Genomic DNA, 133,990 nt, shown 5'->3' with positions numbered 1-133,990 from the left:
AAATCCTAAAACTTTTGATTATCAATGGTAATCATAAACTAATATGACTAAGCTAATGGTATCATTAATATAAATAGAAAACATCACTAAACAATTAACCAGGGTTAATCTTGGGTAAGTAACAATAAATTTACATTAATACCCTTCAAATTATTTTAAAAATAAAAAGGAAACAAAAATATCCTAACCCCGAGCTCCCCAGCCAACCACCAGCCCCCCTCTCCTTGGCAGCGCCAGCTCGGCCTAATTCCAAAACGAGCACGCCCTCCCCTGTTCCCGACCCACCCTTTCTCTCCTCTCATCACCACCAAAACCGTTTCTCAAGGACGCCGGAATTAGCCATCCTCCCTTGCCGGAATCAGCCACCTTCCCCCATTCCCTAATTCCTTCTCCTTCTCCGATCTTTGGTTGAAATTTTTAGGGTTTTTGGTGATTTTATTGGGATCGAATGGACGCCACCGGGGGAGGAGGTGGCTGGTGTCTGGATGCCCTTCCCTTTTTTCAACATCCACACTAAATGCGCCACCGCATTTCCGTCCAACATCGCCTCTCCTCCACACTCGCCGCTAATTGATACAACACTAGGAGCACTCTCCCGGCGCTCGACCTTAACAAGCAGTTTAATAATGGCGGTGGTGGCTGGAAAGAGAGGTGCAACAGGGAGGAGGAAAGAGAAAGGAAGATAAAGAATTGGTTAGAAGTAAGGGTATTTATGTCCTTTTGCAATCCAATAGCTAAACTATGGTAAAGGAATTAACAAATTTTTTAACTTAAGTTACCATTAGCTTAATAATATTAATTTGTGATTACCATTGATAATCAAAAGTTTCAAGCTTTACCACTAAGAAAAAAAAAAAAAAAGTTCGTGATTACTAGAGAGAATTTCTCTAATTTTTTTTGCGAAAACACACTTTTGGACGGTTTTAGGGGGATTGACTCGGTTTCCCAGCGTTGACCATCACGTGAAGGTCACGTGCCGACACCCTTCCTTTCTTTTTCCCCCTTTTTTTTCCAAATACTTTCTTTCTCCTCAAGACCACCAAGCCACAACCTAGCCACCGACACCACCACCCACCAACCTAGCCACCATCACCAGCCACCCAAATAATTCTAAACCCACCACGTTCATCATACATTACCCTCAAAAACCACTAGACCCACCATGAAAACTACCTTAAAAAAACCCTAAGCATCATCCCTAACCACCTCATAAACAACCTCAAACAGCTTGACAAAAGCCCTTAACACCCTAAAACAAAATAATAGGGATAGAAGAGGGTTGGTAGTGGTTGTTCCCCCTTTCATACCTCCAATTGAAAACCTAAACAAAGGTAAATAAAAAAACGACAAAATTAACAATCAATTTCCTTAATTTTAACAACTTACTTGCCTCAAAATTAGGCTACTTAAGGTTCTTTGCAGCAATTTGAGAAAAAAAATTGAGTTTACCCCTTCAATTGATAGATTTTGAAGGTTCGTTGCTAAGAAGAAAAAAGGAGAGGGAAAGTCTAATTAGAGGGGAAAGGGGAAAAATGAAGGGGTTTTTTCAAGTGGCTAGTGATGGCGGCTAGGTTGGTGGGTGGTGGTGTCGGCGGTTGGGTTGGCTAGGCGGTGGTGTCAGCGGCTAGGTTGTGGTTTGGTGGTTTTGAGGAGAGAGAAAGTAATTGGAGATAAAAGGAAGAAAAAGAAAGAAATCGTGTCGGCACGTGACCTAATGGTCAACGCCGGAAAACTGAGTCAATCCCCCTAAAACTACCCTAAGGTGTGGTCTCGCAAAAAAACTCTAATTTTAGGTGTGTTTTAACAAAAAAAAATTTATAAGGTGTTTTTTCACAATAAAAGGGTTATAAAAGGTGTTATTTGACAAATTTTCCATCAAAAAAAAAAAAACAAAAGCTAATAAATGTTACATTATATGAGATTATTAAAGACTTGTTTAGTTAACCTTATTTTTTCTTATCTAAACTTATTTATTTTGCTTATTTGAACTAATCTAATTTGGTCTTATCTGATTATCTAATTTGACCAAAATTTGACCTTAATAGAGGTGATCAATGGGCGGCCGGGTCGAGTCAAGGGAAAAAAAATCCAACCCATTCCTCAGGCCGGGCCAAGCTTCGGTCCAAAATATATGTGCCCATCCCCGCTCAGACTAGTCGGGCTGGGCCAAAAAAAAATAAACAAAAATTGCATAAAACTAATTTTCCAAGCCCGCCAAAAAAATTTAAAAATTGGGCCTGGAAAAACTGCTAAAACCCGCCTAAAATTGGGTCGGGCTCAACTTGATCAGGTCTAGACCTTAAGTATACGATAAGCTATAAGGAAAAAAATAAATCAAGAGGGGTCTTATTAGATTTCTAATAATGTGTATTTTAGTAATAGATAATTTTCATAATTATTTCATTACGAAATTAAAAAAAATAATTTGAAGGAACGAAATTAAAAATATTTGACGATAATCAACCGTGCATAAAACGATGATCAGATCTGAACTTATTTTTTCTGAAATAAATAAAAATAAGTTGATTTAAACAACGCCTATTGATTATAGGTGGAAATATTATTGAATGTTATTTACAAACTTTACCTTATTTTGATGATAATTAATGTCTTTGTTTTTATTATATTATAAGGCCCAAGACACTTAACCTTAAAAAAATATTAAGTAAAAATAATTTCAGTTCAACAAAAATAGTTTCAATTCAGTATAAATAATTTTAGTTTGATAAAATCAGTAACTTTAAAGAAGAAATATAACCGAAAATCAGTAAATATAATATCAATTCAGCAAAACTACTTTCAGTTCAATAAAATAATATTTTTTCATTAAAATTAATTTCAGTTCAATCAATATAATTTAAGTTCAACAAAAATATTTTATGTTCAATAAAAAATAAAGAAAAATAAGAAATCATGATCCCAACTTTCATCAATTTTGGTAGAATAATCCTAACTTTGGATTATACTTGAATAATTCAAACTTTATGGGGGTCTTCTTTTTCTTTAATCCCAAACACCGGTTACTGGTTGAATGGGTTAAATTTTTTTTTTGGGTTAAAGTGACACATGTCGCAAATTAATTTGTTAAAAAATTTAATAAAAAAAAAGTAAAATAAAAAAACCTTGAATCTGACCACCAACCATGGACGCCAGCCACCAGCCATGTAATCCGACCAGCCAATAAGCCCTTTTCCACAATTTCATTACCAAACAATATTGTAACGTGATGCCTAAAACTAAGGGTTCGTTTGGCATCATTGTGGTTTTTTGTTTATTGGTTTTTTTTAAAAAAAAGTATATTATATATGACACATAATGAATCAAAAATTATTTAGACTTATTAAATAATGATAATTTTGAAAACTGACAACAAAAAAGTGGAAACACCTTTTTTAGTTCATGTTTTTGGTTTTTAGTTTTCAAAAAAACAGGAAACTGAAAAAGCAAAAATAATGCCAAACAAGCTCTAAGTTAGTCAATTTTATTTACACATATTAATCACGCAGGAATTACATTGCGAAAGTCGTTATTCTTTATTTAATTCAAATTCGTTAAAAGAACAATAAATAAACAAGATTCGCCTTAACTTCGGAGATAAAATAACAAATAATTATTCCAATTTAGTCTTTAATTAACACATGATACTATGTGAAATTAATTAATTAATTAATTAAAAGTTTGTTTAAAGTGATCAAACAACACTAATTAATCAATTAAAGTTATTTAAACAATAAAAAAAAAGTGATTTATCTAAATGCTCGGGAAACTAATTACTTTTCCTTGCTAGATCTTCATTTACACTTATGGACTCCTTCTTGTTCGGGAACCTCCACCGTAAGGACAATTAATAAGAGGGGTGAGTGTTTAGGACAAGAGGGTGATTAGTTCACAAAGTTCCTGCGAGCCTTTAGAGTTAATTTTATGTGTGTCAAAGTCCCATATTAAGCCCCTATTTGTAGGGAATGGGTGTATTTAGGGTTTTAAACATTCTGACGCAGCAGGTGGTGCGCGCATCTCAAAAGCTTGTGCGCGCAAGTAATTCGGATGCGCTGCTAAGGGCAGTGCAACTGTTTTTCTTGCACGTGGCGTTATGGCAAGATTCAATTCAGTATCTTTGAGAAATTATGAATCTCCTGTGAGTGCATCAAAGGAAGTTGCGCACGGCAGGCAAGCGCGACTCTGTGTGTTGCGCGCGGATTTTTCTGCGGCAGCCCTAGATTCTGATCTAACATGAGATTATTTTACCTTCTGTAACAAAAAACGGTAAAATTTCTTTACAAACTTAAGACGTCAGCTTAACGAGTCAACAACCACGCCGAACCATCGAGAACAGACACTTCTTGATCGGAGACAACTACGGTAGTTAGTGAGCTTACTAGTTTTACTGGACAGTTAGGGTGTCGTCCACCCCCTGTATAAAGATCGACTTGGCAAAGTCGAGCGACACGGCAAAGTCGCACCTATTTAGACACATGCCCCCAATCCTAAGACGCGCGTTTTCATCTTGTGGACAAAACTGTTGAGAGACTTGCCGAGTTTTTTCTCTCTCACTGGATTTGGATATATGCCTCCAGTTGTGAGACATGTAATTCTATCTTGTGGACCCCGAGTATTTTTTTTTTGGCAAGCGAGTGTCAAAACCTCTATTTGAATGCTAGGCTTCGAACGTCGAAACGCACCTCATTTCCAAGTATTTGTTTTGGCAAACGAGTGTCAAAACCTCTATTCAAGTGCTAAGCTTCGAATGCCGAAACACCTCTCATTTATCATTTTTTACTTTGTTAAAATAATGGACTAAAGTTTCAATGACATATTGAGGGACTTTAGACCACCGATAGCATATTAAGAGGGTATCGTCCTCTTTACTCTTTTTTCAAACGATATCTTCTCATAACATGACATCACCTAGGGTAGCCTTTACTTGTAAAAGCGTTCTACACTTGCAAAGGGTCAATCTAGATTCTTTGGCGCTCTAAAACTAGAAAGTACCTTTTCTAGCCTTAGCAGCTACTTGTCTCGAACATTTAGCGAATCGAGGCTAGTTTCGATATTCTCAACACTACTGAAAGATTCCTTAATTCTTACAGGAACTTCGCAGAATGAGTCTCGGTTTATTTCCTTGGCTACTTTGATCATCGTCTATTCCAGAATCAATCAAAGTGGGGGCTAACTGTAGACGCCTACTTTTGGACTCTTGTCCCGACCGAAAGTGCTACGACGACAAATAAAACCATCTTTTGTTGGATTAATGTGAGGAATGCTTATAGACTACTGATTAAGTCATAAAAATGCAAAACAATTGGCCTGACCCAAAACAAAATGAACCAAAGTCAAATTAAGTTAAGCCCAATATAATCAATAATTAGGCCCTAATCCCGAGATTAAACCTAATTTTGATAGACTTAGAGGTGCCTATGTCAGAATCTAGGGTTGCCATAGAAAAATTCAAGCACAACACAGCCAACACAACTTCCTTAAATGCATTCGCGGGAGATTAAGAATTTCTCAAAGATACTGGATCGAATCTTACCATAACGCCACGCGCAAGAACAACAGTTGCGCTGCCCTCAGCAGCGCATCCAATTTACTTGCGCGCAGCAGGCGAGCATGACCTTATGAGATGCACGCGCCACCTGCTGCGACAGAATGTTTAAAACCCTAAATGCACCAATTCCTTATAAATAGGGGCTTAATACGAGAATTTGACACCAGAAATTAACCCTAAAAGGCAGGCAGGAACTTTGTGAACTTATGTACTAATCACCCTCTTGTCTTAAACACTCACCCCTTTTATTACTTGTCCTTACAGTGGAGGTTGTTGAACATAAGTCACTTTTATAACTCACTTGTCCTTACGAGATCACTTTTCTTTTAGGAAAAATTGCCCGGAATAATCCCACCTTTGGACCGTCCGCTAAAAATAATCCCACCTTTGGATTAGTTTTAAATAAACCCACCTTTACCCCTAATCCACTTTAAATGGTCCCAACCGGTCATGTAACTTGTTATAACAAGTTACTTGACATGTGTCGGCGTGTAATTTGTCAATAAAAAAAAAAAATTAAAATAGTTAAAAAAAATTAAAAGAAAAAAATTAATAAAATTATTAATTATTTATAAAACCACCACCACCGCAAACCTTCAAACTGCCGCTAACACTGCTGCCCCGTAGCTCCGGTCCCCAGCGACAGCGCTAACGCCGGCGTCGCCCTGAACCCCCTAGCCTGAAGCACCAACCTGCCTCCTCCCTCATGAAACCAAGCAACATCTCCGTCGAAAACCCAAGCCTCGACCATCGTACCCCTACCCCTGAACGCGCCGACCACCATATCCCTCCCCCTAAACCACCAAACAACTTCGAAACCATTCCCCGTCCCAATCCCGACCTCCCTCCCCCTTCCCTCGCCACGTTCGAAACCAAACTCCATAACGAAAGCACCAGCCTCCAACCCCAATACCCTGGCGTCGTGACGACCCCTCCCCTGAACCACCAACACCCTCCCTTCCCCACGAAATCAGGCATAGACAACATAGGCGAGCTTTTCCTGAACCACCAACACCCTCCCAATTCCCCGTCTTTACGGCCACGCTCCCCTTCCCTGTCCCTTTTACGGCCGCGCCGTCCTCCCTGACCTCAATTCAGGCCGCGCGACCTTAATTTATCTAGTGTGGTGGGTTTCAATTTTTGAAAGGGTTTTGGGGTTGGGTTGGGATATCAGTCGGTTTCTAGGCAGCGGTGGATAGGGGTCTGGAGCGGTGGTTTCCGGTCTGGGTGGGGTGGTAGTTCTAAGGTTTGGGTTAGGGTGTTGGTGGGGATGGTGGTGGATGTGGTGTGGCTTAAGTGGTTGTGTTTTTATTTATTTTTTATTTTTGTATATGATTTTACTTTTTTATTACTATTTTTTTTTTAATTATTTTGGACGAATCAAGTTATAACACGTGTATATTAAAAAAATAAATAAAAAATACCTTTTCAACCGGTTACTGGTCACCCGAGACCATTTTCAGCGGATTGGATATAAAGGTCGGATTATTAAAAAATAATTCAAAGGTGGGATTATTTTGGGCGGGCGGCGAAAAGGTGGGATTATTACGGGCAATTTTTCCTTTCTTTTATCATTGAAATAACTTCAATTAATTAATTATTGTTGTTTGATCATTTTAAAAAAAATTAATTAATTAATTTCACATAGTATCTTGTGTTAATTAAAGACTAGAATTGGAATAATTAATTGTTGCTTTATCACTTAATTCAAGGTGAATCTTGTTTATTTTTGTTCTTTTCACGAATTTGATTAAAAAGAATAACGACTTTCGTTGCAATTTAATTTTTAAGTGATAAACGCATGTAAATAAAATCAACTAAGTTAATTTTTAGGAACCACGTTGCATATATTGTTTGGTGATGAAATTGTGAAAAAGGAAGAGCTAGTAGAGGCGCCCTAGGGCTACAATAGTGATTCCCCACTAACGGGAACGTTATTTTAGTATGTACCCTCGCTCACAAACTCATTTCTGGTACACGTAGACCAATTTAGGCATGGGGGTAAACTTATGATTCATGCTAAATATCCCTTGAACTCTACCTGGGAGAAAGGCATGAACGAGGTTTATGAGTTTTCCTAAACCTTATTGGCGACTCCTTACTAGTTTCTTACAAAAAAGTGTAATGACTGGATCAACCCTAATTCAAGGTCTCTCAAACAGTTAGGAATTCAAATTCTAATACACCCTAAAAAGTGTAAAGTCCTAGGCTTTTAAAGGGCCATGGTCATAAAGGAGAAGGATCCCCTACGATGGGCACACCCTCCTTACAACGGAGTCTTGTTTTGAAGATGGGTGCTTTTATGGTTGGCCAGTGTTTAGGAAGTTACTTTGATGGTCTTTAATTTGGTGTTGGGGTTTCTTCGGGTGGCGAGGCAATTCTTCATGCTGTGAATCTATTGATTGAGGACCATGGTTCTGATGTTGGTACGTATTTCTATGTTGGTGGATTTTTAAAATGCCTTCAATTTAGTTGATCATTCAGTTATGTTATGTGAGGTTCATCGCCGTAGTCCGGGCATTTTCGCGATGGGTTTGCTATTCTAACCCAGCTATATTGTATTATGGGGATCAAACCTTATGGTCATCTCAAGGGGTGCAACAGGGTGATCCCCTCGGTCCTCTGCTTTTTGCTTTGATTTTACAACCCCTGGTGTGTAAAATCAGAGACACTTTTGATGTATGTCTTCAAGCTTGGTATTTGGATGACGGCACTGTTATTGGTGACATGTTGGTGGTGGTGAAGGTTCTACAGTTGATTATGGAGGAAGGGCCTCGTTCTGGGTAACATCTTAACGTGGAAAAAACTGAAGTTTTCTAGCCTTTGGAAGACCCTCAAAGCAAGCTTGTAGGTGTCTTTCCACCTAATATTGCGCGACCTTTGCGTGGCACTAAGTTGCTTGGTGGTCCAGCTAGTTTCGATTGTGGTTTTAGCGGTGAGCTGGTGATGTAGAGGGTGATCAAGACCATTTTGCTTATGGATAAGGTTTCTATGCTTCATGATCCTCAATGTGAGCTGTCGTTACTTAAGGCATGTACTGAAGTTTCTAAACTCTACTTTGCATTTGTCCTTCTAGTACTTTTGAGGCGGCTTAGCGCACATTTAATTTGATGGGGCTCTTCGATCTTCCTTGGAGCGTATTGTTACTACTTCGGGGTTGTTGTTTATTCCGCAGGTGATGTTCGTCATTATGCTTTTCTTGTTTCTCAGTTACAGTCTGGTGGGTTGCAGACATAGCTTCTACGACATGTTGGCGTTGTTGGTCTTGGACGATCCTTTGAGGATGTGTTGAGTCTGTTTAATGTAACAGGGGAATCTGACATCTTGAGTTATCCTAGTGAGGTCACTGCCCCTAAACTTATGTAGAAATTGGCAGATATATATTTCACAAAGGTTATCGCAATTTAGTAAAATATTTATGTGTAACATATACTTCACTATATAAATACGATAAATATTCTATAATATGCGATAATGTATATGAATAAGATTTTTGACAAATATACACCAAAATAAACTATTAAATCTTTTTTATTATATCTTTACTCTCACATTCATTACTTTTCAATAAACTATTAATCTCACTATCTTTCTTTCACAATTTTTTAATACTCCAACTACCCCACTTATCTCTTATATTATTTAAGTCAATTAAATTGCCTAAAACAATATGCCGGTCAAACTGTAACACTTATTAAATCACGGAGGGAGAAAATTTGATTGACAAGCTCAACTTCGACGGTTCGGTTCGTAACAACTTAGCAGCAGTAGGTGTTATCATCCAAGATAGCAGCGGAGCACTCATCAAGGCATCTACGTTCAACCTCGGCAACGCCAAAGTATTTATAGCGGAAGCTACAACTCTTCATAAAGGAGTCCAACTAGCTCTTCAATGTGGCATCCAGGACATTGAAATTGAAGGTGATAGCCTCTTAGTCATCAACTCAATAAAAGGAATTTGGGCGATACCTTGGCAGATCGAACATATTATCAAAGACACTCGTTCTCTTCTTTCTCGGTTTCGCAATTGGAGTATCCATCACGTCTACCGAGAGGAAAATCGCGCAGCGAATTGGATAGCTAATGTAGGTCATTTAGTGTGTAGTAGTATGGACATTAATGTTTGTAAAAACTATAGTTTGTTTTCTATTCTTTCTTCTGATACATTAGGAATTTTCCTCGTGAGGAGGGCTTCCTAATATTTATTTCTTCTTACCTTTTCAAAAAAAAAAAAAAAAAAAAAAAAAATTACCTGACATAGTCACCATAATTAGACCAAAGTATGTACAAGTTAGATCATTGCTAAGATATGAACATTCAAAGGAATTAGATTATATACTACCACAAATAAATAACATCTAAAACAAAGTAAGATTAGCTAGTGATTATAGAGTGCATGATTAATGTCTTCATATTGCTGTTACTTATTAGTTCAATTTATAAAAATATTTTTTGCAGTATTTTTTTTTTTGCAAGAAAAAAGGATGGGATAATGCATATGATTTTGGAGGGTGACATAAGCTAGAAATTATTTTCATGTCATTTTCGGAAAAAAAAAGAATAGAAAGTATTCAATATTACATTATTCTTCCGTGAAAGTCTAAGCGACAAGTGGTGTATTTTTTTATTATTAATTTTTTTTTTTCAGATGTACTGATTTATTAAGTTGAGATATTTTTGTAATTGTAGACACCCAAATATGTCTCCCCAAAAACCAAACCCAGTGATGAATACTTTTCACTTCATTGATTATCGAACGAAGTGAAAGTATGAAAAGTCTACTTATGCGGTTCTTTTTAATAAAATCCTTCTTTCTATTTTCGAAAAACTACTCTATTTATAAAAATAGCCAGTCTAGTTTAGTTTGGTCCATGATAAGGGTCCAACAATAGTGTAGATGGATTGGGCTCGAAAAGAGTTTTCCAACGATATATTATAAGTCCAATTTCGATGAATAATGAGGAAGTTATGGCCAAAATACTAGGTTGGGCTCGACATGAGTTTTATATATATAGCCCAATGATCTAGTGGAGGGTCCATTAATTATTATTCCTAAAATCATTAGGATTGACTTTAATCTTCTAAAATAATCTAGAAGGTTCTTTTAGTTCTAGTGGAATTAGGATTAATAATTATATTTTTAGAAAATGAAGAATTTTATTTGAAATAAAAAAGTATTTTACTATGGTAATTCTGATTTTAAAACTGATAAACGCAGAGTCTAATTACTTAATTATATTAGGAAATGGATTCCGTACAAAGCTAGTTTTATCTTTTACTCAACGCCAAACGACAGCTATATCGCATTGCGACAGCGTTGCCGCACGGCGTTGTAATACCCTGTATTTTTATACGTATTTTATTTAAAACATGTATTTTGTAAAAGTATTTAAATAATTTTAATATCTATTTATGGCATTTTACTTATTTATTTTATATAAGTTTGGAAATATTTTATAAAAAGGAAAGCTTATTTAAGTATTATTTTAAAAAAGTTGGGGTTTATTTTAGGAAAGTATGATTTTAACAAGTTTTATTAGGAAAGGGATTAGGAAAGAGTAAAGAAGGAAAGTTAAGGTAAAAAGGGTTTCTAGAGAAAAGGGTATATATATTCAACACTCGAGGCAAATCAAACTTTGCCTAGAGTGGAGAAAACCCAAGGTAAATTTCTCTCCCTTCTCCTTTATTTTTCTTTCTTTTTCCCCTTCCCCTTGTTTTCGACCTCACCACCGTCGGCAACCACCACCACCACCAGTGGGCCGCCGACCACCAGCAACCCCAGCCGACAGCAGCAACAGTCACCGGCGCTGGCAGCAGCCAGCAGTGGCGCTGGTCTCTTGTCGACAGTCCTCTTTTCGAAAAAAAAAAACTTGTCTTTTGTTTTAATTTTGCTTTAATCCTAAATCTAGTTGTTAAATATGAGTTTTATGATTAAAATTGTGATGTTTGATTATAATTAGTATGCAGATTAATTTTCAGATTTTATTTTAATTGAAAAGCCCCAATTCCTAGGTTCTTGAATTATGAATTATTGAAGGAGTATGATGTATAATGGTTTAAACCTTTGAATAAAGTGTTTTAAGGCTTAATTACAGCAAGTTTTTAAAAGTATTTAATGTTGGAATTTCTGGTAGTATGCTAAAGGTTAAGTTTCTGTAAAGAATTTTAATTACCCATTATTTGGGATTAAAGTATGAGGTTTTAATTAAAATTTCAGCATGTTTTTAATTAATTTTGAGTGGTTTTAAAAGAGTATATGTTGCTGGAAATTTGTGAGGAGTAGATATTAATGCCTTCTTATGATTTTGGTTTGTAGGAAAATTCCAATTAAGTGATTTCGCTTAGTCGTGGCGATTCTAAGATCATATTCAAGGTATGTACGCGTACTTAGCATATTTTGGGGATGTAGTATCATGCTAGGCTTGATTTAAATTAATCCCAAGTAGTATCATGCTAAAAAATTTATTGAAAATTGTGGATTATTGATATTGGTGATTATATTGAAAAGCATGATTTATTTGTGATGGATTAATGGTTGGAAAATTATTGTTTTGCATGTTGTGTATGAACCATACTTTTATTTATGGCATGTTAGAATGCATGTTTAATTAAACTATATGTTTAATTTGGCTTGGAATATTGAAAAAGAATTTTATTATGGTTCATATAATTTTTATTGATGCTATAAGCATGGGAAAGGAGCTATATAAGTGTCTATGTACACGAGAAATAAATTGTAAGTTGGTGCCTTAGTGCACTTAAGGTATTTTTAACACCGAGGGATAGGATTTCTGGCGCTTTATGCGTTTAAGGTGTCTTTGACACGGAGGTAGATTTAAAAAGGATTCAACATTTAAATATTATGTGGTCACTAATTATTCAAGAATTAAATTGGTATGTTTGATTGATTGAATAATTATTGTTGATTGAATGATTATGGTTTGAGAGTCATCACCAAGTCTAATAATCTGTAAATAACGTAAAGTGAAAGAGATTACGCACCAAAACTCTTGGAACGTATATACCTTGAGTATTAACATATGGGTGGAGTTATGTGACTTTATATTTGATCATAACTTCTACTGGAGTACAAGACGCTGTACATTCCTTTTATTATTATTATTATGTGTAGGAATTTCGCCACCTATGTGTGGTTTTGATGCTGGCACGATAAGCTCCCGTGCCAGTAACCTCAATTATTTAGGGGAGGTAGAGTGGGAAACCCGTTCAATGCGTAATCAATGCTAGATAAATTATTTAGTTGTCTAGTTGAGAATTTTTGATGTATGTTGTGTGCTTGTAAACAGGTGCATTGAGGTAAGTGTGCGTTGATAGGTAAAAGCATGTTATTGTGTTTAATTACGCTTATATACTCATCTTTGCTGATTGTGTGTTTGTGTGTTTATTGGCCTTGTCTTTACCTTGGCCCTATGATGACCCATTTTTTATAGAGAGTAGTGGAAACAAGTAGAGATAAGCTTTTCAGGTATTGAAGCATATTCATGACGGGGCATGAGTGAAGATCATGCTAGTTTCTATTAGTTTATGACGTGTTTTTATGCTTTAATTATTTATGATATTATTGATATGTGGCACTGACGCAAAGTTTTGGATTTGGTTTGGTTTTGATAAGGGCCTATAATGGTTCCAAGTTGTAGTATGATTTTATTTGACTTCGTTTGACTTTGGTTTTAACTTTATTTTCATTTGGTTGACTGTTGGGTTTGTTTTGATTGATTTTGAATTTAGTCTTCCGCTGTGTATCTTTGATAATTGACTTAGCCGTTCTTGCGATGGCGGTAATTATTCCTAAATCGTATTTTAAAGAGTAAAATAGATATTTTTAAAGGAAAGAAATTTCTAGGGTGTTACAGGCGTGATTCATGTCGCATCGCGCTGAATGCTGTCGTTCGCGACAGGAGCTATTTTATTCCGAGTCGAATACGATCTCTTTTCTATCATTTCCGTACTATTTTCTCTGTAAATAGGGTCCTTATTCCCCGTTTTCAAATCATCAACAAGCTTGATCAACAATCACCAATTCTTTATCTTCTATCTCTGAAGCAATAGCTTATTCTTCTCTCTCTTGCTTTCTAAACTAGCTTTTCATAAACACAATTCCGCATACACAAGTTTTAGACCCACCTAGCCAAGTTCGAAGTTGCCTTCGCCCTCGACGTGAAAGGTTGATACTTTCTGAGGGTTTGGTCCCAATCTCTATTTCAATTATTTAATTTAATTGTTTGATTTATTTTATTGAAGTTTACTAACGCGTGTATTTTGTTATTAGAAAGAGATACGAGGCATCAAAGTGAGCAATTTTATTACTCTATTCTTTAGAAATCATGCTTAGTTTTTATTAATTCCTAGTATCATGTTAGCATGTTTTTAAAGCTTTCTAGTATCATGTTTAGGTTGTTACCTATTCTTTCTAATATCATGTTAGTATCATGTTAAAGATAAAGCTTTGATCTTGAATGTTTAGTGAGATGCTAGGATTTGTTATTAATAATGTTAGTATCATGCCTAAGATCTTGCTATTAATATTATGCTTTGATGAGATTATGATCATGGTGATGATGAATTGTTGTGTCCATAATTTGTTATTATTATGTTGCTTGATATATATTATTGTTATTGCTTGATCACGCCTTTTATGCAGGCTTAAAGGAAATTTGTATTTGAAATTACGCTTAATAAGATAATTTAATAATTTAGTTTAGGCTAACATGATTTTAATTCAAGTGATCACCAATAATAGTTTTATTTGTGCAATGATATTCAACCAACATAGATTAAACAAGTTAAGGGTTAACCTAATGGCTGCATGTTAGTCAGGAAGCGCACATGAATGTGAGAAGAATAAAGTAGAGATCTAATTTTGGGCGGGTTCAATCTCTTTTAAGTTGGATTCGTACCTTCATCCCCAAATATCCAGTCATGGTTCCACACCACTATGGAGTTAGCGATCTCATAGATCGCGAAGGGGTGTAACCTTCACCCTTTGAATGGTTTACAAGTTCCTAAAACTTGTTGGCGACTCTTTTACTCTAGGTTTCTTCCCTTTGGACGCCGCCATAACTAACTGTATAATCACAGTGGGGTTCAAGTTTGGGATACTTGAAATATTCCCTACAATAATATAGGAATTAATGAAGATTTTATTATATTTCAAATGATATATTAGATATGTTGTGCTAGAATTTTCATCCCAAATTCTAATGTTCTACAGGTAGTCAAGTTACAGGTTACAGGTTAGTATGATACAGGTTGATGGTAACTGCATAGCTAGCACTCAGGTACCAAGCAGATCGAGAATATTCCCAAATAATATTCTTGAGAATCCTCGAGTAGAAAAGAGTCCAAGATTCTCCCAAGGAAATAGGAACTACTTCCAGCAGTTTAGCCGTTGAGGAAGACTAATTCAAACTTGGAAGCAACAGACCTGGAGACGTGGAGAGAAAATAGGAGCAGCTTTGGCCTTCAACTCCGAATTACGTTCATGTTAAAAAGGTATCACAAAATATAAGAGCCTTATTATTAAGCATAATCCCAGTGTTAGCCGCAATATTATCATTCAATCAATAATTTGTAACCTACATTGTAATCTGTTCAACCGAAGTACTTAGTGGATTAGTGGACTCATAGCCACCTGCAGTTTTTACCCTTGTTCTTGGGGTTTTCTGCGTCATCATCTCCTGTGTCGTTTTCCCCTTTCCTTTCATTCGTTCTTCAGATCTCAATTTTGCAATCTTTGCCTTTTTAATGTAGCTGTTACTATCGCAACCCAGGTCGAACCTGTTATTCAATTTTTTGACCAAAATAGTTTGGCGCTGTCTGTGGGGATACAGTTAGATAATTTCGTTCACCCTTTATCATGGAAGAAGATCCAGATCCAAATGTGAATGCAATAATCGAGCAATTGCGGGAAGAATTGAGAGCTTCCAGAGAGCGGAGCCAGAAGCTCAAGGTAGAGTCTTAAGCATCCTTAGCCCGAGGCTCAAGGCCGAATCAGAAGCATCCTGGGAGAAGTTATCTAAGGAGCTCGAATCCGTCAGGAGCAACAAGAAGAAAAGGGTAAAAATCAATGATATACCCCAATTCACACTGGTCTCTTCCGATGAATCTGAAGGAGAAGACGAAAGAGAGAAATATCATGACAATGAGGATCTATCTAGTAGGGGCCTTACCCCTATGGCTAGGGAAGTTGTCGTTATTAAAGCCCATAACCGGAAAATGATGAAGCTCCTAACCCGGCTACCAGGTGCTCCTAAACATGTAGCTTATAAATGTCGCGATGGATTCGCTGAATCCCCTTTTGTGGAGGAGATTGCTAAAGTGTGTATTCCCACAAAGCTGAGCATCCCCTCCTTCCCAAAGTTGTACGATGGAACCACTGATCCCCAAGATCACGTGGCCCAATACAAGCAGAAGATGTGGCAATTGTCAATTCCCGTGGGAACTCATTGAACCCACCATGTACAAGTCCTTTGGCGCTACTCTATCGGGACCTGCACTCCAATGGCTTATCAATCTGAAGCCAGGTACCATCGCCAGCTTCTCAAGTTTGGTGAACAAATTCTACCAGCAATTCGCTACCAGCCGAGAGCTGGATAAGCAAAGCAGTGACATGTATTGAATCGTCCAGAAGCAGAACGAGATGACCCGGCAATATTGGGACAGGTTCAATCGAGAAATGGTCAACATCAAGAATTGTGATCACTCAAATCCTATTGAAGCTTTTCACAAAGGTCTTAATTACAGATCCAGGTTATATTATGAGTTGACAAGGTATCTGTGCGCCTCGTTTGAAGAAGTTAGAACCATAGCAATGGCCGAAGTCCGCGTTGAAGAGGATGAGCATGCCAGAAGCTGGGTTGAAAGGAGGCCATCCGAATATTCGGGGAATCAATCTTTCGGAAACCAAAATTCCGGACCACGGCAAGGTAGCTGGCAGCCAAGGCACAACAATGTCAACAATATATCTGATCTAGGAGCAGGTGAAGGCTCTAGCAGGCCAGCAATAAAGTACCATCCAGATATCAGCTCATACGATTTTGATACCGATATAGTGGGAGTTGTGAACGCTCTCAAGGATATTGGGCACCCAATGAGGTGGCCTAGGAAGAGCGACAAACTTGAGCACCAGAAAGACAAATCTAGGTGGTGCGAGTACCATGGAGATCATCACTACTAGAAAATGCTGTTTTTCGACGGAAAAAATCCCTCGAAAACACGTTGTTTTCCGTCGGAAAACCTGTTTCCGACGGAATTCCGTCGGAAACTGTCGTCGGAGAACCCTTCGTAGGAAAATCAACCTTTTCCGACGGAAATTTCGACAGAATCCTTTCGTCGAAGGTATTTTTGGGCACTAGAAAAGTCCGTCGGAAAGTTCCGATGAACACAAATCCGTCGGAAAATTCCGACGGAATTTCCGTCGGAAACTGATTTAATGAAATAAAAAAACACGCCACGCCACCAGGGGCGCGACGCATCACCAATTCAGAACACCACCAACCTTAAGCCCAAACCGCCACTCCCTAAACTAACCAAGATCCATCCACCACCACCACCAAACCCTAACCCAGACCCTCCCAACTCACCCACTTATCATCATCAAACCCTAACCCAGATTCACCAACCACCACCACCGCACCCTAACCCAGATTCACCAACCACCACCACCGCACCCTAACCCAGATTCACCAACCACCGCTACCGTACCCTAACCCAGATCTTCCCAAACCCTACACTCACCTAACCCAAACCCGCTAAACCCAAACCCAGATCCACCAAAATCCTAACCCACACCCTAACCGAACCCACACCCAATCCGACCCACCTAAAACCATCATCATGAACGACTAAACCAAACACCACAACACAAAAATTTAATAAAAAATTCAAAACATTAAAACGTACCTTAAAAATCGAATTAGCTTCAAATTTAACCTCGAACTTGGTTTACAAAGGCCAAATTCGACCATGAAAATTCTAGATCTAGCATTTTCATGGTCGAATTTGACCTTAAAACCATTAAAGTTATATAAGAACTCACCATTTTCAGCTTTTACCCACCATAGAAAAAATCAGAGAGGAGAAGAAAGACTAGGGGGTGTGAGAAGAGAGCGTGAGGAGAGAAAGGAGAGGAGAGAGAAAGAGAAGGCGTGAGATGAGAAGAGAAGAGAAGGGCGTGAGAATTATGAGAACTGAGAAGAGAAGAGGGAAGAGGAGAGAGGAGAGAGGAGAGAAGGAGGCGGTGAGAGAGGAGAGAGAAATGAGAAATGAAAGGGGGAGGGAATCTGTTTTAATTAGGGTTTTGTGTTTTTTTTTTTAAAAAAAAATTCATAAATCCATCTGAAAGGGTTTAAAATTCCGTCGGAAATTTCCGACGGAATTAATTTCCGTTGGAAAATGTAACATTTCCGACGGAATTTCCATCGTAAATAAAGAATTTTCCGACGGATTAAAATTCTGTTGGAAAATTCTGACGGATGTTCGATGGAAATAAAATCCGTCGGAAATTTTGTACTTTCCGACGGATTTTCATGTCCATCGGAACCATTCCGTCGGAATTTGACTGTTTTCTAGTAGTGCATGGGCATAGGACTGATGAGTGTAACGGTCTTAAAAGAGAAGTAGCCTGGTTACTCAAGAAAGGCTACCTGAAGGATCTCCTCGGAAAGAAGGGAAAAGGACCTGAAATCAAGCGGGAAGCCCTGCCAGGTCCACCAGCTTCCCCTACCCCAGGTGTTTTGATCATCAGTGCAATATCAGGAGGATCTAGCATCAGCGGTCTGACCTACTCTAATGCAAAGCGGATAGAAAGAGTTGGTACCTCAGCCTCCAGCATCCCCCAAACCTATCCAAGTAATGAAGAGAAGAAGCTAGATGATATGGCAGTCGTATTTGATGAGAGCAGGTTCAACGAACCCGAGCATCATGATTGTTTGGTAATCTCCCTCCACTTGGGTCATTGCAAAGACGCGTTAGATCAAGCCGACTTCAAAGAATCAGATATCATCAAGAGGTCCACAGTTCTTGTCGGGCTCAATGGAGAACCTATGAATTCTTCAGGATAAATCCAGTTGCCAATACTGCTCAAAGGTGTTAATATGATGCACAAGTTCTACGTGATCAATTGCAAAATTACCTATAATATGATAGAGGGGACCCCTTGGATCCATAAAATGAAAGCCATCCCATCTACCTATCACCAGCTGCTCAAATTTCCAAGCCCATGGGGAGTAGCAGTAGTTGAAGGAGATAGAAAGCAGGCACGAGAATGTTATCAGCTCGCCCTGAAACCTCATGGCCCTGCCATCTAGCAATAACAGCAAAATCCAGCACCTAAGCGCCCAGATGAGTTACAATTAGATGAAGTGGTGCTGGATGAATCGAAGCCAGAGCAGAAAGTCAAAATCGGAGCTGCACTGATGTCTGAACAAAAGGAAGCTATTATCAAGTGCCTTAGAAAGAATTCAGATTGCTTCGCATGGTCACATCAAGATATGAAGGGAATCAACCCGGAGGTTATCACACATAAGCTAAATGTGGATCCCAGCATAAGGCCGGTAAAGCAGAAAAGGAGGAAATTCTTACCTGAGCGTAACCAGATCATCAATGAAGAAGTCTAGAAGCTGCTAGATACCGGGAAGATAAGGGAAGTCAAATATCCAGATTGGCTAGCAAACGTGGTTGTCGTCAGAAAAAATAATGGAACCTGGAGAGTCTACATCGACTTCACAGATTTAAATAAAGCATGCCCCAAAGACCCGTTTCCTCTCCCTCATATAGATTCAATGGTGAACGCAACAGCTGGCCACGAACTCCTCACCTTCATGGATGCATATTCCGGTTACAACCAGATTTTAATGCACCCGGATGATCAAGAAAAGACAGCTTTCATGACTAATAAGGGAATCTACTGCTACAAAGTAATGTCGTTTGGGCTAAAGAATGCAGGTTCAACCTATCAAAGGCTAGTCAACAAAATGTTCAAGGACCAGTTGGGGGACACCATGGAAGTGAACATCGATGATATGCTGGTCAAGTCCAAGAAAGCAGCCGATCACGTAAGCCATTTAGAAGAAGCTTTCAGCATCCTCCGGAAGTATGAAATGAAGCTGAACCCATCCAAATGTTCATTCGAAGTAGCTGCAGGTAAGTTCCTGGGCTACATAGTCACTCAACGAGGAATCGAAGCTAGCCCAGAACAGGTACGCGCTATAATTGATATTCAATCACTTAGAAACCTAAAAGAGGTACAAAAATTAATTGGAAGAGTAGCTGCATTAAATAGGTTTATTTCGAGGTCATTAGATAAATGTCATCTGTTTTTATAACGTCTTGAAGAAAAATAAGGGTTTTAATTGGTCTGATGATAACGAAAAGACCCTACAGGACCTTAAACACTATTTAATGACGCCACCCCTGTTGTCTAAACCTGTTGACGGAGAGTCCTTACAGCTTTACCTCGCAGTCAGCACCCAAGCTGTTAGTGCTGTCTTAGCAAGGGAAGCTGAAAGTCAGCAATTACCTGTTTATTATGTGAGTAATACTCTCCTCGGTGCTGAAACCGGGTACTCATCTCTCGAAAAAATGGTATTAGCACTGATTGTAGCTAGCAGGAAACTACGCCATTGTTTTGAAACTCACCAAATAGTAGTGAAAACTAACTATCCTATTAAGGCTTTTTTTGCGCAGACCAAAGTTAACAGGTCGAATGAGCAAATGGGCAATCGAGCTTAGCCGATTCGGTATCACTTACGAATCAAGAACAGCCATCAAATCACAAGCATTAGCCGACTTTGTGGCTGACTTCAGCCCAGATCTCGAACAACAAGCAGCCTTAGAATCTGAGCAGATCAACCAAATCGTCAACCCAAGTACCTGGATACTTTATGTTGATGGATCGTCTAACTTTCGAGGTGCAGGTCTTGGTGCAGTGCTGAAGTCGCCACAGGGGGACATGATGGTACAAGCTATCTGCTGTGATTTCAAAGCTACTAAAAACGAAGCAGAATATGAAGCTCTGATCGCAAGTATGAATCTTGCAAAGGATCTGGGTGTTGTTAACCTGGAGGTATTCTGTGACTCTCTCCTGGTAGCATGCCAGATGAACGGCGAATTCACAGCTAAAGACGTACTCCAAGATGGTTTTATAACTAGACTTCGCCAAATCCTTAGCAGCCAAGTTCTCAACCTTCACCATAAAACAAATACCCTGAGACAAAAACACTCAAGCAGATGCTCTAGCCAACTTAGGATCAGCCTTAAGAAAATCCAAATTCTCTTCCATCCCTTTGATCCACTTATTAGCACCCGCCGTCAACACAGCCAGTCAACCACCTAAACCTAACATCCCAGAACCTGTAACGCCAGATCCAGATAACCCAGAAATGCTCACCCCTGTTCCAAGCAAATCTGTTAAACCCGAACCAGAAGAACCCAACTTTATTGCACTTGTGGCTAACCCAACCAGCTGGATACAACCCATATTTGATTACATGGAGCATGACACACTGCTAGAAAACAAAGCTGAATCAAGAGCACTCAGGTTCAAAGCCAACAGGTACACGATCATCCAGGGTTTCCTATTTAAGAAATCTACCAGGATATCCTGCAGCGCTGCATAAAGGAAGATGGATGCGATCAAATCCTCAAAGACTTCCACGATGGAGAATGTGGAGCCCATTCAACTGGAAGAACCTTAGCCAACAGAATACTCACTTACGGATACTACTGGCCAACTCTACGGGAAGATGCTCACAGGTATGTACGCAAGTGTGACAGTTGCCAGTGACATTCAGGTATCACCCATAAACCCTCCATGCCTTTGCATCCTACTTTAACACCATGTTGGTAAATTACCTGCTGCCCTAGGTCAATAGGTCTACATGTTGGCTCTAACCGACTACTTTTCTAAGTGGATTGAAGCAGATGCATTCCAGCAGGTCAGAGACAAAGAAGTAATCAACTTTATTTGAACTAACATAATCTGCAGGTTCGGAGTACCATCCGAAATAGTCTGTGACAACGGATCCCAATTCATAAGTGCTCCAACCAGACACTTCTGCGAAAAGTGGAACATCACGTTTGTCACTTCAACACCTAGGTACCCTCATGCAAACGGACAAGCCGAATCCAGCAACAAAGTCATCATTGGATCTTTGAAAAAGAAGCTGAAGGCCAATAAAGGCAAGTGGGCAGAAGAGTTGCCAAGAATCCTATGGGCCAACAGAACCACACCAAGAACCGCTACCGGCCAAACGCCCTTCGCATTGGTATACGAGTGTGAAGTAGTATTGCCTACAGAGGTCACTACTCCATCAGCCAGATACGGTTTAATGACACCAGAGCGTAACACCGAAGAACTGTCACACGACCTAGATACCGTAGAAGAACGAAGAGACCTAGCCTACATGAGGATGGCCACCTATCAGCAGATAGTAGCTACAAGTTTCAATAAAAACGTCAAGGCTAAGATGTTTAAAGTAGGAGATTGGGTCCTAAGGAAAGTTTTTCAAAACACCCAAGAGCTTAAAGCATGTAAGCTGGGGGCAACCTGGGAAGGCTTACCAGATTGTGAAAGTAGTTAGCAAAGGGGCCTATAAGTTAGTTACAACGGACGGTAAGCTAGTACCTAGAAGCTAGAACGCAGCACATCTGAAACTTGTACATATTTTCTTTCTTCGTTTATTTATTTCACCTCCGGAAAAAGATCAGTACTAACTTAAGTATCGGAGGGCCGTTGGTGGCAACACTAACGGTCAGCTCTAACTGGACAACTAGTGGTAATCTGAAAACACCTAGATGGCACAAGAACCTAAAGTAATTTCACATTCCTTAGTTATGTCCATTACTTTCTACAACTCGTACTGACTTAAGCATCGGAGGACCGTTGCCTATGCCAACAGCATCTCTAACCTCTGTGATGCAGATACATATTCAAATTGTTCAATGATCAAGGTAGCTACAGGCCTAAGCGCCAGATATCACAGAAACCGATTAACATAAACAAAGACAAAGCATATTCACAAGCCAGAAACAATCAACGCAAACTAAGGTAACATACAATTATGCAAATGGAACCTAGTGTTCAAAAATCCAAAAGCTGAAAGTTCCAAGTCTAAACCTTTGCCCCTCCTCCCCCCCCCCCCCCCCCCGAGCAAAGTAAAACAAAATCCAAAAAGAGCAAAAGATTGTTTTAAAGCAAACACAGAAAATAAAAGGAAAAATACAGTTTAATAATCCCAACAAAAGATTGTTTTAAAGCAAACACAGAAAATAAAAGGAAAAATACGGTTTAATAATCCCAACTTTACTCAATTTACTTTGAATAATCTCAACTTTTGATTATTCTGCACTAATCCCAACCTTTACATATATTTTCTTCTATCAATCCCAAACCGGTCAACAAAAGTCAACCACCTATTATTGTAGGTAATTTTCCACGTGTCAAGTTGTAAATGGTCCAAAATATTATTAAAAAAATCAGTAAAAGAAAAAGAAAAAAAAAAAACAAAATCAGCCACCACCAGCCCACAACCACTAGCGGTGGCCATTCCCTTCTTCAGCCCAACCAAACCACCACGTCCTAAATCTCAGCCTCCACAACCTCCCCTAAAACCGCCCCACCCCCGCAAAACTGGCCTTCCTCCCACCCCTACCTCGTAAAACAGCTATAGCCAAAACCCATAACCCCGAAACAACCACCCATAACCCCGAAACCATCCATAATCAAAGCCCCGTCCCTAAAATCGTCATCCTTCTCTTTCCCCGCCCCCGAAACCACCTCAAACACCATCTCCTGCCCTCGAATTCACCTTCCTCACCAGCGAAACCATCAAAAATGCAAATCATTAACTTTGCGGGTTGGTCGGGATTTCGGGGATGGTGGGTTTCGTGAATGAGATCAGTGTTTTAGGGGTTTTCGGGATTCGTGGGTGGTGGGAGTTCGTGGTGGCTGGGTTTCGTAGGCGGTGGCTTGGCTGTGGGTCTTGCCGGTTGGGGAAGTGCGGCCACCAGCGTTGGATGGCTGGTGGTCTTTGGGGTTTTTTTTTAAACTGGTGGTCTTTGGGGTTTTTTTTTTAAAAAAAAATTTATTAATTTAATTTTTTTTTTTGAACCAATTAGAAAGCGACACGTGACATATAATTTTTTTTAAAAAAAATATTAACCCTTTCTTCAGGTAACCAATTATCCGGATTGAAGAAAGAAAACACATATGAAAGTATGGATCATTGTAAAATAATCGAAAGTTGGGATTATTTAAAGTAAATTGAGCAAAGTTGGGATTATTAAAGTGTATTTTTTCCAACATAAAAAGCACTAAGAATCAAGCATCAGCTATCTGTTCATCCTCGTCAGCTTTTTTAGGTGGAGATTCAGGTTGGTGACTTGGAGAAGACTCGGCAGTAGACTTCGTAGCCTCAGGTTCCCCAGGATCAGCTTCACCAGACACTAGGTCCTTGATATAGCCAACAGTCAAATAATCATCGACTAGTTGTCGAACTTTCTTGACACCTTTATCCCCTCCATACTTATTCTGTAATCCCCCGTATTTTTAAATATATTAGTAATGAAATTATATTTTATTCATAATATTTATTTGTATTTTTTTCGGATTTAATTTCAAAAGTTTCAAATTATTTTTGGGTTTGATGAACGATTTTATTACAAAGAACTTTTTATGAACCTTTCTTCACTAATTTATATCCAGCAAACAAACCAAACCCACTTTCTTTTCTTAATTGGCCCATTAATTTTATGAGGCCCAATCTTAAAACTAACCCTACACCACTCTCTCTCCTATAAATACCCCATACATCCCCAAAATTTCCCACACAAAAAGGTTAGTCTTATTTTCATCCTCCTTTGTTTCATTATTTTGCTTAATGTTATTTTAATTGTTTTGGGTTTTGATTTTAGTATAAAGATTATATTTTTAGTATTAAATTATATTTTAATGGTATAAAGATTATAAATTTCAGATTATATTTATGTTATAAATTTCATATTTTATGAATTATAAACCTAGGGTTTCAATTTATTGAAAATCATGATTTTAGGGTTTTTATGAACAATTGATTTAGGGCTTTTATAGTAATGATGTTTTGAAATTTTGGTGATTATATTACTAATTAGTTTCCAGATTATTTTGAACACGTAAATTCGTATTTTAATGTTTAGATTTCGGTTCGTTAATATTAATCCCGTTTTAATCCCGATCAGGTTCTGAACTCGTCCGATTTTGACAAAAAAGTAGTGTTTTCCATGTGGAAACGATGTTTTAAGAAAGACTCACTACCTTTGGTAGTGAGCACCACCCTCTCGTGGCCAAATTCTGCCTCTAAATATGATTTTCGGGCAGTTTTTCATTTTTAACGAAGTTTTTTATGCTTAAAATTTTATCCTTGATTTTGATTAATAAAATTAATTATTTTTAAATTTAATTAAGCATATAAATATATGTTTTATTTATTTTAATAAGTTTTTCATCATATTATATTGTTGGAAATTACTTGGGATAGTAATATTAATTGTTGGTTGTTTTCTAGGAAGTGATTATTCCCTAGGAGAATTTTAAGTGATTAAAAGTGGCTCAAAAGGATTGTTTGTATGAGGTACGTACATGTCTACTTCGTTATAAGTAGTATCATGTTTAGGTACCAAAAGGAAAGAACTTAGTTTCATGATTAGGGAACACTTGGATGGAAATTGTTTGGTTACACATTGATTTAATTCATGTGCTTATGTTTATGAAACATGTTTTGGTGAATTGATTATGTTTGTATGGAATTATGGATGCAAACATGTTGAATTATATTGGATAAAATGTTTGTATGGAATGTTGATACAAGCATAATTTTATTGGATTGGTTTGTTAACCACATTTGGTTTATTAAAGGATTGGAATTGAATGGTTTAAGTGAAATGAATTTATTAATTATTCCACAAGGTTATTATTATTTATTTATTACTCAATCATAACTTGTTAGTATGTTGAGTAAAGGTGGATTAAGCCGAAATGGCTAGGTGAGTTGACTATGTTCAACAATTTTGGATAATTTGGAAGTTTAATGGAATTAAAGGTTAATTTGTGATGTGATCACCATTGTCTTAAATAAGATTAAAAACGAATTGATGTATGATTGTTATGTATGGTCTTCTTGATTGAGTCGGCTATTAATTAAAATTGTAATCACGTAAAGTGAAACATGGATGAGCAATAAAACTCTGGAAAGCGTGCACTTCTAGAGTATTGACAATTATGGGTTGGGGTACACGGTGGTAGCCCGTGGCTTTTCGAGGCTTGTTTGATCAACATGTCCTCTTCTCTTTTGGTATTTACATTTTATTTTATAATGAAAGTTAGATGGGATCCTAGACTAACTTTGTGAGAATGGAGTCGCGCCCATTCTTGCATCGCGCTAAACTTTTATTTCAAATGGTCATTTGAGACCTGGATTGGACAACCTGGTCTATTGCTTACTCCAAACTAAATTAAATTAATTAAATTGAATATGATGAGTCAAGTGTTTGGAATTTAGTAAGTATGTTGAGTCAATTAAATTGTCTAAGTGTGGAGTCTTGATTAATGAATTTGTGTTGTATGTTTATTTACTTTAATTAATTGAGCATGCTAGGTTTGGTATGTTGTAGCTTGTATGTACTCAGCTTTGCTGATTGCGTGCTTTTGTGTGTGTTTTCTTTTGGTCATGGCCTTCGCCTTTCAATGACCCTGTGATGATCCAATTATTACACTTGTATTATTGGGGAGCAGTATGCACAGGTTAGCTTGATGATGTGAAGTTAAGGGATTTGACAAACGCATTGTCAAGGGATTGGTGTGATTGAGAGTATTCGATTCTTGTGTTGAACTTATTTATGCTTTGCTATTTCGTTTATGTTTTGGATTTTTAATATTGGTTTGGTTTTAAATAAGGGCCTTATATGGTTCCAATTTGTAAGCTTTGACTTATTCGTTTTCTAAATTGTGTTATTTTAAATACTTAAGTTTGATTTTTCCGCTGCGATACTTTGATAAAGCCTTAACGTTTTAACACGTGGCGGTAACATGTCAATGGTTCTCCACTATTTTATTTAAAGTAAGTGGTTTGAAAAAGGGAGAATTATTGGGGTGTTACAAAGTGGTATCTGGGAGCTTAGGTTCGATTTAATTACCACTAAAATTAATTTAAAGTTTTTAGGCGCCTAACGTTTTAAATCTAATGAGTTTATTCGACTACCTTATTTAAAGTTAACTTAGATTTTCAAAAATTATTCTATTCTAATATATTTATTTCGGCATTTAATAAAAAAAGTTTATTTATTTGTTTTATATATTTTCAAAGTATTTTTGTTATTTTGAAATAAAATGAATTTAATTATTTATTTTTATTCCTAACTTGTGTGTTTATTTTGCTTATCGGTGAGATTTGGGTAGCATTAGAAAGGGCGTATAGAATAGATTATTTATTTCTTTATGCATTGTAATTAATTACTTTATGCTTTTATTATTGTATGAAGTGATCATGCAAGTTATTTAATTGTGTATGTTTATGTAATGGTGCAAACTTGAGTGATCACTTAGTATCATGTTTAAGATTAAAACATGTAATGTAGAATGGAATGAGATTCTTTATGCAATGTGAAATGTTTAAATGAGTTGTTTGTGTGAAGCATGTAATTATGTGTCTACTAATGTGTGTTAATTTAATGATGTTATGCACTTGATGCATGGATTTTGGTGGAATTGAATCAAGAGAATTATTTTATTTAATTTTCGTGTGCGTAGGAATGATTAAAAATAAATAATCATTTCCTTTGAAAGTGACTTATTAGGGGCGATTGTGTGGCCGTGTCCACCTTTCTACCTTAATATATATATTTGATGATTATGAATGTGATTTATTAAGCAAGAAGAGTTTTTTTCGCGCTGATGTCAGCCTAAGAGTGTGTTACATTTCTAGGTAGAGAAGGAGGATGGCTAACAATGATGCTTTAGCTGCTGCTATTAGGACTAGTTGAACCAAATTCGATTGACTTGCTTATTAGTTTGCCTACTAGTGAGGTTGTGAGGTGCACCAAGATACATAAGGGTTTACCTTTGAGGATTGGAGAGACTGATTTTCCATCTGATCTTATAGAATTTGAGTTGGATGACCTTGATGTCATTTTGGGAATAGATTGGTTAGCCACTTATAAGCTAATATAAGATTGATTGTGAGATAAAGAATGTTTACTTAAGGAGTTCTTTGGGGGAGATTGTGTATTACAGACGTTTTGGGAAACCAAATGGTATTGGGATTATTTCTGCGTTAAAGTTGTCAAAACTTGTACGTAAGGGGCATCCTTTGTTCTTTTGTTGTGTGCAAGACTTGGAAATGAGTAGTAAGTGAATGTGGAAGATGTGCCAATTGTGAATGAGTTTTGGATGTATTTTGTGAAGAAGAAATATGGGAGCATGAGATTGTGGATCGATTATAGAGAGTTGAAATAATGTCACAATAAAGAATAAGTACCCACTACCCAAGATCGATGATTTGTTTGATCAATTGAAGGGAGCTAGTGTGTTTTTCAAGATTGATTTACGTTCGGGGTATCATCAATTAAGAGTGGCTGATAAGGATATACCTAAGACTGCTTTTAGGATTAGATATGGGCACTACGAGTTTACAGTTTTGTCTTTTGAGTTGACCAATGCACTTGCAATTTTTATAAACTTGATGAATCGAGTATTCCATGAACAAGTTTGTAGTTGTTTTTATTGATGATATTTTGGTATACTCGAAAAGTGAGGAAAACATGAGCCATTGGGAGGCCGAGGATGATATGAGAAAGAGATAACCTAAGTTGTTTAATGAGGTGAGTTACGAGGGCGTAACTCTTGTTCTTTAAGGGGGGTAGAATGCGTATAATTTCGCGTTTTTTTTTTTGCCCTATTTTATGCTATTTTATGGTGTTTTCATGCTTTTCATAGCAATTTTATTTGTTTACGCATCTAGTGAAGTGCGTAAATTGGAATGGTGATAAAGTATTAGTGTCGATATTATGACACAATTGGGATATAATTTTGAAATTTTTGAAATGGCTTTATGCAAAAGTTTTGCAATTTAAGGGATTTTGTGCTAAGTTTCGGGACGAAACTTCTTTTAAGAGGGGTAGATTGTAATCCCCCGTATTTTTAAATATATTAGTAATGAAATTATATTTTATTCATAATATTTATTTGTATTTTTTTCGGATTTAATTTCAAAAGTTTCAAATTATTTTTGGGTTTGATGAACGATTTTATTACAAAGAACTTTTTATGAACCTTTCTTCACTAATTTATATCCAGCAAACAAACCAAACCCACTTTCTTTTCTTAATTGGCCCATTAATTTTATGAGGCCCAATCTTAAAACTAACCCTACACCACTCTCTCTCCTATAAATACCCCATACATCCCCAAAATTTCCCACACAAAAAGGTTAGTCTTATTTTCATCCTCCTTTGTTTCATTATTTTGCTTAATGTTATTTTAATTGTTTTGGGTTTTGATTTTAGTATAAAGATTATATTTTTAGTATTAAATTATATTTTAATGGTATAAAGATTATAAATTTCAGATTATATTTATGTTATAAATTTCATATTTTATGAATTATAAACCTAGGGTTTCAATTTATTGAAAATCATGATTTTAGGGTTTTTATGAACAATTGATTTAGGGCTTTTATAGTAATGATGTTTTGAAATTTTGGTGATTATATTACTAATTAGTTTCCAGATTATTTTGAACACGTAAATTCGTATTTTAATGTTTAGATTTCGGTTCGTTAATATTAATCCCGTTTTAATCCCGATCAGGTTCTGAACTCGTCCGATTTTGACAAAAAAGTAGTGTTTTCCATGTGGAAACGATGTTTTAAGAAAGACTCACTACCTTTGGTAGTGAGCACCACCCTCTCGTGGCCAAATTCTGCCTCTAAATATGATTTTCGGGCAGTTTTTCATTTTTAACGAAGTTTTTTATGCTTAAAATTTTATCCTTGATTTTGATTAATAAAATTAATTATTTTTAAATTTAATTAAGCATATAAATATATGTTTTATTTATTTTAATAAGTTTTTCATCATATTATATTGTTGGAAATTACTTGGGATAGTAATATTAATTGTTGGTTGTTTTCTAGGAAGTGATTATTCCCTAGGAGAATTTTAAGTGATTAAAAGTGGCTCAAAAGGATTGTTTGTATGAGGTACGTACATGTCTACTTCGTTATAAGTAGTATCATGTTTAGGTACCAAAAGGAAAGAACTTAGTTTCATGATTAGGGAACACTTGGATGGAAATTGTTTGGTTACACATTGATTTAATTCATGTGCTTATGTTTATGAAACATGTTTTGGTGAATTGATTATGTTTGTATGGAATTATGGATGCAAACATGTTGAATTATATTGGATAAAATGTTTGTATGGAATGTTGATACAAGCATAATTTTATTGGATTGGTTTGTTAACCACATTTGGTTTATTAAAGGATTGGAATTGAATGGTTTAAGTGAAATGAATTTATTAATTATTCCACAAGGTTATTATTATTTATTTATTACTCAATCATAACTTGTTAGTATGTTGAGTAAAGGTGGATTAAGCCGAAATGGCTAGGTGAGTTGACTATGTTCAACAATTTTGGATAATTTGGAAGTTTAATGGAATTAAAGGTTAATTTGTGATGTGATCACCATTGTCTTAAATAAGATTAAAAACGAATTGATGTATGATTGTTATGTATGGTCTTCTTGATTGAGTCGGCTATTAATTAAAATTGTAATCACGTAAAGTGAAACATGGATGAGCAATAAAACTCTGGAAAGCGTGCACTTCTAGAGTATTGACAATTATGGGTTGGGGTACACGGTGGTAGCCCGTGGCTTTTCGAGGCTTGTTTGATCAACATGTCCTCTTCTCTTTTGGTATTTACATTTTATTTTATAATGAAAGTTAGATGGGATCCTAGACTAACTTTGTGAGAATGGAGTCGCGCCCATTCTTGCATCGCGCTAAACTTTTATTTCAAATGGTCATTTGAGACCTGGATTGGACAACCTGGTCTATTGCTTACTCCAAACTAAATTAAATTAATTAAATTGAATATGATGAGTCAAGTGTTTGGAATTTAGTAAGTATGTTGAGTCAATTAAATTGTCTAAGTGTGGAGTCTTGATTAATGAATTTGTGTTGTATGTTTATTTACTTTAATTAATTGAGCATGCTAGGTTTGGTATGTTGTAGCTTGTATGTACTCAGCTTTGCTGATTGCGTGCTTTTGTGTGTGTTTTCTTTTGGTCATGGCCTTCGCCTTTCAATGACCCTGTGATGATCCAATTATTACACTTGTATTATTGGGGAGCAGTATGCACAGGTTAGCTTGATGATGTGAAGTTAAGGGATTTGACAAACGCATTGTCAAGGGATTGGTGTGATTGAGAGTATTCGATTCTTGTGTTGAACTTATTTATGCTTTGCTATTTCGTTTATGTTTTGGATTTTTAATATTGGTTTGGTTTTAAATAAGGGCCTTATATGGTTCCAATTTGTAAGCTTTGACTTATTCGTTTTCTAAATTGTGTTATTTTAAATACTTAAGTTTGATTTTTCCGCTGCGATACTTTGATAAAGCCTTAACGTTTTAACACGTGGCGGTAACATGTCAATGGTTCTCCACTATTTTATTTAAAGTAAGTGGTTTGAAAAAGGGAGAATTATTGGGGTGTTACATATTCAACAGAAAATTGTTAGTCATGTAAACCTTAATCGTCATAGTAATCTTAGCTTCTATGTTCTTGTTCTCATCTTCAAGATCAACCAACTTCTTGTACAAATCTGCTACATCTTTATCTTTCTTCTTCAGCTCCCCATCCTTAGCTTTCAGAACATCATCCTTCTTCTTCATCTCCTCCTCAAACTGCTTCTTTTTGCTCTCCAATTGTGAGTTAACATCCTCCACCTTCTTCTTAGCTGCGTCTACCTGAAGTTGCAGCTCCTTCCGAGCCTTGTCAGACACTTACAGCTTCCTTTCCAAACCATCGAATTGATACTTGGAATACAGAATATTCTAAAAACCCTGTTACACCAACAGTACATCAAGTTAGCATAAGCCTATTAAGAAGCAAGTTAAGCAAAACCAGCATGGAAAACAAACCTATAAAACCAATTGTGCCCCATCAGCTAGAGCTAAAGAACCATCCAGATTTGCCAAACGCTTAGCTGCTGCTGGAAATAGAAGCTTCTGAGCAGCCAGCCAATCTCCATTATTAGAACCTTCTTCAGCCAGAAAATCAGGAGGAAAACTAACATCATAAGTATATGGAATAACCACAGTCTCGAAAGGAGCAGTAGACCTAGTATGGTAGGTCTTAGCATCCTCTTTGTTAGATAGAGTCCTAGAAGGGCTGTCCTCAGCCTGATGAACAGTAGTGTCAATCAAACCACCTAGTGAGCTATCACCTCTCTTCCTTTTAGCATGCTTTAGTGCCTATTCACGAGATATTATACCACTCTTTCCTGATATGACCAAGCAAGCAGCAACTCTTAGCATAATATGTAGAACCATACAGCAGGAAGACCAAAAGCAACTAAGCCATACCTGAAGTCATAGTAGCACTAGCAGTAGCAGCAGAAGGAGTAGGCTGATCACCAATAACCTTCCCTGGAATCTGATACAATGCCCTCACAACAAGCTTTGAACCGTCTTCTGGTTTGATAGCATCCAAACGCAGATCTGCAAAAAAGACACAAGTTCAAAGCACTTAGTTAATATACCTTACTCCAAAACCCATCACACTTAAGACTGAGTGTTTACCTTTGTGCCATCCACTCCACCTTCCAGATTCCATGACCTGTCCTGGGTTTTGTACCCAAGGAAGGGAGGAGGATTGTACGAGGCCCTCCTATAAATTGTGACCCTGTCAAGATCTTTTTTCCTCAATTCATAACACCTAACAAAGTCAGCAGCATTCACTTTTGTTTCCCAACTAACAGTAGCCTCATTCACAATTTTTATCAAATTCCAAACCGCAGGCATAAGTTGTCCTGGACTCAAATCAAAAGTTTCTAGGATTTGCCTAGCCAAGTGAGAGAAAGGGTAGGTGAAACCATGTCTAAAAGGGTATTCATTAAACACGATGTTATCCTTGCTATAGAGTTGTGGCCTATCATCTGGTCTAGGCACAATCAGCACAACAGAGTCGGGGAACCCAGCCGTTGCTCTTAATTTCGCCAAATCAGCCTCTATAACTTTGCTAGATTTGTCTTCATCTGCTTTCCCCATCTTACTCTGATTCACTCTCAAGTTCCTATTCGTATGTCTACGAAATTTTTTCTTAGCAACATGCTTAATTTTCACCATAATCGAAAATAATTTTCGCAACAGAAATCAAAGATAACAACGAAATTGAGAAGGAAGAAACTCAATAACTTACCAGGATTGGGAGAATTGTCAAAGCTCGACTCCACTACAGCAAGATCTCAGCTTAAATTGCGTTGCCTCCTTGTCGATTTTGTTCCCCAATTTTCGCAATTGAAAACCCTATATTTTCTGAGATTGAATTTATCGCAAAAGATGAGTAGTTGGAGTGATTCCTCTCTATCTATTTATAACGTATTTATTGTGTCTGGCGGCTTGAATTTATCTTTTCAAGAGTATTTATCTTTTGCAACGAATTTGAATTTATCATTATTAAAATTATATTTTGCGTTTTTATCTTTTCTAACAGATTTCCTAAGCTTGCCTCGTAGAAGTCACTGGAACATCTAAGAGACAAGCTGGGGGCAAATTGTTGTGCTAGAATTTTCATCCCAAATTCTTATGCTCTACAGGTAGTCAGGTTACAGGTTAGTATGATACAGGTTGATGATAACTGCATAGCTAGCACTCAGGTACCAAGAAGATTGAGAATATTCCCAAATAATATTCCTGAGAATCCTCGAGTAGAAAAGAGTCCAAGATTCCTCCCAAGGAAATAGCTAGGAACCACTTCCAGCAGTTCAGCCGTTGAGGAAGACTAATTCAAACTTGGAAGCAACAGACCTGGAGACGTGGAGAGAAAATAGGAGCAGCTTTGGCCCTCAACTCTGGATTCTTAGGGATTGAAGGGGAGAGCCGTTGAAGGCTAGGTCCTTTGAATATTTTCTTAGCTTATAAATGTATGTACATTCATGGTAAAAGGTATCACAAAATATAAGAGCATTACTATTAAGCATAATCCTAGCGTTAGCCGCAATATTATCATTCAATCAATAATCTGTAACCTACATTGTAATTGTTCAGCCGAAGTACTTAGTGGATTGGTGGACTCATAGCCACCCGCAGTTTTTACCCTTGTTCTTGGGGTTTTCTGCGTCATCATCTCCTGTGTCCTCTTCCCCTCTCCTTTCATTCGTTCTCCAGATTTCAATTTAGCAATCTTTGCCTTTTTAATCTAGCTGTTAATATCGCAACCCAGGTCGAACCTGGTATTCAGTTTTTTGACCAAAACAAGACCTACCTTTTTCAACTTGTAAATAATATTCCTCATTATCAAATACTTACGTGAATAAAATATTCCTCATTAGATTTTTTGACAATTTTTTACTTTACAATTTATTGTTAAATATATTATATTTATTTGAAAAAAATTTATACATGTATATATTTGACAAACAGACAAAGATTATATAAGACTCCTTAAAATTAAGCCATTTAGCTAGTAAAATATGTATGTGGAACATATACTTCACTATATATATAAAAGATATTATAGTTACGAGAAATATTCTATAATATGGATAATATATATGAATAAGATTTTTGACAAATATACACCGATTATTTTTCAAAAAAAAAAGGACACGTGTCAGCTATGAAGCTAGTGTATCCTGTGTTTTAGTATAGTGTATAGATAGATAGATTACAAGTGTTTAAAATAATAATCTGGGACATTGCTTAAATCACACATTAGTTTGGTTTTTAAAAGGTGTAATTTGACAAATTTTCTTTTTTCTTATAACTTTTTTAATCATCAATTGAATTAGTTTCGACATATATATATTTTACGTATCAATTTTTATTATTTTAATTTTTACTCACAAATTTTTATGCGGCCTGTTGTACCGTGCAGCAGGGGTTACTTGAGTTTCTCGGTTAGGGGTTACTTGAGTTTTTGAGGTTACTTGAGTTTCTTGGTCAGGGATTACTTGAGTTTTCCGGGGTTACTTGAGTTTCTCGGTCAAGGGTTACTCGAGTTTTTTGGTCAGGGGTTACTCGAGTTGACAGGGCTACTCGAGTTTTTCGGTCAGGGGTTACTCGAGTTACAATTTTTTGTATGCGGCCTGACCGAACTCGAGTAACCCTTAACCGAGTGAACCCTTCGAGTAACTCATATTCGAACCCCTCAAGTAACCCCTGACCGAGTAACTCAAGTAACCCCTTACTGAAAAAATCAGGTAACCCCTAGTAAAAAAAACTCGGATAATCCCTAACAAAAAAACTCGGACAACCCCTGTCGTATGGTGTGGCATGTTGTACCAAAAATTGCTGTTTTTACTGACGCAAAATTGCATAAGTTTATAGTCATACTTTATACAATTATCAAATGGTGTCAATCAAATTGTTGCCAGTAATCAAGAATAATCAATTCCCTTCAATATATTGATCAGTCACAAATAGGTAAAAAAAAAAAAAAGCCTCTGCATGCCACAATGTTTATGATTTATATCTCACGGCTCAAAAAATTACATTCTTAAGAGGACCTTTGAACCAATTTTTAGCACTAAGAATCCAATAAGATAATATAAGAATCAAAAGACCACCAACAGCAACGGGTGTATAATTGAGAGTCTCAGTGTTGATAGGATAGGCAACAGGCAGTGAGAACAGCAATGAGATTGCGATCACCCAAACCACTGCAATCCATCCAATAAGTATCCCATATCGCCCCAAGTTGAAGGGTCCTGGCACGAAGGATTTTCGAGCTATAGTCACTCTGAAGAATATGGGCAATGCATATGATATGTACAATCCGATTGTTGCTATTGATACCATGGCTTCAAATGCTACTAAGCTTCCAAGAGACTACAAAAGGCGACAGTTTTGTAAGGAAGAGCAGGAGTTGGACAATATAGACTAATCTATCTAATAAACTGATGCATACCGTTAATGCCATGGAAAAGGATATGAAGGCAGACATCCAAACAGAATAGATAGGAATTTCTTGATAATTCACTTTTTGCCAAACAGATGAAAATGGCATGGCGCCGTCTCTTGAGAAAGCATAAGCCATCCTAATGAATAAGAAGCAATGATGTAGGTAAAGTCAGAGATCAAACATATTTATATATACACGAAGTATAAGAGATTTTGATTACTAAAAAGATTAAGAATGTTAATAATCACCTAGAGTTGCTGGTCATTGAACTCATGCCACAGAAAAATACAGCAACAGCAACAACACACAAGCATATGATTCCACCAGTTCCACTCCCATATCTACTCTTGAATGCCAAGTAAAATACTTCGGCTATAGCATAACCACCAGCATCATTTTCGCTACTCAATAGGTATGGAATATCGGTGACAGCAAACGTGATGCCAACAATGTAACCCCAACCAACAATTATTGATATAACAATGGCACTAATAATTCCTTTCGGTCCATTCTTGGCTGCATCCTTCGTTTCCTCTGTCTGTCATTGAAATTTAACGAACAAAACAAATGAATGTTGGTATTTATTGGTCTTAATGCCTAACAATGTGATTAATAAAGTTAGAAGATCGACTAAGTTCATGCTTACCATGTGAGCAGATGCATCATACCCTAGGATAGTGTATTGGCTCATTAGAAGTCCAAGAACAAAGATGTAAACTATACTTTTAATCCCTTCACCGTTATCAGTGTTGAAGTGAGTGAAAACAAACTCAGCACTAGCCCTTTCCTTGGCAACGAGGGGGACGAGTATCATAAGCACAAAGACACCTACATAACAACATTCAGATACAGAGGTTTTATTGAATAAAATTCACATACAACTAGTAAAAAGAACCCAAGAATTTCGAAGTACCTGCAACATTCCAAGCTGCAGAAAGCTGTCCTAAGAAAGATAGCACTGAAATAGGGAGACTATTCAACAAAGCATGTATAAGAAGTAGGCCGCCATGAAGACACATCACGACATATTTGGATGCTTCATAACCACCACCATTTTTCCCACCTGTACTGAGTAGAATGATCACTTGTATCAACTGTGCCAGAGAGTAGTCTACACTGGTTGTAACAGCCCACTGCGAAACACAAAAAATTAATCAGATATACGCAAACAACAAACCCTCAGCTCTTACTATTGAATTCAGACCATAACATTACCTGACCAACTATATTGAACCTGCATACGCAGATAAAAAATGGACACGAGTTTAGACACGGAATGTAATAGAGCATAACATTACCTGACCAACTATATTGAACCAGCCAGTGAGCCATGAAGCAAAGGGACCCCAGTGATTGCCACAGAGCTTGGCACTCCAAAAGTAAAGGCCACCAGATGTTGGGAAGGCGGAGCAAATCTCCGCCATGGACAGACCCACCATCATAGTCATGATACCAACAATAGGCCAACCATACACCATTGTTACAGGTCCGCCATATGTCAACCCCATATTAAACATTGTTGTTAAACCTGTTAATACTGATATGATGGAGAATGTCACTGCAAAATTTGCAATTGCCCTGCATTACCAAATTAAGTCATAACATTGTCAGATTGAATTTGAACACTACATTCATTCTATGTATATATGTCATTCTAATTCGAATCACCAAAATGGCTAGCAAGGGACTTATTAAAAACACGCGGCTAGTACCCAAGACCTTAATTTGAATCTCGTCTACATCATTAATTCAATCTCTTTGGAACTCCCATTATTGGTAAAACAGAATATCATTCAGTTTACCTCAGAAGCATTAAAACTTAGATGTTTTTCTCCAAACACTTAACAATATCCTCTGAACAAGACCAATTATAACGACACTAAATCCAACTAACTTATTTATAAATCAAAACATTAACATCCTAAATGATCATCAAAATAAATCTTGAATGTTTAATTGTTTATATGAAAAAAAAAATGTAAGTAATAATCACATTTCATTAATTAATACTGTACCAACTAATTAAGATTAAAAGTAATAAATCATTTCCAGGTATTCATATAGAAAATTAAGCCTTAAACATAGTTTAATTAATTAATTCAACTAGTTGACTAGCTGGCATAGTAAGACTGTAAAAGAAATATTTCAACAAAATAAAAATCAAACAAAAGAAAGAATGTCAGATTGTCAGGTAAGGTTAGTAGGTAAAGTCTCGGGAATGATACGATACTCAAGACTTGAGATCAAATCACGAATCTCGTCTACACACCCCTATACGAGCTAATGACTTTTACACCAAAACAATGATGACATTGTAATAAGAATAATAAAATTAGTTAGTAAAAAACATACGATAGGCTTCGATTAAGCTCTTGCTTGTAACCCAACTGTTGCAGCAGATTGTCATCGGACATTCCAAATCTTTGAGTGCTCAAAAGGGGTTGATTTTGAACATCAATTGAATCCATTTGCTCAACCTCAACAACCAAACTCTCAAGTTTTCTCTCAATAAAAAAGAGTTTGAATAATAAATGATATGCACCATAATTTTGGGGTCATTAAATAATGTATAGCTAATTAGCTGCAAGTTGTTGCATATAGTTAAATATTTAATGAAGTTAGCTAAAAGTAGAACGTGCGATTTGATTTGATTGATACGGTAGCAGGTAGCTTTGAAATATCTTATAAATTATTGACACTTTTTTTTAAGATCGTTGTATCACATAAAGATTTCAACTAGAGTGAAAGGGAACTGTATGGAGTATATTGTTTGTTTAATATTTTCCCGTCCATACATATTGTCGTACATAGATTAGCACAATATATTAAATAAGAAAAGAAAACTTAGTTTCAACATCCTAAACGGCTGAATTACGTGCACTTAGCATCCCGAACTTTGCCTGGTCGCTAACAATTTGAAGAGTTTGTGATAATTTTTTTTTTTCTACAAAAAATTAAAATAAAGTAAAGTATATACGGAATATAACAAAAAAGAAATACTCGTAACAATTAAGAAGGGGTTTTTCTTTCTTTATGTACTTTTTTTTGGAAATTTGTGATTTAAACTTTAACACTTTATATTTTTCTGTTAATTGTAGAGATTATCACGTGTCAAACATGTTAATTTAAAATTATTAATGGATGATAATTTTAGAAGACGTCGTGTTATGGTGGTAGGCTCATAAACAGTCAATGTGGAGTCAGCAACACTGACATAAATTAATAAATACTGTAAAGATATAAAAAGAACAAATAGAAAATCAAAAGTTGTGATGATTCCTTTTCAACTGGGACAATAATTGGAAAGTTGCACATGTGAAAAACATATAATAAAATAATTATACATAATTAAAATATAAATATACATAATAAATGTGTATCGTATGAGTATTAATCTAGTCTAATCTAAAGGTCTGTTCACATTGACTGAAGTGAACTGAAATGAACTAATTGGAGCTAAATTAAACTGAATTAAATAGAGCTAAAATGAATATATTATGAGATAGGAAATTTGGAACTAAACTGAGCTGAACTTATTGGAGCTAGCTGAAGTGAACAGGCCCTTAACTATACATCATTAAAACAGACATCAACGAAACAGTGCATATAGATGTCCTAAAATGAGTATTATACATAATTATATAATTAAAATTCCGCTTAAGGTGCATAATTTTGGGTTACAAACAAATAACTTAATAATTGAGAGTGATTTAATGGAGTATTTGAGTTATAGATTTTGATTACAAGACTTTGTGTTATCTCTCTCAAACAAAAATTAGTGTGTTCAAGTTCTAAAAATTGTGAAAGGATGTCAAATGCAATTAAACTTCTAACACGAATTAGTACAAAACCTTGCAAGTAAGCGGGAATCTGTACATATCCGATCCAGATACATGCTGATTAGTAGCCTACTGCTATATACATAAATTATGCTCTAACTATCCTTGCATCTTCAAGAGCAATGCTAACAAAAATATTATACGTGACGTACAAGCAGCATACATACTACATACACCGAGATGCAGCAAAAATGGTGTTATATACAGTGAATAAGACGCTCAGGGATTTCCTGTATTTGACACAAAAGGCACCAGCCTTTTATGATCCTTCTTCCTTCCAATTGCACAGTTATCTAGAACCCGTCCCATAATCAACCGTGTATTCTGCAAGGCAACTTCCTTAGGGGGCATTCCAGATTCAACTACTCCCCCTTGCCCATGAGACATTAAAGCTGTTCCATATCCTGAACCCAGCAGATATGGTAGCGGTCCACTACGAGCCTTAAATGAGGTTTGAGGGGCAAGCTGCTTTTCTTCAGCCCCGACTTGGCCATTCTCATAACCCCCAGGCTCATGCAAATGGGAACCACTTAAAGAGCTGCAACTTTGCAAAAGGGCTTCCAATACACTGAGTGCGTCACACCCCAAAGAGCTTTCCACCAACTGGGACACAATTGCATACATATGCGGATTTTGGGCAGCATCAACTGGAGTATGCTGAAGTAGTTCTTTTAGCAAAAGCAGAATCACCCGTTGATATTCAACAGGGCCTCTCTCTAGTAATCTTAGCAGATGACCAAAAGCTAATGCGGAGTGTTTTGGGAACCACTCGTTGCACAATAATGGAGCTATGCAGGCAAGTAAATTATTTATAGTCTTGAACTCACCTTGCGAGTATGCCAAAAATACTGTGGCCAACCCCTCGAGGGATTTTACCCGACACCAGTGAGCGATGTTGGCAGCAACAGAGCAAGCTTTCTGATACTGCTGATGGAGAGGTGAGGCGAGCCCGATGGGATCCTTGCTGAGCTGTAAACACAGCCAGGGTAGCAAGCCAGTAATATGCATGAGAAGCCTCGTTCCTGGATCCCCAAAAATAGAATCACATGACGGGAATGTGATGCGTGAGAGGACCTCAATAGAAACGCCATGGCTAACAGTTGACATGAGCCCTTTCAAAACAAGAGGCTGCACACCTTCAAAAGCAGGAACCTTCCCACCGAGATCAACACCTGTCCTTGATTCCATGTGCTGGAAATCCCCCACCTCAGATACACTGGTATCCAGCTCATCACGAGGCATGCTAGATAGGAGCACATTTTCCGTTGTTCTTTCCCAAAAGGACAAACGATCTATCACACGCAAGAAAAGCTCGAGCACCTGGCAATAAACATGCACAAAGTCTGTGTGCATCATCGCAACACAGCCCCAAAAAAGCTGGGGAAAAAGTATGACCTTTTCAGGTTCCATGTTCTCTACCATCACTTGCAGTGTTAACAGAATCTCCATAATAAAGCCCAGAACTTCAGGCTGAGGATTAGTTAAACATCTGTGCAAGCAACGAAGAAGTGAAACACAAGCATCACTAGTTACCTTTGGCCTCAGTGCTCGGTATATCTGGTGGGACCGGCATGCAAGGTGCCTTGAAGTACACTCCATGGCCCATTTTAACGCTTCTGTTCCCCAAGTCTCCCGAAGGTCTCCTTGGAAAAAAATTGCATCAACCATGCTTTGAACTAGGGCAGACAAAAGTGCTGAACTAGGGACATCAGGCCTTACAACACTAGGGTCCTCATTTTCCCACATCATACTTCCACGCTTAGACTGCACATACTTAATTAAGCTGACAACCTGCTGTTTGTTCTCTCCATCACTATTTTCAACTTCATACAGCTCTAAATGCCTTCCAGCCAGTGAGTACAACAAATTAACTAGAAGGTGTTGGCAGTGCTCAAGAACAATATCTTCTGAACTGTCCATTGAAACAAAAGTAACATGAAACAACAAAGGCAAGTGCTCCCTAAAATCTTCATCATTTTCATATGCGATTTCAGCAAGTAGAATCAAAGCAATGTCTGCTTGAGTAAGTGAATGCTGTTGGTGACCCTGCAAAGCTGACTGAAGCTCTTTTGCATTGACACCATGCATTCCAGAGACACTGGAATGCAAGCCATCGTCACCAGAGTTTGGGGTGTCAATGAAGTAATCTCCACTGTCCCTAGACACATGACGACTTCGTATGCTTCCAGTAGAGCTTCGGACCCCCATTAAAGGCCCTGACATGTTTACTAAAGATGGAAGAAGCTGACCTGAACGGCCAGCAGGAGTTACAGGCACAACATTCATCTCTGGGGGCATAGGACTCAGGGGACCTGAAGCACTGCGCCCAGCCACACCAGCAGTGCGCCAGCTCAGGCTCCCACTAGTGCTCCTCAGTGGGACATCAAGAGAGCCTCGAACAAGCAAAGGTGACATATGTGGTTGGCTGTCAACAATAGATGCAATCTGTGGAGCTGCAGGGCCCTGAGAAAACTCCAATATAACATTCCCATTGACATCAGCCTTGCTGGTGCTAGGCCTAAGAGGCTCAACACTATCCTCAAGCATCCGCTGTGCCAACTGATAAACAAGATGATCTATTGTTCGCTGTGGACAAATTCTTGCCAGGTATAAGCTCACCCTTTTTGCAACTGAGAAATATGTAGCAAAAGCACCACTTATTTCAGCAGAAGCATTGGAATCACAATCTTCTATACCTTTGGTGATTAAGAAGTCAAGAACTGGACTAATGTTCCTAGATTTGCTAGCAATTGTACTCCAAAGCTTCTCAATTTCATCAGGAAACTGATCACCATGCCGCCAAGTAACATAGTACAGACTTTTTAACAAGCGTTCAGTCCAGCCATCCTTCAGTTTCCAGAAATTAAGATTTTCAATCCAGGGTGCCATGCAGGTTAAGACTTGATGTTGAGCAATTATGTCAACAGCATCAAGTTGCCTTTGCATAATTTCCTCGCAAAGTAGCTGACTCAGCTCAGGATGATCCTTGGCAAGTTTGCAGGAAAGTTTATACTGGAATTGTTGGTAAGAATCAGGGAGATTGCCAACAACAGCAGCTCTATAACTTCCTGTGCCCTCCATTCCATCTTCTGCCCATGTACGGACAGAAAGCGTTTCAAGCATCTGCAGGGCATCATCTCGAATTTGTCTAGATGGATCAACAACTTTGTATAAGATTAAGCTCAGCAGTCTCTGAATTTCACATTTGGGTATCTCTTGGCGCATGTAGACTTCAGCTAGAACACTGAAGTAACCATCTGCTATGGCAGCATCAGAATAATAGCACTGGAATAAAATAACATAAAACAAAATAAATCAGGTCTACATTAGTTCATAGAAAAACCTACTACGTACAATTTAATTCATAAATGAGTAAATTTTGTACATGAATCACTTACTCAGCCCATTACATAATAAAATAAATAAATTAAAATAGCAATAATGCTGAATGTCAAAAAGCATTAGAGAACCTGCTTTGCAGAGAGCTCTAGAAAAGATGAAATGAATTTAATTTCAACAATAAGTCTCTTAATTATAAAATGGTTCTCTCTTGATGTCACGATCCAAATCATGTCAAGGTGGAATATAAGTATGATTACTGAATTATTAACTGCAACTAGGCTACAAGTCTCCCCAACAAAAATCACATACACAATAACGAATAAAAAGAATGTGATCATATGTGGAGCCAGTCTACTAGTTATGAGATTAGGGGGGAAAAAAAGACCTGATCAATGCAGGCAGGAAAGAGATCCAGATTTGTCAGAAGCAGATTCTTCAATGCCAATTTTGCCAAAGAAACACGAAGGTGGCCACCTTTGTGTCTATCACGCCCTGTACCTCGCCCACCATCACCAGTGTACTTAGAATAAGATGGAGTCCTCGGGTCTGCAGGAGAGTAACCAAAAGGAGCCCTAGGTGCAGGCTCAATAAATAAACTATTTATCCAGGATATTACTCTGCCACTCATTTTCCTGGCATTGTCATCAAAGCAAGGTCCATACAAGAGTGAGGCCACAGCATTCATGGATGCCCATTGTATAGCCTCAACTTGTTCATTCAACTCCTTATCAAATGAAAGTTTGTCCACAGAATCCTTTGAGCGACTATGTTGAGAAGCTTTATACCTTTCTAGTTCACGGCGGTAATCACTGATTCCATCTTGATTCCAAGCACAGCCCACATCATCACTCCAAGAAAGAAGTAGCTCAAACAATCGTTTCCTAGTTCTAAGATCAAACTTTTCAGATTTTGATTCAACAAATTCAGGAGCAAGATATCTTAGGACAGTTGCAAGAGCAAAGCGAAGGGGTTGTACATCTTGGAAACTCTCTAAAGATGCAGTCAAAATATGTCGATGTGTCTCTTCAATGAACTTTATGTAGTGAAGGCGGAAAACTGGTTTCCGACTGAGCATACCAGGCCAAATTTTCTCTGCCACAGTTCGATAAATATTTGCGATGTGAGTGCGTAACTCTTCACGCCGAGACTTTTGACTCTGCATACCAGTGACTAATTTGTCATATTTCTCATTACTTATAAATAAATTCAAAGATATTTAAACAACGAGATGTTTCAAAAGTTCATAATCCAAGAGCGAACCACTCAATTAAATCACAATAAACAGAGTTTCAGATCTAACATAAACATTTAAATGGAGTAAACTGCAGGACGCTAAACTGGAAAAAAAAAAAATGTGTCAAGGCACCAAAATGAAATTAGCAATCATGTGGAGCAAGATTGATATTCTGCCTAACTTTGAGGCTTGAAAGTAAATTTGTTCAAGAAACAATATGGCATTAAGAGGACCAAGGGAGCTCTTCAGAGCAACTAAAGCAAAATAATGCATGCCAATCACACTAACTATCACGCCTAGTTAAGAAAACAGCCACTCTATTCCACATAGGTTTCTTGGAATCCATTCAATACTTTCGATTCAAGACAGCCTGGATACAGGTAACCTGACATAGAGATTATCTATATTTCTCTCCCAAAATTGAAACAATGCACATTACATGCAAAACCATCAATTTACATTCAAACTAAAACAGTCCAGTTTAAACTATAGCTAAATTCAAGTTTCCGTTAATCAGAAACCATACCTTCCATTTGGGCTTTCCTTCTGTCTCAAGAGAAACCTCGTCAATGAAAGATGCAAGCTCCCCAAACATAGTTTCACATACTTCCAGATGAGAATGACCAAGAGCCATTGTAGCTGCATTCTATAACAAGGGACGGAAATCGAATCAACACTTCGGTCAACAGCAAATTCATAAATTATATACTAAAAGAAAAAAACAGCAAGTGTAGATAGTACTCTCAAAGTTAACTCACTAGAAACAATAGCAGCAAGCTATTTTGTCATCTCTATATGCTACGAAATCGCTATAATTTTTCAGGAAATGTTATTGATGTCTTTTTTATAAGAAAACATACAACTTTATATTATGACATAAGTTAACTTATTATCCAAATTAATTAAATGGATCGCCACAAACCCAACCTGAAATTAAATGTATTAGGTTACGGTCAAGATTTGAACTTGAAAATGACTTGTGTAACCCGAACCTTCAAAAAAGATGAGGTTAGGGTTTAGGAATTGAACCCAAAAACATAAAACAGATTAGGTTTGGGTTGGGAATAATGAAAACCCATTTAGAGCTGATAACCCGTTAAGAGCTGATTCAAACATGAATTTGTGACCCAACCTGACCTCGCCAGCCTACTATGATTGTTGACGGAATAGGTGGACTTTAATGCAACTATGGTGCATAGATGCCTAAACAACAGCTAATCACCTTGGTATATGCAGAGAACATTAACAATATACTGCATAACAATAGAGCCGCCAACACTTTTAGTAATCCAATGCGATACCTAACAAGGCTTGTTAAGGACATGGGTTGGACTCAAAAAGACAATCCCTATCCCACCAGGTAAATCAACACAAACAAATCCGAAAGCTGTTGGATATAACTTGCCAAAATTGAGCACCTAACCCAAGAGTGAACACCTAATTTCTCCCACCTACTAAGTCAACTCCCAACAGGCCATATGATTACTTCTTCCAGACCCAAAAAAAAAAAAAAAAAAAAAAAGAAAGAAAGAGACATCCAGCTTGTCTGACCGTACACTCACATGAACCATCAGACATGCTTTTTCACATGGACAAAATAATTCAGATAGCACATCAAGAGACAAGAATAAATTGTTAAAGGCACAGTTGAATTCATACTTCAAGCTCTATGATGTAAATGCCTATCATCAAACAGGTCATGAGCGCAAAATAGATCTTTGTTTGTGTGTGTCTAAATTCAAAAGAAGCTTCAAATTACATGCACTTACTACTTGAGCTTCAGATCCAGATTTTAGTGATGGAAAAATAAGTCTGAAAAGCTCTTTTGTTGCTCCAAAACTTGCAGCCTCCCTGGCGTCAGGAGGACATGAACAAGCAAACATTGCATACATGAGCCATTGATCCAACTTGTTATCTGCATCTTGTGATTGATTAGCCCTGCCACCTAACTCAATAGGTGTAATATATGCAAGACGTCGAATAACCTCAGACCTGGGATAACATATTGCATTTCCCTATCAGTATTTGATCTGAGATTAAAATATCCACTAAGACAGTAAAACCTAAGCATATTGAAAAGAGAATTCATTGAGCAGATAGGTTTTTTTAATAGTAACTATGATAGGAACAGTAATACAAGCAAGTAGCTATAAGTAATCTCATTGAGAAAGTATACCACTAGATATAACGAGAAACCAGTAGTTCCAGGAATCCTATGTGGTAGCTACTTATCAAAAACTTTCCCAGTAAATTTTTCAATCAAGAAAAATAAAACTTTCCCAGCAAATTTTCCCAGTTAAAAAAAAAATTAAATAAAATTTAAATAAATAAAAAATAACAAAAACAAAAAAATTAAATAAAATAACTTTTCAATCAAGAAAGATGTTCTAAAACAAAATGTATAAAACATGATATTTTTCTAAGGGGTTATTATAACATGGAGAGTTCTACATGAACATTAGAATAGATTATACAGTAGCTTTAAACTCTGGAATAGATTATAGAATGACCTCTAAGATAATTTACAACTAACATTTTCTTTGGCCTACACTTTCTAAAGCTTTTGTTTTTATAGCTCCAATTTCAAAAGGTTCAAAATCTTTGACCACAAAAGGTCAAATGTGGCCTATTATTTAGCAACAGAAATGATATTCAGATTTGTAACCTCTAAACATTATATTATATACAAATTAAAAAAAAGTCAGTAATCCCCATCAGCCACTCAAAAAGTTGCTTACTTAGCTTCCTGAACAGATCTTGGGCAAAGCTCAGAAGCGTATTTCACAAGCTCACTAAGGCATCTAGCCCATCTATTCTTATCGGGACTTTCAAAAAGAATAGACTGGATGGTAACATCTAGTGGAATTGCATCACATTCACGCCTCATATCAAATGGGCGCCCACAATCCCAGTAACAGCTCTGGACAATGTCATCCTGTCATAAAGTAGATAAACTTATAAATTGAGCAAGACTGAATCTCATGGTGTGGAAGAGAAATGAAATCAGACAAAAAAAAAAAAAAAAAAACCCACTCCGTTTTCCTCAAGGACATCAATTATGAATATAGGTTCAGCTTCATTCCTCAAACTGTGATCTGCTTTTTCATGAAATGCAAGATCACTTATGTCATTCCACAAGGCCCGGACACAGCGTAACAGCTCAAGCGCAGTATGCCTGATCTGACTATCAACAGAACAAAGAAAAATAAGGCCAACAGCATCAATCTCAGAAGCACGAAAATCAACAGCTTCTCCAGAACGATGAACAGAAGGCCTTCTGAAGGCGCCAATTTCTTGGGCCATATGCTTTGTATCTTGTGCATCAAATTCCAGCCTTTCCTCATGTAGACGTAATCTCCAAAAGCGCATTAGTTCTAACAACCGTCCCAATGATGTTTGAATAAGAAGTGGAAACTCGTCAGGAAGACGTAAAATAAAGTTTGCCATCCCTCTCATGACAGCAAATCGGCGATGAGGCAGGGATTTCACGATTCGATTCAGCACTTGCACAGCTTCTTCACGTACACCTGGATCAATACTTATGCCATGCTGAGGAATTATTTCTGTGATCTTATCATTTCGACCAACCTCTTCTATCAGGTCAGGAATACATTTTAGAACTGATCGGAAAAGATAGCCTTGGGATTTCTCCTTGGTCACAGAATCTGTAGAGGTAAACAGAGGTAGTATAAGATAACCAGGAAAAGACCAACATTGAAGGCACATATTAGGCAACTCTGCAGATGGAGGGTCGCACCTAAACAACTAAATTCCTAGATGTATTGACAGACACAGGTCTTGACAGGTTGAGTTCATCACTTGAGACAGTGTAAAGCTTATAGAGCTAGAAGTCTAATCTAGATGGATCAACTTAACAGGCTTACCGAAGAAACCTCAAAAAGAACTAAAGACTGACACCCACTACAGTTTTAGTGAAAGGGAGAAAAAATTCAGCTGTGCACACAGGAAACACGAAGTTACAAAACACACACAACCACTAAATTTTAAGAGGAATAAGTACAAAGAACATAATTACCAGTTTAAAAGGTCCATTTTAAGTGTACACAATAAGTGAAGAAACCTCTAATTAAAACGTAAAAACTATAAAAAGATATTAATAAATTCACATGGTGACAATTCAAACAAGATCCCACATGACTATGTTTTATTGTAGCAATTAAACACAAAAGCTAGTCAAAGTACAATTTGTGCATAGTATCAAACGTCAAAACGTGTCAACTAAAATCAACGGAGGAAGTATTTCACTATTTGTTGATAATAATCCAGTAAAGATATTAATGAGATCAGAATGTACAATGTCTCTTTACGTTACTGATCTAGCTTGTAATTTCATCATGATTTACTTCAAAGATAAAATTCAATTACTTATTCAACGTAACACTCTAAAACCACAAAAAACCAATTAAATTTATCAAAAAAGCTGTTGGCATCAAGACATCACAGATCAATCAACTTCAAATCTACTTTTAACAATTGATAACCAAACAACTACTTATCATGATAGGCGTCAAAACTAATCTAGGACAGAAAAAATAATGTTTTTTTCTTAATATTAGGGCACAAATAAGGTAATAGCTTAGTCAAATAAGAAAATCAAATCAGACCAGGTAAAGATCAGGTGAGCTGAACATATCCTACATATTAGTTTAGCCCTCATACATCACTTATTCTCATGTTGGATAATGCTCTAAGTTATATAGTAAAGGCATCCCTTTGGTACATTATCTTCAATGACATTAAATGCACTAGGTGAATACAATGCAAATACTTATACAGTTATACTATATCAAGAAGTGCATTAAACATAGGCTAGTAGAATCATTAGCAATAAACAGACTAGCATCTCAGTAGAAACAAGGCTTACCAATGGCTGTCCTTGAAGAAGTAAGAAGTGCCTGACTGTAGGTTCTATGGCAAGACCTTATGATAAACTCAATCGCAGCCTTTACCTTTGGAATGTAGTGGCCAATGTCATGACCTGCCATTTAATTATAAGAATTAAGAAAATAAAATCATCATATATCAGGTAATTGACCAGCATAACAGAATAAAAATGCAAAATGCATGTTAACAGTATTTTTCTCCATCAATAATCACCTTGGAAAATTTCCAAACCAACATATTCACTTGAAGGAGACACAACTATTCTGTGCAAAGCACGGAGACCAATAACTTTTGCTTCACTTGAACTGTCTTGCCTTAGCAACTCCAAAATCATATGGTTCATAGCAAAATCAAGATTACTTTCTGCTATAGTCACACAAAAGTCAACAAGTTTGTCATGTTGGACATCTTGTGTAAGCATTCCTTTCCTAAGTATTGTTAGCAATTGCGAGGTGACACTATCCAGATAGTCCCAAACACGATTTGGTGGCTGTCCGGGTGCATAAACACTTAAATAAAATCTCACAACACGGTGGAGACAGTCCAAGGCCATGAAGCGATGGTTCTTGTCCTGCAGAGAAGTAAAGCTGTGAGAAGTAGGACCAACAAGTGGAAGATAACAGAGATAGTAATTCAGTTCAATAACTGACATAAATCAATAAATCATTCACATCCAAGTGATCCAACAGAGGAACAGACCAACAGAGATATACTATAGAGATGACAGATAGTAACCACAAGCATTATTTTCCATATCAATAATTACAATAAACTTACGCGCAGAAGCTTGTAAAGCTGCTCCATGTGCGGACCAAAATTAGTTTCGAAAGTCTGAGGCTCTCCGAGACAAAGAAAAAGAGTCACAAGAGGGTAGCCCACCTGTACCACAATTCGTCATTTCAGAAGAGCATGAAAACTAAATAAGTCCTATTATTATATGTCATCAATATGAAAGAAAGGTTCCATCAATAAAGTTTACTAGAAAATGTGCAGGAGTTATCAGAGGAAGGTCATGAGAAATACGAAAAATCCAGCTAGATGCATAATAATGGGTTACTTTCTCTGAGCTAACAGAAAACATAAACACCAAGATCAATTGGAAAACATACTAGCTGAGAAGCTGACATTTGACTTGTTGGAAAAACATAGCTGTGTAAAAACACTGGAACAAGTAATGATGAATAAAATGTGAACAAAAAAGCTGCGACAGATAAAGTTCTTTAATAGAAAACTAGGTGGACAAACGAATCAAATGACGAATATGTTCAGAGGAAAACAGAATCTTCTTACTTCCCTAATTAAAGTGTGTAGCAGGTTTTTCGCCAATTAGAGCAAAAAGAAATTATACATCCAAACCATCAATGCCAAACATACGTGAAGAAAATGTATCTTTATACTATACTAAATGCCCATTAAAATAAAATTTACTTAAGCAGGAAACAGGTGGGGAGCATTTATGCCCAAAACATTCTCATCATTGCAGCACTAATTCTAAAACAAAGAGCATTAAGGCATTACATACAGCAATATGTTTGCTCTGTTTGTCCATCCAATGGATAAGCTGCCCTCTTATTCGCCCAACTGCTTCATACCAAAGATTCAGTGCTGGTTCCACGCCTAACGGAGGCCAGTGATTTCTTCCACCATCTGCTAGTGGGGCCAAGATATTTGTGAGCATGTTACATAGTGCATGGTGGAGTTCACTTTTCCGTTTGTGTGGAGCACGATTCAAAGGGTTTGCTTTTGCTACAAATGAGGCCGATGCATTCAGTCCACCCTCTGTCTTAACCTGAGTATTGCAACTGGTTATAGTGATGACCTCGCAATTGTGTCAAGTATAATTCAACATACATACCCCAAGTTTCAAGTAACGCATGCCACTAATGATATTTAACGTCTCGCTCCGGGCAACACTAGTGTCAATTCGGCGAGTATTCAGCTCCATAAAAAAACGCTCCGTTACAGAACTAAACCTACATCAGCAAACAAGGGATATATATTGAAAAGGTTCAATATATCAAGTACTCATTCGATTGCCTGCTACCACTGCTAGATACTTACTAAAACAACCATCGTAACTTAGAGATAGCTATTTCTACAGCCCAAAGAGACATAAAACAAGAATTAAAATTGCTTACAAAATCAACTAGGATCTTTCTAAACACTATTCATTAATCTCATATTGACACCCTACTTAAAAAAAAATGAAATAATATCATCAAAATTAGTTAGCATAAAAAACATCAAATGTATCTCAATAAAGTATCAGCAAGACATTTCAACTTCAAGACAGCAGTAATGTGTTCCATCATACTCAACATAATATGTTCAACTTTAATCTTGGATTTACAAAAGCGACTAAGTTCACGAGTTGGAGATAAGCAGTTCATAAGCGGACTTGAACCGCCGAAACAAAAAACAATTGTGCAGACAAATCATGGTGAAAATCCAATTATCAATCTCTAAACAGATCATAACCAGTACAGTAGTAATAAATATACAGAAAAAAAAAAAAAAAAAAAAAAAAAAAAAAAAAAAAAAATCAAGTGAGAAATCCTTTTACCTTATACGAGATAAAGCTCCTAATAGTTGGGCAACATGATCCAAGAGTAGACCCCTCAAGTCGACAAGGGATGGATATTCAACCTGGCTAACAACCCTGCAAAAAATGAAATTGATGAAGGGTCCTGCTATGCAATATTACAACAGATATATAATAAATGATCCCTCCCTTTCATGTATATAATTGACTAGGTTATTAGATGGAATAACCCATTTCGGGTTACATTTATGTCTGACAATAAAGTACAAGACTTCAAAATCTAGCTATCCAACAAGAAAGCAAAGCATCTCCATCACTTTTTCAACACTGTGAAACAAAATCACAAAACTCAAAATGATACCAAGCATGTTATAGCTACATGCAACAGCATGATAAATAAAAATTAAAACACAACAAAGATACTTCTTAGACTAAACTTGAAAAAGGAAGAAGCCATCTCGACTATATTTACTTTCCTCCCAAATAAACACTACAAGCATTAATAGTTGCAACACAACTAAGAATCAATGATAAGGCCAAGCTTCAGTTGAAAAGAACATTTCCCTAGCAAATAAATACTTTCAAGAATACGGGAAATGATGATGAACAATATGTCTCCTCATAAGCATGGCTTAGTGCAGTATCCACAAAGAACGTACCTGTCGGCATTGATTAGCCAGTCAAACACAAAGTTCTCAAGCCCAGACCAAAGTTTCTCTGCACAGAATGCAAGCTCCAATTATATACCTAAGCAATTTTAAAAGAGCCCCAATTTGAAATGAAGAAAAAAATTGCAAAGTAACCTGTAAGTCCTTCTGGCAGACAACACTCCACAAAACGAATACATGCTGAGCAAAATATGCACTCCACTGCAAGCTGAAATGATTGTAGTTCGTAAGCAACAGTTAACCAAAGGATTAAAGGAGTTGAGAGTATGTAATAATTGTAAACAAGGAACGTTGTTTGATATTAATTAACCGTTTTATTCAGCATCAAGGTGTCTTATAAATTTTACTATTTTAGTACATCCTGGATCCCAATGGAAAAAGGGAGAAAACACCTACAACAAGTCACCTACCAGGCTGTCAATTCAACTACCACTATGACTGTTAAGATCTTCCCGTGGTAGTAAGGCTAAGTTCTGTAAACCTGAAACCCTGTAATATATTCTTATTGGCCTTAATATAAACTTATGCTTACTCAGTAGCCCTTCTCTGAAATTTAAATTTTCTTAGATAATTTTTTCGTTCGGAGAAAAGAATAAGGCCTTCAGCCCTACATATACATGAACAAATTCATTTCATCACTATGTGCTTCTTTTTGACATGATTTACCTAGTCAGACTCCAAAATCCTAGAGCAATGATTTAAACCCTTCACAAATTCACTTTCCAAAGTAACCTTAAAAGTAACACTATTCAGACTAGATGTATTTATAAAATATACTCAACAATCACTATGTCCTTCCTTTTATGATTCAACATCAAATCAATACTTAGTATTATGCATCACAGAACCTATGAGACACTGTAGAATTCAAGTTGCTAATTAGATTAGCTCCATATTCCAACAACTTGATAAAATAGAAAATTACAACTACTTTTGCCAAACTTTTCTTTTAATGGAAGAAGCAAACCTTTCTCTGAAATGTAGAAGCATCATTTGCACCTTTTGGGGATTCACTGCAAAAATGTGTAGGAAGCATATTGCATAAATAACAGCTAAAGATCCAGCAGGGAGCAATAATTTTTATAAGAACTAGTCAAAACTGGTGCTACAACACCCACAGAAGTTATCTTTTATAACAAATTCATTTGCCCAAAAAATATACTTCGTATAAGATAAAATTAAAACACAGAATTTTTCTCAGACCACATCTAAAATGTTGTTTACAAAAATGCAAGCAGAGTAAAATATTACACACATAGTCGAAACCACAGAAGTAATTGGTTGTGCCTGCATGCATGACATTTACCTAAGAAGCAGCCCATGTTGAAGCAAACTGCTTTGAAGTAATGATTAAACAACAGCTCAAAAACCAGCTTTCAAATATGCAATTTGCAATGCAATTCGCCATCTCAACAATGAATCAACAACAAAAACAAAACTAGAAAAGAGATATCCAACCAAAATCAAGTTTAAAGCCAAGATGACAGGCCTGACAAGGTCAAGCCTAAAGAATGCTAGAGCTTAGAAGTTAAAAGTGCCTTCCAACCATTACAAAATCTTAGACCACTCAACAATTTGCTAAACTCGAGATACAAAAGAACGTTTAAGAATGAGACAACATATCCCTGAATAGAGGACAAGATATCTGATTATAGAACACTCCATGATGAATAAATTGCAGTCAATAACTGATGATAACAACTAACCTCTCTCTCCACCTAAGAAGAGCTTCCAAGAGAGGCACTGGTGTATGTCGAGCCACCATAGCAAGGGAATCCAGTACTTGGTCATAGGCTGGATCAGATGGACTAAGGTATTGTCCATCCTGCAAAATTTCAACCCAAAAACATCACAAATTAGCAGCAAATCACTTTTGACACCTCCCTTTCAATACATAGACCACATTCAATTTTTTGACCAAGACCAATGATTTGAAGAAAACTGTATCATACTCGTATTATAATTCTATATCATTCATACAATGTCTTTAGAATCATTCTCATTAAAGTATTTTCATTGACACAATTTTCCTTACTGACAAGAAATAATCAAACTTATTGTCAATTTTTCTTCAAAAGATATCGAGGGAGTAGATATTACTTAAAGCAAGCTAATTAGAAGCAAGAAAACAATACCAAGATATGTTCAATAGCAACGTCACTAACTATAAAATATAATCAAACACTCGAAGATTCCCCTATCCTACAATATAAGTGGCATTATGCATTGTGAAAAATATGGTATTATGGATATCTTTACATCAAAAAAACCCCTATAAGAGGTCGTAAAACACTAAAACCCCTCTCTTTCCCACTAACAATTGTTCAAGCGGTACAAGTATATTCATTGCTAATGAATAACAGTTGTACCATACATAATAAGGGTATACAAAATTCTCGTATTCAAAAAAACAGATCTCCTCTCGAGCCTTTTCGAGTTCTCGATAACACGGAGTTCAGCTAAGCTACACTACACTCAACCTCACCACTCAACAGTAAACATCGGTACCATCATCACCAAAATCACAACAAAGCAAGTAACAACTTAATTCAAATCCACCCAAAATAAACTCATTCCCCTAAATTCAACTAAATGAACTAACTAATCAATAAATACAACAATTTATCATAACCCATCAACATATTCATAATTACAAGAACCCCATTAAATAACACACTAATTAAGCAATAAAAACAAATAAAATTCAAACACATAACATAAAATTGAGCAAAAAACAAAACCTGGGCTTGAGCAGTTTCAATTCGACGCCTAGCAAGTGGAAGAAACCGTTGAAGTAGCGCATCCACAATCAATTTTGCAGCACTGCCCGACTTCATTGTTATTAAATTTAACAACTTACATTAAAATATTTCTCAATTACTAACACCCAATAATCTATACTTTAAATTCATCCAAATTTTCGCATCATATATATAAATTCATCACTGAATCGAAAACCCCTTAAAATTGGGGAATTAAAAATTAAATGGTGTTGAAGAAATTAAGTTTAGGATGAATTAAGCAGATCAAAAGGGTAGAAGAATAAGGGAAAGAGAAGGTTCCAGAAGATTGTGGCGGCGAAAGGGGTGGCGGAGGGTGGATCTAGTTGGGTTTGAGAAGCGCAAATATGGTCGTCGATGATGATGCCACCACCACCGTTTTTATGGGTTTGCTTTTGTGATAACCACCGTAGTTTAGCTGTTTTTTACAAAGTATACTTGTATAAGTTTTATTATTTTATTATTTTTCACGAAAATTGCACCTTGGCTAAACCAATAAAAATAAAATAAATAAATTTGATAATCGGAAACGTTGGTATGTTGTCTTTTGATTATTTTTGTAAATTGAGAGTATAATTAGACGTGTCTTCTCTTAAGTCTCAAACCTAATATGTCAGACTAAGATTATAGGAAATGTATTGTTAGATATGATGGTTGATGGATAAATGTATTGTGACCAAGTGTAGCCATATAATTTGCAACCCCATTTGACTACTTTATAGAGGTGGTTGAAATTGAAGGTTGGAAATTGTTGTAGGAAAATTTTGGCTTCCTCTATTAGTAACTAGATTTTTCATGAGCTCGTAGCATGATCGCGCAAAAGATTTATAATAGTAAAGTTATCACCTTCTACAAATACATGGACAACGTCAAGAGATTTTGCTCACAACATAAGAGAAATAGCTTCATTTAAGAAAGGGCTACATGACCCTAAATTATACTGTAGGATTTACTCGCTAAAAGGGCTTTAATATGATCACGAATTACCACACTTGTTATTGCAGAGTTATTAATAACTGACATCAAATTTTAGTTTCAATATACTCAAAGGACGGTCCAAATTTACCCAAATTGGCTCTTTAGGAGTTTAGGAGGGGGAGGGGAAAAGTTATAAATAGGAATACACAAGAAATCAATGTGAGTCTATGATTGTATGTCATTCAGTAGAAGCATGAATGTCTCTTTGACAGATAAGATGATTTATATTTTTCTAAATGCTCCATAAAAGACAAACAAGTATTGATAAAATTTACAAAAACTAGGGGCCTGTTCATATTTACTTAATTTCAGTTCAGTTCAGTTAAGTTCTGCTCCAATCAGTTCAGTTCTATTCAGTTCAGCTCTTAATTTCCCTCTCTCATAAAATACTCATTTCAGCTCAGTTCAGTTCAATTCAGCTTCAATCAGTTCAGTTCAATTCAGTTCAGTTCAACTCCAATCAGTTCGGTTCAGCTCATCAGCTCAGTTCAGTTCAGCTCAGTTCAGTAAATGTGAACACGCCCTAGGTGTTAATGACCTAAAGAGGTTGAAAGACTTCATTGTAGCCAAAGATAGTTTGACATTTATAGGTCATTTTGAAATAGTAATAAAATAGGAAAAGGGAACAATTAAAAGAGGTTTTTGTTTTTAATTTTCAGTTATGTGTATCTATTTTTACTTGATTTAAATCATTTACCTAAATTATTTCAATGGTAATATAGTTTATTCAATTTTTCTCAAAAAAAAAAATAAATAATATTCAATGAACACTTTTATTTATTACTATTATTTACTTAATTATGTCTCTTTTTAGTCCCACAATTAAGTATAGTTGACAACTTAACATTTTTTTTTTAATAGAATTAATCTAATATCTTATAACTAATATATAAAGCTAAACTTTTAGCTAGGCCACGAGACAGCGATGACACTTGGCGTCTCAACTTTTCGCCAAGTATCGCACCACATTGGCGATGTATAAAAATTATTTTGACACCTATGATTTATTTGTTTAATAAAAAAATTGGATAGATTTAGATAGATTTTATAGGATAAAAAAAGTTAATAAAATTGTTAGTGTAGAATTTTATTTTCAATAAAATATTAATATATGTACAAATTAAATTATACTTTTATTCAAAAAAAAGATTATAACTCTTCCCTCAAAAAAAAAAAAAAAAAAAAAGATTATAACTCTCAATAAGTACCATATAAATTTATTTTTTATATCATATTTCTTTTTTTGGAGCGACGGAAGTAGTTCAAAACGTACAACATCCATTTATAATACATTTTTTGAGAAGTAGTTCAAAACGTACAACATCCATCAATCGGGTCGAGTCACGGGTCATACGAGTCAGGTCACTTCAGGTGTCACAAGTCAAGAAATGTTCACCATAGCCTAAAATTTCAGGTTCGGGTCAATCGAACAGGCTTGGAACTTTTTTAAAAAATTATTTATTTTTGGCTCACTTTTTAGAAATTTCTCATATTTCAAGCTTTTTTTGCTATTTTTTAATAATTTTTACTCAAACATTTTCGCTAATATTATTATTAGTCACTACATACCTACTACATTATTTAAATTGTCACAAAAAGCACATCAATTCCTATCTAATTTTGTATCAATTATATATTTTAACATTTGGCATATAGATAAAAGCTTATCTTAAAATTCAATTAACAACCGAGCATCGCACGGGGCACAAAACTAGTATATAAATAAATGGGAGTTTTTTCCCGAGTTTTTCTAGAGCCACATAGAATTTAATTTTTTTCAGCGCGGCGTGTAGGATAATAAATTTTAGTAGTAGCCAATTAAATACGAGTTTATTAATTTCTTTTAGAATTAAATAATTTAAATAACACGCAAGCAAAATTGGCGAATGAGATTTCCCAACTTAAATAAATTAATATAAAATATTATCTTTTGATATTAGAAATTTTATATATATATAAACCGTGCATCGCACATGCTTCATCTAGTTTATTAATTAAAAAAATCAAACGACATCTACAAATGAAATCTAATATAGTTAACCTTCGTATTAGCTTAGTAATGGAATCCATTTTAAACAAAGCCTTGATCTCAATCCTACATAGGGGCTCCCAAAAGTTTCTTTTAGGTTTTATTAATTAGTCTGATAATGGTCTCTTTTTTAGAGAAGCGCCCAAAGGTATCCACAATTAAGAAAGCCGAGTACAGTAACTTAAAAAAAAAAATTATGTCCATCGTCCTCCCCCCAAAAAAAAATAAAAAATAAAATAAAAATCGATCAAGCCAAATTTTCATGTCCATGGCTCGCCCATGGCGGGTCGATAGGCTAAGCCCATCTTAATCAGGTCTAGTTAATCCCTTTATCCATTGCTTTCTACTCCATTGCTAATATTTCGGCAATAATTTTGACTATTAATTTTCATTAATCTATAAGAGATAATATATTCTTATAGGTACTTGTTGGATTCATTACATAATATATTTTAGTAATATCAAGTTTTTATAACTTTTATGTGTGCCAAAATGCAGGTATACTCCATATATGATTTAAGATACGTCTTGAAGATCGTAAAAGTCAAATAGGATAAAAAAAATCAGGGACATAAAGAGTTTTAGATAACATGTGTGGGGATATATGGCTACCACACTAGTTCTTTCATTTCTTACAGGTACTTGGGCTCTATGTAAATAGCTCAAACACTTAAACTCCTTACAACTTTTTTTTTTAATAAAAAAGAAGATCCTTAATTGGTCCTTAATAGCAGGTTTGATAATGATTTTGTATGCTCCGTATAAATATGTACAAGCACTAGTTATTGAGTTTTACTTCACAAATTTGAAATTTCCATTTTCAATCTGTAACACCCCTCAAATATTAGTTAAGACAACAATGAAAATTTATGTAGAAATAAAGGTGAAATTTATAGACTAAAGGCCTGTTCACATTTACTGAATTGAGCTGAACTGAACTGAATTGAACTGATTGGAGCTGAACTGAGCTGAAATGAATATTTTATGTGAGAGGGAAATTAAGAGCTGAACTGAACTGAACTGATTGGAGCTGAACTGAACTGAAATTAAGTAAATATGAACAGACCCTAACACTACAATGGGTAATGACATAAGATTTTCTTCATAAATTTCACACAAATTGATTACCTCCCCGTGATTTATAACTGCTTAGAAAAAGGTCTCGAATGTTGCTGACCCATGCACATATTGGCCAATAACAGTCTTAAACTCCCAGCAAACAATACGAAATATACACCAAACAATACGAAACTATTCTTCAATTAAGACTTAGTTCCGTGTCTACAACAGAAGTGGAAAATCTATGTTAGCCTAAATGAACCTAAATACAGCCAAGAAACGTTTTCGAACAAGGTACAAACTTCATGATTTATACACTATTTACATCCCACTTTCCCTGTCATCTCGAATTGGCCTTGAATCTCGCCGATAATAAGGCATATTTGAACCATGTTGGGATTCAACTTGTACGCTTTCCAGCTCGGTAGGACGAATGCCTAGAGCATCCATATTGTTACTTGGAGGCTGAACACCATTTCTCGACTCCTCTAGCATGTGAAAATATGAATGGGGTCCCCAACCTGATCAACATGAGAATGATAGAGGCATTATGAAACCAAAACTCATACATAAACAGTGATTGTGAAAATAAGAGTGCACAAGTACAAAAGATCATAATCCACGGATATATAAGATTGACATTTGTTGAATCTTGAGAACTTGAACTGAAGGAAAGTACAAGCACCGAAGGCAACAGCAGATGCAAAAGAGTGAGACTAGCATATTTGTTTCCAACACTATCAACTACAGAGTACATGCATAATTTACAGCCATGTTTGAAACAAGAGGGACCTGCTAGGAAATTATATCTATGGTGCAATCAGTTATAGCAGGCAGTTTATCATCCACAGCATCCAGAAGTGGCTGGCAAACTAAGAAAGTAGTGATTAACTCCCAAATGGAGAAGTTTTTGCATTTCCTCTTAGTCTAAATAACCACCCTGCGATCCTCGCTCTCCTCCACCAAGCCCCAACAATCACCTACCCCAACTCCCCGTAAATACCAGAGGCAGTAGCCTAGTCAAGGCAATGCAAGGCGGCATGTACCTAGCCTAGGCCAAATTAGACAATACAATGCAAGGGAGCACTGGACCATTATACAACCCTTTGATACTTCACAATACTGCCACAACACACAATATTTATGAGCCAATATGATTAAACCTTTATAATCCAAAGCCAAAAAGTAATGAAAGGTTTTGATTTTTCTCATACACTTGTAGTTATCCTCTTAAGTCCTAATTCTTTTTCTTTTAAAAACTACTCAGGTAAGCTGTAGCTTTATCCTTTCTACTTTAGATTTCATTCTGTATCTCGAATAGTACACAACTACACACACCAGCTGATTGACATCAGGTTGAGCTGATGACCAGAAGAGCACCCATTTATCTCTCTAAAACAAAGACAGTGACTTAATCATAGTGTAGCAGATAACCCATTAAACTTAACCACTGAGTAACAGGAAACCAAAAGTCTTTAGCTCTCAACCCCTATGTATTTCAACATCATTGAAGAATAAAAAAACTACAGGGTAGACTGATGACCAAACTCGAGCATTGTTCAAGTCCAAAATCCCAAAGAAGCTATTTGGGGAATTAAATCATTTAAGCCATACTGTTTCCTGTCATTTTGCAAGCGGAACATTTTCCAACAAAATAGCCTACACAATATTTGCAAAAAAATATGATTTGGCAATAAAGTTGTCTCCTTGTTAGGAAAAAAAAATAATAACTAGTACCAACAACAACAACAAAGCAACCAAAAATTTTAGTCCCTTCGTCCCAACTCCCAAGTTCCAAAACTGAACTGCACATTTTTCATATTTGGAGTGCCTACAAAAGAACTCCACCTATCCTGCTTATCCTTACTCTTCCCATTTCATTTCCCATCCCACCAATCTTTTCCAATCTTTCCAACACTTCCTAATTTTTTTCCCCTTACAACCCAAATTAAATTACTTTTTTTTATCCCATGTCTAAATTCCAAGTATGAAGAGACAAAAAGAAGTACAATGATTTTTTAGTTGTTTCATTTGACGTGGGACGTTTTTCGATACACAACTTTAAACATTTATTGTAATTGTAAAGTTATATACTTGGTAAAAAAAAATTGATCATAGTATCATATTGTTTCATGAGGGCAGTTTCCCCTATCTTCTTTTGATTTTCTTCCTCTCATCTAAACATATTTTTATTTTACAACTCATATCCCTCTTTCTCCTCAAATCCCCCCCTCAATACAATCAGTAATTTTTTCCCAATTTAAATTTAAAATTATAAATTTGGCTCATGAAAATTAAGTTAAAATTTAGTCAAATTTGTCTTCAATTAAGTTTCTTCCCATTAGTTTTATGTAAGTTCATTATGTTTCTCTTTCAATGTTATATTCAAATCCTAATGGATATTTCATTTAATTCCAGGGAATTCCAATAGTAGTTGCAAGTTGGTTGTGAGGAACTGACGGCCGCTTAGTATTTGCCATTAGAACTACTTCTAGGTTTCCTTTCAATTTTTCTTCTTAAAGTTGGTATATTCTTAAAGTTTGTTGACAATGTTAAAAATTGATGAGAAATTCAGTGTTAGTTTTCATTAAGATTTGCTGTATTTTTTTTTACAATAAACAGCCGTGCATCGCATGGGTTTAAGACTAGTTTATACTCAGAAAGAAGGGAATTGCTGCTCCAGATGTAATGATATTTTAATCCTACAACTAAGCATCCATGAGGGGGATTTTAATCCTTGACAATTCAAAACTTGACTCATTCTTGCTAGATCCAAACAATAATGACATTAATTGCAATATGAAAGTGGATAAAAAATTTACTTAAATACATGTGAATGATTAAATAATTCACATGACAGCTACCTAAGCACCTCAGCCAGGAGGGTGAAAGGAGAGAAGGTATTTATATTAAACAATAACAATAAGAATAACAATAAGAATAACAATAAGAATAACAATAACAATAACAATAACAATAACAATAACAATAACAATAACAATAATAATAATAATAATAATAATGGACAATCAACCAGACTATCAGACCCCAGCATAAGATGATTATAGTGTCGAATTTTTCCCACATCATGTCGCCTACATAGCATCTTGCATCTTTCCTAAGATATGTGGTCATAGTTCATAACACAAATAACTCTAGCACCAAGACCCCAAGCTGGTTTGGTTTGGAGATTGTTTGAAATTCCTTGTCAATATCTTGTCTAACCAGCAAAAATTTTCTACTAATGTTTTTGAATTTACTAGTCAATGTGTCATTAAACTTGAACCTTTAATTGATTATATGGCTTCCTTTAGATAACATACATTCATATACTTGCATATTATTTACAACAAAGAATCTACTTTTACAACAGAAGAACGTCCAACCAAATATGTTTCTTCCCATCAGAAAGTTGAATTAAACAAGCCATGTTCCAAGCCAATGACCATTTCATAAACAAGAAGATAGATGATTGAAGTAGAAGGAAAATACAACTAAACCAGAAAGCATAAGGCATTACCATCTTCAGCATAAGGTGGTGGGAAGAACTGTAAGTAACAGAATGAAGCAATCACAAAACCTGTGCAGAACAAAGGAGATAAAGTAAGAAATTTAGATGACAATTGATTAACAAGGAATCGAATATTTACCAAAAAAAAAAAAACAGGAAGGAAAAAAAAAAAAAAAAAAAAATCAGATTTATGCACTACATACCTATCAGACCCCCTGCAAAGACATCTTGCCAGTGATGCCAGTAATCATCAACACGCGAAACTCCCACCATTGCAGCCAAAAGTATCGGTGCAAAAATAATGCAAAGTTTTGCAACATGGCCTCTTCTATCAAAGCACCTAATTTTTCCTGACATGTACCACGCTAGAAAAGTGAGACCTGCAAAGGACCCTACACAAAGACAAACAATTTTCGATCTTTCAGAGAGTAAAAAAATCAATAATTGGATGACAATTTCAATAAAATGAATGTTATGGAAGATGCTGCTTAGAAATTTATGTTTGGTAGCAAGCCCAACAAGCTAACACAATAGTAAATTTAAGACCACACAAAGAGTTTCGATACAAGCTACAGTGTGAGCAAACATGTGTTGACATATAAGTTGCAAGTATATGGTCATCATGACGTTGAAACTTGAAAGGCCACTCTGGCATGCTACGAAGAAAGTCATCCTTGTGGAGATAGCCATTCCATGCATGGGAACTTACTATTATATGGAATTAGAATATTTGTAAAGCTTTTAATGGGAGATAATATTGTACAAGTTTCCTATATTTAATTAAGGCCTTAACAATAATACTCGAAGCTCCTGGTCGTTAATCAAAGAGGTTGGTTCTGTAAGTCTTGAGAGGAAGATTGTTAGGCTTTTGTTTTAAGGGGCAGCATCCTTACCCTAACAATAATACTCGAAGCTCTTGGTCATTGATCAAAGATGTTGGTCTTGTTAGGCTTGAGAGGAGGATTATAAGGTAGCAGACTTTCCATAGGTTTGGAAACATATGGGAGATGGTCTCCATACGAGTTATGGTATAAGCAAACAATTTTTGACAAGTAAGTTGCAAGAATCTGGGGTAGCCTGACATTGTAAGGCCACGTTGGCAAGCTATGAAGAAGTCAACCTTTTACCTTGTGGAGATAGTTGTTCTTGTGTAATGCTTTGTTTGTTAGTTTTAGTAATGACGATTTTGCATTTACATCAAATTATTAATCAGGAGGTAATGTTGTATTATTAAATTATAGTGTTCTAGTATATCTAGGCAGAGTTAACTTGATGGAGCCCATGGAGGAGTAGTACTCTAGCCACTATATAAACGTAAACAACTTGGGTTATAAACCGTACACACAACATATGGGAGAGAATTTACACTCATAAAATACAAGATGCAGTCAGTAGAGATGTGGTTGCAACACCCTGGATGGGTGTCAAATTGCGGGAGAGTGCAAGCACACAGAAGAATCTAGAATAGAGTTCTTGAGAATTGAGATGTCCTGAGAATTTTATAGTTTATAATTGCATAATAAGGGAAATAGCAATTATATCACTTACATGAAGTATGCCCACTTGGAAAGCTTTTATGGCCTTCTTTGATAACACTCTTAAAACCAGTGCACATCACATCTCCTGTAACATTATGATACACCTGGAGAATTATAACAATGAAACCAGTGAATAAGTTAAAGAAGTGCCCAAATTTCTGCTTGCCCATATGCTGAAAATAAACATTTGCAACTAGTTGAGGTTGAACCTACATCTTTTCCATCAGGAAAACAACGCCAAAAGAAATCAGGACGAGGTCTACCAACTCCGTCTTTGATTGCATCAGTTATAACAGAAGTTATAAGCACAGAAAACAGGAGTCCTGTGTATCAAAAGAACACAAAGTTTAGGATCGTTAACCAGCCAAGTGGACCCTTTATCCCAACTCCCTACTCCTTTCTAAACGATAAAAATGTATGCATACCAAGAGTTGCTTGATGGAAATCATAGACATCCTTCCGAATGAAATAGTAGATAAGAATGATACAGAAGGGTAACAAGATTGCAACAATCTGCGAACAAAAAGAAGAGAATAAAAATGTCTGTTATTATGCTTGATTCGCTACTCAGAATAAGTTAGTCCTGATAACCAGATAGAACATAATATACCATAATGACCAAACATACCGGGACAGCCCAAAAAGGAACGGTATTGCCTTTCAGAGGATACCTAAGATCTTCCATCATGCCTTTCCCCACAAATCGATGAAACGGCTCAATAACATTCAGCACAATATCAATCACCACTAGAAGGAAGAGAATGAGCCAATCATGCATATGTATTTTAGCCACTTGCACACCATGGGACCTCAAAGTGTGAGCACCAAGTTGAATTTCAGGCATTTTCACCAACTAAAAAGAAACAAACCGATAAATATTGTGCATAAATATAACAATTCCCACCAATTCTCCAAGAAAATTCAGAATCTATGATAATACATACCAAAATCTTTTACGAAATAAGCACATACAAATACAGCAGTCGAAATTTTGGAATTATAAGGAAAACAAGAGTCAAATAACGGACCCTTCAGACCTTCACTCATGATTGTTTCAAGAATTGAACACCAATTAACGAGTAATTACTTGTGTCGAATACGCACACCACAAAAATCACTGGGAAATCTGAAAAATTCATAAAAAATAACCTAGAAAACACAATGCTGCAGCTTAATAAACAAGCCCAAATGCTATTTATCATTTTATCTTATTCAAAACCCTTAATAATCAACCATTGCATGTCTTCAAGCATAAGGTACTATTGAAAAACAAAAACAAAACAAAACAAAAAACAGGACAACAACAAAACCAAACCACAAGTAAATTTCAAGTTTAATAATTAACAATCTAACATTCATAATCACCAAACTTACAAACCACTTGATGTCGACTAGCTTAGTTGGTTCGGAATTATTTTATTAAGTCTCGGATTATGGTACCCAACACATGGGATCGAATTCCGTCTATATAATTATCATTTACAACTCTATTCACCAAACTAAACTAATATTCTAAAAACAACGAAAAAATACAACAACATATCATATGATAAAAATACACGAGAATGCCCAATTCTTAAGAAACTAAAAGCACACTTTACAACCCAGTTCAAAAAAATTCCCTCAAATTGAAAAAAAAAAAAAAAAAACTTTAGTCCATGAAAATTGTTCATGAAATGCCCAAATAAACTTAGAAAATTCTTTAAATAAATGCAAAATTAACTCACCAAATGATGATGAACTGAATAGTGTTGCTCCAGAATTAGTGAAAAGGGGTGGATAAGAGGAAGATTAAAGGGTCTAGAATTTACCCACTCTAATCAAACTCTCTATAGACTGAGAAAGTGACTTCAGTTTTAGAGAGAGAAAAGAAGAGAGAGAAACTAGAAACGAAAGCAACCCCAGAAAACGACATGAAAAATACAAATACAGCGCATATTATATGGACCAATCCAAATTTATGGCTGGGTTTTTGTGATTGATTGCTTTTTTCAAAAAAATTTATTCCGAAAAAAAAAAAAAAAAAAAAAAAAAAAATCAAAATACGTAGTAATTATGGTTATATGGAGTACTCGTAATTAATTTGCTCTTAAATGGGATTCAAGTATTAATGATGGAGTAAGTATGATTTTTATGCGGAATGAAGAAATATTGAGATCTGATTTTTTGAATTTGGAATTTTCAAAATTGTCGATTTCTAACGGTCCTACCACTATTATTATCAATTTATCATCATCCCAAAACGGCAAAAAGTTCTTTACTTTCCTTTTGTGTTTCTTTTGGTTTTTTTATTTTTTTTAACCCATTATTTACATTTTTTTTTTTGACAAATTCCCCATTATTATCATTAATCATTGAGTATTACTACCACCGTCCCCTTTTGATAGTCATTTATGTGCAAATTTTAGTCCCAAAATGTTCACCCCATTTGCTTTTGGAAAATATGTCAAAAATAAGTCAACCTTTGCTTGGTTAGCTCAAAATAAGCCAACTTTTGGATTAACTCATAATAAGTTTACTTATGTAATATATTTTCTCAAAATGAGTCAAAACCTGTTATATGAAAAGTTAATCGATTGTTAAGGTAAAGCATGACACATGTCATTATGCGGTTGGTCCGTTTTTGAAAAAAAATAAATTAATATATTTTCTAATTAATCAATGAAAAAAAACTTTTTTTTTCAATTGAAATTATAAAAAAAAAAAAAAAACTTGTTTCAATTAACAGTTTTAAATAAAAATCTTGAACCATAATTAACAATTAAATAAAATAAAAAATAATCTCAGCCCTCCCCCGCCAGCAGTTGGCGGCCGGTGACTGCTTCCTCCCCGTCGCCGGCGCCGGAATTGTCTACCCCACCTCCTCCCCTTCCCCAACCCGACTTTCCCGTTCATCCCTCCCCCTTCCCTAAGAACCTGATCAACCCCCTTCCCCCAATTCAACAGCCCCTGTTTCCGGCATACCCCCTCCCCCTTCCCACGGTTTCGCAACCCCATCAGCCTGTTTCATTCAGATTTCTCGGGTTTGTCGGTAGTAAGGTGGGATTTCGGTGTTGGTGGAAAGTAGGGGAAAAGGGTTTCACTGTTTTAGGAATTCCACATATCTTTCACCATTGTCGCCGGCGCCGAGGGAGGGAAGGGGTAGGCCGGCTGCCGGTCAAGTGGCAAGGTGGGGCTGGCAGTGGTGGAGGCCTGGGATTTTTTTTTTTAATTTGTTTATTTTATTTTAAATTTGTTAATTTAATAATTTTAAATGAATAATTAGAGTTAAATGTTTAATTAAATTTCATAAATTATTTTTAATGAAAACATGACTTGTTTAGTAGGTTATAAGTCACTTGACATATTTAAAGAAAATGCCCTTTAAAGATCGACTTATTCTGATTTAATCAATAAGTTGGCTTATTTTGAGCTAATCAAGCAAAGGTTGGCTTATTCCTGACAAATTTTCCTTTGCTTTTTCCAACAACCATTAATATTAATTTTTTACCAAAATTTCCTCCTATTTGCAACAATACTTGTGCAAATTTAAATATTCTATGTAGATTTTGTTTTCCCATGTACTTTTATTACTATCTACCTCTACTTTTTTGCATACCCAGTGTCAATTTATTTTTTCAATGTACTTTTACTAGTAGTATTTTTATTTGTGTTTATTAATTCCCGTGAAAAATGCCCATAAGGGACTATCAAAAGGGGACGGAGGGAGTAGACTATTAGTAGCATTTTAGCCTTTTAGGTGTCTCCCATATCATATACACACTCTAATATCGGATATCAAGTTAAGTGTTCTACTGGAAAATGTATCTTTCATTCTTTAGAACAAAGCAATTTTTATTAGAGACATTTTGAGGGTGGGAATACCCTCATTTTTACAGTGTCTAACCAACAAATCTATCTATCTATAATAAATATACTAAAATAGAGTACGGTCAATCTAAAACTAACATATGTCGCTCTTACAATGAAAATTTTCCCTCCTAATTACATTATACTACTTATGGTAATTCTAAAGTTTATTGCAGTGTATTAATATGCAATCTAAAAGAATCTTTTTTGTTACTAATAATCACTCATCAATCTCATTAAATTGATACTTAATAGCTAGGGCACAAACTAGCTACAAAAGAAATTAGCTTTAAAATCTTATGTAGCCTAAAAAAGCTAATTTGCTAATTAGCTTACTATTGGAGTTGCTCTAATAGTACATCGATTCCTTTAATTGGATACATTTTAACTTAACACCCTAGTGTCCCAACCAGTCCAGCGAATACCCACCCAAACCTTAACTCTAACTCTCGAACCCTACTTATGTGGCGAACTCCAAACCAAAGCCCAACCCCTTACTCTCAAACCACACTTATGCGGCAAACTCCCACCTAGCCCCAACCTAGCTGATTCATCGAACCCACACAACTCTCACACACTCTAGCTGGCCCTCTGCACCAAACCCGACACCTTAGTCTTTTAAAAAATTATATATTATAATTAAAATTAAAATTAATTTTTTGTATATGTTAATATTAAGCTATATTTTATTTTTAATCAAGACAATTCTTATTTAAATGAGAGTTCATTATAGTATAAGTCAAATGATGACTTGTTTGACTGATCACAAGTTAAATTTAGTAATTAAAATATTTTATGGAATATAGACATTAATGTCTTATTTTAACTTATTAACATTGAATTAGTATTGGAAGATCACCTAAAGTTCGACTTATTGTGGTTATTTTTTTTCATTATTTTACTGTATTATGTTAGACTTTCATTTTACTTAACATATGTATATGATTTTCCATTTTACACTAGTATTTTACACATGAAAATGATTATTAAAAAAAAAAAGACAAAAAAAAAGAAAGAATGGTACGTTATCAAACCAAGAACGAATTTTTTTAGTGTATTGTGTCATTAAATATATAGTTATTGAAATATATACTTATGGATTATGATTAATTAGTTATTATTCATTTATGATTACTAGTTATTTATTTAAGTAAATTATAAAAAATAAAATATTTAATTATAATATTTATTATGATTTTTTGAAATATAATCTAATATATATATATATAAAGGGGAGTTTTTTCCCGAGTTTTTAGAGAGCCACGTAGGATTTAATTTTCTTATAGCGCCACGTAGGATTAGAATTAAATAATTCAAATGCCACATAGGAAAAATTGACAAATGAAATTTTAAAGTTTAAATAATTATATATTATACATTATCAAAAACTAGAATTAAAAATTAAAATTAAATTACCTTATTTATGATAAACACAATAAGTATGAACGTAAATTTGCTTTACTTAAAAAAAAAAAAAAAAAAAAAACAAAAAACAAAAACAAACTACCTTATGTACTATAAACATAAGAAGTACGAAGTATATGATAACAATAATTTTTCTTCATTAAAATAAAATTACTTTATCATTACTACGTGGTTTTTTATATAAAAATACATGTATATGAAAAAATATTTTAGGAAGTTAATTTTAAGTAAAGATAGCTATGGCTTATGATCATTGGTTGTTGATAAGATGGGTGGGATTATTTCCCAATTGAGGAGCAACGAAACTGTGAAGAAGAAAGGGGGTCTGACTTTGAGGATATTTATATCTTTTTCTTTAATTTTAATTTTCTTTTTCTTTTTATTTTATTTTTATTTTATTTTTATTTCTTTGCCTTTTCTTTTCTTTTTCAATTTCTTTTTCCTTTTTCTAATTTTCTTTATATTTTCCTTATTAGTAAGTTAGTTCTTTTATTTTCTTTTTCTTTAATTTTTATTTTCCTAGCTTAGTCTTTTTAATACCCATTTTTTGGGTTCACCAAGTTGGATTATTATTGAAATTTTCGTTTTTTTTAATTTAATAATTTTTCTTAATTATTATATTATCAAAATATAATAGTATAAAGGATAATAGATAATGACAAATTTTTTGTATAAGCTTCAAAGATAGATTTTAATAATAAAAAATTAAAAATATTTCATAATCTTATGGTAATACCCTACTATTATAAATTGACGTATAATGCAAAATCAATCGACATCAAACAATTTCGTGTTAGTAATTTTTGTCAAATTTAATTCATACATGGTTGGGTAATTCATAATTTAACTTATCTATGTAATATATAAAGGGAAGAGGTGTTTTTAGTTGGGAATTTTTGAATGGACCATTTTACCCTCTCTAAAAATAATAATAATTAAAAAAAAAAACTGCCATCATAAAAATAAGCTTTTTTTTTTTTTTTAAATTAACAATCTTTTTTCCTAATTTTTCTCCCTCTACAATCTTAAACTGATTAAAAAAAAAAAGAAAAAAACCAACCCTCCAACCAGTAAAAAAAATAATAACAATAAAAAATTAAAAACTAACGATTTTTTTTTTTTTTTTGAATTTAACAGTTTTTCCCCCCTAATTTTTCTCCATCTACAACTGATAATTAAAACCAAAAAACCAACCAACCAACCCTCCAACCAAATAAAAACATACTAAACAGTATAAATCACCTTATATTTATGGTTATCAATTGAAAAGGAGTAGTCAATTTCTTTGATTGTATATATTTCGATAAGTTCCTATAATTTTTTTCAATAATCTATGTAGAAGAACAATTATTCATCACGGGCTATGATTGTGTCTAATGTACTATATCAAATTTCAAATAAGGTAAATGTTCATTCATTTATTTTTTAATATTGAAAACAAATTAACAATTAAAATTCCAACTTCATTTGTTTTTTTTTTTGATGCAAAAGTGGGAAAACCCGAACAAGAAAAACAAACAACAAACCTAAACAACAAACCGGGGTGAGGTCACCCCAACTATGTCCTCCCAGAGAAGATTTTTTATTTCGATTGGAGGAGCATCGAAATAAACTACCCTCTCTTCAAGAACGACACCTAAATTAGCCAAACGGTCGGCTACTTTATTGCCCTCCCTAAAACAATGAAAAACTAAAACAATACTAAAAGATTTAAAAAGGTTTCTACAATTGTTCAAGATGTGATAACACTCGCCTCCTTGAAGTTGTGCATTCTTGAAAGCTTCAATACAACTTTGATTGTCCATTTGAACTATTAGCTTCTCCACCCCTTGATCAATAGCCATCTGTAACCCAATCTCCAAAGCTAGGAGCTCTTCTCTGTAAGAATTGCAGACCCCAAATCTAGCTGAAAAACCATGGATGAAACTGCCTGCTGCATCACGCAGGATACCCCCACCTTCAGCCTGTCCTGGTTCTCCTTTGGCAGACCCAGTATTAAGAGCACACCAAGTGACAGGGGGAGATTTCCACTTTACAAGTACCTCATGTCGAGGCTTTTTACCCAGGGGATTATCATGAATCGGGTCAGTACTTAGAGCATACCAAGTTTCCTCCACTCTTGCTTTAATGAAGGCTCCTGTATCTATTGGGATATCTTCATCTTTACCAAAAGCACTCAAGTTCCTCCACCTCCAAATCCACCAAAGAGTGATTGCAAAGCAAGTTGGCCATTTATCCAAGCTATCTTCCATGTTTCGAATGAACCATTCACTGAAATTTCTAGAGAAGAAATTGGGAAGGAAAGCAGAACTACCTACACTCAGCCATATTTGCCTAGCTGCAGGGCAATCACGCAGCAGGTGAGTTACTAATTCTTCCTCATCCATTGAGCAACGAGTACACCTTGGGTCTTTAGCAATTTGTCTTTTGAACCTGTTAACATTGCACAAGATTTTTTCATGAAGGCATAGCCACAAGAAACTACGGATTCGCTGCTGCACTGGTGCCTTCCAAGCTAGCTCCCACTTAGGATGTTTCTCAATCATGTCATGTTCTTTCATAATATGCATAGCATATTTGATTGAGAATTTGCCAGATTTCGATCCTTTCCAGAATCTCAAATCCTCCACCTCTGTATCTTCAATCAGTTTGTGAGACGCAATTAGCTGCAAGTAATCATTGGGAAGAATATGTGCAAAATCCTCCCACTTCCATCCTAGAATCGGATCCCACATGTCTTCAACAAGCTTACCATCCAGGTCTGATGGGATTGCAGCACTGGCAACGTCTCTCAAAGGTACATCAGACGCCCAACAGTGATCCCAAAACAGAGTTGATTTGTTCGTAAAAATGATATGTTCTATTCAAATTCATAATTTATATTTTTGTTTCTTTAGTATAGAGTTACCTCTAAACATTATCTCCAAAAATGTGTTAAGTAAATAGAAGACAAAAGGAGTTGTGCACGCATTGCGTGCGCGTCTTAACTTGTATATATAATTGTTACTTACATTATATAATTGTTACTTACATCGTGTTTTTATTTGAAATACTTTATGATTATTCGCTTATGATTTTATGTGCTATTTTTTTTCCTACAGTTTTAATTTGATCAGAGAATTAAATTCGAGCAAAAATAATTGGAAAATCAAAATACGAGTTTCTCGGCTGTTTCACGACAAACATTCAATGTGACGAAAATTATTGAACCATGTGTACTTAAGATAAGTTTTGATGAAAATTATTGAAACAAGTGTCTTTTCATTTAATGTTTTGAAAAAAAATTCTTAAAAATATAATTATTTTATTATTTTTTAGAAAGGACAATGAAGATGCAACAATGAAAGAAAATCATACAAGTCATATAGTTTAATGGGGCGAAAGGATATTTAAACTTCATAAGTATCATCCATAGTTTAGTAATTAAATTCATTAGATAGTTATTAGAAATTTTAGATTTATGCCAATAATTTATTCGTGAGGATTTTTTTTTCATATTTTTTTTGTATGGAATCATATTTGTAGCTTTTGTTATTTATTATTTATTTATTTAGCTGTTTCTTTAATTATTATTACCTAATCTATTACTATTAAATAAATTATTTATATCTAATAAACTCTTTCAACATTGTTGACCTAAAAATTATAGGAAAAGGTAATAAAATAATTTTGAAGCAATATTCAATAATTGTTTTAAAATTAGAGTGACACAAATATAAAAAAATAATAAAAAAAAGGTGACACAAAAAATGATAGTTATGAAATATAAAATGAATATACTGTACTTTGTAATTGTATTCACGTTTAATTATAGTGGTGATAAAGAAAACATATAGTAATTTGTATACAAGACTATTTTTTTTTGACAAGGTATATAAGACTATTTTAAATACCTATGTATGCTTCACCAAAACCAAAACCAAAAAAAAAAAAAAAAAAAAAAAAAAAAAACTTATGTTAGCAATCTTAGCACCGTATGTCCGTATAGAGTTTTCATGAGTTACCTAAATTTATATTATTAATTAATTGACATGATAAATTTTAATAATCTTTATAATTTTAATAAATTTAACAATTTATTATAGTGGTGATAAAGAAAACATATAGTAATTTGTATACAAGACTATTTTTTTTTGACAAGGTATATAAGACTATTTTAAATACCTATGTATGCTTCACCAAAACCAAAACCAAAAAAAAAAAAAAAAAAAAAAAAAAAACTTATGTTAGCAATCTTAGCACCGTATGTCCGTATAGAGTTTTCATGAGTTACCTAAATTTATATTATTAATTAATTGACATGATAAATTTTAATAATCTTTATAATTTTAATAAATTTAACAATTTAGATAGTGAAATACACTTTTAAAAAATATAATAATTATAATAGTATAAGTATGTCATATAATCCTAACTCATCTCTATATTGGAATATATATTTGTGAATGTCAGGCAGCCACGGGTAAGAGTTTTACTTTCTTTCTTCCTTTTTGATAATTAAATAGATTTGACTATTAAGTAGTATTTGATTGTTAAATTTACTCTCTTCAATCGTTTCATAATAAAGTTTTAAAAAATTAAAGGGTAGTAGCTAAAGGAGAATTTTATAAAATATGAAGTATGAATTTTTTTTAAAAAAAAATTACTCAAAATTTTTAAAATGAACCCGTGCATCGCACGGGCTTAACACCTAGTATTTATTATGATTACTAGTTATTTATTTAAGAAAAGTGTGAATAGTAAAAATGTCCAAATAATGCAATTAAATAAAGAGAGAAAATATTTATCAAATCATATAAAATTATTTTCGAATTAACAAATTACATAACTTTTTAATAATTATAAAAATAAATGATTTTTTTTAATAATCATTTTACCCCGGGCCTCCAAATTGTTGAAATCGGTTTGATTACAATCGATGGATATGTTTCGATAAATTTATTCTCCAGTAAACAATGTAACACAAAATCTTTCTCGACTATCAGAATAAATCGAGTCTCGTGGAAATATGGCGAACTGTGGACACTTTCAAATAAATTCATATCAATTCGGTAAGTGCTATAACAGCCACCACAATTTCAAAGAAAGGTAAAATCTTATGTCTATCTCATACTGTTAAATAGATCTCGTGAACCCCCACCACGTACTCCTAAAGAATCCCTTGTACATTTAAATAAACAACAGAGATCGTCATATAATTTAACATCAGTAGATTCAGGAAGTTTACCACGAATTTCAGCGCTGACATGATAACAAGGGCTCCTCATCTTGATGGCTCTCTGTCCTTTTATACTGTTTCAATTTTACTACCTTACATGTCCTTGGTTCTAGTTTGTTACTTATCCCTGGTTTAATCTTAGATCAGTTTATTTGAGTTTCCCGCCCTTTTCTTCTATAAAAAGTTATAGTCTTGGGTGCTTCTCTTCCACTTGTATCACTTGTACCATCTTTTGCTTAATCTTCCTCTACTTGTTTAGTTGTCAATTCTCTCAAATGTTCATCCCTCCTTCTAGCTATGCTTCTACAGTCTCATCCTTTCCTGTTAGTCATTCCAACAGTGTGCTCCAACCAGACTACCAGGGACATGTCTCTGACGACCCTAGTTCTACAGTTGGAGGTATTGCCTCACCCCCACATCAGTAGGCTGTTGGAGGTAATCATCTTCATTCTAATGCCTTTGCCCCTTTTTTAGGAAATGATACTGTTGAAATTTCTAAGGGTGACCTCCCAAGTCACCCTTAATAGAGTTTTTAGCTGATGGAAAGTTAATATCACTCCTTGTCCTGATGATGAGATCTCTAGAGTATAATGGAGTCTAAATGTTTGATTGGTAAGATCTTTGGTGATATAATTCCTCTTAGAATTATAGAAGGTAAAATTAGAAAAATCTGGGCTTTAAAAGGTGATATTTCAGTTCATGCTATGGGTAATGAGTGGTATCTTATTGAATTTAATAACAATGAAGATTTGTCTTTGGTTTGGGAGGGTAGACCTTGGTTTGTTCAAGGTCTAAACTTTGTTCTTGAAAAGTAGGATCCTGATTTCTGTCATATAAATCAATGGGTGAAGTTACACTTGTTTCCTATCCATTTCTGGTCTGATAAAAGTCTCTCTGGGTTATTGTCTCATGTAGGTCAATATATTAAGATGGATTATTACGCTAAATTCAGAAAGAAAAAAAAAAGGTTAGATTTGCAAAAGCTTTGGTCAATATCTCTGTTGTGAACCTAATTCCGGGGTCTTTTCTTTTTAAACTTCCTTACGGGGTTAGGCAAATTCATTTGAACTATAAGGTGCAATCTTCTATGCACATGATGATTGAGAAATTAAATTTGGGGAAAGGAGACCCTTCTAATCCTTTTTTCTCAAGGTACTCCTCATCAGCCTATTCAAGGTCAATGGATTAAGGTTACACCAATTAAGATATCTACTCCTTTTGTTAAGTCTAGGAGGCCTTTTGCTAGAGCTTTTAAAGCTGGAACTACCACTAAATCTCCAATTGTGCTACCTGTTCTGGCCACTACCTCTTCAGGGCCTAAGGAGGTTGATGTTCCAAAGATGATGCCTATAGACTATTGATGCAGCATAGTTTTCTGTTTTCTTTGTACTTATGTACGTAGTTTCTCTACTAGCCTCTCATTATTTCCCATGTATAGCGGATCTAGTGGTACTTCTTGTTTTTGTGTTGCTCACCTATGTCAGGTTTATGAACATAATAAAATATTCACTAGTTTCACTTTATAGCCAATTTTTCTCTATTGATTTGATTTATTGGTTTCCACTCTTAATTTCCTATTGGAGACCTTCAGCTCCACTGAAGCATCAGCTTTAGTTAGTCTATTGTTTGCCTTTTTGGTTATCTCTTTCAACATTCCCTTTCTTAGATGGCATGTTGTCATTTTTTTGTCTGTTTAAGGTACATGGTAAACCGTTATATATGTAGCTACTACACTTGATTTATTCTGCTCCTACTTATAATTTTACATGGTTGTTTAGACATTTTGGTTGTCTTAAAATGGAACTGCAGTCATTTTGTTTTTTACTGGACACTTTTTTTAATTCTACAAATGCTTTCAGCACACATAATTGTCTTTTCTTATGGGTTTTGTTTTCATTATGCATGTACCTTTTGATTAGCTTCTCTTTTAAGACTTTTAACAATTTTTTCCCTGCCACTCTTTGGACCCTGTCCTCTTGGAGCACCTATGACATTTCTTTGAATACTCTTTCATACCCTTTTCTTCTTTTAATTTCAGTTTTTATTCAGACTTTGTGTGTTTTCATATTTTTTGTTTTTATATGCAGATTAGCCGGGTTTGGATGCTCTCATGAGACTTTGTTCGTTGCCTTTAGTTTACAACTACATTCCCACGTGTAGGGAGCTAGTGCAGGTTCTGGTATATTCTCAATGCCAAGTTTCACCTAGCTTCGTTTATCTTGTTTGTTATATATACTTTGGCTTAGGAGTTGGCGCTTTACTTTCTTATTCAATTTGCTTAGTTTGTTGTCACAACTTCTTTTCTTTTGGCATCTTTAGTTGGCCTCTTTTATGCATATTACATTGTACTCTATTGCAGTCTTTACTTTGGCTATCTCTTTTTGGTTGGTTGTATGCATGCTACGATAGATCTTTTTCACTATATTTCCTGTACTTATTGCTGTAATGTAAGCTATCAGGCTAGCCTATCAAGGCCATTGACCATGTATTTTGGATACAATTGTGACATTCTTTTTGAAAATTCGAAAGTTCAGTATTCTTTTTGTCAAATTGTTCAATGAATAGTCCACGAATAATGAGTTGGAATATATGTGGAGCTAAGAAGTCCCAACCTATAAGTGAACTTATTTTTATTCAGAAAATTTTTTTTTAAAAAAAATTACTCAAAATTTTTAAAATGAACCCGTGCATCGCACGGGCTTAACACCTAGTATTTATTATGATTACTAGTTATTTATTTAAGAAAAGTGTGAATAGTAAAAATGTCCAAATAATGCAATTAAATAAAGAGAGAAAATATTTATCAAATCATATAAAATTATTTTCGAATTAACAAATTACATAACTTTTTAATAATTATAAAAATAAATGATTTTTTTAATAATCATTTTACCCCGGGCCTCCAAATTGTTGAAATCGGTTTGATTACAATCGATGGATATGTTTCGATAAATTTATTCTCCAGTAAACAATGTAACACAAAATCTTTCTCGACTATCAGAATAAATTGAGTCTCGTGGAAATATGGCGAACTGTGGACACTTTCAAATAAATTCATATCAATTCGGTAAGTGCTATAACAGCCACCACAATTTCAAAGAAAGGTAAAATCTTATGTCTATCTCATACTAAATGTATTAATGTACATATTATTAGTTTTTCTCATCGGTTAGCCCATCTTCGTGTTACTGATAACACATCAAATTTTGTTTTTGAATTATTTGGTATTTACGCCTTGGCCCAAGAAAGTCAATAGATGGATTTTTGGAACCCTTTTTCCCAGCTTGTTAAATCTTGTTCGCTTCCTTGATGTATAATAGGTGATTATAATGAGATACTGTGTTTGGCAGACAAGAAAGGAGGCGTTTCGCCTTTACCTCATAGGTGTTTAAAATTGCAAAATTTTGTACAAATTACGCAAGCCATTGACATTCGTCCTATTGGTATGGCATTTTCTTGGAAAAAACAAATTCATACACATTTAGTGTATGAACGTTTAGATAGATGCTTAACTAGCCAAAGTTGGGCACTGCAATATCCTCATGCAGCTTTGTCTTATGAATCTTTCACATGTTCTGATCATAGCCCAATTTCTCTACATCTCCAAAATGGAGGTCTGAAAAAGATATCTGTAATACCCCGTATTTTTATACGTATTTTATTTAAAGTATGTATTTTATAAAATATTTAAATAGTTATAATCATTTTAATTAAAGCATTTTAATTAATATTATTATAAAAGGAAAGTTTATTTAATTATTTTTATTTAAAAGATGGGGTTTTATTTTAAGAAAGTTTAATTTTTAACAAGTTTTATTTGGGAAGGGATTAGGAAAACTAAAAGAGGAAAGTTTTGGGTAAAAGGGTTGGTAGAGAAGGGGTATAAATATCCCACTTATGAGGCAAATCAACTTTGCCCAAAGTGGAGAAAACCCAAGGTAAACTTCTCCCCTTTTCTCCTTACTTTTCTTTCTTTTTTTTTTCTTCCTCTTCCCCTTCCCCTATGCACGGCCGGCCACCACCACCACCGCACACGTGGCCGGACCACCACCGCACACCATCACAAGCCACCAGCACACGGCCAACAACTGCGGCGGCAGGCGGCAGTAGCCCAACCTTGCCGCGGTGGCTGCTGCTGCTGTGGATAGCTCTCGAAAAAAAAAATTTAATCTTTCTTCCTCTATTTTAATCCATGCTTAGATCTAGTTATAAATTATGAGTTTTGGGACTAATTTTGATATTTGAATGTTGTAATTATATTAATAAATTTTCAGATTTAGTTTTTAATTAAAAAGCCACAATTTTTGAAACCCTAGGTTCTTGATTTATGAAATTATGAAAGTATATGATGTATTAATGGTTAGATCTTCAATTTAAGTGCTTTAAGACTAAATTACGGCAAGTTTTAATTAGAAATAAAGTGCAGGAATTTTATGTAGAACCCTAAATATTATGTTTTTAAAGGAAATTTAAATTACCCATTAAGGGGGACTTATTTATGGTGCTTTAAATGTAATTTTAGCTTATTCTAATTAATTTATGAGGGGTTTTAAAATAGTATATACTAGATGTAAGCCCGTGCGATCCACGGTTCTAATAAATTATTTTATTTAATTTAAAATTTAGTATAATTATGAAGATCATTCATTAAATATATGGATAAAATTTCTAATATCATAAGATAATTTTTTAATTTTAACACTAAAGTTATCTTTTGTTGTTTTATTTATTTTATATGACGCTTAAATTTAAAATCTCAAACCTTATTCACTATTTTGCTTACGTGACAATTTAAATTTTTAATTCATAAAATAACTGACAAATCTGTTTTTTTTTTTTTTTTTATTGATTCAAAATAAGTATTTTTCCTATGCGTTTATTTAATATACTCTTTCTGTTTAAAATGTTAGTCTCATTTATAATCGTTTAACTGTTAAATATTATGGGAAATTAGTCATATGAGATTAAGTTTTATTCATCTCAGTCTTTTGGCTATGCGTTTATTTAATATACTCGTTCTGTTTAAAATATTAGTCTCATTTATAATCATTTAACTATTAAAAATTATGGGAACACTACTACAAAATGCGTGGAATCTCGACGCTATAGCCTCGACGCTGGTGGGTAGCCGTCAAAGTAAAATTATATATCCCGTGGTTTGGCGACGCTTTTCTAGGTCGAACTAATTTCTAGACTTGGAAAAGCGTCGAGATTTACTGATATATCACATGTCCTTCACGTGAGATATTAGATAAGCTCATAAGCTGCACTCAAATCCAAAGAAAAGGAAGATGATAAACTACCGATTTCACAAAAAAAAAAAAAAAAAAAACTACCGATTTCAACACTGTTGAAAAATCCCTCATTTCTACTAGATCTACTGTCCACCGCCGCAAATCCAAATTGTGTATCTGGTTTGAAATCTTCTTGCTTGATGATTTGAATATATGATAGATGTATCAATTTCTTCAACGACTGGCCTATTGTCATACAGATTTCAGGTATTATCTTATTACTGTTTAGATTTCGATTTTAGTGTTTTAATTTCTTACTTTTTTCTTCTGATAAATCTCTCCTAATTTGTCATGAATGAAGAAGAGATGAAGAAACGAGTAATGGATTGTGAATTCGCTGTCATGAAGTAGTCAATTCTCACCTTTGCATACGAGTATATTCTCTCCTTTAGATTACTATTTTTCAAACTGTTTGAGTATAAATTTCATCGATTTCTAATGATTTAGGTTTGATTTTGTTTGTTTTGGCGATTTAGGGTTTGAGAATTTTGTTGTTAATTAATTGATAAATCAATTGGGTAAAATTGCCGTGAAGAAAACATTTTTTTATTTTTTTTTTGAAAACAATCGATTAAGATCTGATTTAGTAGCAAGTTTTTCATTTTAATTTTGTATAAATTGTGTTCTTTTAGTTTATCTTGTGCAAAATATGTTATATCAGTTATCATATATAACAATCATTATGGTGAAGGTTATGCTATGAAATTGTATATATTTGCTCTTGCATTTGTCTGTTGAAATCACCTTTTTTAGGATCAAGTGTATGTATTGATGTTGTGCTTTGCTTGGAACCCATGATACTGAAGAAATTGGAAGAATATGGAGAAAATGGACTTTTGAGAAATATTAGTTCCCTTTTCGGTGGGTCTAAGTAATCTCTATTCTCTTTGTTAATTATTGGTTTGGCTATCTCATATAGCATAATGTTTCCTCATTAGGATTACTACTTTTTAGGTCAGCACCTTTTGTAACTAGTATTGTGGACGTTAAGATTTTGTATCAGCACTCTCGTCATGCAAAGGTTTTTAGATGGAGTGTAATTATCTTGTGAACTCTTGGTCTTAATTAAAAAGGTTACGTTATTGGAATGTATACAAGCAATGGAGCAAGAAGTATTTGTGTTGTGTGCTTGTTGCCCTGTGGGTTTTATTTGTTACTTGTTAGTTGTTATTGTGACTACAACCTTTTTTCTGGTCCCTCAATCTCCTCACTCTGTGTTACAAGTACTTATTTTATTAATAAATTAGAACACACAATATGAACTTTTTCTTCATTGTTGAACCTTGTCAACTCAAGTGCCTATACTCTAAAGCATTAATTAATGATGAAAAAGAATCTTACAACAATTGTGTGAATGAATGAAATTTATAGTATTATAGCTCTCTTATTCAATAGCAATACAAGCATGAGTTGACTTACCAAACATTATTACGATCTAACTAAATGCTGACATGTTTAAGTCTGCATAACTAACCTCAATTTTCAGTTACATGAGCTTTTATTCTCTACTTGGATGGAATTGAATTAAGGACTACTGTCTGATATGGCTGACCACATAATTCTAATTCCCTGCAGTACTTAAACTTTTGGCATGCCTTATTTGCATATTCTAGAGTGAGTATATTTCTTTCTTTCATAGAATTTTAAGCTCAGAAATATGACCTCGTAGCTATTAATAAATTTTGTTTAGGCTTGTCTAATGCCTTATCAGCTAGCAATGAAGTGATTGTTGTGCACCTATCAAGTTTTAAAGGTTCACAACTGGTTGACATAACTGAAGTCTTTGCAAGAGCAGAAGAGTTTCTGTCATGAAGCAAAATGTGAAGGGCTTGTTGGAGCACTATCAGGTCATGAAACACCACCCATTGAAGAGAAGATTGCCTCATCTAAGAGAAGTACTCCTAATTTTCAAATTTTCTTTAGTCTTGTTTATTTATGTTTATTTTCTGGAATTGAAATGATGTTTTCCCTATGTTTTAGGCCCTAAAGAAATTAGTGCAACTCGTGTCCCGGGACAGCCTAATAGTTTTGAGTCTAACACAAAGCCTGGAGGACCTCTAGGAATCTGGTCAGTTTCTGATGAGAAATCGGCTTCTTCTAGGCCATGTGCACACAAATCTCCATCAGCATCTACACATGTTGTTGACTTATGTAGTTCTGATGATGATGGCGAACTACCTTCATCAAAGGGACTTAAAAGGAAGCTCTCAACATCTGAATTCATATGGTTAGTCATGAGTGCTCTTATTTTTCCTCTTTGGATACTACATCAGGTCAGCCAACCTCTTAGCTATACTTGAGTTATTTTTAGAAATGGTTTGGGTGAATCTGGATAAGTTATTGAGCATTTGCAATTTCACTACATTATGAAACTAATTTTTTTCCATTTTCTATCTGAATTTTGCATGCTATGTGCATATATTTTCTTATAAACTGGCTAATTTTCTCGTCCTTGCTTATAAGCTAATCTTCCCTCCATTTTGTCGAGTATTATGACTTAGTATCTAACTATCTAATACTAATTTGAGTTGAAACTTTGAAGGGATGTCCTGTAGTTTTATTGCTTGTAGCTAAGAGATATCTTGGGTATGAACGGTCAATGGATGGGGTCAAAACTAGTTCGATATCTTGGGTTAAACACTTGAACATATAATAAAAGGCATCTTTTAGGTATTGCCTGTCTCTGCAGAACGTGGGATCAAAGGATTAGTTTAAGCTATTCGAACCATTTAGAGAGCTGGATATCTTGCTGACGAAGTTCTTACATTTGTTCAATGAGAGAATTTATTTTATTTCTTATTTTCTTTTCTTTCATGGAGGATGTTAAGGTCAACATGGATTGTAGTTTTAATTTGTAGATTGTTGTTGTTGTACCTCTGGATATCATGCTAGGACCAAATTAAATGATCATGCATATGATACCTGATGTAATTATCAGCTAACATTCTACTGTAATTTTCTGTTAGTTTGATATTTGCCTAATGTTGATTTAACAATTTTTCTGTACTCTTACATGCAGAAGTACATTGTTGTCGATAATTTTAGCTGTGTTTCTGTTTGAGATAGCTAGTCCAGCAAAAGGTTCAGAAAACAACTTCTATTTGCAGCCCCTGATGTACGATGCCAAGGTCAATGATCTGATCATGGTTGGCCAATCGTGGAGGCTTGTCACACCAATTTTAGAGATACATAAAAAATGTATTTGTACTTTTCTTTTATCATTTTGGCTTAGATAAAAAACATGTCAGAATATAATTGTTTTTGGCACTGTATTGTACATATACCAAGTTGTACGAACTTCTTTGATTATGAATAAAATTGAATTTAAATAAATTTTTCTTTTATATTTTTTTCAAATATGATACTTGCTAGCTATATTAAGTTCCAATGATTGAATTAAATTTTAATTCTGCCGGAAAAATATTCTCTACATTGAATACATTTATAAATTGTATGGACCAGAATAAGTGTCGCTTAATTTAAAAATATGGACAGAAAAAAGCGTCGAAAAATATAGGACAACTAATATATGAATATAAGGACACAATAAAGTGTCGCAATTTTATGATTATAGACAAGAAAAAGCGTCGCCAAACCTGAGAAAGTGCTCGAACTAATCCAAGTTTCGACGCTTCATATAGACATTTGGACAACAAAAAGCGTCGAGAATTGCGACGCTTTTTAGCGTCCAGTAAATTTCTCGACTCACGCTTTTTCGACGCTTTTTAGCAGCGTCGAGAAATAATTTTGCGACGCGTTTTAGCGTCGAAAAAAGGCCTAAAAAGCGTCCAAAAAATACGCTTTTTGTAGTAGTGGAAATCAGTCATATGAGATTTAGTTCTATTCTTCACGATGAGTACATTATTAAAATCAAACTTTTATAATATTTGCTAGGGAGAGATTAAAAATATTTGCGATAAAAAATTTGCATCCATATAGATAATTATTACTTAGTGTTTTTTTTATTTTTTATTTTTTTATCTATTTATTTTTTTATTTTTAAAGAGAAGATAATTATTGGTTTTTGAAATTAATTTGTAAATTTTAATTATTTTCTATTCGTTGTTTTTACCTATGTGTCAAAATTCTTAAATCTTATTCGTCACTTTTGCTTAGGTGGCGAGTAAATTTTTTAATTCTAAAATAAATTATTAATCTAATTTTAATTATTAATCTAAAATAAATTAATAATCTAATCTTATGTGCGTTCCGAATGCTCTCCAAAAATGCCTACTATATTTATATATATTAGATATTTGATATTAGATTAATCGAATATTTAGATAAAACCATTAATTTTATAAAATAATTTTTATATCCCATGATTTTATATATAAAAAATCACACAAAAAATAATGTTGTAATTACACATTTAATCATTAAGTATTCCAAATAAACACAATGTAAACAATAATCACAAATATACATTTAAACATGAATTTTAAAAATTAAGCTAAAAAATAACCCATTCATTGATGACCTAATAAAACTGACACAATTCATTTGATGTTGTTTTGTATTGATATCAAATTTTGTTGATGGAGCATGATGCGTCAATTTATAGTGATAAATATCACAAATTTTGATTTAATTATAATTAAAGAATAATTTTTATTTACTATCACAAACACCATCAAAATTTATCTTATAATGGTAGATATAAATCCTATATCTAAAGATGATTTTTTTTAAGATAATAGTTAGTTTATTAAATATATTGAATCCTAAAAAATCATTATTCGTTGTTTTTACCTACGTGGCAAAATTCTTAAATCTCATTCGTCACTTTTGTTTAGGTGGCAAGTGAATTTTTTAATTCAAAAATAAAATAAATCTAATTTTTAATTGGTCGAAAAGATACCTTTGCTTATGTGGCGCTTCGAATGCTCTCCAAAAATGCCTACTTTATTTATATATATTAGATTGCTGGAAATTTGTTTAGAGTGGACTTTAATCCTCTATTATAATTTTAATGTGTAGGAGACTTTGAAGTGATCAATTTTTACTACTCGTGGCGTTTTTAAGATCATATTCAAGGTACGTTCGCGTACTTAGCATATTTTGATGATGTAGAATCATGCTAGGCTTAATTTCAATAAATTACAAGTAGTATCATGCTAAGGTTCATGTATTGAATTGTGAATTATTGGTGTTGGTGATTGAATTGTGAAGCATGAATTATTTGTGATAATTTATGGATTGGAAATTATATTTTGGCATGAGTATATGGACTACATATTTATTTATGGCATGATAGAGAGCATGTTTAATTAAACTAATTGTTTAATTATGATTAGAATATTGAAAAGGAATTTTATTATAGTCCATATAATTTTTATTGATGCATTAAGCATGAGGAAAGAGCTATATAAGTGTCTATGTACACAAGGAATAAATAGTATGTTGGTGCCTTTGTGTACTTAAGGTGTTTTTAACACCGAGGGATAGGATTGTTGGCACTTTATGCGTTTAAGGTGTCTTTGACACTAAGGTAGAATTAAAAAGGGTTCAACATTAAATATTATGTGGTCATTAAATATTCAAGAATTAAATTGGTATGTTTGAGTGATTGAATTATTATTGATGATTGAATTGTTATGCTTTGAGAATCATCACCAAGTCTAATAATATGTAAATAACGTAAAGTGAAAGAAATTACGCACCAAAACTCTTGGAACGTATATACCTTGAGTATGAACAATGGGGGGAGTTATGGGGTTTTATATTTAACCATAACTTCTAATGGAGTACAGGACGCTGTATATTCCTTTTTATTATTATTATGCGCTGGAATTCCGCCACCAATGTGTGACATAGGTGTTGCTAGCACGATTAGCTCCCGTGTCAGTTAACCTCAATTTATTGAGGGAGGTTTAGGAGGAAACCCGTTCGATGCGTAATCAACGCTAAATGAATTATTTAGTGTCCAATTAAAGTGTCTCGTTCATTGTTGTGTGTGTTTGTAAACAGGTGCAATGAGGTAAGTATGTGTGGTGTTAGGAGTTGCATGTTAGTGTGCTTATTTACGCTTTTGTACTCAGCTTTGCTGATTGTGTGTGTTGTTTGTGTCTGGCTATGTCTTTATCTTGGCCCTACGATGATCCATTTTAATGGAGGGTAGTGGGGGCAAGTAGAGATACTCTTTTCAGGTATTGAGGCATGTTCATGATGGGGCATGAGTGAAGAGAGAATCATGCTAGTTTCCATTAGGATGTGTAGTAATTATGCTTTGGATGTTTTATTTTATTACTTGTTGGACTAACACAATTATTTGATCGTTCGGTATTGAATAAGGGCCCTAAGTGGTTCCAAGTTGTAGTGGATTTTATTTAACTTTGGTTTTGTTGAATTACAACTTTACTTTCGTTAGTTTGGTTTTTAAATGGTGTTATTTATTTAGTTTTGGCTTTCAAGTCTTCCGCTGTGTATCTTTGATAGTTGCCTTAGCCGTTTTCACGGTGGCGGTAATGTCTTAGATATTCCTAAAACGTATTTTAAAAAGGGGAAAGTGTATTTTAAAGGAAAGGAATTTCTAGGGTGTTACAATATCATCTTTTTGTTTTCAAAACGCTTGGACTCTGGATTCAGCGGCTTATGATATAGTCTCAAAGAATTGGGCACATAGATTAACTGGTTCCAGGTTCTTTTGCATAACTCCGAATTTGACTCGGATAAAAACTGATCTCAAGCGTTGGAATTTTAAAAAATATGGTAATATCCAGTCAAAATTGGTCACTAATCAGGAAAAACTAAAGAATGCAGAGGAACAACTACAAGCTTTCCCCTCTAAGGTGCACATTAAACAACATTTACTGTGTCTCCTAAAGCAAAGGGAAAAATTACTGTTGTTTGGCAAGAAATATTGGGGAAAACTAGCTCGTAAATCTTGGTTAACTCAAGGAGATAGAAATTCTCGATATTTTCATGACACGATGAAATATCGAAAACATCGATCTCAAATTTTTAAATTACAGGATGATGCAGATGTTTGGGTAGATTCTCCTACATAAATTACTCAACTATTTTTTGAGGAATTTTCCAAACGTTTTAAATCAGAGCATAATTACTCAAGACCTATATCTATACCATGGATTCATCGTGTTATCTCTCTCTTAGATAATACTGACTTAACCAGCCCTTTTTCTGATGATGAAATCAAAGCTGCTTTCTTTGATATGTGCCCTTATAAAGCTCCTGGGTCTGAAGGATTGTGTAGACACCTAAAAATGTCTCCCCAAAACCAAACCTGATGATGAACAACCTTTCACCGCCATTATTGGCCGGGTTGAGTATTTAATCTTTGGAGTGCTTAAATCCATGTTCCATTCATTAAATTTTATAAACCAATCCAATTCATAGCCCATTTTCCCAAACCATAACTTATTTTCCTCATTTCGTGCCTTTAAACCCAAAATAATTCATTTCGTGTCCTTTAAAATCATTAATTTCGTGTTCTTTTTATAAAAACGTTTAATCTAGTTTATTTTGGTCCATAATCTGGGTCCAATTGTTAAATATTTGGATGGGGCTTGAAAAGAGCTTTCCAACGATGTATTATAAGCCCAAATCCGAGTTATAACGAATAAGTTATGGCCAAAATACTAAACTGGGTCTAAACCGAACCTAAGCGCACCTTACCTACGACCCAATGATCATGCGGAGGGTCCAAAGGATTTAATCTCATTCCTAAACCAATTAGGATTAATTGGAAGCTTCTATAAGTTTCTAAAATATCCTAATTATCCTTTTTGAAAAGATAAGATTAAAGAGTTTGAAATAGAATAAAACTCCTCTAGTAATTCTATTCGAATTGAAAGACGTTCAAAGATTGACAGATATTATTTTCGTTCCTCACTGTTTTTATTTGATTTTTATATGGTTGAATAGCTATTGAAATTATATTTCCAATTATATATTATAATATTAATTCCGAGCTATAACGAAAAAGATATAAAAGAAATACGAAACTCTATCCAAAACTGACTCCGTCCCACTATTTCGGCCATATCTTTTATTCTACAAAATATTTTAATCTGATTCCAATTGGGTTAGAAAGTAGACTTCAAGAGCTTTCCAGAGATATCTTATTCATCTTATTCCGATTTCTGGATCAAAAGATGTGATAAAAACAAAAACCGCAAAAACTGCTGTCTATCGCAAGAGTTTTATCCGATTCGAATTCTTATCTTTTTTTGATTCGACCCCCTCTTTTTTCCCTATAAATAGAGGTCATATCTCCTCTTTTTCAATCATCAACAAGCTTGATCATTAAATCCTTCTCTCTTCCTCTCATCTACACCAAAAATCATTCTCTCTCCCTACACTAAATATCATTCTCTCGCTCTAGCCTAAACTCTAGCCACCCTATTCTCTCTTTTTATATCCCTTAAACACTCTAAGGAGTCCATACGATACCCGAAATTCTATACTTAAACCAAGGCGTGAAAGGTAGAATTAACTGAGGGTTTGGACCAAATCAACTCTACCATTTATTTAATTTAATTTACATTTGATTTATATTTATTGAAGTTACTAACAATTTATTCATGATGTAGCAATTTAAAGGAACGCGTGGAGTATGAGTAATTAATTTAATTACTTATATTATTATTGCTAGTATCATGATTAGGTTTATTTTTATTTGATTTGGCTAACACTATTATTGTTAGATTGCTTCCAATATTAATGTTTGTTCTATTATTATTATGATCACCATATTGCATGTTTAAAGGGAATATGTAATTGAATATCATGCTTAATAAGTTAATTTGGACGACCGGTTTAGGTTCCTTTTTAATCTTGTTATTTAATCAAGTGATCACCAATATTATAGAATTATGTGTTGCATTAATATTCAACCAATTTAGCTTAATAATAGTTTGGAGCAAATTGAATTTTTTTTGTATGCCTTTGAGATCACAGGAATACTTTTCACAATAAGAATCGAGTAGAGGCCAATACGGGCGAATGTGACTCCATGACTCACTTCGTACCATCATCCCCGATCCTCCTTTCGTGGTTCCGAACCATATGGAGTTAGTAATCTCATGGATTATGAATGGGGTGTAACCTTCACGGGTCAATCGTTGTTGCCTTCGTTGTCCCTTTTCGTGGTTGCCTTAAATGATCCGTGAACGGTTTACAAGTTCCTTAAAAACTTGTTGGCGGCTCCCTACTTTCCTTGTCCCTAATCGTTGTCCCTAATCGTATATGTCAATTCCCACTTCCTATGAGTGCCAAGCATATTCACCACATGCTTTTACGTAGGCGCGCTTCGAACGACGCCTACAATTTGGCGACTCCACTTGGGAGGATTCTTGGTTATTTATCGATTTGAGTGATCGGTATTTAATTGAGATGAGTGGATGAGACTTGAAAGATTCTTGAATTGTATTCTTGCGATTTAATTGGCATTGTCACATATGCATATGCATATTAGGTTACCTATTTTTCCACAATAGTACGTGTTCTACGTACGTGGCTAGCCCGGGGGATTTAAGCTCTATCAACCCAAAAATGTTCATGACAATAAGGGTTCATCCGAGTTTTTAAATCCACCCAAACCATGGAGTCGAGTTCGATTTCATCACGAACTCGCGGAGCCGCCCGTTAGCATACACCCTCAAGGGAGGCTGCCTTGCTAACGCATCCAAACTCTTAACCATGGTACCCTTTGACACCCAAAAGCTTGACCATAGTGGAACATAGATCTTGACTTTAGGTTGCGAACTTCGTTGCATCATTCGTGACAATGTGCTTATGTGTGCATATTTTTATTTTATTTTTTCTTCTCTTTTTTTTTTCTCTTATCAAACCTTTTTTTTTTGTTGTTAGAGTCGAGTCATAGGATTTTTTTTAATTTATCTTGAGTCAACTCGGATTTTTATTCCCGTATCCTGCATAAGAGTCAACTTGTTTTGGTCATAGCCGGAGTTCTAGAAAGAGTTACGTGTCGTACCACCTATGGATCTGTAGCCCCGAGTTTTATTTTAAAGTTATAACCGATATACTACAGCCTGTCCAGTTTAGGCATCTTTTTAGCGTCAACTTTCTTTCTTTTTAATTTATTTTTATATCTTTTCGTGTCAAGCTAGTCTTAGCCAAGTCCTTTAATCCGTGTCAACTCATAGAACATAGTATTATAGATTTTTATTTATTTATTTATACCCATGAGTCTTAACTCTTCTAGAATTCCACCCGTCTTCCTAGTTTCTTGTGTTTTATTGTGCTAATCTTAACATGTGTTCTTTGTCTATGATTGTGGTTGATCTTATTTATGACCAACGATTGCCAATGGACCGTTTTCACCTAGTAAATAGCATAAACATTAAAATTGGACAAAATTAATCAAGTTAGTTTGTCTTTTAGTCTTCCATGCTATTTGATCCTTGCGTCCTTCGTTTTTTCACAATGTCCTCATGTCCAGTCATGCGATCATTCCACGAGTCTTAATAAACTCACCTAATCACACATGTTGAGTCGTTGCACACACTTTGTCTTCGAGTAATGCACTATATTGTTTATGATCGTATAATAGGACCATGCATGTGTCTTTTTCCGTCGTAATAGGAATGAGTGGAGTATTTCCCATTGGTTTTCAAAATTTTTTCATACACTCTTCTTTTCCAATCCGAGTATTGAGTCAACGCATTAAGTGAGCTCATTTTGTTCCATATATAGTACTCGAGTTCAAGAATCACTAGGCAAGAGTTGGAAGAATAAGGGGAACGTCATTCCTTCCTTCTTTTCTTCTAATCAAAGCATCAGCACGCAATAACAAATTTTTTGTCCCTCTTGGCGGTAACAAGTAATTCATAAGCATCTTTGAAGACGAAGCACAAGACAAGTTTCCATACAAGATTTCATGTTTTTTTTTCTTCTTTCGTTCCAACCCTTTTTCCCTAATAAGTCTAGCATAGGTTCTCCTTATCCTTATGTCTCTATTTCCTTTGCATTCGATCATGTCATTCACAAAAACAAAAACAAAAAAAAAAAAAAAGCGTCGAACTAAACACAAGGTACACCAATGATTTGAGGCACCTTTGCAACCCTGTCATTCCCCTTAAACCATTTCAATCACATATCCATTTCTTCATCAAACACTTTGAGCCTCATCTAACGTTTGGCCTTAATTTCTTCAACCCACATTCACCTAACCATGGGATGGGAAGATGTGCAATTTGTGTAACATTCAAAAAGCAAGTTCAAATGAAAAAAAAAAGAATAAGTAAATAAAAAAAAACAATGAAGGCAAGTGTTCCAATGTCTTTGATATGAACACGTCTCGAATTGCGTCTCTCATCGAGTGCTTGGTACTGTGCCTGAGAAACATGAATGCTAAGTGAGTGATGGACCGCATGATCCGGGATTGCCTACATTGATTCAAATGACCAAATAGCAAAAAAAAAAAGTTCAAAGCAAAAAAAAATGTGAAAAATAAAACTTGCAAAGTTTTCAAATACACAATTACACATCTCGGGGGGTTTCTCTCGGGTCTTGAGCCTTTTAACCCTTTCTTCCTTAAACCATCAGCTTAACTACATTACAACCCTCAAAAGACCTCTTTGAGGTGTACACACACTTGTGCAAAGTTCGGTGAGAGCTACGTTCGGCCTGATTCCTAACGGATACGTAGGCAACTTCACATTGAGGTACGGCCACATTCATATTCATATATGTGCATGATTGAGTCAAAGAATATCCAATGCTTATCCCTTACCATTTAGAGCTAGACTTGGGGGCTTGAACCCACATCACGTAGCTTACCCAGCCCAACAGGAGTCATCATCTTTGACTCTTCTCACATCTATTTTCATCACCACAACCTTTGCAGCCAACCTTAGTATCACTTTCACACACTTCACTCACACATACATAGCCATGACATCCTTCCCTTTAAGAACCCTCTATCATGAAATCTTGTTTCAACACTGTGCATGTTACATCTTTCAAGACAACATTCATTAGAAAAAACATTATATACTTGCTTAACTTCCTGACCTGAGCAATATTCATTGTTTCATGCATCGCATAATGTGCTGAGTTATATTTATATATCAGTGATTTTTAATCATACAAAGCATATCGTGCTTAGCTCCTTGACTTAAGCAACGTTCATTATGCAATAATCATTTCGTCTAAATACGTACTTAGCTTCCAGACCTAAGTGACGTTCAAGATCGTTTCTTACACCATATATGATGCTTAGCTCCATAACCTAAGTTCATTCATTTATTGTGTCACATGATGTAATTGTCCTTAACCTCCTGGCCAAAGAGCATGCATCATGCATAAACTTTTTTCAAGACAAGAAATTCAATTCATACGATTCATTTCGTCTTGCTTACGGAGGAAGTTCAAACCTTCTTCCCCTTTTTCATTATTTTCTTTTGGGAAGTTCAAAATTTTGCTCGTCGAGGGAAGTTCGAAAATAAAAGTTCATTTTTCACATCTTTCTTTTTTGGGAGAAAGTCGGTACCCTCCACTCATGACAAAAATTGACGGAAAGTTTTTTGCTTTTGCATCTTCGTTTGCTTGTGTCTGTACACACACATATACACACATACACTCACAAGTCATACACATGTCATGTCATGTCGTGTCAAGTCAAACTTAGTCAAGTCGGTTGGTCAAGTCAATCATAGTATATACGAGTCCCTTGGCAAATTTTAATTTGCAGGTCTCAACTACAGCCCACGTCTGGGGACAAGCGGACCATCTACAACCCACGTCCGGGGACAAGCGGACCATTTACAGCCCACGTCCGGGGACAAGCGGACCATCTACAGCTAGCCCACGTTCGAGGACAAGCGGACCATCCACAGCCCACGTCCGGGGATAAGCGGACCATCTACAACCCACGTCCGGGGACAAGCGGATCATCTACATCCCGCGTTCGGGGACAAGCGGACCATTTACAGCCCACGTCCGGGGACAAGCGGACCATTAACAACCCACGTTCGGGGACAATTGAACCACCATCATTCACGGCGCAAGGTTCTCGATACACAGAGACTTGCAATTCCATCATTAGACAAGTTTTTCCTCAAGCATGGAAAATTGTCATCTCTCGACTTTCCTCAAGCATGGAAAGTATCTCAACCGGTGGGTTTCTTCAAGCATAGAAAACTGCCAACATCATCTGTTGACTTTCCTCAAGCATGGAAAGTATCATCCGGTGGATTCCTTCAAGCATAGGAAGCTGCCAAACTCATTTGTCACCGATACACATGTATCAGATACGTATTCTATCCCTTTACTCTTTTATCTGTGGAACTAATATTTTTTTGCAGGTATCGGCGTATACAGAGTGATTTAGGATCGCAGAACGTCTTAAGTCATTCTCCGTCCCACTCGACTACTTTGACTATCGTTTTCGAAACTGTCGTTTCTACAAACTCAGTCAAAGTGGGGGCTTCTGTAGACACCTAAAAATGTCTCCCCAAAACCAAACCTGATGATGAACAACCTTTCACCGCCATTATTGGCCGGGTTGAGTATTTAATCTTTGGAGTGCTTAAATCCATGTTCCATTCATTAAATTTTATAAACCAATCCAATTCATAGCCCATTTTCCCAAACCATAACTTATTTTCCTCATTTCGTGCCTTTAAACCCAAAATAATTCATTTCGTGTCCTTTAAAATCATTAATTTCGTGTTCTTTTTATAAAAACGTTTAATCTAGTTTATTTTGGTCCATAATCTGGGTCCAATTGTTAAATATTTGGATGGGGCTTGAAAAGAGCTTTCCAACGATGTATTATAAGCCCAAATCCGAGTTATAACGAATAAGTTATGGCCAAAATACTAAACTGGGTCTAAACCGAACCTAAGCGCACCTTACCTACGACCCAATGATCATGCGGAGGGTCCAAAGGATTTAATCTCATTCCTAAACCAATTAGGATTAATTGGAAGCTTCTATAAGTTTCTAAAATATCCTAATTATCCTTTTTGAAAAGATAAGATTAAAGAGTTTGAAATAGAATAAAACTCCTCTAGTAATTCTATTCGAATTGAAAGACGTTCAAAGATTGACAGATATTATTTTCGTTCCTCACTGTTTTTATTTGATTTTTATATGGTTGAATAGATATTGAAATTATATTTCCAATTATATATTATAATATTAATTCCGAGCTATAACGAAAAAGATATAAAAGAAATACGAAACTCTATCCAAAACTGACTCCGTCCCACTATTTCGGCCATATCTTTTATTCTACAAAATATTTTAATCTGATTCTAATTGGGTTAGAAAGTAGACTTCAAGAGCTTTCCAGAGATATCTTATTCATCTTATTCCGATTTCTGGATCAAAAGATGTGATAAAAACAAAAACCGCAAAACTGCTGTCTATCGCAAGAGTTTTATCCGATTCGAATTCTTATCTTTTTTTGATTCGACCCCCTCTTTTTTCCCTATAAATAGAGGTCATATCTCCTCTTTTTCAATCATCAAAAAGCTTGATCATTAAATCCTTCTCTCTTCCTCTCATCTACACCAAAAATCATTCTCTCTCCCTACACTAAATATCATTCTCTCGCTCTAGCCTAAACTCTAGCCACCCTATTCTCTCTTTTTATATCCCTTAAACACTCTAAGGAGTCCATACGATACCCAAAATTCTATACTTAAACCAAGGCGTGAAAGGTAGAATTAACTGAGGGTTTGGACCAAATCAACTCTACCATTTATTTAATTTAATTTACATTTGATTTATATTTATTGAAGTTACTAACAATTTATTCATGATGTAGCAATTTAAAGGAACGCGTGGAGTATGAGTAATTAATTTAATTACTTATATTATTATTGCTAGTATCATGATTAGGTTTATTTTTATTTGATTTGGCTAACACTATTATTGTTAGATTGCTTCTAATATTAATGTTTGTTCTATTATTATTATGATCACCATATTGCATGTTTAAAGGGAATATGTAATTGAATATCATGCTTAATAAGTTAATTTGGACGACCGGTTTAGGTTCCTTTTTAATCTTGTTATTTAATCAAGTGATCACCAATATTATAGAATTATGTGTTGCATTAATATTCAACCAATTTAGCTTAATAATAGTTTGGAGCAAATTGAATTTTGTTTGTATGCCTTTGAGATCACAGGAATACTTTTCACAATAAGAATCGAGTAGAGGCCAATACGGGCGAATGTGACTCCATGACTCACTTCGTACCATCATCCCCGATCCTCCTTTCGTGGTTTCGAACCATATGGAGTTAGTAATCTCATGGATTATGAATGGGGTGTAACCTTCACGGGTCAATCGTTGTTGCCTTCGTTGTCCCTTTTCGTGGTTGCCTTAAATGATCCGTGAACGGTTTACAAGTTCCTTAAAAACTTGTTGGCGGCTCCCTACTTTCCTTGTCCCTAATCGTTGTCCCTAATCGTATATGTCAATTCCCACTTCCTATGAGTGCCAAGCATATTCACCACATGCTTTTATGTAGGCGCGCTTCGAACGACGCCTACAGATTGGGACCCAAATTTTTCCAACATTTTGGCCTATCATAGGAACTGATGCTTGCAAAGCTGTCGGGGGTTCTTCTATAATGGTATTATGCTACGCCAACTTAATCACACGCTCATTTCTCTTATTCCGAAAATTGAGAATCCGACTAAGGCTAGTCAATTTCGACCAATTAGTTTATGTATGACATTATACAAAGGAATTTCAAAATTTCTAGTTAATCGTTTAAAGCCTTTTTTTTTTAAAGAAGATCATAGGTCCTTACCAAAATGCTTTTTCCCCAGATACCGCTATTCAGGATAATATCTTATTAGTTCAAGAGATACTAAATATTTTTAATAAGTCAAAAAATAAAACAGGTTGGTTGGAACTAAAATTAGATATGGAAAAATCTTATGATAGAGTTGAATGGGATTTTCTTTGGGCTACTCTATCGGCTTTTGGTTTTAACGTTACTTGGATCCATTGGATAAAGGGATGTGTTACCTCTGTTTCCTATTCTCCAATAGTGAGTAACAGTACTTCTAATATGATTATCCCTTCTAGAGGATTATATCAAGGAGATCCTTTATCACCAGTCTTATTTGTTACATTTATGGAAGTGCTCTCGAAGAAGCTGCTTTCAGATTCTTTAGATCATAAACCTGGTATAGGTTTTAAAATTGCCTCATCTGCTCCCATTATCCTTTGCCTCTTATTTGCAAACGACAATTTATTAATTTTCCTTGCTACTCCAGCGTCTTGTTCTCACATCCGAAACATACTTAGTGAATTTTTGGTCATGTCTGGTCAAATGACAAATTTCCACAAGTCCTCTACTGTTTTTTCTAAATTAGTCCCTTCCTCGAAAAAAAGAAATTTGGCTAGTGTAGACACCCAATTGTGTCTCCCCAAAACCAAATCCAGTGATAAATATCTTTTACATCGAATGATAATTGAATTAAATTAAAGTGTGAAAAGTCTAGTGATGCGGTTATTTTTAATAAAATAATTCTTTCTATTTTCGAAAATATTCCTTTTTCGTATTCTATTTGTAAAAACGTCAAATACAGTTTAGTTTGGTCCATGATAATGGTCCAATAATGGTGTAGTTGGATGAAGCTTGAAAAGACCTTTCCAACGATATATTATAAGCCCAATCCCGATGAATAATGAGGTTATAGCCAAAATACTAACCGGGCTCAACTGGATTTTACCTACGACCTAATGATCACGTGGGGTCTAGGGGTTTAATCCCATTCTTTAACTAATTAGGATTGATTAGAACCTTCTATAAGATTCTAAAAGATCTTGATTATCCTTTTTTGAAAAGATAAGATCATAAAATTTGAACTTTCCTTTTATTAAAACTTTTTTTTTTTTTTTTTAAGTCCTAATTCTATTCGAATTTAAAGACATTCAAAGACAGTCAATTATTATTTTCATGCCTCATAATCTTTATCCTAATCTTATATGTTTGGATAGATCTTGAAATTATCTTTCCAATGATATATTATAATATTAATTCCGAGCTATAACGAAAAAGATATGAAAGAAATACGAAACTCTATCCAAAACTGACACTGCCCCACTATTTCGGACATATATTTTTATCTACAAAATATTTTAATCTGATTCTAATTGGGTTTTAAATTAGACTTCAAGAGCTTTCCAACCACATATTATATATCTTATTTGGACGTCTGGATCAAAAGATATGATAAAAATAAAATTCGCAAAAACTGTTGTCCATCGAGTTTTATTTCGATTCGAATTGGGATTCTTTTCTTAATTTTTCCACTCTCTTTTTTCCTATAAATAGAGGTCATATTTCCCCTTTTTTAATCACAACAAGCTTGATTACAATCATCTCTCTTCTCTCTCTAAGCTAAAACTTATTCTCTCTCTATTCTTTTTCTAACCCTAGCCCTTTTGAAAATACATCATACCGCACTCATTAGTTCTAGACAAACCTAGCCAAGTTCGAGGTTGCCTTCGCCCTAGACGTGAAAGGTTAATGCTTTATGAGGGATTGAACCCCAAATCCAATTTCTAAACTCTTTTCAATTCTTTATTATTTTATTGAAGTTTACTAACGCGTGTATATTTTGTTATTAGAAAGAGGTACGAGACATCAAATTATTTAATCTTATTGCTCTATTCTTGTAGAAAGCATATTTAGATTTATTTAATTCCTAGTATCATGTTAGGATGTTTTAATTTTTTCCAGTATCATGTTTCGGGTGCCAATTATTCTTTCTAATAGCGTTAGTACCATGTTATGTTTAAAGCTTTGATCTTTGATGTTTAGTGACATGCTAGGATTTGTTGTTAATCTTGTTAATTAGTACCATGCCTAAGGTCTTGCTATTATCATTAAGCTTTATTATGCCTTATTATTATTATTATTATATTGTTATTATTATGTTGCTTGATTGTTAATATTGTTATTGTTTGATCACGCCTTTTGTGCATGTTTACAGGGAAATTGTATTTGAAATCACATTTAATAATATAATCAATAATTTGGTTTAGGCTAATATGATTTTAATTCAAGTGATCGCCAATAATAGTTTTATTTGTGCATTAATATTCAACCAATCTAGATTATACAGGTTTAGGGCTAATCTAATGTTTGCATGTTAGTTAGAAAGCGCACATGAATACGAGTAAAATAAAGTAGAAACCTATTTTATAGGGCGGGTTTAATCTCTTTTAGATTGGATTTGTACCCTCATCCCTAAACACCAGTCATGGTTTTAGACCTATTGGAGTTGACGATCACATGGATTGTTAAGGGGTGTAACCTTCACCCTATGAATGGTTTACAAGTTCCTAAAACTTGTTGGTGACTCTTTTGCTCTTGTTTCTTTCCCTTTGGACGCCACCATACTTAAGTGTATGATCACAGTGGGGTTCAAGTTTGGAGTAATGCTTGAAATATTCCCTACAGCTAGTTATTTTAATATGACTCCAAAGTCATTTTTGGGTAGATATCTTGGTGTTTTATTTACAACCCGATCTTTTACGAAACATAATTTCCAGCATTTAGTAACTAAAGCAGAACAGAAATTGAAAAACTGGTCTTCTAATACAGTTTCCAAAGCTGGGAAGACTGTTCTCATTCAGAGTAATTTGGAAGCTTTACCTTCCTTTTCAATGACCACAACCTGCCTTCCGAAAAGTATTACTACCTCATTAGATCAGATTAATAGAATTTTTTTTTTTGGAAACAGTCTCCACAAAAAATGTAATCCCCATGATTTCTTGGGATAAAATTTGTCGGCCCAAAAGTTATGGCGATTTAGGCTTGCGTAAGACCGAAGCTGTGAATTCGGCTTTTTTAGCCAAGTTGGGATGGAAAATAATCTCAGACCCAAATAACCTCTGGGTACGTTCGGTTACTGCAAAGTATCTCACGAAACAAACCTTTTTTTAGTATAAGCCTTAGCGGAAGACTCTTGGATTTGGAGAATCTCTCTTCTTTTTAAAGCACTTTTTTTGGAAAATTGGTAATGGCGCTAGTGTTCTCTTCTGGTTGGATAATTGGTGCCCTTCTGAAAATATTTTTTCAATGTAAATTTAGAGATTTCAGATATCCATAATCTAGATCTCACTATGGATAACTTTATCACAGATTCTAATGAGTAGGATGTTACGGCCCTATCTATTCTTGTTCCTATTAATTTAGTCCAAATTATTCAAGGTATCCCTCTTCCTTCCTCGTCTATCCAAGATGAATCTTGTTGGGGTTTGTCTAACAATGGCGATTTTATTGTAAAATCTGCTACTTGGTTAGCCCATAACATATCTTCCCACACTAAGTGGGAATTTGCTTGGATTTGGAAATTAGATATCTCTCCAAAATTGAAAATTTTTGTTTGGCAACTTCTTCTTAACGCTCTTCCTACTAGAGCAAATCCTGCTTATCGTCAGTTGGACATACCCAGTACATGTCCTTTATGTAATTTTCATGTTGAAACACAAGATCATTTATTCCTTTCATGTCTGTTTATGAATCATTTTTGGACTGCTAACCCTACTACTAATTGGCTAGGTCATATTTCTCTTCATAATAATTTTTATGAGCTTTTCAGAATTTTACATGGGAATTTTACTTTTTCTGTGATTAAAATTATTACTTCTATGTGGAGTATTTGGAAAACTAGAAACTCAATTGTCTTTCAAAACATTAATTTCTCTTCTATGGCTTCTTATCCCGTGCCCAAAAAATCTTTCATGAATGGATGTTGCGCTCTTGTTTGGATTCTACGGATAATTAGTTGGTTTCTTCAACTTCTAATGCTAATTCTCGGACCATTCAGATATCCTGGTCTCCTCCTCATCATGGTTTTGTTAAGATAAATTTTGACGAGTCTGTACGTGGTACCTTAGGTGCTGCATGTGTAGTTATCAAAGACCACTTGGGTAATTATATTTGTAGCCGGTCTTTAATATTGGCACAAGTACGCCTCTTATTGCTGAAGCTACTGCCCTTCGCAATGGCCTTCTTCTTGCACAGTCCCACAGTTTTTCCCATATTTTTATTTAAGGGGATAACTTACTTATAATTAATAATTTTGCAGGGTAAAGCTCAATGCCCGTGGAAGATTCAGTTATTGCTGGAAGATATAAGGGAGCTCTTTTGTCTTTTCTCTTCAGTCGAATACTCGAATCCAGGCACATCTATAGAGATCTATAGAGAGGGCAATAGAGCAGCAAACTATGTTGCTTCTTTAGGTCATTTCATGCAAACGCACCAGGATATTAATCCTTTTTTAGATAGTAAATTTTCCTTTTTTTATTGCTTCAGATAAGTTGGGTTACAGTCTTGAGAGAAGACTAGCCTAACTTCTTTGCTACTGGAGCTTCAGCGAACATCAATGGCGGAAACAGCGCTTCTATGGAGGACAAGAAGCATGCTGGGCAATCTACTCACTTCAATTAAGGTTATAGGCTAGGTATAACCATATATCTTTCTTTGCTATTGGTAAAATCGTTGTTTCTTATGATTTTGCCAAGAATTTTGTTGCTCTATTTATATATTCACCTGATTCTCGACAAATTTCGTGTTATTTCTACTTTTTTTCGTTTTTATCCTTGTGTATGTTCTTCGAATTTTGTTGTTTTGGATTATCTCAATAAAATTATGAATTATTTGTTCAAGTATTCAAGGTAAACACGAGAAAAAGAATTTGAATCATCTGTTATGAATATTAGGCAATTTCTGATCTAGTGAATGTTATAGCTTTACATTTTAGCTTGATTTAGTTACTGATCTAATTCTGCTTGAACTCGTGCTTGACTTATAGTAATTTCTAAAGTTTATTTTTGTTGCTAGTAATTCCATTAATTGAAGAAGCTTTTTCGAATGATTTCTAAGGATATCACTAGCATAAAGATATAAGATGAAGTTTGGACTTCATTTTGTTGTTGCAATTATCGTTTGAAGTTACGCAAAAAATGATTGATTTTGTTAATAGAAGAATTAGCCAATTTAAAACAGTAGTCCAAATTTTTTTGAGTATTGTTGTGCTAATTAGTGTGGTATTGGAGCAAGCAGCTACTAGACATATCATTGCAGGCTGCTGTTTGCTTCAGCAAATGATGCTAGCGAGTTTATTTGGATTGTACAGAGACTGTTGTGTGCTTGAGTGGTAGTGGCTGTATTTTGTATATGCTGGAGAGACTTGGCGAGTAAGGATTGGTGTATTTTTTGTGTTGTGTGTGTAGTGTAGATGCTGCTTCCATAGGGCTGTGTTGTAGTGCTTGTGAGGCTACAAGTGTGCTCGGGTGTGACTTAATAACGAGTGTGGAGCCTGTAGGGGAGCGTAGAGGGGTGTATGCCGTTAAAAACTGAAGCATTAGGACATTTAATGTGTGTGGAGTTGAAGGTTTTATCTTTACTAGATCAAAGCAAGTTGAAATTAGTATATTTCCACTAAATACTCAGATTATAATTCATCTTCTTTAAGAGCCATAGACACTAGACTTGCTTGGTGTGCCAAAAGTTTCAGCATGGTATATATAGACACTAGACTTGTGATTCATTTGGGATATATGTCCTTTTTTTCTTATTCTATTATGCTGTAAATTTGATATTATGTGGATTTATCATTCACTGTTTTCCTTGATAGTGGCATTTTTTTTCCTCAAAATGGTTCTGTGGACAGTTACTACTAGAAAAGAGATTCTCACTAAAATTTGATGTATTGCAGGGTGTTTTGCTGCTCAACACTGTCCTCACAAGTAACTTACCTCATTTAACCAAAGTATTGTTTCTATAGCTTAACTTGTTATTTTTTGAGTTTTTAGTTATATGGGGTACGATGGAAGATCATAATGCCAAATTGAACAAGTGCAGCCAATCTGGGATTGGCTCTACTGCTTAATATGGTTCTTATGATTTGAAGTCTGCAATTCTTCTTAGTTATACTCCCACTTTCCATAGTTAATCATACAAATTGAAAAGCTGGTGAAGGCTGTAAAACATGATTTTTTTATTTTATTTTTATTTTTTATTATTGTATGTACTTGTTGTATAATTTACAAAAGAGTATTAGTCTTTATTTCATATTGTATAATAAACATACATTGCATATATCTTCTGTTGCAGCTGGCAGATTGTGTAGAAATTAGGCTTCCCCAGTTAATTTTAATGCTTAAATTATAATTTCTCAAGTAATTATATTTTCTCTTTAGTCATCTATCTCTATATTTGGTCCAATCTAAAGTTTTATTCTTTATTTACTTCTAGAATTTATGACTTTTACTTAGGCACTGCCTGCTATAATTAGCTCTCTCTTTTTTTCTTTTCTTTTTTGGTTAAACAGTATATGTCTGGTGTTTTGAAGGCAAACAAACTGATATTTGATTGATATACACTCATATTTTCGACAACAATCACTTATATTTATGCCTTAATCCTTACTTCAAGTGGTGTATATAACCACAGACTTCCAACTAATCTGATATGTTGCCGAGCAGATCTTGCAGAACTGATACATGAAGCTGATTGGTCAGAAATCAGTACATATAAATTGCTTGCAGCTGTAAGTAAATATGCCTTTTGTTCCTAATAATATTCCACATTTGCTTGGGCGTCATTTCTAAGAAATTGAATTAGAATTCCAGAACTATCTTTCAATATGTAAAGTAACTCTATTAAGGGTGATGAAAAAGTTAAAACTCCTAGCGTATGAAAATCGGAAAGTGGCCTCTGAGCTTGGAATGACTTAATATGAAAATGTGGCTACTATTAGTGATTGAGTGAGTAATGATTAAGAAACTGTGCAAAACCGTCAATAGCAATTCATGTCAAATCTCTTTGCGCTACTCTGGTATATGTAGGGTATATCTGCCACGGCCATTTCAATGGGGAAAACCAACTGTTAATCAGAGAGAAGCTACTCCAATTGTTTTGCTGGACTAGTTGCATTGGTTGAGGACCTGAGGTTAGCTCTACAATATAATTGCATTCATTTTGTTCAAATTAGCATTGATAATTGTGACTAAATCTATAGTTTCATATCTTTCAAATATTTTTCATTTACTTTTTTGCTGCCGAGTACTGGCACATTTATAGCAGCTGCACAATATGCAAGTGCTACGCCTGTGCCTCCATCATTAATCAGCCTGGGCACTTTCTGGCTAGTAGGTTATTAAGATTTCATTTCCCATACTACTACGAGAACTTTCATCATGTAACTGCATGTATGCTGCATTTTATTTTGGATCTACACTGACAACGGTTTCAGTCAGGGAGTTAGGACATTGTTGAATGGTGTATTTGGTGCTGTGGCTGGCCCTAATGCTTCAGTGTAAGATTGATATCAGTGTGAATGTTTTCTTTTCATGTTTATTGTTGGCAATATTTTGGTGTGTTTTGTGCTGGTCTGCTTGGATTGACAAGAGTTGGAATTAGAAGAGTTTTCCAAATTTCTCCTGGTTATGTGCTATTATTCTCAACATTTGGTAAAGCTAATAACTTGCCTATATGTAAAACTTATCGAAGTAAAATGTAAAAGAGCTATTATCCAAGATCTAAACACGATTACTATATACTCCTTTATATCATACTTGTAAATATTGCTTATTATGCAGGAAAATTTACAGCTTTGTCGCTGCTGTGCCATTTTCCATCATGGCAGCTTCCTACTGCATTCTCTATGCCTATGTCTGTAACTTATTTGACTCTCTTAACCTCGTAAAGTTAGATATTCATCAAGGTGAACTTATTCTTCATTACATTAGGGAAGCTTAAGCTAAGGACACTAGTAAATACGTCTATTGTTCAAAGTAATATCAATTTGTTTTTTCTGATGTATATGCACAAATCTCAGCCTCTGCAGGTCTGAATCACCTTCAGTTTTACATGTAGACAGTTTCAGAACATCATTAAAATTAGGCTTCTCCTCTTTCATGGTGATTTCAGTGCCGCAACACTTCAGAAAATATAGCTGACACCAGATTCAAGTCCCTTCAGGCCCGCTCCAAATGGGTAAGTTTTCCTCCTTTTTGACATCCTTTACACTGAACTGAACTTTTAAGATGTATTTTTCAATGTTATTATTTTTCTTGAATTGCAGTTCAATGACGCTGTGGTGATCATCTTCACATCGGCTCCAGTTGTGGCTGTGGCGAGAGGATTTTACAGTTTACTAAAGACATTAGGAATACTGAATTCTACTCTTTGCCTTACGCAATTGTTTCCCTTCTTTATAGTTTGACTCAAAGTTCCAAGTTTTCATGTAAAATTTTAACGATAAGCAACTCAAAAACATTGTCTATTTGCAACTCAAGTTTTAAGAATCGCTCAAGACTTCTTTCGCACAAATATCCTATGCGTACTTACGTGCTCTGCATGGGCCGTCTAGGGATTTCGTGTCTTTAGATGGGGCGCAATCACAAGGCTACTATCGCTCAACAAACTGCTACTTATGTTCTCTGTGTTGTAATTTTTTTTTTTAATTGGCTATAGGGTACTTAAGCGTCATAAGTTCCTAATAACCTTTTTTTTTTTTTTTTTTTTTTTTTTTTTTTTTTTTGGCAATTTAAGAGGAATTTATTAATTACCAAGAGAAACAGTTAAGAATACAACACAGAGAGTGCCAGCATCAAATGTATGCATTTCCATGTTCAACGTAAGACTGGTAGATGAGACAAAATAAATCGGATAGAACAAAACCTTAAGTAGAAGATTTCAAAAAAAAAAAAAAAAAAAAAAAAAAAAAACTAAAGTAGAAACAATTTACTGAGAACCGATAATGAATTTAATAGTACCTCCGTTTCTTATTATGTGCAACAAAGGAATATTTTATGTCTCACAAATAATATCCCTTTGTTGCACATAATAAGAAACGAAGGTAGTAGTAGACTTTTTCGAGGATAATATAAATTAGTTCTCAACTGGATAATCCACCAAACAGCTGGATATTTGTTGATATGACCAAAATATAATAATTTAGGGTGACGTGTACATGTTTTTGGGCGTCTTCGGCAAAATATAGCTGTGAAGGTAGCTGTAGTTGTGGAGGCAGCTGTTAGCTGTCAACAAGCTGTTAGCTGTGAAGATAAATAATTTAGATATGAGTGTTCGGTAAAGTAACGGTTGACTAGCTGTTACATATAAAAATCAATATTTTATTTTTGAAGCTATACATTAAATTTTCAACAGCTACCTCAAAAGCTACCTCTAATTTCAAAAGCTAATTTTTCTAACTTTTCACAAAAGCTACCTCCACCACTAAAAGGAGTAAAAGCTACCCTAACCACTACCTTATCAAACACTCACATTTTTTGTTAAGTAGTGGTTTGACCAAGTCAAACCACTAAAAGCTACCTAAAAGCTACTTAAAAGCTAGCGCCGAACACGCCCTTTATCTCGGGTATTACAATCTTTATACTCCCTCCGTTTTTTAATACTTGCTCCACATATCTTTTTTGGCCGTTTTTAAATACTTTATTTGAAAAGATTTTACAATATTTAATTAATTTCCCTCACCTAGTGGACTCAACATAAATTATACTCCCTCCGTCCCCAAATGATAGTCCCTTATGGGCAAAAATCACGGAAATTAAGAAACTTAAATAAAAGTAGTAAAATTACATTGAAAATATAAATTTACATTGGGTATGTAAAATAGTAGAGAGAGAAAGTAATAAAAGTACATTGAAAAACAAAAATTACATAGGAAAGTTAAATTTGTACAAATATTATTGTAATTGGAGGAAATTTTGATAAAAAATTGATATTAATGTTACTTGAAAAAAGCAAATGGTACTATCAATTTGGGACTAAAAATAGGCCATAAGAGACTATCATTTGGGGACGGAGGGAGTATTTTATTAATTTCATATTCTCTCCACTACTTTTACCCCCTCTACCTCCATATTTTATTACTTTCTCCAATTTCTCCTAAAACTCCGCGTATGGAGAAATGAAACAAGTATTTAAAAACGGAGGGAATACTATTTTAGTAAGTTCAGGCAAAATAAATTCTACTCCCTCCGTGTTTTTTTTAAGTATTACAGTTTGACAAGCACATAGTTTTAGGCAATTTAATTGACTTAAATAAAATTGGAGTATTAAAAATTGTAAAAAAAAAAAAATGGGGTTAATAGTTTATTGAAAAGTAATGAATGTGAGAGAAAAGATATAATAAAAAAAGTAGTAGTGAGTTTGAGTGGGGACCATGATGGGAGAGATATATAATATTGTAATGTAGTTTTTTGCCAAACAAAAAAAAGTTTAACACTTAAAAAAACACGACTGGAAATGAGAAGTGTAACACTTAAAAAACACAGAGAGAGTAGTAAATTTAAAGGTTTTCTTTCTTTTTCTATTGTGCACACTTGTCAATTCACATTTTTCTTATACATTTAGAATAGTTTAGAAGATTCTCTCAAATTTTATATCATTGCAAGATTCTAAAATGGATTAGTTATTAAGTTAATTATAAACATTTGGTGAATTTTAAAAACTTTGATGGCATTTGGTGAATTTTATAAATACTTAGTAGCATTTGGTGAAATAGTGGTACATTTTTTTTTTTTTTTTTTTTTTTTTTTGGTGAGAATAGTCGTACATACTATAAAGTTGCCCATCTCTATCGACCGCTCATATGTAAATGGCTCATCTTCAATTTGTTATGGTTATGGGTTGCGCTACCTCAAACACTGTTCTATAATAGAGCCACTAAGTTTGACTCCCTACTCGACTAGTCAAAACTAAAAACAACTATGGTCAAATTCAACATACGTCACAGAGCTTCTAAGGTGGCCCTTCTCCCTATAAGGTAGTTTTAATTTTCAGAAGGAAAAAGAAAAGTTAGAATAGGCAATGCATGAAGCACCGTAGACTCCTTCCTGCTGGCTTCATTCATAAATCATAATCCAACGTTGTATAATCATCACAATGCCTCAAGGTATGTTTTTCACAGCATCAATTATAATATACTCCTATATTATTCCCTAATTAATGAACATTTATGCTTTTTATTAGTGATTTCATTTTTAACATTCAACAATGGTGATCAATGGTTGCAAACGCATATATTGTTTTCAATTTCCCTTCATGTCCTTTTCTTTTTTAAAATTTTAAAAATACTTAGTTCTTTGTGGGGAATTCCCTGTTTCTATTTGTTTCTCACGGAAGCATTTTTGTGAATAAATCAACAACTTTTTCAATATTGTGGGCTCCACAGTTGAATAAAGTTGAAAAAGTTGTTGATTTATTCACAAAATGCCACCATGAGAAACGAACTGTGAAAAACTGGAACATCCTCGTTCTTTGTTCTTTTTATCATACAAGAATACTCACATTCTTAATTGATCATATGTTCTTTATACTTATCTTGGTCACGGACTTCTACTCATTCGTTGGAAATTAATTGTCTTTGCTTATTTAGTCAAGTGATCATTATATTTCCGTGGTTTCGAGGTAATTGGTACGTGTCTTTGTAAATACTTTTTGTAGTATTTGTAATAATAGTCAGCCATTGTTATGAAACAGTAAATTGATTACAAAAAAGAAAAAAATAAACTACCAATTTTTTTTTTTTTTTTTTTTTTTTTAATGATTTCGGGATATTCCGTGATTTTGTTTAGGTTGGTGTTATACTACCTATTCAAACTTGCTGATAAGATAGTATCTTTACAAAGAATGTACTATTGTTAAAACTTAAAACTGATGTTGATTAGCCTGAAATTGATGATGGATATGCTTGAATGTAAACTCGACTTGCATTGTGTTGCTCCTAATGCTCTAGACTCTTCATTTAAGTAGAAGATTCAACACGAAATTATTATAGCAGTTCAATTTTGTTTTTTTCTTTAATTGATGGAGTAGATAACTGTATAAATCCTTGACTATTCTTGTAGAAATTAGCAAATGCTTGTGAAATTCACTATCTTGTTTCTCTGTCAAACTTGTGTAGGGTCCTTGAAAAGTGAGAATCAAGATGTCTCTAATCTTGAAGAGCCCCTTTTGGATCATGTTGATTCTTGTTCAAATAGTAAGGTTAAGGCTAAAGGGTGTGATACAATAACTCCTTACGAAAATGCTGGTCTTTTACGTACTCTCTTTTTTTCTTGGCTAACTCCTTTGCTTGCTCTTGGTGTTGAGAAAAACACCTTAGACCTTGACGATATCCCTCAACTAGGCATTTCTAATAGCGTATTTGGAGCAGTTCCCGTGTTCCAAAGTAGGCTTCTTCATAATGTTGGTGGTAGAGTTGTAACTACTGAGTTCGAGCTTACAAAGGCATTCTTCTTGTCGGTTTGGAAGGAAATTATTTGGACAGCTTTATTGGCAATATTATACACATTAGCTCGATATATTTCTCCATATCTCATTGATGATTTTGTTCAATGTCTTAGTGGGAGGGAGAGATTTCAGAATCAGGGCTACATTCTTGCTTTAACGTTTTGTACCTCAACTTTTCTTGTGGATTTCATACGCATACACTGGATCTTTAAGATGCAACAAATTGGACTTAGAATTCGTGGAGTGATAACTGTAATGCTCTATGAAAAGTGCTTGGCCCTTCCCTCTGCATCATCACAATTGCAAGGCGATCAGAGTGGTAGTAGGAGTGGAGGAGAACTTATTAATGCCGTGGCTGTTGATGTCGAGAAGATTCAAGGTTTCATTGTCTACTTGCATGATACATGGTTGATCTTTTTCCAAATTGCTATAGCACTGCTTATTTTATACAGTAAGTTAGGAGTTCTTGCCTCTGTTGGTGCATTCGTTGTAACGTTAGTTTTTACGGTAGCAAATTCTTTATTTATCACATGGCAGGAAAAGTTTCAAAAGAAATTAATGGAATCTAAGGATAACAGAATGAAGGTTACTATTGAGACGTTAAGGAATATGAGAGTTCTTAAGTTTCAAGGATGGGGGATGAGTTTTTTGTCTAAGATTCTTCAAATAAGAAAGGTTGAGATGCAATGGTTGAAGAAGTATCTATATAGTTCAGTAGTGATAAGTTTTTTTTATGGAATAGGTCCAACTTCTGTGGCTTTGGTTGCTTTTAGTTCTTGTATATATATTGGAATCCCACTCGAAATGGGGCAGATTTTGTCCGCACTTGCAACCTTTCGGGTTCTTCAAATGCCCATCTTCCTCCTCCCCGATAGAATATCCTTACTCATTCAAGCCAAGGTTTCCCTTGGAAGAATTGCCTCTTTTCTTTCCCTTGATGTGATCCAAGATGATGGTTTAGCGAAGCTTCCATTGGGTAGTTCTGATATATCAATTGAGATTGTTGATGGGAACTTTACATGGGATAATAATTCACCACATGCCACTCTGACATTAAAAGATATAAACCTTAAAGTATATCATGGTATGAAGGTTGGCATATGTGGTATTGTTGGTTCAGGCAAGTCGAGCTTACTTTCTAGCATTTTGGGTGAAATGCCTAAGATAACAGGAGCAATCAAGTTGTGTGGGACGAAGGCTTATGTTGCTCAGTCACCTTGGATACAAAGTGGTACAGTTCAAGAGAACATATTGTTTGGGAAGGAGATGGACCCTCAAAGATATGATCAAGTACTCGAAGCTTGTTGTCTTAAGAAGGACTTGGAGATCCTCTCATTTGGTGATCAAACTGTTATTGGTGAAAGAGGTATCAATCTAAGTGGAGGACAGAAGCAAAGAATACAGATTGCTTGTGCTCTCTACCATGATGTAGATATCTATCTATTTGATGATCCTTTTAGTGCTGTTGATGCTCATACTGGTTCTCATTTATTCAAGGTGAATTACTTATATCATTCCCTTGTTTTATATGCACAAAAGTAGAAAGATTATTAAAGTATTAATTTGGAAACACCATTTTTATATTTTGGATTATAGGAAGTTTTGCTTGGTCTCCTGAGAAAACTGTTATATATGTTACTCATCAAGTTGAGTTCTTAAACGCAGCTGATCTAATTGTGGTGAGTTTAGTAATGTAGCTTCTACTTTTCTTCACTTATATCAAGTCTCCTAACTTCTATGACAAATCTTATTGTTACTTTGAATTTCTTATAAGGTCATGAAAAATGGAAGGATTGCACAAGTTGGGAAGTACGATGACATCCTTGTTCAAGGGTCCGATTTTATACAACTTGTAGCTGCACAAAGTGCTGCTCTGTCGTCTACACTTGATTCCAACAAGGCATTTCATAATTCTGCAGACGACACAACAAGTATCATCAATGTGGATAGTGAAGCAGATAATGAACCTGCTGGATTGCCACCTACATCACAGCTCATATCAGAAGAAGAAAGAAAGAGGGGAAGAGTCGGATTTCTAGTATATTGGACATACTTTACAACTGCATATAGAGGAGTTCTAGTGATTCTTGTAGTTCTAGCCTCAATTATCTTACAAATTCTTCAAATAGGGAGCAATTATTGGTTAGCATGGGCAACTCCATCGTCAAAGGATGTTAAACCTGTTAGTGGATCCACACTAATGATTGTCTATGCATCCTTGGCCATTGGCATATGTTTCTGCACCTTTGCTGTAGACATGCTTGTTCTTGCCACAGGATACAGAACTGCTACCCTACTTTTCAATAGAATGCTTGCGACCATTTTCCGCGCTCCTATGTCCTTTTTTGATGCTACACCTACTGGAAGAATTCTCAACAGAGTAAGTCATGATCATTCATCTTATTTAATTTATTTTTTCAGTTCACTAATAACTAGAATAGTAAATATAAATCACAATCTATGCTACTAGGACTCAGGTACTCTGTCAGACTTTGACTAGTTCACATAAATTTCCATTTTTTTTCCGAAAAGAAGTGTAAGTGTCATACCTATGTTGGAGTATTGAGGATACATAACGGGTGCTTGAGATGAAATGATGAGTCTGATTAACACTCGTCACAAAAGAGATACTAGGTTTAATCTTCTTTTACTAACTAGTTCAATACACTTCATCTTATTTAGTGTTCAACAGATCAAAGTTCTGTGGAGACTCGAATTCCGTCCCTACTTCATGGCCTTATTTTTGACATCATCCAACTTCTGGGAATTATTGTTGTGATGTCTACAGTAGCATGGGAGGTTTTGGTCATATTCGTCCCCTTGCTCTTCGCTTCTATCTTGTATCAGGTAATTCCTTATAAGGATGTGATCCTACAAATAACTGTTGATAATGTATCAAAAATAGGTGAATTGAATTTCTATGTATATTACATTCAATATATAGGTGAAGGGGACACTAAAAGTTCCTCAAAATAAGTGGATAAAAAAATCAATCTAACACTTTCAATATTTTACCAAATGCAGCAATACTATATGCCTGCATTTGGTAAAGGGGACACTAAAAGTTCCTCAAAATAACCGTTCCTAACCATATTCTGAAGCACTATGTGTCAATTTTACCAAATGCAGCAATACTATATGCCTGCATCAAGAGAACTATCGAGATTGAGTCGAGTTTGCGAAGCTCCTGTTATTCAATATTTTGCTGAAACAATTTCTGGAATATCAACTATCAGGAGCTTTGATCAAGAGTCAAGATTCCAATCAACTTATATGAAAATAGTAGATGCATATTCTCGCCCTGAGTTCCAACTTGCTGCCGCAATGAAATGGCTAATGTTGCGGCTGGATGTATTCTCTTATATTACATTTGCCTTCCTTTTGGTTCTCATGATGTACTTTGCAGAAAGCTTAGATCCTGGTATGTTACATTGTATCAATTTCTTTTCTTTATTTTCCTCCTCCTTGGTAAATTTGATTTACGACTTTTATTTTCATGCACAGCAATTGCAGGGTTAGCTGTGATATATGGGCTCACCCTTAACCAGAGCCTAATAGCGCTAATATGGAGTTTCTCCCATTGCGAAAACAAAATGATATCAGTGGAGAGAATTCTTCAATACATGACCATTCCAAGTGAGGCTCCTCTTATCATAGAAGAAAACAGGCCGGATTGTTCTTGGCCATCACACGGGGAAGTCGGTATTCATCATTTGTGGGTCAAGTATGCTCCACATTTGCCACTTGTTCTACACGGTGTGACGTGCACTTTTCCGGGAGGGATGAAAGCAGGTATTGTTGGAAGAACAGGAAGTGGTAAATCAACTTTGATACAGGCACTTTTCCGGATAGTTGAACCTACCTCTGGTTATATTGTGATTGATGGCATTGATATTTCAACCATTGGACTCCAAGATTTGAGATCAAGACTGAGCATTATTCCTCAAGATCCAACCATGTTTCAAGGAACTATTCGAAGCAATTTAGACCCACTTGAGCAATACACAGATGAACAAATATGGGATGTGAGTTTTTTTCTTTTGCCCTTGGTAAATAATTTTTGAGTAAACTATACTCCCTCTGTCCTAGTTTACTTGCAACGTTTTGACTAGACACGCTTGCCGATGCACATGTTTGACCGTCAATATATTTTATTTTATATTTGTATAAGCTATAAAAAGTTTATATTAAGAAACTATACATTAAAATAGACTCAACAACATCTTACATGATTACATTGAATTTCATATAATAGCTAAAAAAGATGGTCAAAATGAAATGTATGAATAGAGCAAAAAGTCAAAACGTTGCGAGTAATTTGCAGTGTGTGGTTCATACAGGCGTTGGTACCTTGTATGGTACAGGCGTTTCATGAAAGAACATATTATATAAATGTAGAGAACATATAGATGTAGTGAAAAGAACAAACTATTAAAATGTACTGAACATATACATAAGGTAAAAAGAACATATTTGCACCAAAAAAAAAGTGAAAAAAACATATGTCCATATTCTTTGATTATCGGTGTGATGTACTTTTATTTGTGATATAATGTTCATTACTTATTGTGAATTGTTCTTTAAATTTTGTTTTAAAATTATGATGGTTATATACAAGTAATGTTCATTAAATACTAATATCATGTTCTTTATAAAACTACTATATGTTCTTTACAAAATAAATGTATGTTCTTTACAAAACAGCTACATGTTCTTTCCGCGTTTTTTTGTCTGTACCTAGCATGTTGCAGGCTGCTGTACTGTAAAATTTTCTAGTAATTTGGGACGGAGGGAGTACTTGCTAACTCAAATGTTTTATAATTTACTCAGACTTTAGATATGTGTCAACTTGGAGATGAGGTGAGGAAGATGGATCGGAAGTTGGATTCTAAAGGTCTGTCTATATATCTATTAAATCCAATTATATTTGTGACTTGTATATACAAAGTTTTTTAAACAGATGCCAATGCTTGGTTTTTGCAACTATTTTATACAGTTCATGAGAATGGGGAGAACTGGAGCATGGGTCAGAGACAATTAGTTTGCCTTGGACGAGTACTACTCAAGAAAAGCAAGGTGTTAGTCCTTGATGAAGCAACTGCATCAGTTGACACAGCCACCGATAATCTTATCCAGCAAACTCTTAAGCACCATTTTTCTGATTGTACCCTCATTATCATTGCACATCGCATTACTTCAGTTCTTGACAGCGATATGGTCTTGCTTCTTAGTCAAGGTAATACTAATATCTCCTATCTGTAGGTATATATTACCTCCGTCTCTTTTTATATGCTACATTCTCTTTTGCACAGTTTTCGAGACACAATTTCAAAACTTAAAATCTCAAATTATATATAGGAAAACATTATATATTTGGAAAATACATATTGAGACGAATAAAATAAGATCCTATATGACTATATTTTTCCGTAGTTATATAAAGTTAAAGACGGTCAAATTTTCTATATAAATAGTACCCAAAGTCAGAATGTAGCATATAAAATGAGACCGGAGGGCGTAACTCTTATATTTATTAGACTCTACCTCCTATACAGTCAATTGAAGTTGATAATGTTTAAATCATCTCTACAATTTTATGTATTTGTGAATATTGTGACGTCTTTTGCAGGATCCGTCGAAGAGTATGATTCTCCTACGAGGTTGTTACACAACAAGTCATCCTCATTCTCAAAACTTGTAGCAGAGTATACATCAAGGTCCACTAATTCAAATGCCAACCTTTTAGACTACTCTGAGTCATGATCACTACATTTCTTAGGCACAATGCGTGTCAACTGTCATACATGTATTTCTAAAATTGAACTTGCGAAATTTAATTTGAGGTATCTCTATTATATAAGGGAACGGGTGAGGGATTGATGTCCACGTATAATACCTATAATACCCTTTTAGTAAGGTTATAATTGTAAAAGGAAAACAATCACTCTATCATCGGCCAATTGACCACATTGGTATAAAAGTTAGCACCCTTGTGATAGATTGATATAAAATTTATTGCCGGCGACATAATGGTATAAAAGTTAACAATTTGTGATATATTGGTATATAAGTTAACAAGTTGTGACATTTACCTCTATTATGTTGTCGGAGTATATGCGTAGTTTACACGCGCTTATTTTAGTATTAAAAACTTTAATCTGACCTTTCTTTTCGCTGTTCTTTACTTTTAAAATTAATTTAAAAAGATTATGAAATGATTTTTTTTAAAAAAATGATAAGCCAATAGTGAAAAAGAAGGGGAAAACAAACCAGAGAGCCAATATGAAGTAACTAGTACCTTTTTTTTTTTCCTTGTCAAAAAAAGAAGAAGTAACTAGTACCTTTTGTATGTATTTTTTGTTTAACACCAACTTAATAAGAAGTAATTGCTATTTTGAGGTGTTGGTTGAACTAGTAACTTAGTAAGACTTGGCAATAGCTTATTAATATGATATGATCTTCTCTTTTGCATTTAATATAAAATTATGGATGCAGGTAAGGATTGATTCATCAGAGTTATTGTATTTAATTTAATTTACTGATGCTTTTTTAATGGTATAATTTTTTTTTTTTTTTTGAAACCGAGGGGAGATGATGATGATGATGAAGAACTATTCATGACATAGAATTGTTGATAATTTTTTAAATGAAATAAAAAAGAAGAAATAATTATTTTTAATATTAGGTGGGAGAGAGGAGGGAAAAAGGATATTCTGGTAATAAAAAAGTTATGAAAGTAATTAAATAAATTATACGAAGTATATATAAACAAAGTGTATAACACACGCTTTCATCCAACGAGAAAATAGGGGTAAACGTCGCAACTTGTTAACTTATACTCCCTTCGTTTCTAAATACTTGCTCCATTTCTCCGTGTGCGGAGTTTTAGGAGAAATTGGAGAAAGTAATAAAATATGGAGGTAGTGCGGGTGGGTGAAAGAAAAAAAAATTATAAAAAGCAAAAGTAGGGGAGAGAATTGAAGGAGAGAGAATATGAAAATAATAAAATATCATCATTGTGGGTCCACTAGGTAAGAGAAATTAATTTAATATTGTAAAAGCTTTCCAAATAAGGAAATGAAGCAAGTATTTAAAAACGGCCGAAAAAGGAAAGTGGAGCAAATATTTTAAACGGAGGGAGTATATCAATATGTCGCCACATGTTAACTTTTATACCAATATGTCGCCACATGTTAACTTTTATACCAATATGTGGCCAGAAATAATTTTTATACCAATCTATCACAAGGGTGTTAACTTTTATACCAATATAGTCAATTGGCGTGCTCTCTTATATCGTTGCACAATGTTCATTGGTAAATATGGAGGGATTTACTAGTATATAACTAATTTTCAAACATGCATCTACATTAATCTGTATTTATCTAAATATAAGTTATTATTTTTTTTTTTTTTTGACAAAGTAATGTTGTGTAAAGTCTTCAATATATGGTGTGAAGTTAAGAGCACTTGCATCTCCAATGGTTTATGATTTACTAGTGGCTATTTAGAGTACGTATCGTGGAATTCATAGTGAGTATAATAAAGTTGCTCATGAATGAGTTGGATGTTTCTACTATGGCCATTCTTATTATGACAATCACTACTCATTAATCCTTTGTACCGGTTGTCCCAAAAAAAAAAAAAAAAAAAAAAAAAAAAAAACCTAAAAAACTTACTCTTTAATCGGTCGATTTTTCCTTTTTCAAAAATGCTTGGTTAAACTTCTTTTTTATTATTTATTTTTTTAAAAAATCATTTCTTATTTGTGGAAATTAATATTTTCCAAATTTTTTTTTTCATAATTATTTTATTAAAATCAGTTTTAATAAAATCCAAACATAAGATTAAATTTTTTTTTTTTTAAAAAAAAAAAAAAATTGTTTTTCATTGTTCTTCATCGTTCTTCATCGTTCTTCATCCATTGATAAAATAAGCCACCAATTCATGATTTTTATCTCGTAAATGCACACGTGCATTGATGGAGATTAAAAATATGCCCTGATCTACACAACATATGATAAATTTTAAGGTTTCTAAAATCAAGGTTCCAGCGAATCTGGTTTGGTTTTTAATCCTTGGATAATAGATTTTAATGGGACAACCTCAATCAAGGAATTGAATGCGAAATAAGTGATTTTATATAATTGAATTAAAAATTTTAAGTTTTTTTTTTTTGCTAATCTGGGTTTGTCATTCAAATTGGGAAGATTCCGTAACATATTTTCTTTGAAACACTGTTAGATCCAAAAAAACGAAAATTAAAATTAAAATATCTTGTTGTTGTATTAGTTATTCACCAATATGAAAATAGGACATTACATAACAAACAGTTTTATTGTTTATTCGTCTACAATCATAAAGAATTTTGTAATCGTATTGAATGCTATGATTGTGACTTTTGTGATTATATTTATGTTATCATCAAACAATTTTCACTAGATTATCAATGCAAAACCAATTTGACTATTAATGATCTAATTATACTGATGTAAAAGAAAACTTTAACATATTTATTATCAATAGGAGGTTATGACCGCATACATTATAGGTTATTACATTATAAAATAAATGATATATGCCAAGCTTATGCCATTGAGTATTTATTTAAAAATGTGATTCAACTAATTAAATATCAACGAACAACGACCTATGAATTTTTCATCTAATCTGGCACTATCGTGATTTTTGCAAATTAAAAAAAATAATACTATAATATTGTTTTCTAAAACAAATAGCTCAATAATGATATATATGGTTAACTTAACAATTGAAGTCTAAATGCCTTTTAATATTGTATTTGACAAAAGATTGACAAGCCAAGTTTATATTATAAATCTTACAATATGCCAAATAAAGAAAATCATTCCTTTAATAAATCAATCTATTATACTACCTCCGTTAAATGTTATGTGCAACTTTGGAATATTTTATATCTCACAAATAATACCCCAAAGTTGCACATAACATTTAACGGAGGTAGTAGTTAATTACTTATCATCATAAATTATATTCTCTAAAATGCCTTAATTGAATGTCTTACATTCGTCACTCGTCAGTTCGTCACCTTTAGACAAATGTCTGATTATGATTTACGAGTAGTTCAAGGGTTTATTCACATTTATTCAACTGAGCTGAATTGAACTGAACTGAGCTGAATTGATTGGAGCTGAACTGAAATGAACTGATTGAAGCTGAGTTGAACTCAACTGAGCTGAAATGAATATTTTATGAGAGAAGGAAATTAAGAGCTGAACTGAAATGAAGTAAATGTGAACATGCGCTAATTTTGAAAATTTTAAGGTACAACAGCCTGTGCCTAGCAAGGTACAGACAAAAAAATGCGGAAAGAATATATAGCAGTGTTTTTAAGAACATAAAGTTGTTTTGTAAAGAACATATAACTATTTTGTAAAGAACATCTAATTTTATGTAACATTTTATATTAAGTAATTAACACTATATCACAAATAAAAGTACATTACACTGACAATTAAAAAACATGATGAACATATGTTCTTTTCACTCTTTTTTTAATATGAATATGCTCTTTTTACTTTAGATATATGTTCATTACTTTTTAATAGTATGTTTTTTTCATTACAACGGTATGTTCTTTTTATAATATGTTCTTTTCGCGAAACGGATGTACGATCCAAGTTACCCACGCCTGTAGAAACCACACATTGGTGTAATTTATATAGTTTGCAACTCATTTTCATGACGAAATCAGTTTTCTATGACATAAAACAAAACTCCAGGTCACGTTTTGGTGACAATAACCAAATATTTTCCTCTTTTTTTTTTAATAATCTTGTCATTCTCACAACATCACGTGATGTCAAATGTGTGAGAATGTAGGACAAAATCACAAAAATCTCATCTAATTTTAAATCTCATCTAATTTTAGTGAAGCTAAACAATCCAAGATTATGAAATAATGGAATCTCACCACCTAATTTCTAGTATGCGTTAAATTTTCTATACAAGGTTAGGGATGCATGTAAATATTGATTAAAGGGTTGTATGTAAATAGAGTTAAAAGTTAAATTAAGGAAACTAAGACCCCGTTCAGTTCACCTTACAAAAATAATATTAAATAAAAATAATTTTATTTAAGTAAAAATAAGTTCAGTTCAGTAAAATTAATTTCAGTTCAGTAAAAATAATTTTAGTTCAGTCAGTAAAATTCAGTTTTCTTAAAGAAGAATTATAATAAAATAATCAGTAAAAATAATTTAAGTTCAGCAAAAATCATTTCAGTTCAGTAAAATTAATAGTTTTGTAAAAATAATTTAAGTTCAGTAGATATAATTTTATTTGTATCAGTAAAAATAATTTCAGTTCAGCAAAAATAAGGTGAATTGAACGGAACCTTAATATAATGAATGAAGTATAACCTTGTACTCTTATTTAAAAATATATATATTTAATCCAGTGGTCGAATCAAATAAGAGAAATCACTTATAATTTATCTTAATATGACAAGGTGAAACTTAAGTTCATGAAAAAAAAATTGCCACATTTTCTAATATAGTCAATAGTAAGTTTAACTAGTAGCTCTATCAAATCATCTACTAAATTGAGTTTTAAAGGTTTTCGATTGACCAAGGTTGATATATATAAATTGAGCAAAGTCTTCATATATTGATTATATGGACACAAATTCTGATATGTGGCTAGCCATTATTGGGGTTACTCGTTCAGAGTTACACCTGGCAATCCTGACTAGACCTGTTGACCCGACCCATGACCCGAAATTGACTCAAAAACATTGACCCGAAAATGGCCCAAAACCTGAAATTGACCCGACCCATACCCTGTAATACCCCGTATTTTTATACGTATTTTATTTGAAATATGTATTTGTAAAAGTATTTAAATAATTTTAATTATGGTATTTTAATTATTTATTCTATGAAAGTTTGAAAATATTTTATAAAAGGGAAAATTTATCTAATTATTTATTTTATAAAAGTTGGGGTTTATTTTAAGAAAGTATGATTTTAATAAGTTTCATTAGGGAAGGGATTAGGAAAATTAAAAGAGGAAAGTTTATGAAAAAGGGTTGGTAGAAAAGGGGTATAAATATCCCACTTATGAGGCAAATCAACTTTGCCCAGAGTGGAGAAAACCCAAGGTAAACTTCTCTCTCCCTTCTCCTTGTTTTCTTTCTCTTTTTCCCCTTCCCTTTTCTTTTTTTTCGGCTGCCCCTTTCCCCCACCACTGCCGACCACCGGCAGCAGGTGGCCGCCGGCAGTAGATGGCTACCGCTGCCAGCAGCCGACAGCAGGTGGCTGCCGAGTCTCTTCTCCCCTTTTTCGATCATGAAAAAAAAAATTAAAATCAATCTTTATTGTTAAAAACTAATCGATGCTCGAATCTTGATAAGTCTATTTTATATATATTTTTTATTCCCCGTCCCACGGTCATATTTGTGCTTATTTGAGCTCTACAGAGCTATTTTTATTACTAATATACGTTTTCTAGTGTTTTTGTATAGTGGGTATTATTTTGTAGGAATTTGCAGATTTATGTCGATTCTCGAGCTTATTAAACCACTATGATGATATTGGAGAGGGATCGTATTTTTATGACCGTATATTTAAAGCCCAAGACCGAGTTAAAGAAATTTAGTTCGGTGATTATGGGCTCGATATATGAAGATGTCCAAGATTTTACAAGTTATTATTACGGACCAAACAAGTGAAGAAACTTGGGCTAGTGAATTCTAAAAGACAAAGTCCAAGCATTGAAGCCCATCTCGCAGCTCCAGTTGATCGGGCCCGATCGGGCGAGGCTTGGCCCGGTTGGATGGACATCTTCAGCGTTAAGCGTGTTGAGTTGTTGGTTGCTTTTGGGCCTGCAAATTCCGAACTCCAACTTCCCGCAACTTTTATTGTTAGCTTTGTTAGGCTTTGTTTTATTAGTTTGAGTGGGGTTGGAATTCCTTTTTGTTTTCTTTTTATAAATAGGATAGTAGTATTACGTGAGGAGGCAAGTTTTATTAGTTTAGTTTTAGTTTGTTAATTTATTTTCTTAGTTTCAACTTTTACGTAGTTTAATTTTAGTTTTAGTTTTGTTTTGTTTTCTTTCCGACTTTTCTTTGTTCACTTCAAGATTTATTATTTTGTTCTCTTATTACTTTAATACTATTATTCTCTTCTCTTAATTCTTGCTTTTAATCATGTTTTCTTTAATCGCTTTATTTAGTTTAGATTTAATTATGTCTGAGTAGTTTAATTCTAGGGTTTAGGGGGATCCATAATTAATATGAAGGGGTAATTTGTTATTATTGATTATTGATATTGCTTAATAATTTCTTATTGAATTGTTTTAACTCTTTGCAATTAGATTATGAATCGAGCAGATGTAATTTGATTGTGAATGTTTAGCAATATTGAATTGATGAATCGAGCAGATGTTAATTTGATATTAAGGGTTATTTTCAATAGGGATTTAGATCTAGTAAATTGCGAGAGCCTGTTAGATCTATGTTGGTTAATAAATTGCGAGAGCCTGCTAATCATGTTATTTGTGCGATGTTGATTTATTGATTGTTATGTTTTATCCCGGAATATTAATTATTGGTGAACCTATGACCCTAGGCCTTCTTATTATTGATTTTCTCCCTACTCATATTCTTCGTAGTATAGTCCCTTAAACAACAACTCTTGGCTACCCTGATAATTTAGATTATAATAATTAATTAGGAATAGAAAGACTTGTTTCCCTGTGGATTCGACCCTACTTCCCTATCTATTTTAGTTAGTGGTTTTAGGAATTACTTTTGATTAGGGGATACGACTTTACCCTGTCAAATCTAATTGTTAATTATGAGTTTTGGGATTTGATTTTGATGTTTGATTATAAGTAATATGTTAATTAATTTTCAGATTTGTGCTTTAATTAAAAAGCCCCAATTTTTGAAACCCTAGGTTCTTGATTTATGAATTATTGAAGGATTATGATGTATTATGGTTTAGATCTATGATTAAAGTTTTTTAAGGCTTAATTACAGCAAGTTTTAATTAAAATATAGTGCTGGAATTTTTAGTAAAGCATTTAAAATTAAGTTTCTTTAAGAAATATCAATTACCCATTAATTATTAGGGACTAAAATATGATGTTTTAAATATAATTTCAGCATGTTTTAATTAAATTATGAGGGGTTTTATAATAGTATATATTGCTAGAAATTTGTGTATGGTGGATTTTAATACTCTTCTATGATTTTAATTGTAGGAGACTTTGAAGTGAGTGATTTTTACTAGTCGTGGCAATTTTAAGATCATATTCAAGGTACGTACGCGTATTTGGCATATTTTGGTGATGTAGTATCATGCTAGGCTTGCGTTAAATTAATCTCAAGTAGTATCATGCTAAGACTTTGATTGAAAACTGTGGATTATTGATTTGGTGATTGAATTGTGAAACATGATTTATTTGTGATGGATTATGGATTGGAAAATTATATTTTTGGCATGATTGTATGGACTACACTTTTATTTATGACATGTTAGAATGCATGTTTAATTAAACTACATGTTTAATTTGGCTAGGAATGTTGAAAATGAATTTTATTAAAGTTCATATAATTTTTATTGATGCTATAAGCATGAGAAAGGAGCTATGTAAGTGTCTATGTACACGAGGAATAAATTGTATGTTGGTGCTTTAGTGCACTTAAGGTGTTTTTAACACCGATGAATAGGATTTGTGGCGCTTTATGCGTTTAAGGTGTCTTTGACATTGAGGTTGATTTAAAAATGGTCCAACATTAAATATTATGTGGTCACTAATTACTCAAGAATTAAATTGGTATGTTTGGTTGATTGAATAATTATTGTTGATTGAATTATTATGCTTTGAGAGTCATCACCAAGTTTAATAATATGTAAATAACGTAAAGTGAAAGAGATTACGCACCAAAACTCTTGGAACGTATATAACTTGAGTAGGAACATATGGGGGGAGTTATGGGGTTTTATATTTAACCATAAATTCTACTGGAGTACAGGACGCTGTACATTCCTTTTATTATTATTATGCATAGGGATTCCGCCACCTACGTGTGGTTTTAATGCTGGCACGGTTAGCTTCCGTGTCAGTAGCTTCAATTAATTTGGGGGAGGTAGAGTTGGAAACCCGTTCGATGCGTGATCAATGCTAAGTAAATTATTTAGTGTCTAGTTGAAGAGTCTTGTTGGATGTTCTTTGTGTGTGTGTAATGTTGCATTGAGGCAAGTGTGTGTTGATAGGTGAAAACGTGTTAGTGTGTTTAATTACGCTTATATAATCAGCTTTGTTGATTGTGTGTGTTTGTATGTTTTGGCCATATCTTTATCTTGGCCCTATGATGACCCATTTTTAATGGAGAGTATTGGAAACAAGTAGAGATAAGCTTTTCAGGTTTTGAAGCATATTCATGACAGGGCATGAGTGAAGAGCGAATCATGCTAGTTTCCGTTAGTTTACGATGTGTTTTATGCTTTAATTATTTATGTTATTATTTATATGTGGCACTAACGTCAGGTTTTGGATTTGATTTGGTTTTAATAAGGGTCTTAATGGTTCCAAGTTGTAGGTTGATTTTATTTAAATTCGTTGCTTTTGGTTTAACTTTAATTTTGTTGGTCGACTTTTGAATTGACTTGTTTTGAACGGTTTTTGATTTAAGTCTTCCACTATGTGTCTTTGATAATTGCCTTAGCCGTTTTCACGGTGGCAGGAATGTCTTAAATATTCCTAAATCGTATTCTAAAGAGTAAGATAAGTATTTTAAAGGAAAGGAATTTCTAGGGTGTTACATACCCGACCCGAAAATGGAGTAGACCCGATCCTCACCCGACACCCGAACTGACCCGACCCGACCCGAAATTGACCCAAAGTGTTTGACTCGAATAGACCCGATACCCGAGCAGATCCAATATTGACCCAAATAGACCCAATACCAGAAATGCCCGAACTAATATTACCTTATAATTGAAAAAAAAATGTCTTGTGCCAAAAATAACTCAAATTGTACATTTTCAACTGTAGCTAAGCTCATAAACTAAAATATACTCTATATAAAATTATTGATTTGAGCTTGATCCACAAATGAAACAACCCGAACATGACCCGACCAGATTTGACTTGACCCGAATATAACCTGTATATGCTTGACCCAAAATTGACCCGACTCGAACATACCCAACCGAAAAATTAACCCGACCCGAAATCGACCCGATACTTGACCCGAAACCCGAATCAACTCGAATGTTAGCTGACCCGAAATGACCCAATCTAGACCCGACCCGAATGGCCCATTTTCCAAGTCTAAGTACATGAGTTACTTCGTCAACACTATAGGGGTTTTTTTTTGGTAAGTATTACAAGTGTTACTCGACCAATGTTAATATGAGTTACTTTGTTATTTTACAAGTAGTCACATGGTGTGCCAAGTCACACACAAGACACATTATGTGGGAGATTGGGGGATTGGGAAAATATTTTCTGTTGTTGTATTTTAAGCAAACTAAACTCGGATGTTTTAGCAATGATAAAGTGAGTATACTCCAAGTCTCCAACATGGTTTTCCCATTAAGATTTTCCAATGTAGCAATGCTCAGAATGAGCGATATGACGATACGAAAGGATTGAAATAGCTCAACAATCATTGCTTTTACTTATTAAAACTCATTTCATATCCTTAATTATGACAATTGCAACACCTGATTCCAGAATCTAGATCGAGGGTACTGCAAGAAGGCAAAGCTAGTATTCAGTAGTATGTAGATTATGAATTTCTACGGTCAAACGATATCCCTTAAAGAAGTTATAACATTCTACAAATGTCAAGAATATCAATGCAATATAAGAGAGATTACAAAGAATATAGGAGGGAGAATTTACAAGTAACAGGTATAAATCATTTGACAGCAAAAAAGAAAATACTACGTATCATCCAATAGTGATTTCGTGATCTTGTCGCTGATGTACCAATGCCAAATTCATTCCGTTTGTAGGACTGCCTGCTTGACTCTCTTCATCAACTGCTCTAAAATATGAATAAGGTCCCCAACCTAGTGTCAATAAATCCAGAGTCTGAATCAGCTCAAAAGTTTTAAAAAACAGAACTAAAATATATTAAACAGAAAGTGTAATGCTACTGATGTCGTAAGTGGTGATGATTTAGTTTTTATAGAATATTTCAATAGGATGCATAGCAAGTCAGCCAAAGGATTCAAAAGCGACGTTACCCTTGGTGCTATGTGGTGAAGGGAAGAACTGGAGATAGCAAACGAAAGAAATGAAAAGGCCTGCAAAGATGGTAAAAAATTGAATTTGATGTTAACAGAATAGAAAGGTAAAGTCTCTCATAAGTACCCTCAAATATACTACTTTGTATATAACTCTAACAATAACGAACCTAATATAGCTCCTGCAAAGACATCTTGCCAATGGTGCCAGTAATCATCAACTCGAGATACACCTACAAGGGCTGCCATCAGTAGAGGGAGGAACACAACACACAATTTTCCAGCATGCCCCCTTCGATCAAATACTTGGATTTTTCCTGACAAATATAACGATAGAAATCCAAGTCCTGCAAAAGACCCTGTATCGAGTTCCAAAAAATACCTTGTGAGATACAGAAAGGTATAACAAAACAAATCAAAAATTAAGATAAAAATTGGTTGTAGCAGTATCAGCTAGTTATGAAAGTAATTGACAAATAATGGAATCATTTTTTAATCTAATACTCCGTGCTGTACAAGATTTGAACATAGAGTGCTCAGGATCGGAGTTGCTTACATGAGGTGTGACCACTAGGAAAACTCTTGTGCCCCTCCTTTATCACAGCAGGATCGCCATTACATATTACATCACCAAGGAGATCATAAAACTGCAAATAAAGGGACAGCAAACCACAAATCAGAGTTCAATTACACAACTGAGACTTTATTTTTCAGAATTTCACATTTATTTGTGAGGTTAAACATAAAAGAAAAGGATAAAGATTCATACATCCTGGCCATCAGGAAAGCAGCGCCAAAAGAAGTCAGGTCTAGGCCGGCCAACTCCATCTTTAATAGCATCTGTAATGACGCCAGTAATGAGTACTGAATACAACAAGCCTGCAAATTGTAAGAGAAATTGTAAGTTGAGCCTCCGTAGAACTGAATTTTCTTTAAAAAGAAAATAGAGAGGAGTATAAAATATCATGACTATACCTAGAACAGCATGATGTAAATCATGAACATCTCTTCTCCTAAAGTAGCGAATGTTGAAAATAACAATAGGCAACAAAACTGCATAAATCTGCCAAATACATGCAACATTAGACCTGAACAACCTTATGGCTTTGTTGCAAGTTTCTTTGCTAACATGATGCAATATAGCAGTATATAACAGAGCTTATAACAATTATATAGACTTACAGGAACTGCCCATACTGGAACCGTATTTGATTTCATAGGATACTTAAGATCTGTCATCATATCCTTTCCAACAAAGCGATAAAATGGACTAATGACATTCAAAATGATTTCAATGACCACCAAAAGTATCAGTATTAACCAATCATGGAGGTGTGTTCTAGCTATTGTGGCACCATGAGATTTAATCGAGTATGCTCGAACCTGTTCACCGATTGTCATTCTCCCCTCCTGAACAATACAACAGCCATGTTACAACCCACAATGGCTGACAAAATTCACCTTCTTAGTCAGATAAGCATACATGAATTCTAACCTGATTTGACATTTCAATTTCTGTAAAAAAAAAAAAAACAAAAATCCCTAACAGAATTTCGAGCACTAAAGCTTTGCTACAGCATAGGTAATCACCTTTCAAGGAAGAACTTATATGTTTTCAATGAATTAAGTACCTTGCAGATCTATCACAGAGCAATTACATCTTAAAGTAGCTTTTACATTACACATTTTGCAAGTTAGTACTTTAACTTTTTCTTGAAAATGTGATTACCTTTAATGATACTTTTAATTATAATATATTGATCACCATTTTGCACATAAATACATAATTGATACATGTAGCAAAATTTAATGCTCATCACCCTTGGTTGATGCAACAAACTAAGCCATATTAGAAAATTTTAAATTTCTTTTTAGAAACTAAGTTCCTAAATAAATTTGAAGTCAAGCATGAATTCTTTCTATGACATTACCATAAAGCAAAGAAAAATATAATAACTACATTTCAGATTACCAACACAATTGGAACATTCTATAATTTACAATCCCCTCGAAAAATAAGGCCACCAATCAATGACAGGTGAGGAGTTAATTGTAATCTCTAAACATACCCAAGAGAGTGTCTATTCCTCTCCAATGTTCCATTGTAGTGCTCTCTACCATCTCCCCATTATTACGTACTCCTTTCATCCCACTAAGATTGGTTCACACCTCTTTATTTGTGTAATGGGACATTCAACTTTGATAGACGATAAATTTTAGTGGGTCAAGTAGAGCAATAAACAGACATACAGTATATTGTAAGCAATATCCAATAATAAGAGCAGAAATTTTGAAATCTAGTTTGAACAAAAAGGTAAGCAATACCCAATGAACATCAAAACAAGCCAGTAAAATGACAAACGGAAAAAACCCCAAGAAATCAGGTGTAGATGACATCATATAAAACTGTACCATAAAGTCCATAATTAATTTTAATAGTACAGTAAACTTTCATATACACGTATTAAACTATTAACAAACAAAAAAATGTCAAACTTTTAATTTGTCAATCATAATACCAAAAGTCCCTCATTTTTTGTGGGTCTTCAACAATGATTTACTCTCATCCGAAATTAATACTCACATTTGCAATCTAATTTGAAATAGTAACGTGACAACTAAATCAGAGAACACGAAAAACTAAAATCTATCATTAAAGTCTACTAGATTGAAAAATAAATAAATAAAAATTCCAATAATATAGGATCATTGACTTGTATGAATAAGAGATTTCAAAGTTTCGTTTACCATCTAAATTAAGAAATAATAATGAATAAAATGCAAAAGAAAAGAAAGTAAGAGACAAATAATGAGGAATAAGAACCTGTTAGATGAATGTAGATGATGAGTGATGATGGAGAATAGAATAGAGTTTGGTTGATTGTGTGGAAAAAGGAGAGAGAGAGAGAGAGAGAGAGAGCCTGAAAATGGTGAAAGATAGAAATAGCGCGTATTACTCTGGCTAGGATTTCTCTAATGTTGTTATTTGCGAACTGCTCCGTGTATTTCCTCGATATTGGGTTGAAAATTATAATGTTGAATAGACAACGGTCAAATTGTTATGACATTCTATTATTATAATATAATAAAACATATATTACTTGTTCTCGTCCAAAAAATACTCTGTATATACGAAGTATATATGACGAATTTACGAGTACTTGTAAATTTATATTTAATTTAAATTATGCTTCATGCTATTAAATAATGGAGTACCACTTATGAACTATGAAGCATATACTTTCCATCATTGCAATGTTTGCTCTGTTTTGATTTTGGTCAAAAATTTTAGCTCTGTTGATAATACCCATTAATTCCAATGTATTATAAGAAAAAAAAAATGTATTTGTTATGTAAATATTAATTTTGATTCTTATTTTAGAGGGTTACTCGGACTCTTATGCAAATATTTTGTGTGTGTGTGGGTTTTCTTTTTTGTTTTAAAGGAAAGCATTAGGGGTATTTTCCCCTCAAAAAAAAAAAAAAAAAAAAAAAAAAGCATAAGGGGTATTTATATTAAATCACTATTTGTCAAAGTAATAATGCTTTGAGAAAAACATACGAAGTACAAGTTATGCATTAACCCAATTATCCCATCTAGCAACTAAATGAGCAACGGTATTTTGTACACGCTTAACATAAGAAATTTTAAAGAAATTAAAGCTATGAGCTAATTGACAAATATCATCATAAATCACACATAAAAGATAAAAAATTATAGCTATGAGCTAATTTGTTTGTAAGTATTAAAAGGGACAAAAAAAAAAAAAAAAAAAAAAAAAAGGGAAAACAAAAAAAAAGCTAGAGAGGAGAGATGAAAAAAATGGCAATTTAAAAAAAAAATTATTGCAAATAATATTTTTTTTTTTGAAAAGATTATTGAAAATAATACGAAACATATGTAATTAAATATTAAAAATAATACGAAACATATGTAATTTTATTAGATTTGTTTCAATATTTATTTTTATAATATAAACCTTTTTGTATTATTTTGAAATATTTATCGTTATATAATTATTTAAAATTAATAATAGAAATCTTTTTTATTTTGAGATTTTTATCGTTATATAATTACTTTAAAAAACAAATAAACCATGTTCTTAAAAACATAGTTTCACACCATGTTGAAATATCAAAATTCAAAAGAAAGTAATGAGAATATTTTTTTGTTGCTTATAAAGTAATCATAGGACGGAGTAGTTGGTACTTGTAATGCGCAATGACATGCTCTTGTCAATTGTTGTTCATGATTATGTTGATTATAATGCATTTTTAATTATATTTATTAATCACTTAACTTTATTTGTAAATTGTAATATTAAAATGGGATTCCAGTCATGTCACTTGTGCTTTCCTACCTCAGGTACACCCATTGACTAAGGACGTAAGGTATACAAAACACAACCTTTTGGATGGGGTCGTTTAAGTAGGTCGTATTCAAAATTTAGAACAATTATTAAAAGGGGATAAAAAGATAGAAAATTCTTGATTTAAGGAAACCAATGTATAACAAAGTGAGAAATTACCCGTACATGGTATATCATATTATCATTATTGTTACCATTTTAAGAGTAAGGGTCTGTTCACATTTATTTAAATTCAGTTCAGTTCAGCTCCAACTAGTTCAATTCAATTCAGTTCGGTTCAGCTCTAATCAATTCAGTTCAGGGCCTGTTCATATTTACTGAACTGAGCTGAACTGAACTGAACTGATTGGAGCTGAACTGAATTGAGCTGAAATGAATATTTTATGTGAGAGGGAAATTAAGAGTTGAACTGAACTGAACTGATTGGAACTGAACTGAACTGATTGGAGCTGAACTGAACTGAACTGAAATTAAGTAAATATGAACAGACCCTCAGTTTAATTTAGTTCCTAATTTCCCCTCTCATAAAATATTCATTTCAGCTCAGTTCAGTTCAATTAAGCTCCAATCAGTTTAGTTCAGTGTAGCTCCAATCAGTTTAGTTTAGTTCAGTTCAGCTCCAATCAGTTCAGTTCGATTCAGTAAACATGAACAGGCCCTAAAAGTAATAAAATGTTACAAGTATTTCATACTTCCATATAATTATTGTGATTGTGGGGGATCATATCAATTTCTTTTAATTAACACTTATGCAAATGAATTATATCTCTGTTAAAAAAAATAATAAAATACTCCGTATCTATTTCAGCATTTAAATAAGTAGTTAGATTACCTTAAAATTCATATAGTAGTAATTAGATTACCTTAAATAAAGTAGTTAGATTACCTTAAAATTCATATAGTAGTAGTAGTAGTAGTAGTAGTAGTAGTAATAATAATAATAATAATAATAATAATAATTTTCTTCCTTTCTCCTTTTCTTCGTTGGGGGAATTAGAGAAGTATGCTATTGCGTTGCTGAAGCAGGTTCAGGCGTTCGCTAAGACTCAGGATATTGGTGCTCGTGCGGCAGCTCACATCTTCAGCAGGATCGGGTTCGCTATAGCTAGAGGGGTGGGGGCCCAGATTGTATCTCGGCTCCCCACTAATTTCTTGTAAATTGATTGACTTTGTAGGTTTTTTCTGATATTTTTATAATAATAGTAATAATAATAATAATAATAATAATAATAATAATAATAATAATAATAATAATAATAATAATAATAATTCCTGGGATAGAGGCCTTGATGTATGTGTTGACTTGACGGGTGACAGGCTAAAGTCATATCACCTAATCAAAAGAATTACCTAAATCCTCTAACTAAAGTAGATAGGGAAGTAGGGTCGAATCCACAAGGAAACTGGTCTTTCTACTCCTAATTAATTAATATAATCTAAATTATTAAGGTAACCAATTTGTTGTATATAATGTGAAATTATACTACGAAGATTAAGTTTAGGGAGAAAATCAATAATAGAAGGCCTAGGGTCATAGGTTCACCAATAATTAATATTCCGGGATAAAACATAACAATTAATAATCAACATTGCACATATAACATGATTAATAGGCTCTCGCAATTTATTAATCAACATAGATCTAACAGGCTCTCGCAATTTACTAGATCTAAGTTCCTATTGAAAATAGCCTTTAATATCAAATTAACATCTGCTCGATTCATCAATTCAATATTGCTAAACATTCACAATCAAATTACATCTGCTCGATTCATAATCCAATTGCAAAGAATTAAAACAATTCAATAAGAAATTATCATGCAATATCAATAATCAACAATAATAAAATATCCCTTCATATTAATTATGGATCCCCCTAAACCCTAGAATTAAACTACTCGGACATAATTAAATCTAAAGTAAACAAAGCAATTAAAGGAGACATGATTAAGATTAAAGCAAGGAAAATAAGTAAATAAGGAGAAAAGAGATAGTACTAAAAAAGGAAACATAAAATTGCATAAATTAAGAGTTTAGAAAGAGAAACAAGAGAGAAAGTAATACTAAGAGTTAGTTAAGGAGAGAGAGAGAAAAGAGTTAGAGAGAGAAAATAAAACAAAACTAAAACTAAAACTAAAACTAATTAATAAATCTAAACTACCGAAAATCCTACGTGAAGAGTTTCCTCCTAAAAACCTCACTAAAAGTTAACATAAATAGGCAAAGTAACCGCCTCACCTAGGAGTCATAATCCTAACTAAAGACAACTAATAAGCCTACTTGTTGGTTTTAAAAACAACAAACCCAAATCCAATAAAATGGAAGAAACAAAGCAGCTGCCCAACGAAATTGAAGTGCATCCTAACAGCCCAGATACAAGCTCACCCGATCGGACTTTGATCCACTCGATCGGGCCCGCTTATCACGCCTAGCAGCCCAGCAACTGATATCTTGTGATTGGGTTTCTGTTTTCCTTGAGCCCAACTCTTAACTTGATTGATTAGCTTCTAAGAACTTGGACCTCTTTAATAATCGAGCCCTTAATCACCAAACTAAATTAATTTAGTTAGGCCTTGAGGTTCATATATACGGTCATAAAATACGATCAAACTCCAATAATATTGTAGTGGCTTAATAAGTTCGGGAATTGTCATAAATCTACAAATTCCTACAAAATAATACCAACTCTACAAAAACACTAAAAAGCGAATATTAGTAATAAAATTAGCTCCGTAGAGCTCAAATAAGAACAAATATGACCGTGGGACGGGGAATAAAATATATATAAAATAGACTTATCAACAGGACCTTCACCTTTAACACTATCGAGGTTGTCTGACTTTGTTCCTTGTCGTGTTGTGTCTACGGTGGCTCAACGGAAGCGGGACAAGTATGGGGCACGTTGTAGGGCTATTGGATACGATTTTCTTCCTTTCTCCTTTTCTTCGTTGGGGGAATTAGAGAAGGATTGCTATTGCGTTGCCGAAGCAGGTTCAGGCGTTTGCTAAGACTCAGGATATTGGTGCTCGTGCAGCTGCTCACATCTTCAGCAGGATCGGGTTCGCTATAGCTAGAGGGTGGGGGGCCCAGATTGTATCTCGGCTCCCCACTAATTTCTTGTTAATAATAATAATAATAATAATAATAACTAAGTCGTTGTAGTATAGTGGTAAGTATTCCCGCCTCGATTCTGGTATTGTTGGTCCGGGATCGGCCTTTGATGGTGCTCTTAGTCTTTTTAACAAGACTGTGGAGATTGACCTTTTGAGTAACCCTAGTGAGATCGCTGCCCCCAGACTTATGAAAAAATTGGCAGATATATATCTCACAAAGGTCACTGCATCTGTGGATTCCTCTTTTTCCTTATCTTCACGTCAGGTTGCCTTATGGAAGTCCCAACAGGGGGATCACTCTTCGGCCTGGTTGCGGACGGTCCCAATATCGGGTTTGGGTCGGACTATGAATGGTAAGACTTACTGTAGTGTTCTTTGCTATCGATTGGGTGTTCCATTGTTCTCCGTTTCAACACCGTGTTCTACTTGCTCAAGGGTTTTTGATGGAGATATTTATGGAGATCATGCAGTGTCTTTTGCTGGGATAGTGGTATTAAACATTGGCACAACGTTGTTCGTGACACCCTTGTTGATATTTGTTTTCGGTCTGGGATTTCTGCTCGAAAGGAGGTTAACGTTGGGTTGATTGGAGGGAACGAGGGTAGCTACGACCAGCAGATGTGTTGCTTTATTCCTGGGATAGAGGTCGTGATGTATGTGTCGACTTGACGGGGTCTTCACCTTTGACAAATTCGGGGTTGTCTGACTTCGTTCCTGGTCGTGTTGTGTTGGCGGCGGCTCAGTAGAAGCGGGACAAGTATGGGGCACGTTGCAGGGCTATTGGCTATGGTTTTCTTCCTTTCTCCTTTCCTTCATTAGGGGAATTAGACAAGGATGCTATTGTATTGTTGAAGCGGGTTTAGGCGTTCGCTAAGACTTAGGATATTGGTGCTCGTGCAGCTGCTTACATCTTCAGTAAGATCGGGTTCGCTATAGCTAGAGGGGTGGGGGCCCAGATTGTGTTTCGGCTCCCTACCAATTTCTTGTAAATTGATTGAATTTGTACGTTTTTTTGATATAATAATAATAATAATAATAATGATAATAATAATAATAATAAATAATAATAATAATAATAATTTGTATATAAATTTGGGATTTGCTTTCAATAACATGGCTCCACTAGTCTAATTCTCAAATTTTAGTACTCCATCTTACAAAAAAACGAAAAAAAACCTATCTCAAAATAAACTACCTACATCAATAATAAGTTCACCATTGCACTTCCGATCCATACAATATAATTTTCTATACACTCTAGTTATAATAATAAAGAATATCTGAAATACCTACCTTTACTCAAGTAAACCTATAGAAATCTTATTAAATTAAACTTTTTTTTTTTCTAAATCAATTCCTTGATCGACTTTTAATGGATTTTTATTTATATCATACAATTATTTATCACATCTAGAAGCCAATCTTGCAATAAGAAATAAATGAAAAAGACAAGTATTGCAATAATTTATAATACTATGTACGTGAAATAACATAATTATAAGGTGTATAGGAAGTTATGCACATACTTAAGGCCTGTTCACATTTATTAAACTGAGGGTCTGTTCACATCTACTGAATTGAAGTGAACTGATTGGAGTTGAACTGAACTAAACTGAACTAATTGGAGCTGAATTAAACTGAGCTGAAATGAATATTTTATGAGAGAGGGGAATTAGGAGCTAAACTGAACTGAGTTGAACTGAACTGATTGGAGCTGAACTGAACTGATTGAAGTTGAACTAAACTGAAATTAAGTAAATGTGAACAGGCCTTGAGCTCAACTGAAGTGAACTAATTGGAGGTGAATTGAACTGATTGGAGCTGAATTGAACTGAGCTTAAATGAATATTTTATGAGAGAGGGAAACTAAGAGCTGAACTGAACTGAACTGAACTGATTGGAGCTGAACTAAACTGAACTGAACAGATTAGAGCTAACTGAACTGAAATTAAGTAGATGTGAAAAGACCCTTAGGTACTAAATTTTGGACTTTTTTTATACTGTTTAAGTACTTAAATTCCCCCCCCCCCCCCCACTTTTTATAGAAATCCAGCCAAATAACTGTAAATAACTCACCACTAATTAAG

At 34.4% G+C, this 133,990-nt stretch overlaps 4 protein-coding genes, 1 long non-coding RNA gene and 1 pseudogene across 7 annotated transcripts; 2 read left to right on the top strand and 4 right to left on the bottom strand.

Moving 5' to 3' along the window:
* Positions 1–35,069: 35,069 nt before the first annotated feature.
* Positions 35,070–38,335, bottom strand: LOC145602113 (amino-acid permease BAT1-like). The gene is made up of 7 exons (XM_081658270.1): positions 38,080–38,335; positions 37,026–37,305; positions 36,641–36,860; positions 36,374–36,555; positions 35,976–36,265; positions 35,734–35,863; positions 35,070–35,654 (listed from the first exon to the last, which is right to left on the bottom strand). The coding sequence occupies exons 1-7, from the start codon at positions 38,193–38,195 to the stop codon at positions 35,307–35,309; spliced, it is 1,566 nt and encodes a 521-aa protein (XP_081514396.1). The 5' UTR covers positions 38,196–38,335; the 3' UTR covers positions 35,070–35,306.
* Positions 38,336–39,397: 1,062 nt separating this feature from the next.
* On the bottom strand, positions 39,398–55,480 carry LOC145601040 (uncharacterized). The gene is made up of 17 exons (XM_081656954.1): positions 54,999–55,480; positions 53,964–54,082; positions 53,225–53,270; positions 52,393–52,465; positions 52,249–52,306; positions 51,611–51,706; positions 50,903–51,020; positions 50,570–50,836; positions 49,825–49,926; positions 49,261–49,618; positions 49,028–49,141; positions 47,176–47,807; positions 46,881–47,077; positions 45,912–46,134; positions 44,669–44,788; positions 43,294–44,064; positions 39,398–42,851 (listed from the first exon to the last, which is right to left on the bottom strand). Exons 1-17 carry the CDS (start codon positions 55,092–55,094, stop codon positions 39,786–39,788), a joined length of 6,456 nt encoding a protein of 2,151 aa, XP_081513080.1. The 5' UTR covers positions 55,095–55,480; the 3' UTR covers positions 39,398–39,785.
* Positions 55,481–59,254: 3,774 nt separating this feature from the next.
* On the bottom strand, positions 59,255–66,080 carry LOC145600998 (lipid phosphate phosphatase 2-like). Its single transcript, XM_081656898.1, has 8 exons — positions 65,880–66,080; positions 64,781–65,005; positions 64,578–64,665; positions 64,366–64,475; positions 64,163–64,256; positions 62,818–63,006; positions 62,624–62,683; positions 59,255–59,624 (listed from the first exon to the last, which is right to left on the bottom strand). The coding sequence occupies exons 2-8, from the start codon at positions 64,994–64,996 to the stop codon at positions 59,425–59,427; spliced, it is 957 nt and encodes a 318-aa protein (XP_081513024.1). The 5' UTR covers positions 64,997–65,005; positions 65,880–66,080; the 3' UTR covers positions 59,255–59,424.
* A 34,076-nt stretch (positions 66,081–100,156) lies between these two features.
* On the top strand, positions 100,157–104,199 carry LOC145602261 (uncharacterized). Of its 2 annotated transcripts, XR_014104519.1 has the most exons (6): positions 100,157–100,371; positions 101,629–101,682; positions 102,398–102,462; positions 102,761–102,864; positions 103,514–103,910; positions 103,999–104,199. It is a non-coding gene; the product is annotated as an uncharacterized LOC145602261 (long non-coding RNA). The 2 variants fall into 2 exon arrangements; XR_014104518.1 differs by having other exon boundaries at positions 102,761–103,910.
* Positions 104,200–106,826: 2,627 nt separating this feature from the next.
* On the top strand, positions 106,827–114,124 carry LOC145600486 (ABC transporter C family member 3-like; annotated as a pseudogene). The gene is made up of 10 exons (XR_014104292.1): positions 106,827–106,836; positions 107,848–109,673; positions 109,773–109,855; positions 109,951–110,556; positions 110,859–111,023; positions 111,306–111,597; positions 111,681–112,201; positions 113,007–113,070; positions 113,173–113,412; positions 113,806–114,124. The product of XR_014104292.1 is annotated as an ABC transporter C family member 3-like (transcript).
* Positions 114,125–123,939: 9,815 nt separating this feature from the next.
* On the bottom strand, positions 123,940–127,364 carry LOC145601039 (putative lipid phosphate phosphatase 3, chloroplastic). Its single transcript, XM_081656953.1, has 8 exons — positions 127,245–127,364; positions 125,603–125,830; positions 125,396–125,483; positions 125,190–125,299; positions 124,977–125,067; positions 124,591–124,779; positions 124,421–124,480; positions 123,940–124,243 (listed from the first exon to the last, which is right to left on the bottom strand). The coding sequence occupies exons 2-8, from the start codon at positions 125,819–125,821 to the stop codon at positions 124,122–124,124; spliced, it is 879 nt and encodes a 292-aa protein (XP_081513079.1). The 5' UTR covers positions 125,822–125,830; positions 127,245–127,364; the 3' UTR covers positions 123,940–124,121.
* Between the last annotated feature and the right edge of the window lie 6,626 nt (positions 127,365–133,990).

This window comes from Chenopodium album, chromosome 21, assembly GCF_948465745.1.
Source record: "Chenopodium album chromosome 21, dcCheAlbu1.1, whole genome shotgun sequence".
Lineage (NCBI taxonomy): Eukaryota > Viridiplantae > Streptophyta > Magnoliopsida > Caryophyllales > Amaranthaceae > Chenopodium > Chenopodium album.
This window is presented reverse-complemented; position numbering and strand designations above follow the sequence as displayed.

Coding starts and splice junctions, on each gene's coding strand:
- LOC145602113 (XM_081658270.1), bottom strand. CDS start 38,195: ATGGATTCAATTGATGTTCAAAATCAACCCCTTTTGAGCACTCAAAGA. Junction 36,556..36,640: donor TGCAGCTTGGAATGTTGCAG/GTACTTCGAAAT, acceptor GTTGTTATGTAG/GTGTCTTTGTGCTTATGATA. Junction 35,864..35,975: donor TCAATGACCAGCAACTCTAG/GTGATTATTAAC, acceptor CTTATTCATTAG/GATGGCTTATGCTTTCTCAA.
- LOC145600998 (XM_081656898.1), bottom strand. CDS start 64,996: ATGCCTGAAATTCAACTTGGTGCTCACACTTTGAGGTCCCATGGTGTG. Junction 63,007..64,162: donor TCCAAGTGGGCATACTTCAT/GTAAGTGATATA, acceptor GTCTTTGTGTAG/GGTCCTTTGCAGGTCTCACT. Junction 59,625..62,623: donor ACCACCTTATGCTGAAGATG/GTAATGCCTTAT, acceptor CATGTTGATCAG/GTTGGGGACCCCATTCATAT.
- LOC145601039 (XM_081656953.1), bottom strand. CDS start 125,821: ATGACAATCGGTGAACAGGTTCGAGCATACTCGATTAAATCTCATGGT. Junction 125,300..125,395: donor TTTACATCATGCTGTTCTAG/GTATAGTCATGA, acceptor TACAATTTGCAG/GCTTGTTGTATTCAGTACTC. Junction 124,780..124,976: donor TCCTAGTGGTCACACCTCAT/GTAAGCAACTCC, acceptor AACTCGATACAG/GGTCTTTTGCAGGACTTGGA.
- LOC145601040 (XM_081656954.1), bottom strand. CDS start 55,094: ATGAAGTCGGGCAGTGCTGCAAAATTGATTGTGGATGCGCTACTTCAA. Junction 52,307..52,392: donor TCTGCCAGAAGGACTTACAG/GTTACTTTGCAA, acceptor CATTCTGTGCAG/AGAAACTTTGGTCTGGGCTT. Junction 51,021..51,610: donor GGAGCTTTATCTCGTATAAG/GTAAAAGGATTT, acceptor TTGCTGATGTAG/GTTTAGTTCTGTAACGGAGC.